The sequence below is a fragment of the Homo sapiens genome, chromosome 2, assembly GCF_000001405.40.
Source record: "Homo sapiens chromosome 2, GRCh38.p14 Primary Assembly".
NCBI lineage: Eukaryota > Metazoa > Chordata > Mammalia > Primates > Hominidae > Homo > Homo sapiens.
Genome location: NC_000002.12, coordinates 88,759,292 through 88,903,470, shown reverse-complemented (window position 1 = coordinate 88,903,470; position 144,179 = coordinate 88,759,292). Strand labels below are relative to the sequence as shown.

General features: G+C 39.6%; 2 long non-coding RNA genes, 1 other non-coding gene, 2 pseudogenes, 8 gene segments (V, D, J or C) and 2 further genes, besides 11 other annotated features; 9 read left to right on the top strand and 6 right to left on the bottom strand.

Moving 5' to 3' along the window:
• Positions 1–46,110, bottom strand: part of IGK (immunoglobulin kappa locus) — a 1,378,008-nt gene extending 1,331,898 nt beyond the window's left edge.
• Positions 5,687–6,176, bottom strand: IGKV5-2 (immunoglobulin kappa variable 5-2). The segment is given in 2 exon segments: positions 5,687–5,982; positions 6,128–6,176. Coding segments are annotated over 2 exon segments (345 nt in total), but the record flags the coding sequence as incomplete, so codon positions are not given.
• Positions 5,972–5,982: a sequence feature (IGKV5-2 leader sequence).
• Positions 6,128–6,176: a sequence feature (IGKV5-2 leader sequence).
• Positions 17,318–17,899, bottom strand: IGKV4-1 (immunoglobulin kappa variable 4-1). The segment is given in 2 exon segments: positions 17,318–17,631; positions 17,851–17,899. Coding segments are annotated over 2 exon segments (363 nt in total), but the record flags the coding sequence as incomplete, so codon positions are not given.
• Positions 17,621–17,631: a sequence feature (IGKV4-1 leader sequence).
• Positions 17,851–17,899: a sequence feature (IGKV4-1 leader sequence).
• IGKJ1 (immunoglobulin kappa joining 1) lies at positions 41,548–41,585 on the top strand. The segment is given in 1 exon segment: positions 41,548–41,585. A coding segment is annotated over 1 exon segment (38 nt), but the record flags the coding sequence as incomplete, so codon positions are not given.
• Positions 41,908–41,946, top strand: IGKJ2 (immunoglobulin kappa joining 2). The segment is given in 1 exon segment: positions 41,908–41,946. A coding segment is annotated over 1 exon segment (39 nt), but the record flags the coding sequence as incomplete, so codon positions are not given.
• IGKJ3 (immunoglobulin kappa joining 3) lies at positions 42,213–42,250 on the top strand. The segment is given in 1 exon segment: positions 42,213–42,250. A coding segment is annotated over 1 exon segment (38 nt), but the record flags the coding sequence as incomplete, so codon positions are not given.
• On the top strand, positions 42,548–42,585 carry IGKJ4 (immunoglobulin kappa joining 4). The segment is given in 1 exon segment: positions 42,548–42,585. A coding segment is annotated over 1 exon segment (38 nt), but the record flags the coding sequence as incomplete, so codon positions are not given.
• IGKJ5 (immunoglobulin kappa joining 5) lies at positions 42,866–42,903 on the top strand. The segment is given in 1 exon segment: positions 42,866–42,903. A coding segment is annotated over 1 exon segment (38 nt), but the record flags the coding sequence as incomplete, so codon positions are not given.
• Positions 45,788–46,110, top strand: IGKC (immunoglobulin kappa constant). The segment is given in 1 exon segment: positions 45,788–46,110. A coding segment is annotated over 1 exon segment (323 nt), but the record flags the coding sequence as incomplete, so codon positions are not given.
• On the top strand, positions 47,867–49,494 carry LOC124907856 (uncharacterized). Its single transcript, XR_007087134.1, has 2 exons — positions 47,867–48,293; positions 49,217–49,494. It is a non-coding gene; the product is annotated as an uncharacterized LOC124907856 (long non-coding RNA).
• Positions 56,804–57,906: an enhancer, noted in NCBI's record as "amplified fragment containing the chr2:89145079-89146178 (GRCh37) CAGE-defined region". NCBI's record gives its function as "transcribed enhancer in B cells {active_cell/tissue: B cell}" and the evidence as "EXISTENCE:reporter gene assay evidence [ECO:0000049][PMID:24670763]".
• Positions 57,241–57,460: an enhancer, noted in NCBI's record as "active region_16177". NCBI's record gives its function as "activates an Ori minimal core promoter by ATAC-STARR-seq in GM12878 lymphoblastoid cells {active_cell/tissue: GM12878}" and the evidence as "EXISTENCE:reporter gene assay evidence [ECO:0000049][PMID:35858748]".
• IGKDEL (immunoglobulin kappa deleting element or like) lies at positions 70,140–71,249 on the top strand.
• Positions 71,484–71,533: an enhancer, noted in NCBI's record as "active region_16176". NCBI's record gives its function as "activates an Ori minimal core promoter by ATAC-STARR-seq in GM12878 lymphoblastoid cells {active_cell/tissue: GM12878}" and the evidence as "EXISTENCE:reporter gene assay evidence [ECO:0000049][PMID:35858748]".
• Positions 73,625–78,100, bottom strand: LOC105374854 (uncharacterized). The gene is made up of 4 exons (XR_001739585.2): positions 78,014–78,100; positions 76,077–76,200; positions 74,035–74,181; positions 73,625–73,715 (listed from the first exon to the last, which is right to left on the bottom strand). It is a non-coding gene; the product is annotated as an uncharacterized LOC105374854 (long non-coding RNA).
• Positions 84,722–85,016: an enhancer, noted in NCBI's record as "tiled region #6437; HepG2 Activating non-DNase unmatched - State 24:Quies". NCBI's record gives its function as "activates a minimal TATA promoter and a strong SV40 promoter by Sharpr-MPRA in HepG2 cells {active_cell/tissue: HepG2}" and the evidence as "EXISTENCE:reporter gene assay evidence [ECO:0000049][PMID:27701403]".
• On the top strand, positions 85,042–93,320 carry MALLP2 (MALL pseudogene 2; annotated as a pseudogene). The gene is made up of 2 exons (NR_187233.1): positions 85,042–85,197; positions 91,776–93,320. The product of NR_187233.1 is annotated as an MALL pseudogene 2 (transcript).
• On the bottom strand, positions 91,017–91,101 carry MIR4436A (microRNA 4436a). The gene has a single exon (NR_039635.1). It is a non-coding gene; the product is annotated as a microRNA 4436a (primary transcript).
• Positions 93,321–96,874: 3,554 nt separating the features above from the next.
• On the bottom strand, positions 96,875–137,569 carry ANKRD36BP2 (ankyrin repeat domain 36B pseudogene 2; annotated as a pseudogene). The gene is made up of 17 exons (NR_015424.1): positions 137,275–137,569; positions 130,427–130,498; positions 126,898–126,970; positions 120,709–120,737; positions 120,546–120,618; positions 118,845–118,873; positions 118,545–118,750; positions 116,973–117,001; positions 116,808–116,880; positions 115,125–115,153; positions 114,957–115,029; positions 110,977–111,050; positions 102,166–102,372; positions 99,021–99,091; positions 98,591–98,684; positions 98,063–98,092; positions 96,875–97,148 (listed from the first exon to the last, which is right to left on the bottom strand). The product of NR_015424.1 is annotated as an ankyrin repeat domain 36B pseudogene 2 (transcript).
• Positions 137,919–137,998: a silencer, noted in NCBI's record as "silent region_11735". NCBI's record gives its function as "represses an Ori minimal core promoter by ATAC-STARR-seq in GM12878 lymphoblastoid cells {active_cell/tissue: GM12878}" and the evidence as "EXISTENCE:reporter gene assay evidence [ECO:0000049][PMID:35858748]".
• Positions 138,119–138,188: a silencer, noted in NCBI's record as "silent region_11734". NCBI's record gives its function as "represses an Ori minimal core promoter by ATAC-STARR-seq in GM12878 lymphoblastoid cells {active_cell/tissue: GM12878}" and the evidence as "EXISTENCE:reporter gene assay evidence [ECO:0000049][PMID:35858748]".
• Positions 138,388–138,889: an enhancer, noted in NCBI's record as "H3K4me1 hESC enhancer chr2:89064099-89064600 (GRCh37/hg19 assembly coordinates)". NCBI's record gives its function as "activates a minimal SCP1, AML or CMV promoter by ChIP-STARR-seq in naive H9 embryonic stem cells {active_cell/tissue: H9 hESC(naive)}" and the evidence as "EXISTENCE:reporter gene assay evidence [ECO:0000049][PMID:30033119]".

Genomic DNA, 144,179 nt, shown 5'->3' with positions numbered 1-144,179 from the left:
CCTCTCATTCCATATTCCTGACATATATATATTCAATATAAATCAAATTGCCTTTTACATTTTTCATTTGTCACTATAACTTCATTCATCTCTGTGAACATTGCTGTATGTTACGCATACATTTTTCCCATTGTCATAACTGCTTTTTTTCTTCATTGTAACCCCACAAGATGTAAAATGATTCCATATTTGTAAAGATAGAAAAGACAAATTACTACTTTTCATAATTCTGCTTCTATGTTTTCAAATATTGGCTCATAAATTAACATTTTTGGGAATTTATGTTTAACATTTCTAAAGAGATTATCTCCAGATCAAGAGATGAAAAATATAACCTATTCTTTATCATCACATTTTGGATTGTGTAGAAAACCTATACTTTATTCAAACATTTCTACTGAAGGGCAATTAAATTATGTTCAGGTTTTGCTAATATAATCAATGGATTTGTTAATACAATTTTACCTATATCTTTACACATGCATACTTCTATTTCTATAAATTAGCTTCTCAGATGTGTTTTAGGTAATAGATATGTGTCATTTTAATTTTACTGTAAAAATTCAAGTTGTTGCAATTTATTAATCTTTTTTGTTGTGTAGTGTTACGTTGTATAAATAATGTCACACTTTACTATCTACTGATCAAACAAAAAAATCTTAATCAGAAAAAATTCTCTCATTTTGAAGAAACAAGAATAAGATTAATAGCTAACCTCTAAACATAAATGAGGAAAAGCAGAGACCATAAAATTTCCTTAAAATGATAAGAAAAAGTAGCCATATAGCTAGAGTTCCCTTCAAAGTTAAGCATCCTTCAAGAATTAAGGTAAACTCAACACCACGTAGGAGGTCAGTATCTCTAGGCATGGGAACTTTAGTCACAAATCCCCTAAGTTATTTTTACTTCTAATCTTTGAGAATCAGTGAGCAACAATGGGAGAATTCTTTCCCAAGAGAATCAATGGGGCAATTAAACATCCTTGAGGCAGCAAAGCAGATATTTTCGTGCTTCCTCATGGTCTTTATATCTCTTCAGTAGTCCATTCAAGAGGAATAGAATCCAAATTTGCAATGAGACTAAAATTTAAGACCCTGCTTTGAACAAACTCTTACATATATTCTCTGATTCTAGTGCTCTCACTAACTCTTTGTTTATTAATATATAACTTTTAGGAAAACTATTCTTCAGCATACCCAGATAAAAATATTTCATGACAAAAACATCGAAAGCAATTGAAACAAAAGCAAAAATTGACAAATGTGACTTAATTAAACTAAAGAGCTTCTGTACAGCAAAAGAAACTATCATCAGACTGAACAGACAACTACAGAATGGGAGAAAATGTTTGCACTCTATCCATCTGACAAAGGTCTAATATCCAGAATCTACCAGGAATTTAAACAAATTTACAAGAAAAAAACAAACAACTCCATTAAAAGTGGACAAATGACAGGAACAGACACTTCTCAAAATATATGTGGCCAAAAAATATATGAAGAAAAGCCCAACATCACTGATCATTAGATAAATGCAAATCAAAACCCCAGTGAGATACCATCTCATGATAGTCAGAATGGCAATTATTAAAAAGTCAAGAAACAGCAGACACTGGTGACGCTGTGGAGAAATAGAAACACTTTTAAACTGTTGGAATATAAATTAGTTCCACCATTGTGGAAGACAGTGTGGCAATTCCTCAAAGACCTAGAACCAGAAATACCATTTGGCCCAGCAATCCAATTACTGGGTATATACCCAAAGGAATGTAAATCATCATATTACAAAGATACATGCTTATGTACATTCATTGCAGCACTATTCATAATAGCAAAGACATGGAATCCACCCAAATGCCCATCAATGATAGATTGGATAAAGAAAACGTGGTACATATACGATGGAATATTATACAGCCATAAAAAGTAATGAGATCATGTCCTTTGCATGGAAATGGATGGAGCTGGAAGCCATTGTCTTCAGCAAACTAACACAGGAACAGAAAACCAAACATCTCATGTCCTCACTTACAAGTGGGAGCTAAACAATGAGAATGCATGGACACAGGGAGGGACAACACACACTGGGGGATAGGGGAAGAGCATCATGATAAATAGCTTATGTACATAAGGCTTAATACCTAGGTGATGGGTTGATAGGTGCAGCAAACCACCGTGGCACACGTTTACCTATGTAGCAAACCTGCACATCCTGTACATCCATACATATATCCTGGAACTTAAAACAAAATAAATTTTTTTAAAAAACTTATCAAAAAATATTAGAACTAATAAATAAATTAAATATAGTTTCAGGAAAGAAAATAAAAAAGTTGCATTTCTACAATAACAATAAACAATCTGAAAAACAAATTAAGAAAATGATTCCATTTACAGACTTAAGTGAGTAAAAAGGTAAACCAGAGACAGAGACAAATGCGAAAAAATACTGGTTCTATCTATATCTATAATTGTATAAATATAGATACAGATGTTAGTTCAGGCTGCTATATCAGACTACCATAAACTGGGGGATGGACAGGGTTAAACAGCAGAAACTTTTTCAATTCTGGAAGCTGAGAAGTTCAAGATCAAGGTGCCAGCCAATCTGGTGTATAGTGAAGCCCGACTCCAGGTTTGTAGAGGACCTTCTCCTTGCATCCTCATGTGGCTAAGAGCAGAGAGCTAGCTAGCCCTCTGGTCTCTTCACTTCTTCTTATAAAGACATTAATTCCATTCATGAGGGCTTTACCCTAACAGCCTAATTACCTGCCAAGGCTCAATCTTGATCAACATATTGAGATTAAGATTTCAACATATGAATTTTGGCAGAGCACAAACATTCAGATTGATGGATAGATAGATGGATGGATGATAGGCAGATACACGCTGATATATATCACGCATATGTTATATATATATTTTCATACATATCTGTTCAACTAAATCAGAAAATGCATTAGTAAAATGGGCAGAATTTGACAGAAATTTTAACCCAGAGGATGGTCAAATGCCCTACAAGCATATATAATCCATATATAATCCCACAAACACAGATCGTAATTATGGAGTGATACTACTACACATGTAGAAGAAAGGCTTAAATTAAAAAGTTTTACAATACCAAGTATTGGTGGACATGTAGAACAATAGAAACCCTCATACATTGCTGGTGGAAAGGTGCATTTGTATACCCTGTTTGGAAATCAGAAGGATTATCTACTACAGTTTGATATACCAGCAACAAAGTATTTTACTCTATATTCCAGCAAGTGTGTTCAAAGATTGCTAACATGTTACATATCCTTTCTAAAGTTTGGGACATAAGACATATATAACTTTTATCATTTCTTCTGTATACATACACACACACACACACACACACACACACACAAATGTGAGTATGTTTGTGTGTTTATGGAGATAGACAATAGATAGATTGACAGATAGATCAATTGATAGATAGAGAGATAGATAGATGATGTTTTTATAATGCTGCTGTGGTAACAGTGTGAGAGACCCAGGGAATGTCCAACAAGCATACACAGTTACCCACATAAATAACCTTTTCTCTGCTAGCTGCTTCAATAGGTTCATCCTATCGTAAACCACTGGGGGTTGTGTACATGGTGCAAGGTAGTGACTCAGTAAGAAAATAGCACACAGGCAAGGGATAGAGCATCTATATAAAAAGAAATAATCCGGGTTTATATATTCCCAGAGGATGGAAATTTGCTTTCATGTCACTATGAGCCTAAGGTAGATGGGAACAGAGAGAAAGGGATTATAATGTAATATTTCCTGGACAGGATTTTCACTAAAACCTGGAGCTTCAATCTTAGAGAAGACTTGATAAGAATTTACAAAACTCAATAGTTTTATTTTTAGCTAAATACTTAATAGTGTTGTTCACATTCTGACCACTTTCTGTATTCACCATCTTTGAGACTAAACATACTATTTATTATTCTTACTAATGTCTGCTCCAGACATTAAGGGGAGCGATTACATTACTCAAGAAAGAAGCTTAAGTGAGGACTAAAAGCTTACAAACACGAATGTTTCTGTTCCCTCTTATAGGGTAGTCACTAATATTGACATCACCTTAATATTCTGTTGACCATATTTATCAATGTATGTCCTTGGAAGCGGAAAAGAGATTAGAGTAGAAAAAAAGAGAGCTGTAAGAGAAAAAACGAGATTCCAGAATCAGATTCTTTGATGTCTGCTCTTATAGAAAGTGGGAGAAATCTCCGAAATTGAGCCTTCCAAAGAACTTAACATATGAAATCATGTTTTTGATTATCATTCATCTACCCTGCCCTCCAGGGTTCCAGCCCAGTTCAGTGACAGTAAAACTAAGACAGAAATTGCTCTTAACTACGAGCTCATCATTGTGCATATTATTACTGGTTGCAATGGCCTTTGTTGGTCTTCACCATGCAATAACCACAAAGCCCTCATTTCTATGATCCAATTATTTCCTTCCTTGGTAATATTATTTCAGCCACTCCTTATTTGATGGCTATTAAATACTAACCTGAGAAGTCAGTTAAGTTTGCAGAGTTAGGGATAATTGCAGATAAATCTTAATATTTCATTAGGAAACAATCCTACATGAGGTTTCTTCAGGTAGTGGCTGTAGTAGAACAATAGCAAGAAGGCTAGCATAATCCAGGAATAATGAGGTCAAAACATGAAGACTGCCTTGCTGGTGCTGTTTTCCCACAAGTTTCAGAGGGGTGATTCTAAATAGCAAATGCTCAATTAAACAGCATCACCTGAACATTAGAGAGTGAAGATAAAAAGATACATGTTTCCTCAAGTATTGTGATTTGCCAAATTTAATTTCCTCAACCGCTACACAGTTTTCAGGTTTTTGGAAAAATATGTGGGGTTTCAGGTAAGATTTGAGCAGTGGCATGAAGGGGATAACCCAAAACTTGTCCAGATATAACACATGCCAAAGACATACAGGGTATCTCTTTAAATTTGGAATTATAGAATTGAATTGTGTTAAAAGAACAAGTAACTTAAAAAAAAGAAATGAGACATCTTACTGATCCATATAATTAAGAAAAAAAATGGAAAATAAAAGAAAGATAAATACTTGAAATCTGAGGCAAACCTGACTAGTAAGAGTCTGCACCCAGGTTACATGTTGCTCTCATAACTATCACTCGCTTTTCCCCATCACTGGAGGGAGGACTGAAGAGGACTGGTGAGCACTCAGTGGGTTAGGGAAGAGTCACGATGACTGTGTGGATGAGGGTGAGAATGCTTATAGGGAGGGACAATTTCCTTTAATGCTACTATTTGGAATCTAAGCTAGATGCATTTTGGTTTTTGGTTTTGTTTTTCTTGGAGGTGGAAATGATGAGTGTGGCAAAAGACAGGGAGTTGGCCATGAGAATTTACCTCTGCTTGGAAGTGAAATTGTTGGCACAGCTGGACAACGTGAGAAAGGCTGTCCTGGTTTTTGCCATATCAAGTGTGTCAGGCACAGCATGGGGGCAGCAGAAACTACAGAAACAAAAAGAAAAAGGAAGTGAGTTGCATGGGCATGGAGAAGCCTTATAAACACCACAGGGCCACCCAGTTCCACATTCTGAACATTTTCAGCAGCAGCTGAGGCAATCCCACTGAGAGAACTTGGAGGTTTTTGTAACAGGGTGTATCACTGTGAGAGGGAAATTATCATGTTGTAGACAGAAGTAATATGCAGCATCCTCAGATTCTATGTTATTAATTGTGAGGGTAAAATCTGTTCCATACCCGCTGCCACTGAATCGAGGTGGGATTCCAGGAACGAGAGTAGTAGCTTCTTGAATAATGAAAATAGCAGCTTCTCCTGGTTTCTGTTGGTACCAGTTCATATCATCATCAATGTCTTGGCTGGCTTTGCAGGAGATGTTGACTTTGTCTCCTGGAGTCGCTGACATGAATGCTGGAGACTGCGTGAGTGTCGTTTCTGCCCTGGTATCTGATTATGGAGCAAAGTAAAAAACATAAATCAAATGCATCATATTTGCAGAGAATGAGGAAAATCAATTCCTTATGAAAATATATTATTTTTGTGGATATGCAGGGGACTTGGTGGCACAGAGGAGAGGAAGTGTTTCTCTTACCAGAGATCCAAAGGAGGAGGAAGCTGAGGAGGTGAACCTGGGACCCCATAACCTTGGCCCTGACCTGCAGGTGGTAGTCAGTTCCTAATCAGTTTGACAGCACAGATTTTATGGCCACAAACATATTATAGGGTTATATAAAGGACAAATATGCAAATTATATGGTACATGATGGTGACATAGGGAGTGTTTAAATGGCAGACTGTGTGAAACCTAACCCATGAGCTGTGCATAGTTTTATCTTCACAGCTGTGCACACTCAGAAGGTTAAAATTAACGTAACCTCCTGGGTGTGCATTTATCATCTTTCTTTTTCTTTGCATTTCTGCAACAAGACTCATTATTCTGCAGGCTTCAGTGTTACCTCTTCTGTGGTTCTGATGCTCAGTAACCCACCAGTGGTAGACGCCATGGCAATATTCCTGACATTGCCAACAATTGCCTTTCTTTTTTCCCTGCATCAGGCATCCTGTTCTGTTACTTGTGATGAAACCCAGTGTTAGAGAGGCTGCACTTTTACAATGCACACTTGGTTCCCTGATTACTGAGCCCTACTTTTCTTTTGCATTAATGCACTTGTTAGTTCTACTAAACTATAATTTCATAACATTTCGGTAGTTGTTTTCATGTATTAAAATTTTTATTTTATTTTGACTACAGTATATTAATTACTTTTCAGTGGAACCTGGTAGTCGTAAAATGATTTTCTTTCTATACCATAAATGCACATTTTTAAAAACTATAAGCAGTCTTTGAAAATGGAACTCTGAAAATTACAGGTATACCTTAGTGTAAAAGAGATAAAGAATGAGAAATTAGATTAGTGTAGTCAGTTTGAGTGGAAAGTGATGTTACTCTTCTGGGTTTTTTTTTTTAATAATAAAATTCTGTTTTTCCCATTTTATTCTTCTAGAAGGCAAAGGGAATCATGGAGGTGGAGGACTCTTCCTAATGAAACAAAAAGCATTCTAGAAAGTTTCCAAACTTCAGCATTGCTGGTATCTGATATGTATTACTGGAAAACAGAACCAACAACATAATTTGTGAGCCCCAGTGCAAAATAAAAATGCAGGGCTGCTTCTTAAAACAGGAAGAGAATTTTCTCAAAAATATTTTATTACTTTGAAAATATAATAGTAACATGAATAGCAAGATCAGCTTTCATATAATTCAAAATGTCTGCTTATGCATTCTATCATATCACTGGATCCTCCATTACAAGGAAAAAATAATTTTTAAATTGTTTTTCTCAATAATAATTGATAATTTGAATCTTCATATGAGAATAATGTTCTTTTCTATCAAATATAACAATATTTAAACTTAGTTTTTACTTCTAATACTGTGGAAAATTGCTTTGCATTATTACAGCAATTTTCAAACATGGAGATTCTAAACTCTTGGGAGAATTATAATAACTCCTTGATATGTTTTGTTACAATGTTTATGAGTATGCTTTTATTTTGTAATGATTTACTCACAGTGCTTACTGCCTAAGCATCAGTAGTTCCTGTTTTAATACTCAGGCTGGAGAGTTAAAATTAATTATACTTCAATTTAATTTCGATTTATTAAGCCACACAATTATATAACAGCAGTAATACATAGAATTTTGATTAATAGCTACTATTATCATAACATATTTGCACTACCCATGAAACATTTAATGTTAATTAAAAGTGCACTTAGAAATAAGCCAGACACAGAAAGACAAATATTTCATGTTCTCACTCATATGTAAGAGCTAAAGTAGTGGATCTTATGGAGCTAGAGAGTAGAATAGTTACCAGAAGCTGGGAAGGGGGGAATAAAGAGAGGTTGGTTGATGGGTACAGACATGCAGTTAGAGAAAAGGCATAAGTTTTTGATAGCATCATAGGGTGACAATAGCTATCAATAACATTGTACATTTAAAAGTAGCTAAAAGAGAAGATTTTGAATATTCTCAACACATAGAAATTATGAATGTTTGAAGTGATGGATGTCTTAAATATCTTGATTTGTTTATTACACATTTGATTTGTTTATCACACACACATATATCAAAATATCACAGGTACCCCATAAATATGAAAAATTATTATTTAATAATAAAATATTTTGGAAAAACAATTAAAAATTATTTTATTAAATCACTGGAACAGTAGAAAGACCACTAGTGGTGTATGAAGAGTGACTTTTACTTTTTAATCTAAATACTTCATTGTAGTTTCTTAATAACAAGAATGTATGCAAACATCACTTGTATAATCTACACATAGGAATATATATTAAAAGTTTTCTCTATGTAATGTGTTTATTTATAGCTTTCATTCTAATAAAAAAATTAGCATAAAAAAGTAAATAAAACCTGACTTGGATTAATTGTACATTTATTGCAATCCCTAGTACAACTACTTAAAAAGTAAAAAACAAAAACAAAAAAAAAGATCACCATCACTGATATGCTAAGAAAAGAAAGAAAATGGAATCATACAAAATGCTCAATTGAAATCACAAAAGACAGAAAAAAAGTGTGGAGACAAATGAGCAAAAAGAACCAGAGCACCAAATATGAAATAACAAACATTATTCATCAATCCAAATGTACTAATAATCACTTTAGACATCAGTGGATTGTTACACCAATTAAAAGAGATTGTCAGCCACATTATAAAAAACACCCAACTATATGTAGTCTACAAGAAATCCATTGTAAATATAAAGACATATAGATTAAAAGTAAAGGGATGGAGAAAGATATACCATGCTAACACTTATCAAAAGAAAACCAGAATAATTTCAGACAGACCAGACTTCAGAGCAAGGAAAAGTATCAAGGAATTAAAAAGAGGACATCATTATAGATTTTATGTATGCTAAAAAAAATAGTAAAAGAATACTATAGATAACTTTGTGCCCACTTACTTGATAACCTAGATGAAATAAACCAACTTTTTGAAAAATGCAATCTACAAAAGCTCACACTGAAGAAATAGTAAAATCAGAAAAGACCTGTATCTATTGAAGAAGTAGAATCAATAATTAATAAGCTTTCAAAACAGAAAACACCAGGCCTAGATGGATTTATGGGTGAATTCTATCTAATATTTAAGGAAGAAATTATACCACTTCTCTACAATATATTCCAGAAGAGAAAAGCAAGAGAGAATACTTCCTGTTTCTATGAGACTGGCATAATCAGAATGCCAAACCAAAAAAAAGAAATTACTAAAAAAATCTACAGACCAATATTGCTCATGAAAATAGATGCAATATTCCTCAATAAAATATTAGTAAATCGAACCCAACAATATCTAAAAAGAATTATATACTATAAGCAATTGGGATTTATTCCACATCTGCAAGGCTGGTTCAATATTAGTAAACCAATTAATGTAATCCATCATATTAACAGATTAAGAAGAAATACATAATCATATCAATAAACGCAGAAAAAGAATTTAAAGAAATCCCATACTCATTAATTATAAAGAAAAAACTCTCAGTAAACTAAGAATAGAAGAGAACTTCCTCTTGTAGATGCAAGTCATGAAGTCCATCTACAAAAATCTGCATGTAACACCATATTTAATGGTGAGAAATTAGAAGCTTTCCTGCTAAGATGTGGAAAGGATGTTCCCTCTTACTTCCTTTTCCACAGAGTACTACAAGTTCTGCCAATATAATAAGACAAATAATGGAAATTAAAGATACACAGATTGAGAGGAAAGAAATTTCATATGATTATATCATTACGTGCAGAAAAAGCATTTGTCAAAATCCAATACCTATTCATGATTTGTAAAAATTAGAAAAATTTAAAACACAATAGCTGTTCATAACAGAATTTATTCACAAAATTAAAAAATGAAAATGAGGCTGCCGCAAAACTAAGTTTTTGAGTGGCACATTTGTTAGCTAAGGAAGAGAAGCCACTTACCCATGGTAAGTTAATTAAATCATGTTTGATTGCAGCAGCTAAAAACTGTGTCCAGAGAATATAAACTTGCTTAGGACTATTGGCTTTCTGTACGTTTATGGATCATAGTTCAGGCAAAAGCACTGTGTTCAGGGAAGGTAAATTCATATCCAGAGTAGGCATCTATTTTAGTAGGAATGAAATGCTGTTTCTTACATGATGGAAGTGGTCTAATGTAATCAACCTGCCACCACGTAGCTGCTTGTCACCCAGGGGAATGGTGCCATATTAGAGAATTAGTGTAGGTCTCTGCATCTGACAGATTGGACACTCAGCTGTGGCCACAGCCAGATCAGCTGTAGGGAGTGAAAGTCCATTTTACTGAGGCCATGCATAAGCTCCATTCCTGCCACTGCGATCACTTTGTTCATGAGCCCATTGGGCGATGACTGGGCATTTTGCTGCCATTCTTATTACCGTTATATGACCAAGCTATTCAGTGCAGACACACAAAGATAACACCATGTTTCTTTGAAGGGTGTGTAACTCACACATACATCATTGTTCAAGGCCATGGGTCTCTTTAATTTCCAGTGAACCAAATGGGCTATACCTTATTATTATTTTGGAAACTTCCGTATTCCACCCTTTTGCTGCCATTTGATCTTATTTCCTACAGCTCATCAGCATGAAGCCTCTGACTACTGATCCTATAGATGATTATCTTTTAAAAATCACCATTTCTTCCTCCAACTCAAGAGGATAACCCTGGAATTAGAGTCTGGGTCAGGATAAACCTAAAACTCTGGATCAGGTGAGGCCTCTGAGGATCAGTTTTCTCTAAGGCAGGATGAAGACCAAGAATATCCCAAGGAAATCCCCAGGATATCACCTGGAGAATTACTGGGATTTGCATAGGGGATAGGGAGGAAGGGGAATTGGGGATAGAGTCAAAGCCAGTTGTGCTATCAGTGTAGCCAGGCCAGGGAACCCCCAAGCCCTCAAGTGGAGGCTGCAAATACAGCAAACTTGTGTCTACTACTCAGAGTCGAAAGCCTGTCTGTGCACAGCAGTCCTGGTACCATCTGTGTCAGTGATGGCTCAGGGGTCAGCTGTTACATATGTAAGTATTACTTGATGCATTTTAAAATCTTACAAAAGACAATTCTAAGGGTCAGACTGAGAGAAAGACTTAATTCAATGTCTCATTTGTATGAGTAAGATCTAATTTGCATCACTAAGATCTAATATGAAAAGTTATGTGAATTTGGTTGGTCCCTCTCGCTCTCAAAATATCTTCTTTTACAGTACTCATGTGTTTTAGACTGTGGTTGACTATAAGTAACTGAAGCCACAGAAAGGAGATTTGTGGATGAGGGGGGACTAACATACTTAGGAATACAACTATATACATATGACTTCATTTTTAAGACCATATTGTATTTAGGTATCTACTAATATATTATATAAAGCTATGTTTTATTCCATTCCCTGGCTTTTACTTTTATCATGTATGTACTCGGACACACAATAAAGCAGAAAATTGTTTCCCCCAACCACAGTTTTACTCAAAACTTAGAATCATCGGCAGTCCTTGGTTAAAAATGTGTTTTTCTAGAACCTTCTGCAGTTTTGATTAAATAGATTCCATGGAAACCACACACACAAAAAAAGAACTAAATGAGAGCTCAGATTTACCTCACCTACAGAGGTCTATTTCTTCTCTAGAATTTTAGGTCATCTAACCTTTGTGTCTTCTGTAGCTCTCCGATGTCATCATACACATGAATTTTTAGTTAAGTTTGTGTTTATTTCTGCATTTATAGCAACAGCTATGGTGGTCTTCTAAGTGGAAATTCTTTCATTTTTTTAATTAAATTATAATATGCTCATGTCCACTTCTGTATTATATTATAAGACATTAAGGTCTATGTCAATCAATAAATACATATGACATACACAAATGCTGAAAATTTATTAAAAACTAAAGAAATGATAGTGATCATGTCAGAGTTTATGATATTAGATAATAAACATGATTTCCATATACCAGTAATAAATGTCTAGAAATATGTGTTTTAAATATACCGCATTTAAAATTTTCTCTTTTTTTTCACAAGGGGTCTCACTATGTCACTCAAACTGGCCTCAAATCTGTGAGCTCAAGCCATTCTCCTGCTTCAGCCTCTCATTCCTAATACTGTTTGTGATTTAATAACAGGAAACATCACTTATGGTATTATGTTACACTGAAGTTAATGAAGGTTTGAATTCACAACAAAATAATCCCCTTCTGCCAAAGGAAATAAATTGTATTTGAGATGCCACCTATTCCAAAGTAAGATATCCCATGGTGAGTATAATCAAAATTTCAATGACAATATACAACATACATCAATATATAGAGAACAGAAAGAAAACTTAGTTATTTGATTAAAAAATCATTATCTCAGCAGGGTGCGGTGGCTCATGCCTGTAATCCTAGCACTTTGGGAGGCCAAGGTGGGCGGATCACTTGAGGTCAGGAGTTTCAGACCAGCCTGGCCAACATGGTAAAACTCTGTCTCTACTAAAAATACAAAAATTAGCCAGGCTTGGTGGTGTACACCTGTAGACCTAGCTACTCAGGAGGATGAGGCAGGAGAATTGCTTGAACCCATGAGTCAGAAGTTGCAGTGAACTGAGATTGCACCACTGCACTCCAGCCTAGGTGACTGAGTGAGACACTGTCTCAAATAATAATAATTATTATTATTACTATTATTATTTTCTCAATAATTAATTTACAAATATTTGAAGTTGCAGAGACAGAAAAAAATAGAGCAGAAGGAAATACAGTTGGAAAAAAAAAACAGACAGATACTTATCTGTGCTACTCTATCAAAAAAATGCTTAAGAAGTCTTTGCTCATGCCTATGTCCTGAATGGTATTGCCTACATTTTCTTCTAGGGTTTTTATGGTTTTAGATCTTAAACATTTAAGTCTTCAATCTACCTTGAGTTAATTTTTGTATAAGGTGTAAGGAAGGGATCCAGTTTCAGTTTTCTGCATATGGCTAGCCAGTTTTCCCAACACCATTTATTAAATAGGGAATCCTTTCTTCATTGCTTGTTTTTGTCAAGTTTGTCAAATATCAGATGGTTGTGGATGTGTGGCATTATTTCTGAGGCCGCTGTTCTGTTCCATTGGTCTATATATCTGTTTTGGTACGTGTAAATTAGTTCAACAATTTACACGTACCAAAGAAGACAGTGTGGCAATTCCTCAAGGATCTAGAACAAGAAATACCATTTCACCCAGCAATCCCATTACTGGGTATATACCCAAAGAATTATAAGTCATTCTACTATAAAACACATGCACACGTATGTTTATTGCAGCACCATTCACAATAGCAAAGACTTAGAACCAACCCAAATGCCCAGCAATGATAGACTGGATAAAGAAAATGTGGCACATATATACCATGGAATACTATGCAGCCATAAAAAGGGATGAGTTCATGTCCTTTGCAGGGACATGGATGAAGCTGGAAACCATCATTCTCAGCAAACTAACACAGGAACAGAAAACCAAACACTGCATGTTCTCACTTATAAGTAGGAGTTGAACAATGAAAACACATGGACACAGGTAGGGGAGCATCACACATCAGGGCCTGCGGGGGGAGAGCGGGGGCTAGGGGAGGGATAGCATTAGGAGAAATACCTAATGTAGATGATCAGTTGATGGGTGCAGCAAACCACCATGGCATGTGTATACCTATGTAACAAACCTGCACGTTCTGCACATGTATCCCAGAACTTAAAGTATAATAATAATAAACCAGGAAATAAATAATAATAAACCAGGAAAGCCAAGTTAAACCCATTTGCTTGACTGATCATGATCCTACTGGATACATTCTCATGGGTCCCAATTTTGCCCACTGCTCATTTTCACTGATCTCATTTTAGGGGGTTTTAGGTATGGAGTCCTTAGGATTTTGCATTAAGTTTGGTGATTTTTAAGAGAGGCCTATCACCAGAGCTCCATCAGTGATCATTTGACTTTATGTCTGACCCTGTACACAGGTGGCTACTTGTCTCCTAACCTCAGTTTTCCTCTTTTTCCTTATTAGAAAACAATAACAACATCAACACAGACCCTCTTGGAGCTAGGAATGGCCAAAAGAAGTGATGTGTAAAAAACAAACAAACAAAAATAAATAAATAAATAAAAACCACTTAATAAACTGGATGTAGAAGAAACATATCTTAACATAATAAAAACTATATATAACAGACACACTGAATGGGGGAAAAGTGAAAGCCTTTCCTGAGAGATCTGGAACATGACAAGGATGCCCACTTTCACCACTCTTATTCAGCATGGTACTGGAAGTCCTAGCTAGAGCAATCAGACAAAAGAAAGAAATTAAGGAGATCAAAAATTCAATGGAAGAAGTCAAATTATTCTTGTTAGGCGATTATATGATCTCATATTTTGAAAAACCTAAGGACTCCACTAAAAAACTCTTAGAACTGATAAACCAGTTCAGTAAAGTTGGAGGACACAAAATCAACATACAAAAAAACAACAGTATTTCTATATGCCAACAGTGAACACTCTGACAAAAAATTAAAAATAATCCCATTTACAATAACCATACTTAAATTCATAAGAATTAACCAAACAAGTGAAAGATCTTTATAATGAAAACTATAAAATACCAATGAAAGAAATTGAAGAAGACACCAAAAAATGGAAAGATATTTCATGCTTAAGGATTGGAAAAATCAGCATTGTTAAAATTTCCATAGTACCCAAAGCAATCTACAGATTCAATGCAATCCCTATCAAAACGCCAATGACATTTCTCACAGAAATAGAAAAAACAACCCTTAAATTTATATTAAACCACAAAGGACCCACAATAGCCAAAGCTATCTTAAGCAAAAAGAACAAAACTGAAAGAATTGCATTACCTGACTTCAAATTATACTCAGAGCTATAGTAACCAAAACAGGGTGGCACTGGCATAAAAAAGAGACACATAGACCAATGGAAAGAATAGAGAACCCTGCAATACAAATCCACATACCTGCAGTCAATTCATTTTCAACAAAGATGTCATCAATTTACACTAGGGAAAAGAATCTCTTCAATAAATAATGCTGGGGAAATTCGCTATCCATATGCAAGAGAATGAAACTAGACTTCAATCTCTCACCATATAGAAAAAGCAAATCAAAATGGATTAAAGACAAATCTAAGACCTCAAACTATGAAACTACTACAAGAAAACATTTGGGAAACTCTCCATGACATCAGTCTGGGCAAAGATTTCGTGAGTAATACCCCACTAGCACAGGCAATCAAAGCAAAAATGGACAAATGGGATCACATTAAGTTTAAAAGCTTCTATACAGCAAAGGAAGCAATCAAAAAAGTGAAGAGGCAACCACAGAATAGGAGAAAAAATTTACAAACTATCCATCTGACAAGAGATTAAGAACCATAATATGTATGAGGAGCTAAAACAACTCTATAGGAAAAAGTCTAATAATCCAATCAAAAATAGGCACAGGATTTGAATAGACGTTTCTCAAAAGAAGACAAACAAATGACAAGCAGGCATATTAAAAGGTGCTCAGCATCATTGATCATTAGAGAAATGCAAATCAAAACTACAATGAGATATCATCTCGCCCCAGTTAAAATGGCTTATATCCAAGAGACAGGCGATAACAAAAGCTGGCAAGAATGTGGAGAAAAAGGAACCCTTATACACTGTTGGTGAGAATGTAAATTAGTACACCCACTATGGAGAACAGTTTGGAGGTTCCTCAAAAAGCTAAAAATAGAGCTACGATATCATTCAGCAACTCCACTGCTGGGTATATACCCAAAACAAAGGAAATCAGTATATCAAAGAGATATCTGCTCTCCCATATTTGTTGCAGCACTGTTCGCAATAGCTAAGATCTGGAAGCAACCTAAATGTCCATCAACAGATGAACAGAAAAAGAAAATGTAGTACATAAACACAATGGAGTACTATTCAGCCATAAAATAGAATGAGGTCCTGTCATTTGCAACAATTTGGATGGAACTAACGAACGTCATTACGTTTAGTGAAATAAGCCATGTACAGGAAGACAAACATCATTTATTCTCATGTATATGAAGAGTCTAAAAATGAAAACAATAGAATTTATGAACATAGAGACTAGAAGGATAGCGACCAGAGGCTGAGAAGAGTAGTGGGCAGGGGTGGGGAGTAGGGGGAAAGTGGGGATAGTTAATCCATACAAAAAATACTTAGAAAGAATGAGTAAGTCCTACTATTTGCTAGTACAACAGGGTGACTTTAGTCAATAATAACTTAACTATACATTTTTAAATAACTAAAAGAGTGTAATTGGATTGTTTGTAACACAAAGGATAAATGCTTAAGGGGCTGGAGACCCCATTCTCCATGATGTGATTATTACACATTGCATGCCTGTATCTAAACATCTCAGGTACCCCATAAATATATATACATATGTGTATATATATATGTGTGTGTGTGTGTGTGTATATATAATCTTTCTACTGTATACCATGAAAATTAAAAATGGAAAAATGATAAATAAGAAGAAAGTTGGCAAACTATTGTAAAAGGCAATGAGAAATGCTGTCACATATTTCTAGAGTAATAAAGAATTAGAAAATTGCCTATGAAAGTATTAATATGATGGAAAGAAACAGGGTCTCTGGAAGGAAAAAGCTACAGAGGGACACTACCTTCTATGTGGGAGGCTATGAATAGGAAGGATCAAGGTTTAATATTGGGAAGGATTGCAGATGAAGAAAGAAAAAAGAGAATTAGGAATCCAAGTAGAAACTTTCCAGAGTCAAGGAGGCACATAGAGGAAAGAATTGACCCATCTGTGCGTAAAACTGAGTGGACCCTGTTCTAGAGAGTAAAGATAAATCTATTTGGCTCGGTCATGTGATGTGTCCATGTGAAACATGCAGGTTCCTGCAACACAAAAACTCCTGACAATGTCTCTAAGGGATCTTTACAACATTTTGCTTTAATAATCTTCTACAAAAAGAGATCCAGCAAAAGTCAAGTCTCTTAATTTAATCCTGGGCCCTGCAAACCCTCCAACGAATAAATCAAGAGAGTGACCTCCCCAACACACAGAGGAAGCATGCATGTTGGGGGCTGTGTGCAGAGGAAGCAGCTGCTGCAGCAAAGACCTACTGGCCCAGCGTATGGGGAGGAGGTTTGTGTTCGAGGCTGAAGCACTGTGGGAGGAGTACTATAATATTGCTGACAGTAATAAACTGCCACATCTTCAGCCTGCAGGCTGCTGATGGTGAGAGTGAAATCTGTCCCAGACCCGCTGCCACTGAATCGGTCAGGGACCCCGGATTCCCGGGTAGATGCCCAGTAAATGAGCAGCTTAGGAGGCTGTCCTGGTTTCTGCTGGTACCAAGCTAAGTAGTTCTTATTGTTGGAGCTGTATAAAACACTCTGGCTGGACTTGCAGTTGATGGTGGCCCTCTCGCCCAGAGACACAGCCAGGGAGTCTGGAGACTGGGTCATCACGATGTCCCCGTAGGCACCTGTAGTCAGTAATGGACAATGATTATACATAAACTTATACACGCTGTCTCAGATATAATTGAAATATGTCATTTAAATTTGCTTTCTAGTAGTATTATAAGTCAGCAGATAATTGGATCCATATTGGAAATAGTCATTATTTCCAACTATATCTTAATTTTTTTTATTTCTACACAGATATTACTCTGAAAAGACTGTGGCACTTTTTAATTCCTCACCAGAGATCCAGAGCAACAGAGAAATGAAGACCTGGGTCTGCAACACCATCTTGCTGCCCCTGCCTGCCTGTTGTAGCTCAGTTCACAATGCAAACGGCCCGTTTATAAAATCCAAACAGCTGGTCGTGGCCTGGAGGGGCCTATGCAAAAACAACCAGTGAGTACAAAAGCAAATTTCATGAGCAGTGGGTTGTGAAAGTACCCAATGTAAATCAAGAGCCAAAAATATCATCACAGAATGTGTAATTGTATGAATAGAAAAGACAGAAGTCAACTTAGAAGCTCTAAAACTACAAACTGCTGAAAGATCTAATGACTAGGACAGCCTAGTAATTTTCATAGGGGCATAAATGTGAAACGCCTTGTGCATCGTAGAAGAAAGCAGAAGAGAAAGCATTCCCAATTTCTTAACTGCCTTTTACCTATATTAATCAGTAATATACTGGCTTTTACCTCTGTTAATCATAATAAACAAATTCTCAATAAATTTTATCGATACTCTTCAATGCCTGCTCAGCAACATTTTCCGAAGGCAGCTCAAGATATTAAATAACTCATAAGGGCCAACCTCCTATTGCAGCATTCTTTGGGATTTAACCAGTTTCCCAAGACTCTTTTCACAATGTTAAGATGTTAGAAATAGATCCAAAACTAGGTGATATATCCCCTAGTAAAACTGTGAGGTCAAACTTGTCTGGCTAATGCTTCCATTTAAAAATTTCTCTTTCTTGATCCTTCATTGTATGTACACAATAAATCAGGGGAAAACTTTAACTGAGTGAATCAAAGTATTCTCATTATTATAATAGGAGCTTCACACACACACAAAAAAATCAATTCTATTACTCTCAGCCTCAGTTCCTAAAGCCAAGTTAAAGTCCTGTTCTAAGATCATTGTTGCATGACCATATGTATTCCAGGTCTAATCTAAACTGTGGATAAATCCCAGCAGGACATTAGAGATTTTTGTGAGAGTAAGCATATAGGATTCAGGGTTTATGAGCTTTAGATTTTTCTTGTCAAAATGAATGAGAGTTGCCATATCTAAAAATTATTCCCAGATAAATAAAATTCACTACCTAGAATTAATTTATGCATATAAGTAGAAATGCTATCTCCCTTTTTACCATCCAAAGTGGAAAGCCTCATGGAACTAGAAATTAATATTAGAAAAATCAGTTAATAAAAGTATGTCATTTCATCAATTCAATAAGTTATAATAGCAAAAAACCATAATAAATTATCACTTAAATGTCAATACATTTATAAACTATGGTACATAAATAGGATATTGAATAGCCATTGATGCTCCTGATGAAAATTAGCAGGCAGTGATAAATGATAAATATGAAGCACATGTCAATAAATAAAATAAGTTTTATGTAATTTAGGAGAAAATGGTGATAATGACACAAAATGTGAATTATGGATGCATCTATAAAATTCTTTGTACATTTGTGAATTGTAAATATTTATCTTAGAGACATTATTACTTTGTATATGTTCCATTTGCTCACCTATATGTCCCAGTCTCCTTACAAATGCTATGGCCAAAGAAATAGGCATACATACATCCTTTGCAGGCTGAGGCAGGAAAAAGATCTTACGGAATTTTCCAGTCTATCCTTTATCTGTATAAGCAACTTAAGAGGCCATGTGCTCCAAATGGTGCAAATACAAGATGGTAGAGCCTCTGTCTGCCTGGATCCTTGAGTGGCTGCATGGAGCAGAGCACCTTTCTGGCCCTGGTGAAGATTGTAGCATGAGCAAGATATAAGCATTTGTTGGAGCTAGGCCATGAGATTTGGGGCAGTGGTATAACCTACCCTATTATGGAAAATATAAATACACAAAACAGAAAAGAGAGAGAGAAGTGAGAGAAGACTGTGAGAGAAGTGCATGAGAGAAGACTGTGTTTTGTTCATTTCCTATAATCCTATATCACCATGGGATCCTGTGCCTTCTGGTGATCAAACTAATGTTCTACAGCTCCAAAGAAGAATGCTCGCCTAACGTCTCCATTCCAATGACCTAGAGACTAAAAGCCAAAAAGAACCTTAGAAATTATCTATTGCATTCTTTGATGTAAGGAAATATCTTAGAGGGCACAGATAGAAATATCTTAACCCAGGTCACTTAGTTCGTGGCAGAGCTGAGGCTAAAACCAGGCCTTTTGACTCCTAATTTTGTGCTCTTTACACCTTCTCACATCACTTCTCCAACCCAAAGTCTAGCAGAAAAGGCTAAAATAAGATATATGCATAGATTTGCTATTATAAGTCCATGTACTTCCTCAGACGCTTTAAGATGGGGCTTCTCATGGTTCACAATAAGCAGCAGAGGGAAGTGAATAACTATCTTCGTCTCCCCTACTGCTATTTGTGCAGTTTGAAGCTTATCTCTTAAATCATGTTTTCTTCTCGTAGTAAATACTACAACTTGTGCCTTTTATGTGTGTATAAATTTTAATATAATTTTTTTCCATGAACCATTCAAGTAAAATGGACACTCCAAAAAGATGTTCAATAAGGTTACATGGCTTCACATTGCCCCCTCTACACCATCTTGTGGAGCTACACATTCACCTCACCCAAATTTGAGAAAAATAATCAAGAAAATGACTCTCACTAGCAGTGAGACCAAGTCCATAAGCACTAATGTCATCAGTGCACACTGCAGCCTCATGCTGCCAAGCATGTTTTGGGCGTATCCCTGGACTGGTTTGGTGACATGATCAAAGGTACATTTTCCACCTGCATAGCCCCATCCTGGATCTATAGCCTTCCTTGTGTCTTTGTGAACAACCTAGTGTGAACTCAAAGTATGAGACAGATCTCAATTAATTTAGAAAGTTTATTTTCCCAAGATTAAGGACAAGCCCATGATAAAGTCTCCAGAGGTCCTGATATATGTGCCCAAGGGGGTCGGGGCACAGCTTGGTGTTATACATTTTAGGGAGACAAGAAACATCAATCGATATGTAGAAGATGTGCATCGCTTTGGTCTGGAAAGGTGTGACAACTCAAGGCAGGGAAGGGGGCTTCCTGCTGGGGTTGCATTGTTTTGAGTCTCTGATCAGCCTTTCACATGTGAAAGGCAGGTAGAGAAATAGTCATTTATGCCTTAGTCTGGCTTATTGAAACAGTAGGGCAGAAGAAGCATTGCATATGCATTTGTCTGAAGTGAACAGAGGGATGACTTTGAGCTCTGTCCTTTCTTTGTCCACAAGGAATTACCTTGTGGGCAAATTGTGAGGGAGGTATGTAGCTTTTTTTTCTTTGTAGCTATCTTATTTAGGAATAAAATGGGAGGCAGGTTTGCCTGATGCAATTCCCAGCTTGACTTTCCCTTTTGGCTTAGTGATTTTTGGGGTCCTGAGGTTTATTTTTTCTTTCACATTAGTATAACTACTTTTCTTTTTCTAATTCCTTTTCTACTTGTATGTGTTACAGCTGACTTATGTTACTTGCAAAAAGAATTCTGACTAATGCACCATCTGACTAGAAGGCAGGGTTCTTCGATGATAACGAATCCTCCAGAATCTAGTAAACAGAATTGCCTGAAAAAGAGGTGGGTGTCTTCTTGGGGAATTTCTCATGGCAATGAATGGCAACTGGCCAAAGGATTTATGACCAGACTGAGCTCTCTTTTATCTATTCTGTTACTCACCAAGACCTATTAGGGTTTGTGCTCCACAGGGACACTGGTTTCTAAGTTCTAGGGTTAAACAGTCCACTCCCAGGCCCACCACACCATACCCTCCTGACATCTGGTGAACAGCAATAAAATTGTTTCTTATTCTGAAAATCCTCCAATACTTCCACCATCCCCAAAAATGCAGTGGAGGAGGAGAGAAAATGAATTGTTCCATTAGAGAACACAATATCCATTATATTATTCTTGGCCTTTGAGATACCTTACAAAACAAATACAAAAAAAGTCCCAATTTAACATCTTTTAATAATCTTTACAAAACAGAACACATCTCCTTTCTTGATAATAGTCAAGAGGCTCAGTGGCAACTGTGGTGAAAAGTGTCAGATTCTGGTCATGTTTCAAAGGTAGAAAAAATAGAATTTGTTAACATATTGGATGTGAGGCGTGGGAGAAACGTGAAATCAAGGTGGTTGCAAGTGTTTAACCTGAGCAACTAGAGAATTTGGAAGGACATTTTCTGAGATGGGGAAGGCAGGCGGGAATCAGGGATTAGAGTTGAACATATTAGACATTTGAGATGCCTGCTAGACCTCTAATTGGCAATATCCCTTGGACAGGTGGATGAATATGCGTGATTCTGGAGTTCGGGAAATAGTCCGGGTGGAGATGCAAATTTGGGAAACAGGGCGAGGTTACTAGCAATGAGTTAAATCAATGAAGGCAGGCTGGGACCTGGCAGGTAACCCAACAAGTAGAGGTCGAAGAGATGAGAAGAAAACAGCACAGGAGACTTAGAAGCAGTGGTCAGGAGGAAGGAGTTGAACCAAGAAAGTGATGTCCCAGAGCCAACAAAATAAGGATTTCTTTTCTGTTTACAAATGTAAAATTAAAAGGTTTAATAAAAAGAAAATTTACTTTTATGGTTGGTTGTTATTAAGTGGTCCAAACACTGTCTCCTATTTGTAGAATCAGAACTCTCTCATGGCAGTAGAAAATTTGGAAAGTTACTTTTTAAAAGGTGTGTGCACTGCTGCCCTTTGCTGGTCAAGTTTATGCACTGCAAATTCCAAGGACGATTGCTCGTCAGCTTTTCTCCTTTAAAATAGCTCAGGCTGTACAAGCTAGAAAGAACCTCGCAAGATATTCCTTCCAACATTTGCATTTGACTTATGGGAAGTGCAGGTTCAGCCAGAAAAGTTGTGTGCAAGGCCGTTTATGTAAGTTTATCAGACCTGATTCTTACGGCTCTTCCCATTGTTTCGAGCCTCCCTTCCATTCACTTCCCGCTCATACGCGACCAAGTATAGGACAGGAGTAGTTATTCTGCACTTTATAGCAGCTCCACTGTCTGGCACTCTGATGTTCTTTAATTACAAGCTTTATGACAGTGATTCTCAACCTGCTCCACTGCCTCCACCTAGTGGCAGAAAGAAGAAAATGTGTGTAACTCGGGAGTCTCTGGTCTGAAAGCTCCGGGGTATCATTTCTTCAAAGTCTTGAGCTTGTTTTTGTTTGTATTTATTTATTTATTTGTTTTAGAGACAAGGTCTCGCACTGCACTCCAGCCTGGGAGACAGAGCGAGACAATTCAGGATCTATCTAGTGAATAAAGAGATATCAGTAATGACTGTTTTATATTGTGGCTGTAGCGCATTCGAGGGATAATTCGATTCTGTTCTGCTTTCGAATGCATGGCTCACTGTAACCTCCAACTCCCGGGCTCAAGCGATCCTCCTACCTCAGCTTCTCCAGTAGTTGAGCTTGATTTATTTTAAAGTTTCATAAAATTTTGGCATTTCTTTCCACAATATGGCCATGTGTGCTTTACTATAAAATATTTTCATCACAAAATTTACATCGCTGGAAATCCCCATAAGCCAGTTTGAGAAACACAACCCAAGAAAGCAGAACAGACTCAAATTATCCCTTAAATCCCCCTTAACCACAAATATAAAACAGTCCGTGACTGGGCGTGTTGGCTTACACCTGTAATCCCAGCACTTTGGGAGGCCAAGGCGGGTGGATTACTTGAGCTCAGGAGTTCAAGACCAGCCTGGCCAACATGGTGAAACCCCGTCCCTATTAAAAATACAAAATTATTCAGGAGTTGTGGCAGGCAGTTGTAATCCCAGCTACTTGGGAGGCTGAGGCAGGAGAATCACTTGAACCCAGGAGGTGGAGGTTGTAGTGAGCCAAGATTGTGCCAGTGCACTCCAGCCTGGGCAACAGAGCGAGACTTCCATCTTAAAAAAAAAAAATTAAGTAAATAAAATATAAAAAAATAAAGCAGTCCCTATTGATATCTCTTTATTCACTAAATCAACCTGGAATTGACCTGAATTCTGATTTTTTTTTCATCATGGATTTTTTGCATTAATTTTGATTGTTTAAATATTGCATTAAAATATTATTTATCTTGACTACTGAGTTTGCGGGACCTCCTTAAAATTTATGACCAAGGCAATGCCTCACTCACTCGCCTTACCATAATCTGGGCCACATATCAGGGGCTCCAATAGCAAGCAACATGACTTTTGAACAGCTAAGACTTCTCTCTTCACTGTGAAGACCAGATGGGCCCTGCAAACAGTGTAACCTCTACATGAAAATGCACGAGATTCCAACTACAACCAGGCACAAAAGACTCTGATGGTGAAGTCCCAGCCCTCCAAGTCCCAACTTCCTGAAGGGAAAGAGCACCCCAAGTTCTGACCAGAGGCCAGAGTCATAACGAAGATGGAATGTGAGCTTGACATAGAAGGGGTGGTAGCACCTGGCTCAGTAATGAAGAGGCTTTCGGTCCTGAAGGAAGAGCTCAGCACATTCAAAGATTAGAAGGGAGGTCCCAGTCATAGGAGCAGGGAAGGAGAGAAGGCCCAATAAGAAACACAGACAGGAGGGAGGGGTCAGGGCAAGATCATACTGGAAACAACTAGAGAGCTAATAAAAGTCACAGTGCCCAGTCCCCACATGGACCAGACTCTTCGGAATCTCTAGGCATCAATTTGGGCACCAGTAGTTTTCAAAGTTCTCCAGAAGATTCTATGCACACCAGCCAAGGGTGGGAACCACAGGTGTTGGCCTAGGGATCATGACAATGAGTTTCTAAGTGCAATAAGAAACCTCCAGAGAGTTTAAGCAGGGGAATAATTTGATTTGTTTCTTGTTTGTGATTTTTAAAGATCAGTCTGGTTACTGTGTGTAAGACAATAATCCAGAAAATCTGTTGCTCATGAACCACATATCTGTAAATTTGCTTCCCCTGTAACTGGATCTAACCAACAAAAATTAGTACTTACTAAGAAATTACATGCCCAGGGACTATGCTAAGTAATTCATAAACACTATTTTATTTACTCCTCACAGCAAGTTTATAAGAGAAACGTTATTATTTCCACATTTCAGATGAGAAATTTGAGGCTTGGGGAAAGTTAAGTAATTTACCTAATGTCACACCCAGTTCATAAGATGCAGAGTTAAGATTCTAATTCTGTGTCTAAGTTGATGCTCCATCAAACACACCACGCCTCCAACTAGGAAGAAACATGCTGGCCAGAGGATGCTGTCATCAAGTTTACAGAATGGTTAGATTTCTAGGCACAGATGAATAAATCAACATGTTGGTTTGCAATAGAATGAATCTATCCAGCTCTGAATTTGCATCCAAGGGTTTGTGAGCACACAAGTCTAAAAGTGTGGCCTCAGCTCTGCTAACTTCATCAAGGTGAATACCTAGGAGGCCACCCTCTGAGACCACCAGATGGACAGTCCACCATCTGTTTACAGATGGTAAAGCCACATACCAGCTTTGCCATCTGATGTTCTCTATTCACATTCAACATTTATACAAGAAATAGTCATATGGATCCTTTTCAATAGACAGTACTGGGGAAATTGAATTGCCATATGCAGAAGAATGGAACTAGACCTCTATCTCTCACCAAATACAAAAGTTAACTCAAGACAGATTAAAGACTTACATATAAGACCTGTAACTACAAAAACACTAGAAGAAAACCTAGGGAAAATGCTTCTGGAATTAATCTAGGTGAAGAACTCAGGACTAAGATATCAAAAGCACAAGCACCAAAACAAAAATAGACAAACAGGACTTAATTAAACTAGAACGCTTCTGAACAGCAAGAGAAATAATCAATAGAGTGAACAGATAATCTGCAGAATGGGTGAAAATATTTGCAAACTATGCATCCTACAGGGAAATAATGTCCAGAATTTAGAAGGAACTCAAACAATTCAACAACAACAGCAAAATAACCCCACCAAAAAAGTGGGCAAAGGACATGAATAGACATTTTTCAAAAGAAGGTATATGATATGGTTTGGCTCTGTGTCTCCACCCAGATCTCACCCTAAATTGTAATAATCCCCACATATCATGGGAGAGACCCGGTGGGAGGTAATTGAATCATGGGGGCAGGTTTGTCCCATGCTGTTCTCATGATACTGAATAAGTCCTATGAGATCTGATGATTTTATAAAGGGGAGTTCCCCTGCACACACTCTCTTGCCTGCCTCCATGTAATATGTGCCTTTGCTTCTCCTTTGCCTTCTGCCATGATTGTGAGGCCTCTCCAGCCATATGGAACTGAGTCAATTAAACCACTTTTTCTTTGTAAATTACCCAATCTTGGGTATGTCTTTATTAGCAGCATAAGAACAGACTAATACAGTATACAAATGGCCAAGAAGCGTACAAAAAACAAAATGCTCAAATCACTAATCACTAGAGAATCGCAAGTTAAAACCACAATGAGATATTATCTTACAGCAGTCAGAATGCCTATTATTAAAACACCAAAAAATAACATGTTGGCAAGGATGCAGAGAAAAGGGAATACTTACACATTATTAGTGGGAATGTAAACTAGTACAGCTTCTGTGGAAAACACTATGGAGATTTCTCAAAGAACTAGAAATAGAACTACCATGTGGTTCAGCAATACCACAACTGGGTATCTACCCAAAGGGAAATAAATTATTATATAAAAAAGATATCTGCACTCACTTGTTTATTGCAGCACTATTCACAATAGCAAAGATATGGAATCAACCCAAGTGTCCATCAACAGATGATTGGATAAAGAAAACGTGGTGTGTGTGTGTGTGTGTGTGTGTATACACATACCACAATGAAATACTATTCAGCTATAAAGAAAAGAATGAAATCATGTCTTTTGCAGCAATGTGGTTGGAACTGGAGGCCATTATCTTAAGTGGATAATTCAAAAACAGAAGGTCAAATGTCACATGTTCTCACTTATAAGTGGGAGCTAAATGATGTGTACACATGGACATAGAGTGTGGTATGATAAACACTGGAGATTGAGATGGGTGGAAGGGTGGAAGGAGGTTGAGTGATGAGAAAATACTAAATGGATACAATATACATGATTCAGGCGATAGATACACTAAAAGCCCAGACTTCACCACTACACAGTATAGCTATGTAGCAAAATTGCACCTGTATTGCTTAAATTTATACAAGTAAAAAAAAGATCATACGAATTCTGTTTTTTATTCTCTATGAAATTACTACTGAGAGTATTATCCAATGCCGTTTCTATGCAGTGCCCCCAATATTATCCATTTAGCAGCTCCTATGCAATGCCCCAAGATAGAAATTGTCTTCAACTTTTATCCCAGGAAAACCTTCAGTCACACGTAGAAACTAGAAATTTTTCCCCTAGATGAAAGTTATGTAACATAACACATTATCTTCATTTAGTCGGTTTCCAAGAAGCTCAGAACCAGATTTTATGTTCAATCAAAAACTGCTTATTTTAAGTGAGGTTTACTGAGGTATAAATTACAATAAAAGCCACCTTTTCGTGTATATTTCTATAAGTTTTGGCAAATGCATAGCTGTGTAACCACAACCACATTCAAGATATAGGACAAGTCCCTCATCCTTTAAAGTTCCTTTATGCCCCTTCCTTCACCCCAGCCCTTGGCAACCACTGGTTTTTGTCTGATCCAATCGTTTGCCTCTTCCTGAATGTCATGTAAATAGAGCCATGCAATGTGAAGCCTTTTGAGTCTGGCTTTGTTCACTTGTTCACTTAGGAGAATGCATTTGAGATTCATCCTTGCTGTTTCGTGTAGCACTAGTTCACTGTCTATTGTTGAGTAGTATTCCATTGTGTGGATATGCCACAGATTGTTTATCTAGTTAACAATTTAAAGCCATTTGGTCATTTCTAATTTTTAGCTGCTAAGAATAAAGTTGCTGTAAGCTTTCCAATGCAGGTTTTTGTGTGAACTCAGGATTTCATTTCACTTGGGTAAATTCCTAGCTTTGGGACTGCTGAGTCATCTGGTAGGTGTATGTTGAACTTTATAAGAAACTGCCAAACTGTTTTCCAAAGTTGCTGTGCTCTTTTGCACTCCCATCAGCAGTGAATGAGGGTTCCACTTGCTCGAGCCTAGTATTTTAACTTCACTATATACCTTCTTTGATGACATATCCTTTCAAATTTTTGGTCAAGTTTTTATTGGGGTGTTGTTACTATGGACTGTGAGAGTTCTTTGTATATTCTGCATATGATTTTTTTCTCACATTTGTGTTTTATGAATATGTTCTCCCAATGTGTGGCGCCTTTTATTTTCTTAACGTGCCATGTGAAGAGCAGAAGTTTAATTTTATGATGTCCAAATTATCTTTTTTTCTTTTCTTTTTTAGATCAAAATAGGGGTCTATTTTGATTACCACTGTTATTTTATCTCCATTTGATTTTCGATTTTTATTTTTATTTTTCTAATTTCATTGTAAATTTTTAATTAAACCCAAATATTCTAGGGGAAAGAGGCAAGATAAAAATAGTCTAACTTGGGCATAAATTTTAGAGTCATATTCTCTTGCCGAGAAAGGAAACTAGCTCTCTTACATTGATTGTTTAATTTCAGACGTCACTACTTTATGAGGATGCCCAAATTATGGGCTTTAAAAAATATATATCCAAACAGGGGTTCAGAAAGAATAACTAATTTGTCCACAACAACACAAAAAATGATTCCACCATAAGTTTGCCCAGTGACAGGGTCTATATTATTTTCTATATATCAAATTCTACAACTGGTTCTTAAAGCTACTGTACATAACCTAAGTTAAAATATTAGGTATTAGTTGATAAGACATTTTATCATCTATGAAATGTTGCCTGTTGTCATAGTTAGAGAATCTTTTAAAATATGGAGCTGTTTTCATAGATTAAACTATGCCAGTTAAAAGTTGGGTAAAAAGAACTACAGAATAATATTTATGTTTATCGTGTAAGGTTTTAAAGCAAACTCCAAGTCATTTTCATCAATGAAATCAATAAGGTTTTGCAAATATATATGTATGAAAATACTGATTTAAAATGCAAATAAGGGGAGAGTTTGAGAGAGAGAGAGAGACCAAATGATTTTATAATTCTAGTAAGTTTATAGGTTTATGGGGTTTTTACGTACTTTTCTACCCAACTTGTCTATAAGACTTTAATGAATCACTTAGAATTTTTAAAATAATTTATTATTACTCTGTACCTGTTCTTTACTCTGCAAATCTTACCTTGCCCTTTTGTCTAAAAGCAATAAAATCTGACCTGGTTTATATCGTATCATTGATTTTGTTACTTAGCAAGCACAATGATCCATTAGGCCTATGTAGGCTCATGGTTTATACAACACTGCCATCTGCTGACAGAGTGTGACAGTCACAGTCAGCAACACGAGACCACTTTATTTTCATTTTTAGTGTTTATAGAAATATGAATATACACAAATAGTATAATGAACCCTAAGCTTCACAAATTAACATTTTGCTAATCTTGTTTCAACTACCGCCTCCCCCCTCATCCAATTACTCTGTTCTCTCACCTCCTCACACACAGACACTGGCAGTATTTTTCAGCCAATCATTAATACGTTGCCAACTGATAAGGACTTTTAAAAAACAACCACCATTCCATTATGATTCCCAGCATAATTGAGAGTAATTCCCTAATATCCAATACCCATTTTCTATTCCAATTTCCTTGATTGTCTTTAAACTGTCTTTACCCTAAGTTTGCTTAAATCAAAGTCCAGGTCCTGTTAAACATATGGTTAAGTTTTACCCAAACCCAAATAAATAAATAAATAAATAAATAAATAAATAAATAAATAACCTATTTTTTCCAATTCCAGGGAATAGTGAAAGAGGGTAAATGCCATTATTTAGAAACATAAATCACATCATAGGACTAGAATTATCTTGAAGTCAAAATTGAAGACTGAAAATGGAAAAGAAAGGTATAGACTAAACTTATTTAAAAACTTCAATGCAGAACTCTAAGAGAAGATATTAGAAAGTTGTACCAGCATTCATTATTCAGTATTCATCAGTATTCACTCAGCTATATGTAGTTGAAATCTAACTAGAGGAGCTTGATCAGATAAAGAGATACATTTTTCTCACCAAGGCGGACTCTGGAGGCAGGTGGTTCAGAGCTAGACAGCTGCTGCAGGACCCAGGTCCTTTCCCTGCCTGCTCCTCCACTCTAGCTTGTGACTTTCATCCTGCAAGATGGGTGCTTCTGCCAAGTTCCAGATAGAAGAAGATAGAACACAAAGGAGAAATAAGCAGTGGTGCCTCTGTCCATCAAGCAAAATTTTTCCAGAAATGCACAATAGATTTCAGATGATGTCTCAACAGTCCTAACTGCAAAGAAGCTGAGGAATTAGATTTTTGGCTGGGACACTGTTGCCCTGTAAAAAAATTGGGATTCTGTTATTAAAGAATAAGAGGAGGGAAGAAAGATTGAAAACTCCTATGCAATAGTGAAAAAAATAAGAAACTCAATAAAAAAGTGGGCATACCTTAAAAACAGGCAATTCACAACAGATGAGACCCCAATAGCCAATAAACATTTTTAAATGGTCAACCTCATGAGTGATCAGAAAACACAAATATGTATTTTAAACCAAAAATAAAATACAACGTATTGACCATTTGAGTGGAAAAAAATTAAAAAGCCTGATAATATCAAGTATTGGAGAGGATGTAGAGTGAGGAAACTCCATGGAGGACTTATCATTGCAAATGTGGGAATGAAACTTAATACACGAATTTGAGGCCAATTTGTAAATTGAAAAATGCGCACACCCTGCAACCAAGTACCCCTTGCAATATTTTTGAAAAGACAAAAACGTTATGTAAATGGAATCATGCAATATGTGACCTTTATACTCAGCATAATGCCCCTCAGATCCATTCAAGTCATGTGTATCAACAGCTCACTATTTTTTTTTTAATTTTTTTTAGAGACAGAGTCTCACTCTGTCACACAGGGTGGAGTGCAGTGGCGAGATCATAACTCTCTCTAGCAGCCTCGAACTCCTGGGCTCAAGCTTCCTCCTGCCTCAGCCTCCCAAGTAGCTAGGACTACAGGCATGGGACACAACACACAGCTAATTTTTTTAAATTTTTTTTAGAGACATGGTCTCACTATGTTGCCTACGCTGGTCTCAAACTCCTAGGTCAAGCGATTCTCCCACCTCTACTTCACAAAGTGCTGTAGGTATGTAGGTATGGATTGTAGGTATGAACCACCGTGCCCAACTCACTACTTTTTATTACTAATTATTCCATGGGATGGATGTACCGCAGTTTGTTTTACCATTAATCTATTGTAGGACATTTTGACTGATTCCAGTTTTTTTTTAATACAAATAAAACCACTATGAATAGTTGTGTATTGTATACGTTTTTGTGCTAAGTTTTCATTTTTCTGGGATAAGTTTTCATTTCTTTGGGCTTTTACTGTATCCTTGATATTATAATATGTTACATCTTCAGTTTTATTCTATTCAATATATAATCTTTTATTTTCCTTGAAATCTCCCATGGATTGTTTAGAAGTGTGTTGTTTTGTTTCCAAGGGTTTGGCATTTTTCCCATTATTTTTCTATTATCGATTTCCAGTTTGATTCCAGGTGGTCAGAGAACACACTTCATGTGATTTCAGTTCTATTAAATTTGTTGAGGTTTGTTACATGGCCCAGTATATGGCAATTTTGGTATATGTTCCATGAGCACTTGAAAAGAATGCGAATTCTGCTGGTGCTGGTTGGAGTTTTCCAGAAATGTTGATTTATGATCTTACTCATTGATGGTGGTGTTGAGTTTGATGTGTTCTTACGATGGCAGCTTTAACATTCTTGTCAGGTAATTCTAACGTCTCTGTCATGTCAGTATTAGCGCCTCTTAACTGTCTCATCAAAGCTGAGATTTTCCTGGTTCCCCTGGTTCCTGTTGGGATGTGTGGTTTTCATTTGAAATCTGGACTTTGGAGTATTGTGTTATGAGGCTTTGGATCTCATTTAAACTCATCTCAGCGAATTTCCTCTCTTGCCACTCAGGAAGGAGAAGTTGGGTGTTTGAATGGAGCAGAGCCGTTACTGCCTAAGAATTGTTTTACTGGGCTTCCCCTTTCTTTCTCCTTTGACTAGAGAGAGCCAGCTTTTTATTAGGGCTTTATGTTTTTCTGGGCCTGTTGGTGTTTCTGGGTTGACAAACTTCTCCAGAACCAAGTCTGGAATGGATGAGGCAAAAAGAAACCCCGTGGAATGCACTGCTGGGTCGCTCCTTGGGTCCCAATGTTCCTAACTGGTCTGCCTTCTTCTCTCCAGCTTCCAGAGTCTTCATAAGTTTGCTTTACGTACAATGTCCGGGGTTTTTACTTTACTTGAGAGAAATAGGTAAAAGTAATTCTACTCCATCTTTCAGGAAGCAAAAGCCCCCTTGTGTATTTTTTTAAACTTTCAAAAACAAAACAAAAGGCAGCTGCAACAGTAAAGAAGCTAGTAACACCCTTGGTGGGAAATTCAAGTCCAAATACACATTTTAAGTTTGGCTAGCCAGTGAGAACATCAGAATAGTTCAGGTTTTAAACAAATTTATATTTATGATTATGCATATACTAAAAGCTGAAGGCATCTTATATTTACTAAGCACCTATTTTGTTCTTGTTAAAAAGACAGAATTCCATTCCCTAGGAAATTTGGCCTGGCAGCTGGAGCTGATCCACCTGGCCACTAGAGCACAGAGCAGGGAGAGTAGTAGCCCTGCCCCAGCCACCCCTCAAGACAGGATTCTTTCTCTGGGAACTGTAGGTAACACTAAATCGTTCTGGAACACAACAACGAAAGAAGAAAGGAAAGAGAAAGAAAGAAAGGAAGAAAGAAAGAAAGAGAGAGAGAAGGAAGGAAGGGAGGGAGGGAGGGAAGGAAGGAAGGGGAAGGGAAGGGAATGGAAGGGAAGGAAGGAAGGAAAAGGAAGGAAGGGAGGGAGAGAGGGAGGAAGGAAGGAAAGGAAAGGAAGGAAAGAAGAAGGAAAGAAAAAAAGAAAGAAAGAAGAAAGAAAGAAAGACAAGAAAGAAAGAAAGAAAGAAAGGGGAAAGAAAAGAAAGAGGAAAGAAAGAGAAAGAAAGAAAAGAAAGAAAGGAAAGAAAGAGAAAGAAAGAAAAAGAAAGAGAAAGAAAGAGAAAGACAAGAAAGAAAAAGGAAAGAAAAGAAAGAGAAAGAAAAGAAAGAAAGGAAAGAAAGAGAAAGAAAGAAAAAGAAAGAAAAGAAGAAAGAGAAAGAAAGAAAAAGAAAGAAAGAAAGAAAAAGAAAAAGAAAGGAGAAAATGACAGCAATTACTTTTGCAACAACCTAATATAAGTTTTTTAAAAGTTAAATATTCTGTTCCATGCATTGCTGGATACCTTATAAATAACAGGGCATCCTATGACCTGAATTTCCCAAATTATGAGTTGAGGGTTTGAACTAGTTTTAAAAAACAAGGAGGCCAGGCGCACTGGCTCATGCCTGTAATCCCAGCACTTTGGGAGGCTGAGGCAGGTGGATCACGAGGTCAGGAGCTCGAGACCAGCCTTACCAACATAGTGAAACACCGCCTCTACTAAAAATACAAAAATTAGCCGGGCGTGATGGTGCGCACCTGTAATCTCAGCTACTCAGCAGGCTGAGGCAGGAGAATCGCTTGAACCCAGAAGGCGGAGGTTGCAGTGAGCCAAGATCACAGCATTGCACTCCAGCCTGGGCGACAGAGGGAGACTCCGTCTTCAAAAAAAAAAAAAAAGACAAGGAATCTGTAAAACAGGCACTGGAAGTATATGCACTTTTATTTTCATTCTATGCTATCCGATGCCTACTGCTATTTCCCTTCATATTTAACCTCCAACAGCTGCATTTTGCTCCCTCCAGACCACCTGATTGGAGCTCACGTGCTCCCACACAGTACCTCCAACCAGAGAGAGTCGAGTCCCACAGAAAGGCGTAACAATCACCAGTAATTTTGCACTTATTTTACATTGTGCCTTGATACAGAGTACTCAATGAATGCTCTTTGAATCATATTTAATAAATATGTGTATTTGGGATTGTAGCATATTGCAGCTACCTGGATATATAATTTAATTAGAAAAAAAATTTTGTGTGGCTCAATCAACAAACGACTTTTCTCTCTCTCTCTTTCTCTTTCTCCCTCTCTCTCTCTTTCTTCTCAGTTGATGTTGCTGGAGTTCAGTGTTGTGCAGATGGCAGTGACAAATGCCATGGGCACATGAGATATGATAAAAGGTCCCTGAAGAAGGTGGAGAACCAGTTATCTTATGAAATTTTCCAGAGTGGGTACTGGATCTCTCCTGTCTGGCACCATGCTGGCCTCAGCCCAAGGGGAATTTCCTTCCAGAGACAGAGGGCAGTGATTGAGGTGGGGAGACAGATCGTAACACTGAGACTTACATGAGGACACCAAACAGAAAAAAGGTGGCAAGTATAGAAAATTCTTTCTTCTGGACAGTCTTCTCTGTTCTAACTTCAGCAAAATTCTCCCCCCAGTGGATGCTATTGCACAACCCTACATATGCTATGTTTTTTCCTATACACACTTACCTATGATAAAATGCATTAATTAGTCACAGTAAGAGGTTAACAACAATAACTAGTAATAAAATAGAACAATTCAGTAAAATAAGAGTTACTTGAGCACAAACACTAGGATATCATGACAGTCAATCTGATGACCAAGAGGGCTACTAAGCATCTAAACAGGAGGGTAAGTGTAGACAGCATGGAGACGCTGGACAAAGGGATGATTCAGTCCCAGGCTGGTATGGAGCGGAAGGGCATGATATGTCATCACGCTACTAAGGCACACAATTTAAAATGAGTAAATTCTTATTTCTAGAAATTTCTTTTTAATATTTTCAGACTACAGTTGCCTACAGGTAACTGAAACCCCAGAAAGCAAAATTGTGGATAAGGAGGTACTACTGTACATCGTCCTTTGAACCAACTTTATCATTTGCTAGTATATACATATATACCTACATACATACATATACACATACCTGCACACACCTATATGTATACGTACACACACACACACGCACACACACACACTCACATCTACTAATGTTAGAATAAGTTTGCTAAATAAGATGCACAACTTGTTAATGTCCTACAGAGCAATAAAACCATAAGCATTGGGGTTATCTTTTCTACTAGATAAAAATCCATTATCATTTTCATAAAGTTTTCTTTACATTAACATCTAACTTTTGCAATCTAGTTTTTAATCATCATAAATAGGAAGCAAATGAACTGTTTCTCTAGTGAATCAAATATCCTTGAAAACATACATAGTCATCTTTTTGGTTTATTTTTATTTTTAGATAAATTATTTAAAGTTTTAAATAATTTAACATTCACAATAGTTTGTGACTGTATATTTTGACTTGGTCCTTCAAACTTAATTTGTACTTTTATGTATCGTGCTTACCTCAATTTTTTATTCACTTTTCCTAAACTTTGCTGGATTGGTTTATTATTTTTGTCTATTTCTTTTCCTTCTAGTGGTTTGGGAGGGTTTTTTAAATCCCATTACTATTGAATGCCTATTAACTTGCCCCCTTTTTCTTTCAATCTCTATTCCCACGGCCTGAAGCATGAGGGCCAAGCTGTCTGTAACCAGCAGAGAGATGACCCAGGTGTTATTCCACTCTCCACTGTCCACCTATCACCATTCCCAGCCCGATAGCTCTGAAGTACGGCTTTTCTGGGGCTCTGTGGGGAAAACTAGAACTGGCTGCTTCAAGGACACCTCCTGTTTTTGCAATGGAAAAAATGTTTCTAAATTCCAGTTTCTCTATGAATTCAATGACATGGTTTAAATCTCTGTGGTGTTCTTCAAAGTTTTTTCTTCTAATAGGACCTCTCATGATTCTCCAACCACGAAATAAATTCATTATCATTTTTATATTTCTTCTGTCATTGCAAAGGAGGTTTTGAAAGAGTGGAGGACGCGCTAATGAACTCAAAAATCCACACTATTCCTTGTTTCCATCTGTTGTTCATTCATTGTTTCCATTGGCCTGTCCGCCTCCTATCCTCCTTCTTAGACTTGGAGCTCTAGCCTCAGCCAGGATAGGGAAAAGAGAGATCAGACTGTTACTTTGTCTATGTAGAAAAGGAAGACATAAGAAACTCCATTTTGATCTGTATCCTGAACAATTGTTTTGCCTTGAGATGCTGTTAATCTGTAACTTTAGCCCCAACCTTGTGCTCACAGAAACATGTGTTGTATGGAATCAAGATTTAAGGGATCTAGGGCTGTGCAGAATGTGCCTTGTTAACAACATGTTTACAGGCAGTATGCTTGGTAAAAGTCATCGCCATTCTCCATTCTCGATTAACTAGGGGCACAGTGCACTGCGGAAAGCCGCAGGGACCTCTGCCCAGGAAAACTGGGTATTGTCCAAGGTTTCTCCCCACTGAGACAGCCTGAGATATGGCCTTGCGGGATGGGAAAGATCTGACCGTCCCCCAGCCTGACACCCGTGAAGGGTCTGCGCTGAGGAGGATTAGTAAAAGAGGAAGGCCTCTTGCGGTTGAGATAAGAGGAAGCCCTCTGTCTCCTGCATGCCCCTGGGAACGGCATGTCTCAGTGTAAAACCTGATTGTACATTCGTTCTATTCTGAGATAGGAGAAAACCGCTCTGTGGCTGGAGGCGAGATATGCTGGCGGCAATGCTGCTCTGTTGTTCTTTACTACACTGAGATGTTTGGGTGAGAGAAGCATAAATCTGGCCTACGTGCACATCCAGGCATAGTACCTTCCCTTGAATTTACTTGTGACACAGATTCCTTTGCTCACATGTTTTCTTGCTGACCTTCTCCCTACTATCACCCTGTTCTCCTGCCGCATTCCCCTTGCTGAGGTAGTGAAAATAGTAATCAATAAATACTGAGGGAACTCAGAGACCGGTGCCAGCGCGGGTCCTCCGTATGCTGAGTGACGGTCCCTTGGGCCCACTGTTCCTTCTCTATACTTTGTCTCTGTGTCTTATTTCTTTTCTCAGTCTCTCGTCCCACCTGACGAGAAATACCCACAGGTGTGGAGGGGCTGGACACCCCTTCGAGCCAGGATTATCAGGGCATTTGGGGGTCTGCAAAACTAAGCCCCAACTCATCGATTTCACAACTTCATCCAGAGCCAGCCTGAACAGTAGTTGCCCATGATTTCTATGCCTTAATACGAGAAGAGAACATAGGGGCTGGGTGCCAAGTAGGTAGACAGGGAGGGCAGGGAACTCTAAGACAGAGCTTGAGGGGCTCGTTCCTCTTGCAAAATGAAACAAAAACCACAGCACTGAATATGTAAATCTCGGTGGCTGAACCCCTCCTAGGATAGTAAGCCCTGATACAATTGCTGCTATCTTCTCTTTCTCTCAAGGAAGTCAAAAAACACCTGCAGCCTTACTGTCCCCTTGGAAACAAGATGAACATCTACATTTTCTAGAGTGGGACAAGAATCTCTGTTCATATTTATGTCCCATGCATTTGCACGTGGCCGGACAAAGGACTTTGCTTCTGCCAGCACATCTGTCTTCAGATATGAGAGGAAACAGACACAACCTGGAGGCGGCAAAGAAGCAGCTCTTTCTCAAGTGACCTCCTCTATCTCCCTACTTCCTGGCTAATGGGGCAGCCTTGATCCTTGGGAATCCAGGACAGATATCCACTCGTGACAAACTAGCTGGAAGAATGACAACCAATCAGGTTCCAAGCACCACTGGATGTGAACCACAGAATTTCCTCCTCTCCTTGTGGAATGTCAGCTTACGTCTGACAAAAAATGTAAAACTGAGAGAGTTACAATCTTAAGGAGGAGTCAAGCTAAAGCAGAAAGAATCACCTACTCTGGACTCCAGCATGACTGCTGAGCTCAAATATATATATAGAGAGAAAGAACCACAAACTTGAAGATGGATATCAGCTACAGACTTTCCTGAGTCAGGTAGGGAAATGGCCATCCCTCAAACCTTGCAAAAGGCAAACTTATGCCATTGTGTCCTCTGACATACTGGGTGATGTACTGTATGTTACTGATGTGAGGGGAACTTCCTAAATTGGCTAGTAAATTATGCCAAATAAAAAGCAAAAATGATATTTCTTGAAATGTTACATCTGAGGAACATTGCTAAAATAATTTATCAGTAGTTTTCAGGATGATTTATAGATGTGCATTGAAGTGTGTACTTGTGCTCTCTCTCTCCTCTCTCTCTCTCTTTCTCTCCTCTCTCTCGCTCTTTCTCTCCTTGCCCCCCTCCCTCCCTGACTTTCCTTCCTGTCCCCTCCACAGCAGTTTATATTTTTTTTCTGATAATCTAACTTTGCTGAGGGTTCAATGTAAAGCACCTTCAGTGATGAGTTAGTTGGAATGTTCCCCAAGAAATTCTATTTCCAGCACTCTTTTACATGAAATCCAAGAAGCTCTCAGACTATCTTACTGACACCTTGCCTTTCCTCAACAGATCAATCTTATCAATGTCCATCACAGATATTTTGTAGAACGGTGGATCCTGGCAGAGTCTCACAGATGCTTCTGAGACAACATTTGCTTTCAAAAAATGAACCACACACATCCTAAAGATCTCAGCCACTTCCCATGTTTCATTTTATGTTACAGCAAACATCACAACAATCATTCCTACAGATCACCACTGCATGTGATCAATAAAATAGTTTTTGCAACAATGGTACTTATGATAATCATCTTTTATTGTTTACAAATACTGCTTTACAATAGTTATTCGGTTGCACTGTTCATATTAGATTTCCAATTAGCTCACTTAGGAACATAAGTCCCTCGAACAGCTCAGTCATCTTTTTCATTCCTGTTTCTATCCCCTACATCTCTTTCCTTTGCAGACGACTATCTCCTACACTGAAACAGGAAAGCTTTTACCTTTTTGGCATGCTTGATTTAAAGATTATAGAAAAGTATTTGACAAAGAAAACTCACACATGTGTGTACATATCTTTTAAAAAGTTATGTTTATGCATTGCACAGGAATATCGAGAATGCTAATAGGCAATGTCAGAGTTTACTGTTTTTCAAAATTAGTACAGTTTTATTATTTCTAAAAACTATAAAATGAATATATTCACATCACCATACAGAAGAGTAGGAGGAGATGGCATAAAGTGTCATTGTTCCTCCTCTGCAATCCCAGGAGATAACTACCAAGCACAATTTATGTCTTTTAAAATTCAGCCCGTATTTATATACATATATATTCAATGTAGATGGGATCATGATATCTCACCACACATACTCTTCAGTGACCTGCATTTTCACAAACACCTTCCACGTAACTATATAGAAGTCTACGTCTTCCCCTTAATGTCTGCTTTGTGCTACATTGTAAAGCTCTAGCACAGTTTAACCAAACTCCTATTAATGAGGATTTTAGTTATTTTTCACTCTTTAAACAATATTTCCATGTGTAGTCTTATACATACGTCTGTACACACTTATCCCAGTCTAAGGAGTTCCTTTTACCTTCCCCCATCCCAGCATTCCCTGTCACGCTTGTTGCTTCCGTTGAGTGACTTTACTCCTGGAGTATAATCTGCATATAGTTCAGTTAAAAACATGGGATCTGAGTTTAGGTCACAGCTCTGCCACTTACTGCCATAAGCCAGTTCCTTGACCTCTCTGCCCTCAAGTTTTTGCACCTACAAAGTAGGGGATAATATTAGTTCCTAGTTCATAGAGTCTTGGGAATAATTAAATGTGATGATCCATGTACAATGTCTGGCACTTAGTAAGTGCTCAATAAATGTCACCCTTTATGATTGGTATTGCGTGTATGTCTGCAGAGAAAATCACTTTGTGTCCCCTTTAAAAAAGGACTATGCCCTTGGTCAGCTATTTTGCACATTAAATTTCACTTGCCAATGTTAACTCTCCACCTCTAACTTGATCCCTCTCCTTCCTCATCTTCTGGTGAGACCAAATGCTAATTCTGCTATTCAAGGCAACTAGCAAAGCTGCCAGTGACAGAATCAAATAAACCTACCCCTAATCTTTAGAATTGTAGTTATGATTTCTGTTGTAAAAGTTACTGTTGTGGCAGTCAGTATTAGTCTTTGGTCTATGATAGCATCTCTGATCTATTATTGACTTTCAATTAGGTATTTTTTTTTATTTATTCTGAAAATGTTTGTTAAGCATTTGCTAAGTAAAGATACTGGACGGAGCCTCCCAAATACAGGGCAAATAAAACATCAAACAGCTTATAATTTAGAAGGGTAGAAGAGAATCTGAAAGCAGGTAAAAATAAACAGGCACTCGGCTGGGCGCGGTGGCTCACGCCTGTAATCCCAGCACTTTGGGAGGCCGAGGTGGGCGGATCACGAGGTCAGGAGATCGAGACCATCCTGGCTAACACGGTGAAACCCCGTCTCTACTAAAAATACAAAAAATTAGCGAGGCGTGGTGGCGGGCGCCTTTAGTCCCAGCTAGTCGGGAGGCTGAGGCAGGAGAATGGTGTGAACCCGGGAGGCGGAGCTTGCAGTGAGCCAAGATCGCACCACTGCACTCCAGCCTGGGCGACAGAGCGAGACTCCGTCTCAAAAAAAATAAATAAATAAAATAAAAAATAATTAGGTACTCTAGGCCCAGTGACCTGTCTCTGTACTCTGTAAATTCAGGTCACCTGCTCAGGGCTAATCTGAGAGAAGGTCTCTCTTCAGTTGAATTTTGAAAGACAATTAGCAGTTCACAAGCTAACCCAGGTGGACAAAGATGTTCCCAAGCAGAGGGAGTGCTTGTGAAAGCTGGAGGCCATAGAAAAACTCTAAGGAGTGTAGGGAGGTGGGAGTAATGTATGGAAGGGGTGGAGATGGAAGGTTAAGAGAGATACAAGGCTGCAAAAATGGAGCTGGACTCAAAAGAAAATACTGAAAAGGTCTTCAGTGTTGTTGATGAGATTACTATGGAAACACTATGGAACACTGGGACTCCATGGCAGCTCCAAAGATGGCATGCGCCTGGTCCAGCTCAGTAAGAGCTGAGCTCTTCCTGTGCTGTGAAAACAGACAAACCAACCAAGTAAAGTCTACTTTTCTACTCTATTAGTCTTCACTTTGGTTTCGTATACCATCTGGAGCTACATTTCAAAATGCATTTCAAAGTTATGAGCCTTAAGTTGATATATATTTAGTCTACCTTTTTTTAAATAACATTGCAGCAAAGGAGAAGATAAAATAGTAAGACAACCTGTAATTATTACTCATTGAGAAGCTGATGATTTCCATAATTACACTAAATGAAGTTTATCCTTTGCAAAAGCCCCCCCAGCCCACCCCAAAAGAAAGTACAAAAAAACTGGCCATTTTTTTTAATTGCTTGTTTTTCTTTGTAATTAACATTCAGTCTACTTTCTAAAAAATAAATAAATAATAAGCAGTCCAGATGTGGCAAGTTGCTAAAGAAAGGAACCATCAGGCCATAGACGTAAATATATTCTCTTCTTGGATTTTAGGTCTCACCTAAGAAAATAAACACATGCTATGTCAGAGAAGCCTCAGGGCTTCCACACCTGCTCGAAAAGGGAGTTGAGCTTCAGCAGCTGACCCAGGACTCTGTTCCCCTTTGGTGAGAAGGGTTTTTGTTCAGCAAGACAATGGAGAGCTCTCACTGTGGTGGACGTTCGGCCAAGGGACCAAGGTGGAAATCAAACGTGAGTAGAATTTAAACTTTGCTTCCTCAGTTGTCTGTGTCTTCTGTTCCCTGTGTCTATGAAGTGATCTATAAGGTGACTCTGCAATCAGCCTCTGATATCCTTCAGGGAAAAGATAAAGATAAGTCTGTAGTCAAACTCGAGAATTGATTGCACATTTTCTTTGAAGAGCAAGCAAGATTCAGTCATTGGGTGAGAATAACTTGTCTAAGTAATAGCTTCAGAAATGTCCTGGGGAACATAACATGTTCTGGACAGAGCCTTGGTCAATTGTCAGAAAGGGAGTTTTTGTATAGGAGGGAAGTTAAGAGGAACCATTGTGTGTGCAGTTTTGGCCAGGGGACCAAGCTGGAGATCAAACGTAAGTACTTTTTTCCACTGATTCTTCACTGTTGCTAATTAGTTTACTTTGTGTTCCTTTGTGTGGATTTTCATTAGTCGGATGCCAGGGATCTAACAAACTTCATTCCCAGGTTAGGTACAGAGGAGGGGAAATTGTTCCACAGGACGCTAGCTTGTGGCTAATTTTTAAGATTTCTAAATCAAAATAACTTCATTGGGGGAAAGAGGCTTGCTGAGCTTTCAGGGAGGTTTTTGTAAAGGGAAAAGTTAAGACGAATCACTGTGATTCACTTTCGGCCCTGGGACCAAAGTGGATATCAAACGTAAGTACATCTGTCTCAATTATTCGTGAGATTTTAGTGCCATTGTATCATTTGTGCAAGTTTTGTGATATTTTGGTTGAATAAACCTGGTGACCCAGAAGTAAATAGCAGGACACCAGAAAATGAACTTAAAAAGCTGAGCAAATAGACGAATCATTGGGTTTGAGAGGAGAATAGGATTCATGGGGGAAATGGGGAAGAAATAGCTAGATTTTTCTCTGAACAAGCAGCCTATCTCATATGATTGGCTTCAAGAGAGGTTTTTGTTGAGGGGAAAGGGTGAGATCCCTCACTGTGGCTCACTTTCGGCGGAGGGACCAAGGTGGAGATCAAACGTAAGTGCACTTTCCTAATGCTTTTTCTTATAAGGTTTTAAATTTGGAGCGTTTTTGTGTTTGAGATATTAGCTCAGGTCAATTCCAAAGAGTACCAGATTCTTTCAAAAAGTCAGATGAGTAAGGGATAGAAAATTAGTTCATCTTAAGGAACAGCCAAGCGCTAGCCAGTTAAGTGAGGCATCTCAATTGCAAGATTTTCTCTGCATCGGTCAGGTTAGTGATATTAACAGCGAAAAGAGATTTTTGTTAAGGGGAAAGTAATTAAGTTAACACTGTGGATCACCTTCGGCCAAGGGACACGACTGGAGATTAAACGTAAGTAATTTTTCACTATTGTCTTCTGAAATTTGGGTCTGATGGCCAGTATTGACTTTTAGAGGCTTAAATAGGAGTTTGGTAAAGATTGGTAAATGAGGGCATTTAAGATTTGCCATGGGTTGCAAAAGTTAAACTCAGCTTCAAAAATGGATTTGGAGAAAAAAAGATTAAATTGCTCTAAACTGAATGACACAAAGTAAAAAAAAAAAGTGTAACTAAAAAGGAACCCTTGTATTTCTAAGGAGCAAAAGTAAATTTATTTTTGTTCACTCTTGCCAAATATTGTATTGGTTGTTGCTGATTATGCATGATACAGAAAAGTGGAAAAATACATTTTTTAGTCTTTCTCCCTTTTGTTTGATAAATTATTTTGTCAGACAACAATAAAAATCAATAGCACGCCCTAAGAAAAATCAGGGAAAAGTGAAGTGTACCTATTTGCTATGTAGAAGAGGCAGCTTACTTGAAAATCAGCAGCAATGTTGTTTTTAGAGTCTGTAATAAGTAATAAACTCAAAAAGACACATTCTATAGGAATAAGGGCTTCACAGATAGAGCTCATTTTTTAAAAATCCAATTTGTACATTAGACTAAACGTGAAATTATCTCTTATTGTAATGGTGGAAAGGTGGTTATTCCCAAAAGCTCAATCTCAAAGAAATGTGTTTAAATGAAAAAAAGTAAATAATTGCATTTTTTAATGACCGTGGGTCTGTGAAAAAAATAGGAAATATTTTAAAGAGTATGTTCTTTCATTATCCTCTGTTATTACTTGTCTACATTTTTATTCTGCCAAGAAGGCCGTGGCACCGCGAGCTGTAGACAGAGCCGCGGTCTTTCTCGATTGAGTGGCTTTGGTGGCCATGCCACCGCGCTCTTGGGGCAGCCGCCTTGCCGCTAGTGGCCGTGGCCACCCTGTGTCTGCCCGATTGATGCTGCCGTAGCCAGCTTTCCTGATGCACAGTGATACAAATAATGCCACTAAGGGAAAGAGAACAGAAACGTAATGGGCGCTGAGCTGGGAAAACCAGGGAGAAGACTGATTTATTAGAGATTTCAGAAATAAAATTCACATTCATTATGATATCTCATTAGTGAAAATTTCCATTAGGGGATTGTAAATAATTTAAAGCTTTTTTTTTTTTCAGTGCTATTTAATTATTTCAATATCCTCTCATCAAATGTATTTAAATAACAAAAGCTCAACCAAAAAGAAAGAAATATGTAATTCTTTCAGAGTAAAAATCACACCCATGACCTGGCCACTGAGGGCTTGATCAATTCACTTTGAATTTGGCATTAAATACCATTAAGGTATATTAACTGATTTTAAAATAAGATATATTCGTGACCATGTTTTTAACTTTCAAAAATGTAGCTGCCAGTGTGTGATTTTATTTCAGTTGTACAAAATATCTAAACCTATAGCAATGTGATTAATAAAAACTTAAACATATTTTCCAGTACCTTAATTCTGTGATAGGAAAATTTTAATCTGAGTATTTTAATTTCATAATCTCTAAAATAGTTTAATGATTTGTCATTGTGTTGCTGTCGTTTACCCCAGCTGATCTCAAAAGTGATATTTAAGGAGATTATTTTGGTCTGCAACAACTTGATAGGACTATTTTAGGGCCTTTTTAAAGCTCTATTAAAACTAACTTACAACGATTCAAAACTGTTTTAAACTATTTCAAAATGATTTTAGAGCCTTTTGAAAACTCTTTTAAACACTTTTTAAACTCTATTAAAACTAATAAGATAACTTGAAATAATTTTCATGTCAAATACATTAACTGTTTAATGTTTAAATGCCAGATGAAAAATGTAAAGCTATCAAGAATTCACCCAGATAGGAGTATCTTCATAGCATGTTTTTCCCTGCTTATTTTCCAGTGATCACATTATTTTGCTACCATGGTTATTTTATACAATTATCTGAAAAAAATTAGTTATGAAGATTAAAAGAGAAGAAAATATTAAACATAAGAGATTCAGTCTTTCATGTTGAACTGCTTGGTTAACAGTGAAGTTAGTTTTAAAAAAAAAAAAAACTATTTCTGTTATCAGCTGACTTCTCCCTATCTGTTGACTTCTCCCAGCAAAAGATTCTTATTTTACATTTTAACTACTGCTCTCCCACCCAACGGGTGGAATCCCCCAGAGGGGGATTTCCAAGAGGCCACCTGGCAGTTGCTGAGGGTCAGAAGTGAAGCTAGCCACTTCCTCTTAGGCAGGTGGCCAAGATTACAGTTGACCTCTCCTGGTATGGCTGAAAATTGCTGCATATGGTTACAGGCCTTGAGGCCTTTGGGAGGGCTTAGAGAGTTGCTGGAACAGTCAGAAGGTGGAGGGGCTGACACCACCCAGGCGCAGAGGCAGGGCTCAGGGCCTGCTCTGCAGGGAGGTTTTAGCCCAGCCCAGCCAAAGTAACCCCCGGGAGCCTGTTATCCCAGCACAGTCCTGGAAGAGGCACAGGGGAAATAAAAGCGGACGGAGGCTTTCCTTGACTCAGCCGCTGCCTGGTCTTCTTCAGACCTGTTCTGAATTCTAAACTCTGAGGGGGTCGGATGACGTGGCCATTCTTTGCCTAAAGCATTGAGTTTACTGCAAGGTCAGAAAAGCATGCAAAGCCCTCAGAATGGCTGCAAAGAGCTCCAACAAAACAATTTAGAACTTTATTAAGGAATAGGGGGAAGCTAGGAAGAAACTCAAAACATCAAGATTTTAAATACGCTTCTTGGTCTCCTTGCTATAATTATCTGGGATAAGCATGCTGTTTTCTGTCTGTCCCTAACATGCCCTGTGATTATCCGCAAACAACACACCCAAGGGCAGAACTTTGTTACTTAAACACCATCCTGTTTGCTTCTTTCCTCAGGAACTGTGGCTGCACCATCTGTCTTCATCTTCCCGCCATCTGATGAGCAGTTGAAATCTGGAACTGCCTCTGTTGTGTGCCTGCTGAATAACTTCTATCCCAGAGAGGCCAAAGTACAGTGGAAGGTGGATAACGCCCTCCAATCGGGTAACTCCCAGGAGAGTGTCACAGAGCAGGACAGCAAGGACAGCACCTACAGCCTCAGCAGCACCCTGACGCTGAGCAAAGCAGACTACGAGAAACACAAAGTCTACGCCTGCGAAGTCACCCATCAGGGCCTGAGCTCGCCCGTCACAAAGAGCTTCAACAGGGGAGAGTGTTAGAGGGAGAAGTGCCCCCACCTGCTCCTCAGTTCCAGCCTGACCCCCTCCCATCCTTTGGCCTCTGACCCTTTTTCCACAGGGGACCTACCCCTATTGCGGTCCTCCAGCTCATCTTTCACCTCACCCCCCTCCTCCTCCTTGGCTTTAATTATGCTAATGTTGGAGGAGAATGAATAAATAAAGTGAATCTTTGCACCTGTGGTTTCTCTCTTTCCTCATTTAATAATTATTATCTGTTGTTTTACCAACTACTCAATTTCTCTTATAAGGGACTAAATATGTAGTCATCCTAAGGCGCATAACCATTTATAAAAATCATCCTTCATTCTATTTTACCCTATCATCCTCTGCAAGACAGTCCTCCCTCAAACCCACAAGCCTTCTGTCCTCACAGTCCCCTGGGCCATGGTAGGAGAGACTTGCTTCCTTGTTTTCCCCTCCTCAGCAAGCCCTCATAGTCCTTTTTAAGGGTGACAGGTCTTACAGTCATATATCCTTTGATTCAATTCCCTGAGAATCAACCAAAGCAAATTTTTCAAAAGAAGAAACCTGCTATAAAGAGAATCATTCATTGCAACATGATATAAAATAACAACACAATAAAAGCAATTAAATAAACAAACAATAGGGAAATGTTTAAGTTCATCATGGTACTTAGACTTAATGGAATGTCATGCCTTATTTACATTTTTAAACAGGTACTGAGGGACTCCTGTCTGCCAAGGGCCGTATTGAGTACTTTCCACAACCTAATTTAATCCACACTATACTGTGAGATTAAAAACATTCATTAAAATGTTGCAAAGGTTCTATAAAGCTGAGAGACAAATATATTCTATAACTCAGCAATCCCACTTCTAGATGACTGAGTGTCCCCACCCACCAAAAAACTATGCAAGAATGTTCAAAGCAGCTTTATTTACAAAAGCCAAAAATTGGAAATAGCCCGATTGTCCAACAATAGAATGAGTTATTAAACTGTGGTATGTTTATACATTAGAATACCCAATGAGGAGAATTAACAAGCTACAACTATACCTACTCACACAGATGAATCTCATAAAAATAATGTTACATAAGAGAAACTCAATGCAAAAGATATGTTCTGTATGTTTTCATCCATATAAAGTTCAAAACCAGGTAAAAATAAAGTTAGAAATTTGGATGGAAATTACTCTTAGCTGGGGGTGGGCGAGTTAGTGCCTGGGAGAAGACAAGAAGGGGCTTCTGGGGTCTTGGTAATGTTCTGTTCCTCGTGTGGGGTTGTGCAGTTATGATCTGTGCACTGTTCTGTATACACATTATGCTTCAAAATAACTTCACATAAAGAACATCTTATACCCAGTTAATAGATAGAAGAGGAATAAGTAATAGGTCAAGACCACGCAGCTGGTAAGTGGGGGGGCCTGGGATCAAATAGCTACCTGCCTAATCCTGCCCTCTTGAGCCCTGAATGAGTCTGCCTTCCAGGGCTCAAGGTGCTCAACAAAACAACAGGCCTGCTATTTTCCTGGCATCTGTGCCCTGTTTGGCTAGCTAGGAGCACACATACATAGAAATTAAATGAAACAGACCTTCAGCAAGGGGACAGAGGACAGAATTAACCTTGCCCAGACACTGGAAACCCATGTATGAACACTCACATGTTTGGGAAGGGGGAAGGGCACATGTAAATGAGGACTCTTCCTCATTCTATGGGGCACTCTGGCCCTGCCCCTCTCAGCTACTCATCCATCCAACACACCTTTCTAAGTACCTCTCTCTGCCTACACTCTGAAGGGGTTCAGGAGTAACTAACACAGCATCCCTTCCCTCAAATGACTGACAATCCCTTTGTCCTGCTTTGTTTTTCTTTCCAGTCAGTACTGGGAAAGTGGGGAAGGACAGTCATGGAGAAACTACATAAGGAAGCACCTTGCCCTTCTGCCTCTTGAGAATGTTGATGAGTATCAAATCTTTCAAACTTTGGAGGTTTGAGTAGGGGTGAGACTCAGTAATGTCCCTTCCAATGACATGAACTTGCTCACTCATCCCTGGGGGCCAAATTGAACAATCAAAGGCAGGCATAATCCAGCTATGAATTCAAACCTTCTTCTCAGAAGATAACACTCTGAAGGGAAACCCACCCATAACCTAAGCAAGTGAAGACAGGTGCTGCAGGTGGAATTGTGTCCTTCAAAAAGGTATGCTCAACTCCTTGCTCTTGGTACTCATAAATGGGTCACATAAATGTGACTTTATTTGGAAATAGGGTCTTTGCAGAGGTAATCAAGTCAAAATTAGGTCATACTGAAATGTTTGTGAGGATGCGGTGAAAATGGATCATTCATATATTGCTGGTGGGAATATAAAAGGGTATAGCTACTCTAGAAAATAGTTGTCAGTTTCTTGAAAAACTAAACAAAAGACACCTACCATATGACCCAGGAATTGTACTCCTTGGGAATTTACCCCCAGGAAATAAAAACTTATGTCCACACAGAACCCATACATGATTGTTCACAGCAGCTTTATTTGTTGTAGCCAAAGCTAGAAAGAGCCAACCCATCCCTCAATAGGCAACTAGCCTAACAAATTGTAATATATCCATGCCATAGAATGCTATGAGGCAATAAAAAGGAACGAAGTGTTGATACAGAGAACTGGAGTGATTCTGAAGGACTTTCTACTGAGTGAAAAAAGCCAATCTGAAAGGGTCACATACCATGTGATTCCTTTTATGTAACATTGTTGAAGTGACAAAATTATAGGGATAGAGAACAGATTCTGGTTGCCAGGGGTTAGGGTGGTGGGGAAAGAAGAGTAGGCGAAACTATAAAGGGAGATCTTTGTGATCATGGGATAAATCTGTATCTTGATTGCAGTGGTAGTTGCAGGCATCTAGACATGTGATAAAATGACATAGAACTGTACACACTTATTTTATCAATGTCAAATTCTTGGTTTTAATATCGTACTGTAATTACGTAAGAAGTAACCAACAGGAGAAACTGGGTGCAGGACACATCAGACCTCTGTGCTTTATATCCTGTCTTTGCTACTTTCTGTGAATCTATAATTATTTCCAAATAATTTTTTTAAACTTTTTTTTTATGCTGGATCCGAGTGGGCCCTAAATCCAATGACTGGTGTCCTTATAAGAAGAAGGAGATTGGAGATGCAGTGACACATAGGAAGAAAGCCACATGACCAAGGAGGCAGAGACCAGAGGGATGCAGCTGAGAGCCAAAGAGCACCAAGGATTGCTGGGAGCCACCAGAAGCTGGAGAGGTGTGGGATGGTTTCTCCCCGAGAACCTGCAGAAGACACTAACTCTGCCTGTGCCTTGAATTCAGATTTCTGTCTCCAGACCTATGACAGAATAAACTTCTGTTGTTTTACGGCTCTTAGTTTGTGGTACTTTGTTAGGGCAGACCCAAGAAACTACTACAATGGGGATGGCCGAGAAGACAGCGTACCTCTGAAGGAACTCCCTTCTACACTAATGAGCCATACCCCAGCAAGGGTTCACCTCCCCAGGTGGCTGGCAAAATCCACTCACAGAAATCGGGCTCCACAGGTCTGAGAGTTACTCAAATCCAGAAAGTTCAGGTCAGCATGAGTTAAAAGCCAAGCAGACAAGAGATCTAGCCTGCTTCTCCTGAGACGTGGTATGCTTTTGGCTCTGAAAATGAACCTTGGCATGAGAATGCCCTTACTCTGACATGTACAGGCTGTGTGGCCCTGAGCACATTTCTTAATCGGTGTGGGCCTCCCTTTCTCACCTGTAAGGTGCAGATCTGATGGTAATGCCTGATAGGTAAAGAATTGTGAAGATTAAAAGAAATAGCATGAGTAAAAAGCTTAGCACACTGTGGGTTGCATGGCTCCAAAGCTCCCTGGGTCCCATGGTAGATCTAGGGCAGAAGTGAGGCAAGAGAAAGAAAAGGAAAAGAGAAGAAATCAAAGAGGGAGGGAAAAAGAGAAGGGAGGAGAGAAAAAAAAAAGTGAGAAAAATGTGTCTGCCAAGGAAAACCAGGAAGGCCATCCCATGATATGCCCCACCTGTGGTAGGATGGGTATCCTTTCTCCAGGTCAGAGACAGCAGCTTGGCATACTGCGTGGCTCACCAAGCATGAAACAGCAGTCATTCTGAGAGAGAAGAGGCAGGCCCACACCCATGGCACAGAGCCAGACATCAACTGTGGGAGAGGAATGATGCCTGGACATTGGGGGAAAACAGTTTATAGATGCCATGGAGACTAAGACACAGTAAGAAAAATGAAAACTTCCTGGTAGTTGGCAGTGGGGTTAGTATAACAATAAATGTTTAGTGTCACAAGATTGGGGCACTCCAAATGCTAACCACCACCTCCACTGACACTCTTATCAGCCACCTACACCATCCCAAGTACGCTTGGGCACACAATTCCCCTTGTCCCTCCCTCACACTGTCTGTGGGACAAGGAGCTTCACTGGTCTTTTCAAAGTCTTTTTCTGACTCTAATGTCTATACATCAGAGTGAGGTCTTCTGTGGCTTCAAAACTGGACTGTAGCTTTCTATTTTTAACTCTTTTTTCTATGAGAACAAGTTTTTAGAATTCGCCATGTTTCCTAGGTTTGGTGCTAATACATTCGCCCCCACAAGTCCCTGAGCAAGTCAGTAAGTTGAACATATTATTTTGGAGAAAAGAGAAAGGGAGAAGAGAGGATGAGTATACGAATTTTGGAAGAACAATAAATGGAAGATAGAAAGAAATTGGGAAGGGCAGGGAGGAGGAGGTGAAGGAGGAGAAAGAGGAAGCAAAGTCTGACTGATGGAGGATAAGAAATGAAACAGAAAGAGAAAAGAGGAGGACAGATTGATGTTTGTGTGTTTCTTTGTCTTTTCACACCGTGCCTTGTTCCAGGTATTAACAATTCCAAGACTTAACTCTTCAACTGCGTCTCTTCAACCTAACAGCTCTCTTTGTTCTTTCTTGAAACCTGCACCCCCAGTGAGCTCAAGTCCATGTCAGTTCTTTTCATCTTTCCATAGAAAGTGCCCCTTGGGCTGGGTACCTGTGCTGGGGAAGGGGAAGGAGGATTTTTTATAACAGTTATCAGGGTAGGATCTAACATTTTACTAAACTAAATTGTCAACCATAGCAGCTGCTGGAGATCCCAAGCCTGAGTCACTAGGACACGGGCCAGGGGCTCTGCAGCCCTTCCCTCACTGAGGGAGCACAAGTGGGTGACCACCAGGGATCAAGTCAGTCCTTACCATGAGCATGGAGAAATATAGTGAATAAATTATTGGGCTGCTTTACCTACATCATACTGTGCATATAATTGCCTGGGAAAATATGCTCACAAGTCATAATAGCAAGTTACTGCACTTTTGTGCTTCAGTTTTCTCATCTGAAAGGGGGTGGAGGTCTTACTTGTAAGATTGCTGTGAGGATTAAATGAAACAGTTCATATAAAGTTCTAAGCATCAGGCCTAGTATATACTAAGGGATCTATAAATATTTGTTATCATTAGTAATGGAAGGAGTAGCTCAGTGAAATTTGGCTATTGTTTGATTTCCTCCTTGAACTTGTTCTTCAGTCATAACTCTTTCAGCCTTAATGTGCTTGAACCTTGAATTAATTCACGTATGTTCTAGACTTGATATCCAATATCCTGCCACTAGCCACACAGAGTTATTGAGCTCTGGAGATAAGGCCAGTCCATACTAAGATGGGCTATACGTGTAAAAACACATCCAATTTTTAACATTTTGTACAAAAAATACGTGTAAAATATTAATATTTTATATGATTACATGTTGAGATTACCCTGTATATCTTGTGTGCAAACAAAAATATTATTAAAATTGATTGCACAGATTTCTTTTTACTTTTATAACATGGCTAGTGAAAACTTCTAAATTATATATGTGGATCACATTATAATTTTCTGTATTTCCTGCATATTTCTATCAGTCAGTGTTATCTAGATTATTGTAAACTACTAAATGTATCCTTGAAAATGGTCCCAAGCTTTACACAAGAGTTTTGGATCTTGACATTAAGCTGGCCCATGAAGAAATAAGATAGAGTTCCCTGGACTAACACTGAGCACCTAGTCAAGGATTAGAATAAATATTAATCAAAGGATTTTTCTACTTCAACACCCCCACTCTCACCATTATACAGATGAGAAAACTGACAGAGAAATTCTTGCTTCGGGTTATCCAGATCCTAGAAGGCTGGGCTTGTATATACTGATAGTTAGCTCACTATTAATTCCTTTTTACCACTCTCTCTTCTTCCAGTCAATTATTTTCCTGGAAATGCTCTCAATATTTTTTTCTTATAAATACGGGCATAGAAGTTATGACAACATAAGCCATAATTACATAATTGCCCAAGAATATGAACATACTAGAACTCAGACATTGATATGACATATTTTGCACAGAGAAGGAGGTAGACCTAATATATTTATAAATACTAATATATTTGTATGATATGACATATGATGTAGGGAACTGGATGGAGGGAAGCCACTCCCTTGTTCCCCCTCACAATGGCAGCAATAGTGGAGGATATAGAACAGTACAAGATAAGATACACAGTCCTTGCCATTAACGCTCTGCCAATCTAATTGGACAGTCAAGCAATGGATAAGGAAATTGAACTTGCCCCATGAAATAATAGCATCAAGCAGGAAAACAGTTTGGGGATATGGGAAACACTGACCAGTCATCTGTAAACCTCAATCACAATTTAGTCTTTTTTTTTTTTTTTTTTGAGATGGAGTTTTGCTCTTGTTGTCCACGCTGGAGTGCAATGGTGCAATCTCAGCTCACTGCAACCTCTGCCTCCCAGGTTCAAGTGATTCTCCTGCCTCAGCCTCCTGAGTAGCTGGGATTACAAGCATGTGCCACTATGCCCGGTTAATTTTGTATTTTTAGTGGAGACAGGGTTTCACCATGTTCGTCAGGCTGGCCTCAAACTCCTGACCACAGATGATCCACCCACCTCAGTCTCCCAAAGTGCTGGGATTACAGGTGTGAGCCACCGCGCCTGGCCACACTTTATTCTTTCATTCAGTAAGTATGTATTGAATGCCTGAAATGTGCCAGGTACTGTCTTTGATCCTGAGGCTATCACACAGGTAAAACTCCCTGCCTTTGTGAAGCTTATAGTCTAGCTGGGGAGATAAATGATAAAGATTGATAAATTTTAAAATATAGTATTTTAGATAACGACGGGGTAAACAGAGCATTAAAGCAAGGGCAGGAATTGTTGGAGGAGGGTTATAAGTTTTGACAGGGTCATCAGGAAAGGTGTCACTAAGAAGGTAGCATTCAGGTAAAGATTTAAATGAAGTGGGAAGTAAACCATGTGGATAAATAGGTAAGAGCACAGCAGGAACTGCAAATAAAAAGCCCTGAGGTGGGCATGTGCCCGGAGTGCTCATGACACAGGGTTATAGGGAGGGCAGGTCATGTCGGGTTTTGTGGGTCACAGGAAGCATTTCTTTTAAGTGAGATGAGGCTGGTAGGCTTTGAGCAAAATAATAATATTGAGGCCGGAGACGGTGGCTCACGCCAGTAATCCCAGCACTTAGGGAGGCTGAGGTGGGTGGAGTTTGAGACCAGACTAGGCAACATGGGGAAACCCTGTCTCTACAAAAAATATTATACAAACAATTAGCCAGGCGTGGTGGTGTGTGCCTGTAGTCCTAGCTACTTGGGAGGCTGAGGTAGGGAGCCCAGGGAGGTGGAGGCTGCAGTAAGCTGTGATCGTGCTACTGTACTGCAGCCTGAGAGACAGAGTGAGACCCTGTCTCAAAAATAATAAAAATAATAATAATATCATCTGACATACATAAACAGGATTTCTCTGGGTGATCTGATGAGAATAACCCATCCAGGGTGGGATAGGAAGATGTGTGGAAACCCCAGTTGGGAGCCTGTTACATAATCCAAGCAGGAGATGAAGCTACTTTGAAAGTAGCCCTGCCAGGAAGCACTGCTAGTGTTGATGTGGGGAAGAGAGAAAACTGAAGGGGGAATCCAGGGTTTTCAGCCTGATGAATTGGAAGGATAGAGTTGCCTTAACTGAAATGAAGAAGTCTATAGAACATAGGCATAGGTTTGGGAGCTCAACTTTAATTCACCTGGAATTAATTTTTGTGTATAGCATGAGGTAAGGGTCAAGGTTCATTTTTTCCATGTGGATGTGCAGCTGTTCCAGCACCATTTTTTACTTTTATTTTTACTTTTTTTCATAAAATATATATACATTTCATGAGCTGCTGAAAATTCCAGCACTATTCGTGTAAAGACTTTTCTTTCCCATTAGATTGCTTTGGTGCTTTTGTTGGAAATCAAATGACAATGTAAGTTTGGTCTATTTCTATTTTATTTAATTCCCCTAATCAATTTTATTATCCTTATGTCAATAGACACAGTCTCGATTCCTGAAGCTTTAGGAGCTCTGTTTTGGGTACGTTGAGTCTGAGATGTCTATTAGACAACAAAGTGGAGATGTCAGATGGACAACTGGCTATAAGAGTCTAGAATTCAGAAGCAAGAGGTCAGTGCTGGAGACACAAACGTGATGTCATCACCACACACATGGTGTAAAAAGCCATCAGACTGGGAGAGAGTACCTAGCAACGACATACCAAAAAAGAAATCCAAGCACTGAGCCAGGAGGCACTCCAACGTAAAGAAGTCAGCAAGATGAGGAGGAACCAGAAAAGAAGATTGAAATAGACTGGCTAGAGAAGGAGATGAAAAAAACAGGACAGTGTTGTTATCCTAGGATCCAAGAGGAAAAATGTTACAAAGAGGAAAAAATGGATCAACTGTGTCAATTGCTGATGACAAGTCAACCAAGATTAGGAATGGAAATGGGCCATTGGATTTAGCCATATTGGGAATCACTGGTGAACTAGACAAGTGCAGTTTCTATAGAATGCCAGGGGCAAAAGTCTGATCCAAATGGGTTCAAAAGAGAATGAGAGCGAAGAAATTGGAGAGAGCATGCATGGACAATGCTTTCAAGGAGAGAATTAGAAGAGGGAAGGAGAGAAATGAGGTGGTCACTGGAAGGACAAAGGGGCTCTACAGAGGATATATTTTATCTTTTTTCTTTATTTTCTTATTTTTTAATATTTTTCTTATTGATAGTTCTACATGATACACAGGTGAGGGTTTATTTTAAATGGAGAGAAACGACAGCATTTTTAAGTGCTGATAAGAATGATTTGGTAGAAAGGGAAAAGCTGGTGCTGAAGAGGAGAGAAGAGAAATTGCTGGAGCAATGTTCCTGAGTAGGTGAGAAGGGTGGGTGAAGACAGGTAGAGGTATCATCCTCAGCTAGGAACACAGATGTTTCATCCACAGAAACAAAGGAGAAAGAGGTATCCAGGGCACAGATGCAGAGAGGTCCACAGGAGGGCTGGGATCTGTTTGTGATTTCTCCAGTAAATGTGTGTCGCTTAGATTTTGTAGGTTTAGAAGCTTGGGAAAATCTTGAAAATTGAAATGAGCAAGGAAAAGTTCTAGCGAGGGTGAAGCTAAGAGGAGAGAGGATGGGGAGAAGAGTGACTCTCACAGGAGGACATCCTGACCACCTGCCAGTTCCTTTCTTGTTGGCTCCATTTGCAGACCCTTTCCCTGAAAAAACCCTCCATAAACACCCCAACAGACATGCCCTCACCTGCTGCCTTCCCTCTCCTTCTTCCATTCCACTTGCTCCTTTCCTGTTCTCAGATACACAATGTCCTCCTTTCTCCCTTCCTTTTCCTTCCCTCTTCTCTGTCTCTCTCCCCAGTTCCTCTCATCCTTTCCACCCTCCATTGACCTGCCAAACTCTTCTCAGGATCTGAATGGCCCTTACTACCCATATCATGTGGTTATTGATCTCTGTATGAGAACAGTCTGTCTCCCAACTCTGGAACCTTTTGTATCCCTAAAGCTAGCAAGATTCTCTGCACGCAGCCAGAAAAGGGATGACAGAGGAGAGGGTCAAGGGAGTTGGGAGGTAGAGAAGAGGAGGGGACTGACATTTGCTAGCACTGTCACCTGTATGACCCCCTTTGCTGTCATACCATACACTGAGATGTTTCTCATTAGCCCTGTCTCATAGATGAAGAAACAGACTAAGAAAGATTGCATTACGTGTTTGGGATTACGGAGCTAGTAAGACAAAGAATCACTATTTAAACTCAGGTTGTCAAACCCAGACTTCCAAGCCTTTCCCACAGTTTTGCACATGGTAGGTTCTGTGTTGGTTTCCAATAATATCAGTTTGTAATAATAACAGTTAGGTCTCAGTCAGCTCCTTTAAAACTAATAAGGTCAGACTGAATGTTCAGTAAGGGCCTTTCATCTCTATGAATCCTTCTAAAAAAATATACAAGCTTTTATTTCACCATGGGTCCAAGAACAAATAAGAAAGAGCCCCCAATTTATGACACACCATTAAAATATTGATGATCAAAATGAAAAACAAAATAGGCATAAAAGAGATGTATGAAATTGCTGGCAGCTCGGCCCATGCCAACTTGTAACAGGTTTTTATTCTATGATAGTTGTAATGGATACAATGTCTCAACACTGACAAGCAACATGTCACTGAATCTTCCAGCAGCCTCTGGGGTAGCTTGTTTTACCCTCTTTTGCAGATAAAAAAAAAAAAAAAAACTAAGACTTAGAGAAAGTCAATACCATGTCCAAGATCACATCATCAGAAATTCCCAAATCAGGATTCAAAATGAGGCAGCCTGATCAAGAGCCCTAACTCTAAAACACAGTGCTGGTTTCTCAGTAACTACTCTTCATGGTTGCCATTTTCAGAGGCAAAACATCAGTGACTCTCAGAGTGAAAAGGAGCTTGGAAATCAAAGCTCTCATTTAACACATGAGAAGACCCAAGCAGAGACTGAATGACATGACCTGGTAGAGACAGATTTGAGATTCAAGGTCAGTGTTCTTTCTACCTGTTATGTTTTTATAATTTGCAACAATGAACTAATTGCAGACATCTCAAGGGAAGAATTCTGAACTTCTGCAGAAATGGAGAGTCATCAAGCCTAAGACAACTAGGAGGAGTGTTGGTCTAATTTGGAAAAATAACTCATTAATCAAAGGTACCTCTTGGTACCCCAGCATATTCCACCATCACATCCCAGTACTCAGGCCCAAACATGCCCCCAACCAGCCCCACCTCAGACTGGTTATTACAGAGTTTCATGGTTACTTGCCTGAGAAGATTAAAAAAAGTAATGCTACCTTATGAGGGAGAGTCCCAGGGACCAAGATAGCAACTGTCATAGCAACCGTCACACTGCTTTGGTCAAGGAGAAGACCCTTTGGGGAACTGAAAACAGAACCTTGAGCACATCTGTTGCTTTCGCTCCCATCCTCCTCCAACAGGGCTGGGTGGAGCACTCCACACCCTTTCAGAAGTTCCCAAGGCCCCGTGCACCTGGGGTCACAACAGGACCTGGCCAAGGCTGTGTCCAGCACTGGGATGGGAAGTAACACCAACCCCAACCTTGTTTGATATCACTTCACCTAAATGCACTGCTCCATCTCCAGTCCTGGAGTTCTCACCTTGGAAAACCTCAGCCCAGAATAAGTGTCCTCTAAGAGTTCTGATATGGTAACAGGACCTATGCAGACTTCACGTGAGAATGAAGCTGTGAGCAAGCAGGTGCTTCAGGAGACCCAGAAGTGTCCTGGAAATATTTAAGAGCAGCAGGAAACCATTTATGTTGAATAGTTTGGTCATCTCAGAAAAGAGAGGCTGGGAAGAATAAGGATGAACTATACATATCAACCTTTCAGAATATATTTCAGTAAACTTCCTAGAGCCCATGACAGAAGCATTCTCTTCTACCATATTCCCTTTCCATCCATGCATATAACCATCTGTACTTCTATCCACCCATCTGTTGATCCTTCCTCAAGTCATAAGGCTCATTGACAGCCCTTCTACACCAAACAACACCAACTCCAGAGAAAAACCTGTTCATATGCCTGGACGTATGAATGTCCACCTTCACTAATTCCATAGAAATGTATTAGCATTTCCATGTACCTGGCTCTCTATGAAGATTTGCAGATAACATAGTCAACAAGACAGAACTCTCTACCTCAAGGAGCTCCTAGAGTAGTGTATAAACAAATAACCAGAAATTGCAACATGGAGAAATGGAGCTGAGAGGAGTGCCTACAGAGCTCTACGTAAGCACACAGAAGGGGTGCCTAACACATATTGGAGGCCAGAGAAGTTATACCCCTCCTGCCCAAACATTAACCAACCTGGGAATTACCTAACATCAACAGTGTCTTCACACGTCATTCCAATGCTCTAGCCCTCTGATTGGGATACCATGGGTTAGTGAGCTCTCACATGGGAATCTATCACTTTTTTATCCCCTCTTTGTTTGGGGTTACTTGTTTATAATAAAGCAATAACAATAAACCTCTATGTCAACATCACTGTGAACAGCAAATGAAATATTGTGTATAATCCACTTTGTACGGGGCATGGTGCAGAGAAGGTGCTCAATTCACAATCTTTTCATATTCTTAATTACTAACAGGTTCTTGAGTTCAATGGCTGAGCTCAGTGGATATTCTCCCTGCAGTAATTCCACAAATAAACCCTTCTTAATTTTGACCTGATACCTTTGTTTCTTCCAATATGCAATACATCACAATCCTTCCGTTCATCCTTACCTACTTAACATGTAAAAGTGAAAAAAGTCTCTCAATTTTGAAACCTGAAGAAACTGAGCCACAAGGTGAAGGCACTATCTGCCAATACTGTGTCTCACCCACAGGCCTAAGGATCCAGTTCAGTTCAGTGTATTTCCCTTCAGCCCATCCTGCCTCCTGCTCAGTGCCATGATGGAAATTACAAAATGCTGCAAGATTAGGGTGAACATTGGATTTCCCAAAAAACTAATATTTCATACTGAAAAGAAATGTGCATCATCAGCAGCAGTCATCACTATATGATTTAAAGTGGTGCTATCATTCAGCTATCTTCCCAGCCAAAATACCAGTGAGTTAACTGTGTGTTTTGTATCTCTGTGGGAAAGGAGGTTCTAGACTCTAAGATGTGACAAACTCTTCTCGGGCTACATGCCAACTGAGACCTGCCTTCCCAACCTCTTGGTTCATAAGCAGGTAAGTGATAGCATGTTTACTGAAGTCCTCTAGTGACTAGAACTATTTTTTTTTTGTCTTTCATTGTGCAAAGATACAAATAACAAGAAAAAAAGAACCATCACAGAGAAGAAAAAGAAAATAAGTAGACAAAAACAACTTGGGGAATCAGAATATATTCAACCCAATCTCTTACAACTTCTGACCCCACATGTATTCCTAGATTTTTCCATCCTACAGACATTTATGAGCCCCTGGTCCATGTGCTAGAGATAGGGAGGCAGATGAGGGAAGGTACATAAGGAAGAGGAGGACATGGCAACCCCTGTCCTCGTGTTGCTGAGCAGGATTTACAGACACTCACTTTGAGTCCGTTCAGAGCTGCAGCCACCAAATTCAAGCCCAATTCTGTTCCTGGACATGAATAAGAAGGTTTTCTCACCTTTTCCCTTTCAATTTTCACTGTTCTTTCTACTGTATTCTCAAGGATCCACAACTGGGTTTCCAATATATATTTTCCTTTGTCATCCACCAGACAATAATCTAGATGTGAGGAAATTCTGGGTTAAGGATCACTAATCTAAACAAATAATCTGCCCTGGCCTTCAATATTCCTCCAGATTTTTTAATTCTTACTATGCATTTTGTTGTTTTTCTTGTTGTTGTTAAGAAATAGAAAATACTCTGTGGGTGTGAGTGTGGGTGTACACAGCATTTTATTTAGAAAATTGATGTTTATCATTTAATTCTATTGTGTGTGCAACTGAAGTAAATTTTTCAAAGAACTAGGGGAAAGGATAATATACAGACCTTAGAGAAAGAGAAACAATAATAGTGATGGGAATAATGAGAAAGGAAAGAAAAGACAGAGAAACAGAGACAGACTGGGCAGGCTCTGAAGAGCATTGTAACCAGAGGCCCTCCCTAGGAGTGCCCTGGCTGAGGGCTGCTGAGAATTGCTGTGCATTGAGATGTTCATCAGTTAGTCTGCCACTCACTGCACCAGAGCTCTATTGCTGGATGACATAATTTTTGTTAGAGTCTCCACTATATTAACCAGAGCAGCCCACCCAGAATTTGAAAGATTTCCTCAGGTTGCAGCAATAGCAGACAGAACCACTCCAGCCAAAGGGCTAGAAGATTCTGAGGCTTAATGCCTACCACTCCCACCCATCCTTTTAAGATTGACAATGCTTGAGGATGGAGGCACAATATCCTAAATTGACTATTAATAAAACCCAAAGTCCCTGAAACAGGAGAAGCTAAATAAACATATGTGGAAAATGACACAATCTACCCCTCCTTGCCCCCACCCTGGCACACACGCAGGCCTGCAGATACATGCTGCTGTCCAGATACCTTCTGCAGCTGGCTCTCTCCACCCTCAACCTCAATTTGGTTTTCTAATTGAAATTACATTTCCATTGGAAACTCTTGAGCCTTGTTGCTCAGAAATGTAGTAACCCCTAATGATTATGTAAGAAAAAGGAATGTGCTTCTTTCAAGTCTACATTCTGCAGTAAGAGTTGGTAGATACAATTAAACAAGTTCTTAAAAGTTGCATTTTCACTAGGACTACCTGATATTACAGTGGCAAATAGCATTATCACCCATGTTATCAGATTCTTGACACATCCCAAAATAATGAGGCACAAATAAATTGTCAAATGTAAACTAACGAAGCTGTTAGTCTTATAATTCTTATGAGTTGTTTATCTGCAAGTATATCTGAACATGAAAGCCTGGTTCCATTTCCAGCTGACCTAAAAATTCCCACCTCCTGTAAGAGATCATCTGTGAATAATGAGAAACCCTCCTGATTTCACCCAGAATTCACCCTCTCTTTGATTCCCCACAGTACTGTATTCCCTACATACTATCCATCATTTATGTATTTAATTTGTCTAAGTTCCAAGTATTTCTATCTTTATTTCCTATCAAAATATATACTCCTGAAAAGCAAAGTCTTTTGTCCATTATAGAAACTGGCAGTTTCCCGGGGAAACTCTGCACCCAAAAGAACATTTGAAGATCACAATAGTCGTGGAAGACCTCCTTACTTTACTTCCACGTTTCAGTCTATGATTCACCTATCATTTATTGAGGACCTGAACTAGGATTTTTACTCCTTGATCTTTATACAATTCTATATTTATTGTAGAGCTTAGCACAAAGCACAGTGCTTTGGTCATACGAGTATTTGTTGAATAAATAAGTGAGTGAACAAATAAATGAATTGTTGATGATTAATATAAGTTTATAGGGCATTTATGGGGATTGTTTTTCTGTGTGTGGGTTTGTTTGTTTGTTATCTGGATGCACCAACTCACAGAGTGTGACATTACTAACCCAGTTTACAGATGAAGAAACAGGACCAGAAATATCAAGAGACTAGCCCAAGTGGAAAAGTCATCTCTCAGGTACGTGCTCGCTGATTTCAAATATTTTTGCTCCACATGACCACCCACCTGGAACAACACCATTAGACCTGATGGTCCAGGCCTCCGTGAAGAGTTCTACTGCACTGGTAATCCACTTTCCAACTGCGATTTCAGGGACCAGTCAGCTCACTCTTCTGCTGTCCTTGTGCAGCACACCCACCCTTCGTTGCCCTGAGTTCCAAAGCACGCTTCATATAAAAATAGGAGATGGCACCTTCTGAAGCCAGCCAGCTAGAAATGAATTTCCATTTCGCATGATCCCAGATAATCTAGTCCAACTCCACCAACACCACCCCCACCTAGCACCATGGCCGTTCTCACCAGCTCTGTGCACACACAATGGGCACTTACACATAGAGTCAAGAGGATCAGTCCACTTTATTTGTGGAGTGGTTTGACCAGAGGCAAGAGGTAATTGAGTTGCCCAGGAAAGGAGTGCCTATTTGCCCTGAGTGTGTGTGTCTCTCCAGACAAATTTGCCAAACAACCTCATTTGGTTATAAGCATAAATCTTTTTTCCAAAAAAAAAAGTAAAGAAAATGTTCCTTGTGAAGTTACTTCCAATATGTACTCTAAAAAGAAATAATAGATCTATAAAAATTCTAGGGTTTATGTAAAATATTGGTATGATTTTACTCTTGAGTTATGACTTCTATAGATAAGAGAAAGAGTCTCAGAATCACTGAGAAATGTGTTGTTTTGACAAGGGCCCTAACAGTGCAGGGCACAGTTGAGGACATACAAGCACACAGATATCACAACATCTATCCTCAAGGAGCCAGTTAAAAAGAAAAAAATACAATCCTTGCCCAAAAAAAGAAAAATTTTGAAGGGTACAAACAAGGGAAAATTCTAACAGTGCAAATTGGGCACTAATGCTCTAAGAAGAGCCAACTAAAAGTGGCAGAGTGAAGAAGCTAGATTCTAATGAATCAAAAATTTGCATTAAAAAGCTAAAAATGAATTCATAGTCTAGGAGGACAGGAGAGAAGGGGCCAGAAAAACCAGACTACCCTCTTTATTTTAACAAATATGGAGACTGAGACTTCGAGAAGCTGACTGACGTCCTCAACACTATTAGTAGTTAGAGCTGAACCCAGACTGTAAGTCACTTCTCTAGGCTGTCTGTCCATTTCTCCTTCCTCTACTCTACATTCTCAAGCAAAATTAGACAAGGAGGCCCTGAGAAGTTGGCACATGGGGTAAGAAAGAGCCCCAGGCTTCTTAATGGTGGCAGGAATGACTAGAGGGCAGTATGAGCTATCCTGTCTTGTTAACTTCTAATTCAAGGGGGAATGATTTGATCGTTAGATTTATTGGCACAAACACCCAAGTATTTTTTGGACTGGTTAGATTGGACTCATTTGCGTCAAATTGGCTTGCATAGGGTTGAAATGAGTGGCCTGAATCAGATTAAAAGCTGGAAGACCACCAAGGGTCACAGTTGTGTTGCATCTCTTCAGATTGTTTCATTTAAAGGGAACCCACCTACTCAAGCTGTGGAAGGCCAGCCCTAAGTATGCATTACTGCCTACCGGGCACGTCACTGCATGGAGTCCATGTGTTCCAGAAAAGTCAAAACACTTTTAAAGGAAGTTCACAGGGAGTTCTATTGAAAATGAAGGCTCCATCTGCCAAAGTAAAACGTAAATCACCTCTGGAATTACCTGTTTGCTAAGTTGACTGCTTTTCCTTGAAGGAATAGGTACCTCCATTAGAGCTGACCCATTCTTGGGAAAATCAGGCATTTTCTAAAGAAATGGCAGCACAAATCCCTGAGCCCTTATATCAGGGCTCCTAGAAACTCTCCCTTTCTTCAGATTCAATATGAAGTTATAGGCAATTTGAGAAGGAAGATCCACAGAAATATAAATGGAAGAGAGAGGATTCCATCACCTACTGGATTTGTCATACTTTTTTCTCTTAAAAGAAAAAGCAAGCCATTCAAAGGCAGAGATCACGATGAAAACCAGAGAGGAAATCCTGCCCCAGAGAAAGATGGAACCTTAGCCCAGGAACTGGTATATTATGCAATCCAAGTCATACAATGTGAAATTTTTCAAAATGTTTGACTTAAGAAGTGAAAGCCTAATAAAAGGAATGTTTTTGAAATTCATCCAAAAACCCATAACCCTAACACATCTATTATTTTCATTTCCCACATTATATTCTTTTCTAACATTTATCTGAGTATCTTCATACATAGCCATTGACACTATTACTAGAATTTTGTGTTCAAATTCTTTCACTTGCTGTTGTTTCACAGCACTTCTTTTTTTCTACTTATGCATCATATTGACCATTTTGAATGGTGCACATCATTCTATCTTACTAACAGTGCATAATTTCCTTAGCCTTTTCTCCACTGTTGGAACCCATAACTTGCGGTCTTGACTTTTTCTTAGGATGATCAGCTATGCTGGCACTTCACTCTCCAAAATTTGACTCAGAGACCATCCTTTTAAGAATTTACCTGCTCTGCATGGGGTACCTTGTCCTAGGTGTAGCACTGGAAGGATTTTCCAGACTTAATCCATTCTCTGTTTCATATGTATTTATTTTGTCTTATCCAAAATATTGCTAGCTTTCCTTCCTATAGGAGATAGCGTTAAAAAGAAGATAAAATATTGCTAGCCTCTTGAGGTCAGAGGGCCCATCTTAAACTTATTTTTCAGCCTCAAAGCTAATCAATAGCTAGAAGTCATGAAGAGAAAATGGACCTTATTATTTGACCCCAAGTGAACAAGCATTGTCTGAATGCCTAATGTGTATCACTTGCTAAGCAATGTTAAATCCTCTCTCTCATATGATTCACACCATGAATAAGGTATTATTATTCCTAAATTACAAAGAAGGAGACTGGGGTTCAGGGTCAGAGATGGTTGATGGTATAGAGCAAATGGGATGTCAAGATGGTGAGATGATGTGCTTTAACCAAGAATAAGTTTTAGTCCCAGCTATTCCTGCTGGAATAATATTGCTGGGAGAAATAAACAAGATAGAAATGGTAAATTCCAAAATCTGACCCCTAATCGGAAGCATGGAGACAGATTATCAAAGATAGGAGGGACCCTTGAGGTTATGAAGAACAAGTCCTGTATTTTACAAATGAAGAAACTAGAAAGGTCAACTGACAATGACAGGAAGTCAAGAAAACACCACGATGAGGGGAGAGACCTTCATCATTTCATTAATCTGATCAACAGGCAAGGAAGCAAGGGAGTTTCCACCGTGCCACGTCACATGAAACAAGGGCTTCTATTTTAAGAGCCTAGCCCTGCACCTGCTCTATCCAGATGGGCTTGGTGAAAGAAGAAATGAAAACAGGCTTTTCTCACTATGGGCCTGGGGTGAGGGTCTGGTCACAGGTTTCTTAAGCAAAATGGAGGAGCCAAATGTCACTGACGTGCCCCCATGGGGGTGGGGAGCCTTTGCTCCTAAGATTCTCAATGTAGTTACTACAGAGCTTGTCCTCATAACACAAGGGGGAAAGTAAGACAAGGTCCAGGGAGGGCCTGTCTAACACCCTGGCTAATGTATAGTCCCACTGTGTGCTGATGAAGCAGGAGGAACAGGCAGCAGGAGAAGGTGCAGCCCAGCCAGAGGGTAGAGGCAGGGAAGTTGAGAGCTAGTGCTCCCTGCTCAGAATGTCCAGGAAAAAGAAATGGTTAGATCTTGAAATAAATCGTCAAGGAAAGCAGAAAATATTTTAATCATAAGTTCTTTGGTTTAATAATAAAAGTGCAATGAAAAGAATCTAAGCTTTAGAGCCAGACAGCACTGACTTGGAATCCAGCTCTGCCACACATTGAGTGACTGGCCCTGAGCAAGTTACTAACACTGTCTAAACCTTAGTTTCCTCGTCTGTAATTTTTAAAGATAATAACAGAGCACCTCTTTGAAGCTTATTATGAAGGTAGTGACAACATGACAGCACCTAGGGTCGGACCTAGGTTAACATAACTTCTTCTGTTATTTTTATCAACCTACATGTGAACATTGCTTTACAATTCTCAAAGTTTTGACAACATACTTCACTAGTCTGTTTCTTCATGTCGGAACATAGGCAGTAAGTCCTGTCTTCAGAGTCCTACCAGTGACACAGAGGCCATTCTGTTGTATCCTCCTTCTTCCAAGAACCTGCCTCTCAAATTTGAAAGATTTTATAAATGTTAGTTTCAATCATTCATTAGACCCCCTTGCTCTATCAAAACCAGATGATATAAAATCTGTTGTGGGCAGTTATCAAGACCCACAAACACTATTTCTTTAGAAAAAAAAGAAGAAGAAGAGATAAAAATACTTCATGCAGAGCTAAGGAAATTTCCAAAATTTTTTAAGTAACCTCAGAAAATTCCATGTTAGCTGACTTACTTTAAGAATGAATTAGTCTAGTTAAAATAAATTGAATAGATTTTAAAAGACCATGACCGAAGTAAGATAGAGCCAGTAGCTCTGGTTTCCTTTTTTAAATGATTTTCTTCCTCTGATAATTCAGAAACGATTTCAGAGTCTCACAACAAATTATTGCAGTACTATAAAGGGGTAAAAATGTTGGTGAATTAGGGTTCCATTTCATAAAATATCAAATAAACCTTATTTTCCATATTTATATTTCTCTATTTCTCTGTGTCTAAGAGTCTAAAAACTATAAAGGACTCCACAACTGTAAGGTGCTGTTGTGATTATGATTAATTTTTTTGCCTCTGATGTCTGAACTAGGGTATTTTCACTTTAGTCAACTCTGTTCCCTTTCTGTAGAAGACCAAACATCAGATGCTCACTATACAGTCATTAAAAACAGCGAACTGAAGTCCCTTCTCAGTCACTACCTTGTTAATAACTGGGAAAGTCACCAGGCCTCAGTTTCCCTGTCTGTAACATGAATGGGTTAAACTGAGTGATTGTGAAGCTCCCCAACACATCTAAAATACTGTGATTTCTGCAAGGCAATATGAAGAATTTTTAAGGTCTTTTCTTTGAACATGATTTACTATCTACAATGTGGAGATGACCACTTTAATATGAAAAGAGGCCTGGCAGCATGCCTTTTAGAGACAAATTTTTAGATTTCACCAAATGAAAAAGCATTTAAAGAGGCACTACTCTAAGGGAGATAACTGGCCAAAGAGAATAACAGCTAAAATAACAGCTCTGCCAGAAATAGACTGGGCCCATCATGCCACTTGATCCACAACTCCCTCAGTGTGCATGGCCTTGGGCCTCCACAGGCCTTTAGGAATTTACTGCTTAAAACACATGCCCTCCCTCACAGACACTGAGAATACACCTAGAGAGTCCAAGAGCAAGATTAGGAGATGATCCAGATCATTTCAACAATGTAGTCAGAAGGAAACACAAATTCAATCTAGAAATCCCTGAATGTCCTGGTCTGAGTGGACAAAATTGCCAAGGCAACTGATCTAGTTTTCTCTTCATCTTTGCTGTGGATTCCTATTGAGAGATCCCTATTCCAAAAGATACGTTTTAAAATAGTTAAGTGGCTGACAATGGAAATAAAACTTCGGAAAGAAGCACTGGAGTTGAAAACAAACTTGGTTCTGGTTCTGCTTTGATGCGATTCTGACTGAGTCATATAATCCACCTAAAATAAGTCTCGGTATAAAATTGGGGATAATATCACCTGACTACATTCTACACAACGTTGAGTAATGGTGACACAAACAACAATCAAGAAAACACTTTGCGAGTTTGTTGAACATGACCTTCTAACAATAGCTCCCAGGGATGGTAGCAGAATTTTTTTTTTTTTTTTTTTTTTTTGTGAAAGGCAACATGGCCTGCCTCCCTGTCCCTGCCAACAATGGGAACCAAAAGTGTTTTCTCCATATGTGATGGGCTCACAAGTCTACTTTCCCTTCTGACTCCATATCCAGTGTTCACTTAGTACTGTGTAATTAGGACAACAGGAAGCATTTCCCTCAACTCCCTCTTTGGATAGAAATCTGCAATCAGAAGCAAAAAGTCAAAGTTTCCACTTTACTCTTCAGAGTTTGTGACAAAAAACTTACAGCATCAGACTATCAAATAGAACAAGCACCAGACTTGCAGCCTGGATAAGTCAGTTATTCTTGTCTCTCAGTGAGAGAATATCTGTAGAATTCAATATTTGAAGCTTAGACATTCGTAGTAAATGTAAACACATAAGCATATATGTATGTCTATATCCTAACTCACCCTTGAGTACTTTTATTTTTATTTTTATTTTTATTTTTTGGCTGGTTGGAGAGGAGAGATAGAGATATATGGAAATAAACAAAAATAATCCTCACATAGTTGGAAAATAATACTTGTAAAACATTTAATTGGCATTGTAAATCAGTACAATCTTTTGAAAAGGGATTTAGTGACACATAACAAAAGTTGTTAAAATTCTGCTCCCTTTAACTCAATAATTTCAAGAAATTTAAAAGTCAATCATTAGAAAAGTTGTAAATGCTCAACGATAGGGGAAATGACCGAGGACATAATGGGGCACCAACTCAGTGAGTAATTTGCAGTCAGTTGAGAGGAGACCCCTGAAGTCTATGTGACAACATGGAAAACAATAAATTAACAAGGCATTTATAAAGTGTGGAATTCTATACCTCTTACAATCAGCTCTATGTAGAAACATATATGTTTATAAACAAAGATTGAAAAGAGAACACAGACAAAAATGCTAAGACTATGGTTGCATTAAACTGCAAGATTGCAAATTTTTTTCTTTAAAATTTTTAGTTAGAATATCATTTTTATTATACAACAAGTAATATTCAGGAACTGGAAAAGAGTCAGAACAACCTGCCAACATTGCATAACAGAAGTAAGAAATAAACCTTTGTCTGATTTTCAGATTGAGATGGAACCAGTCCCTCCCATGCCAGGGCCTGTGTGGATCATTCCATGGCCCCAGAGACCCTACTCCTGCACCCAAAGTAAAATACTTTCACGAACCAGAAGAACATAAGAGCTAATTGCTTCCTAACAGTTGGAACTAAATGATCTGAAAGGTAAAAATTCCCCAATACTGGTGAAATTTTAATGGTCACACAAACAACAATCAGGAAAACATTGTAAGCTTATTGAACATGACCTTCTAACAACAGCTTCCAGGGATGGTAGCAGAATTATTTTTGTGAAAGGCAACATGGCATGCCTTCTAATGTTTGACTTTTAAATTTACTGAAATCATTCACTTACAGGGAGTGGAATTTTCATGGCCTTTGAAATGTGTTACTAAATTCCTTTTCAAAAGATTGTACTGATTTACAATGCCACTTGAGAGACAAATGCTTCTTAGAATCATAAATGATCTTTTATTGTCAAGTGGCATGTAGAACCATAAAAATAAGCTTAGCCATTCTAGATTGAGAACTGGAAATACTTTAGATTCTGACAATTGTCTAAAATATTAATAAATTAACAAGGGTATGTCTGGGCACAGATGCATGTTTAAGTTAAAGTCACTTCTCTCTAATTTATCACTTACATTTGTCTAGTTCCATTCTTGAGAATATTCAAAAAGGCAAAAGTAGGTATAAAAAACTGAAAAGCATCAGAAATTTTACTGATTTGATTATTGAAAATATTTCCATTTCTTTTGGAAAGGCAATGCATGCATTTGGTAAAATATTCAAACAGTGCAAGGGAGCAGCCATGGGAAGTAATTCTCTCTACCACTCCATATCCCCCAGGCTGATAAATTTTTAATAAAATATTTATCTCTAAAGTAGGTTTTTTAAATTTTTAATAAAATATTTTAGCTCTAAAGTAGGTTTTTAACCCCAAAACTGGTATGTTAATAAAGGCATAGCAAGAAGCTAGGGCTTAGAGATACAACTTGTGTAAGCTCTCCGTGCAGAGCCAAATAGTTCTTGAACTTCTTCTAAAACCAAAACTTTCAAAATTTGTTTAGAATTATCCTTACTATGAAATTCAGATTGCAAAAGTGTTTGTCATTTTAATTATAGAAAATTATTCAAAAAATAAGTTCTAGAATGCAATCTCTTACTTATATAAATATATTTGGGATCATTTACTTATTGTCATTATTACTCAGATACAGACTCAGAATTAGAAATAATCCAGCAAGTTTCCTATAGAAAGGGGCACACAGAAAATATATTTTGCCCACGAACTGAATTTATAATTAATGAGAACTTGTTGTATGCGTGCAATTAAAAACAAAATCTATAAAGTTACTTAGAGAAAGGATTCTTCTTTTCTCCTCAAAACTTTTCAACATAAATATAAAATTTCATATGCACACATGTCCTATGATACAGCAATCTCTTTTAGGAGTAAGAGTGTATTATGATGAATTTTCATTGTATATTTCAATAAAAAATAAGAATGTACTAAAAACCCAAGAAGATTATGCTTAAAAAAGGACCCAATTTCCTTTGAGTGTCACCCCAGAGAGCACAACTCTCAGCTCTGAAAGGTACCTGAAGAATTTTCAGGATCAACATTTGTAAGCATTATCAGCCCAGGATAATGCTTATTTACAGCAGTTCAACTTTTCTCACCTGCAGTAGTTTACTTTGATGAAATCCTGCTTATTTTTCACAATTAAAATTGCGTCCATGGCCCTTGTTACCCTTAAGAATTATATTTTGCTGACACAATCTCTTTATCTACATTTCACCTAAGTAAGCTTTTTCTTTACATGATTTTAAGTCATTTTCCAAAACAGAAAAGCATAATTATACAACCTTCTATGTGTATTGGAGGAAAAAAAGGGTCACACAAATAATAGTACACTCTCTCAGTTAAGGAGTAGGCAGGAGGAGGGGGTTGAGAAAGACAAACCAGAAAGAATTACATGAAATTTTCCTTCCTCCTCACTGAGCCTCCCTTGAATTGTCCAATAATATCCCCCCAACACACACACATAGACACAGAGCAGACTGTGAGGGACACGCAGCCTGGGTGGGACTCCAGGAGCCAGCTCTTACCCTAGAGTTTCTGCACGGGCAGCAGGTTGGCAGCGCACACTGTGGGAGCCCTAGTGGCAGCCCAGGGCGACTCCTCATGAGTCTGCAGCTGCATTTTTGCCATATCCACTATTTGGAGTCTGACCTCCCTAGGAAGCCTCCCTGCTCCCTAGGACAACCTGCTCTGACCTCTGAGGACCTGTCTGTAAACGTCCAGAGAAAAGCATGTGCCTGAAGGGTCTATGAAGGGGCTTGAGGCAAGTAGGGAGCCCAGCCCAGCTAACATTTGCAGCCATGGGATGGCTTTGTGTACCTAGAAAAGCAAAGATGAGGACTAGGCGAGCACAGGCCCCAAACGTTCACGATACACATCTCACTGCAAAGAAATGTCCTCTGGCCACTTTATAATGCAGCTCTAACTATAACTGGTGCTTTGCTGGTTTGTGGCCTGGGCTGGTCTCCCAGAGTCAGTGGCTTTGGGTGAGATGGCTCCAGGAGACAGCAGAAACTCTCATATATGAAGCCTTGCTTGCAGCGATTTGAGGCTTACTAGGGAAAAGCCATGATGGGTTTTATAGAGCATTAACTGTGATACGCCATCTAGGGCTGAGAGCTCTAAGCAGTGACCACTGGCACCTCCATGCAAGTGCCCTTAGGCTACACCTAATGAGCACAGTGAGGCTCTGGGCTCAGTGGACAACCGTGCCAATCACCCAAAGGGACAAGGAAGGACCCTCGAGTGCCAGTGGTGCTTGGCTTGGCTTTCTCATGAGTCCTGGTAAGAGCCTGCCTGAAATGGGAGGAAGGGTCAGCTCTGAGTTAGAGGCTGACAGAGACAAACCTCTTGGGGGCAGGAGCTAGCTGACAGGATGACACCTGCCCTAGGGTCCTGCTCTGAAATGCAAGGAAATCCCAGCCACAGTCCGCCGGTCAAGGAAGGCCTTGTGCTAGACTGGATCGCCCCCTGCTGGCCCCATGCAGCCAGGACACTAGCCCTTTTAGGGCCACTGACTAAAGCTGGAGGGAGCACGGGGAGACACAGCATATAAAAGTCTGTTGTTTAACAACATCCCATCTTTCCCTACGTACACATTATCTTTTTAAAAACGTTATTGTATCTGCCACAAACACACTTTCCACTTATTTAATTTTAATAATATTGTTCAGTTTCTTTAGAAAATACAGAAAAACATAGGAAACTAAAAGCCATATATCGCCCTGTCAGCAGAAGTAATACCATTTAACATGCATCATGTTTATCTAGTCGAGATCATGCTGTGTGGTGGTCATTGTCCATCTACTCAGATCCATTTCCTGTCCATGGTTCCATTGGCAATTGGCTTCCAGCTGGATATGGCCGGTGGGAGACACCAGCAAGAGACAGGGTAGTGAAAAGAAGGGATAAGGCAGGGTACTTGACCATCTCTCTCCTTCAGGAAGCAGTTTTGCATCAGTAGCTGCATCTCCTCCATGATTCTAGCTGCCACCAAGTGCCCATCCTCTGCCCTCTCCCAATGCCACTTTCTGCAGCCCTGATGGTGGAGTGGCTTCCTGCTGTGACTCATCTCTGGGCTGCTTCCATGATGATTGGGTCTCTGCTGTTCATCACCTGTGAAGCATTTCCCACAATAAATTCCCTTTGTTTAAAATGTCCAGGGTAGTTTATTTTCCCCACTGGATCATGAACGACAAATGTCACATGTATAATTTTTGGTTAATTTATTATTTAACAATGTACCACTCAATATTATTCCATTAAGGTTTTCCTATAATTGTCAGCTCTTTCTTTTTTTTTTTTCTTCTGAGATGGAGTCTTGCTCTGTCACCCAGGCTGGAGTGCAGTGGCATGATCTCGGCTCACTGCAACCTCCACCTCCCGGGTTCAAGTAATTCTCCTGCCTCAGCCTCCCGGTAGCTGGGATTACAGGCACCTGCCACCGCACCTGGCTACTTTTTGTATTTTTAGTAGAGACAGGGTTTCACCATGTTGGTCAAGCTGGTCTTGAACTCCTGACCTTGTGATCTGCCTGCCTTGGCCTCCCAAAGTGCTGGGATTACAGGTGCGAGCCACCATGCCTGGCCAATCCTCAGTTCTTTACAAACCTTTCTAAGAAAGGGTTGCTTCTGCTTATTATCTTATTATATCACATCTTAATTGCCTCATTTCATTCAAGTTTCCAATTTTTACTAAAATATGAACACCTTCGTGCATAAATTTCTTTCCATACTTCTAAGTATTTGCTTAGACTAAATTCCTGGAAGTGACAAAGGATAACTCATTTTAAGATCTTAGTACATATAGCCAAGAAATCTACAGGAAAAAAGGTTAGGTCAGTTTACTCTCCCACTAGCAGTAGAAGAAAGCTTGTCTCACCATACCCTCTGCAGCTGTGATTAGATGAATTTGCAAATTGTAAAGGCAAAAACAAAAAAGCATCTGGTTGTTACTGTTTTAATTCAGATGTGTTTTGTTTTTATCGTAAGTGAGGTGAGACATTTCTCAGGAGTTATTACCCACCTGCATTTCCTCTTTAGTAAATTATCTTGTTTATTTTACTGTACAGTCCTTGGTGATTATCTTATTGACCAAAGAATCAGTCAGCACCCTTAGAGGCAAACAACAGAAGCAGCCTCTGGCTAAATTAAGCAGAAAGGGCATTTATTAAAAGGATATCATGCAACTCCAAAGTGAATGGGAAGTCTGAAAAATCAGGCTCAGAAAATAGGTGAAAACAAGGGAAACTGGTAAGCTGGAAATATGGCCAAGGTTCTACCCTAAAACATTCTGAAAAACAAAAAATGTCACTATTAATGCTGCTGCCTGAATGCTATTCCTGGCACTGCTGCCACCCACCACTGGATTGGATACTGCCAGCTGAATGAACTTTAGTTTAACTCTTCTTGCATCTTTGTCATTCCCTTTAACAGACGAGTTGCAAACTCTGCATTCATTCTTCTCTCATCAGGAAGTGGAATCTATTTCTCCACCTCCTTGAATCTAGACTGACATTTTGCCTTGCCGTGAGCAATAGAAGTGGTAGCAGAAGCATCTCTCACAACCGACAGTTGCTGTGCCTTGAAACTGGGAAGAAAACATTCCATCAACTTTAAAGAAAGCCTTACAATAAGCTGAGACCCCTCCCTGAACCATTTCTATAGACTCATAACGGATGCCCCAGCCCAAACTCTGCCTCATTCATCCCAGCCTCCTCCCTGCATCCAGCAATGGCTTTGATCATGCCACTCCACTGCCTAAAACCCCCACTGTCAGGTTAAGTCCAGAGTCCTTAGTGATGGTGAGCACAGCTTTTCATTACACGGCTCCTCCCTTCCCTTCTCTTCTCCCAACACCTCCCCAGAGCCAGCATTACCTGTCAGCCCTCAAAGCTCCTCGAATTTACCTGTACAAACCACGTCCTCACTGACCCTCATCTTTGCACATGCTGTTCCCTCTGCATGGATGCTCCTTCTCCCCTCACTCCTTCCATCACACGGCCTGCCTGGTGGCCTCTTAGTTTTCCTTCCAGATTCGGTAACTACAGAAATTACTAAGAAAGTTATACATACATATATATTTTTTTAAAAAGAGGAATTATAATGGTGTGAAAAATTATATATACATATATATATATATATACCAAAAGAAAATAAAAGAGGAATGGGCAGACGTGGTCCTCGGGGAGGAGGAAGCAGGAATGGGGATGCCTGGCCCTAACTCAGGGTCCCTCCCGGACTGCGCTTCCTACCATTCTGGACCCATCCCAGGGAGGCCGGGCGCACTGCCAGCCCCATTCTGTGAGTGCTTATGAGTGCCAAGGACCCCCTTAAATGACTTGCTCAGTCAGGAGCAGCTGCGACGGGAGTGTCCGCCAGTGCTGGATGGAAGTTCCCGACAACACTGTTATCCAGTGGGAGATGAGACCCGGCCCTCACTGGAGGCCTTAGGGGCCTGGGCTGGCAATTTCCTGCTAGCCTTAAAGCCACAGAAAAAGGAAATTCTCCCTCCATGAGCCAGGATGCAGTGACTCAGGGTTTGTAAGTGTGCTAGGTTGAACTGCAGAGTGTGGAACTTTCATGCAATGCTACTTGTTTTCAGGGTCCTCTTGGGGTACTGGAGACAGGCCTGCCATGCCCCTGCTGGGTAACTGAGGATGCCCCTCTGCCTTTTAGAGCCAGCATCCTCCTGTATTCAAAGCACAAAGGAGATAAGGATGGCTGCTCACAAGGCTTCATGAGGCTGCAGGGCCAGTGACACGCGGGTGGGAGCTGCCTTATGGGCTGTAAGCAGCACCCAGGTGGGCTCTGGGTCTCTGAGCCACCCACAGGGAGACTTGCAGTCAGGTGAGCCCTGCCCAGGAGCACCCAGCACAGCCTGGCTGGGTCCCTGACCTCCAGCTGTGGCACTTGGGGTAGTAGCATGCGTGTGGAAGACCCTAGCTCGGATACAGGGAGTTCCAGCCCCACAGAGGTAGGGCACTCCAGGGCTCCTCCCACTCTCCCTGACAGCGGGCCTGTCATCTCACCATATTTCCCTTCACCTTCCTCAGCGGTTCCCACTCCCACCCAGACCCCCGCATGGCCCCTCAGGCCCTGGGATGGGGCTCCTGCTGCAGCCGCCAGGCTGGGGCCTGTGCTGGGCTGTGGCCTACCCATGGGACAGTGCTGTGAAGGGAAGGAATGGTCCAGGGGTGGGCAGGAAGGAGGGCATGCTGGAGCAAGGGCTTCCACAAACTCATCCACAGAAAGAGAGAGATTTCCATCGCAACCTGGTACACTACTGGCGGGTGTGGGTGTGTGCGTAAGTGAAACAAAAGATCCAGGAAACAGTATTTCCCGTTCCTGTACACAATACGCTCCTATACTTTATATCCTAGTCTGCTTAAGTTCTTTTTGTTTTGTTTTGTTTTTAGAGACAAAGAGTCTTGCCCTGTCACCCAGGCTGACAAGTATAGTTCACTGCTGCCTCGAACTCCTGGGCTCAAAGGATCCTCCCACTCAGCCTCCCAAGTAGCTAGGGCTACAAGTGTGCGTCACCATGCTGTTAATTTTTTGAAATGTTTTCTAGGGACAGGATCTCATTTTGTTGCCTAGGCTGGCCTCAAATGCCTAGCCTCAAGCAATCCTCCTACCTCAGCTTCCCAAAGTGCTGGGATTACAAGTGTGAGCCATTATGCCCAGTTGGCTTCAGTTCTTAATGCTGGTTGATAATCCACTAAATGAAGTCACAATCTGTGAATGAGTCTCACTCATAGTTTGCCAGTCCCAGGACTGGGGGAAGTGGTGGAGGCTTGGGGAGCCCGGCATAATGGCAGAGGGTGGGTGTCCTGAGTTTGGCCTGGGAGTCGTGGGGGGCAGTGGAGTGTCTGAAGAGAGGGTGAGGGGTATGGGTGACCAGGGGCTCCTCAGCAGTGCTGTGGAGGGGCTGTCGCTGGCTGGGACTGACCTTAACAGAAGGGAAATGCACTATCTCGTGTCCTGCGATCTGGGTCAGCAGCTCGGTCGTGTCATCTGGGATGCAGGCTCCTTTCCTCTTTCTCCTCCTCCATTTCACAGCTCCAGGTTCACCACTGCACAGTAATGGCCAGAGCAAGAAAGGGACCATTGTGCCCTGTACCCCCTTCTTAGGCACCAGGTAGACTTTCCCTCTGTCTCGTTGACCAGGACAAAGCCAAATATGTGTCCCTAGTAGGGAATGTGGTGAGCCTAATGGCATGGGCAGCGACATCCCCTTACTGGTGAGAGCCCAGTTGGGGAACTCACGCCACAGAAACAGTTTATAATGAGAGAACTCTCTTTGCAGCAAGGTATTCACTGCAGCATCATTTGTAATAGGAAAAAGCTAGAACACTTCACATACCCTGACTAGGGCCTAATTGAGTAAATGAGGTTTTATCAACTTGATGGAAGATAATTTCGACACTGAAAATACAGTGGACCCTCATAACTCCTGGATTCTGTATTTGCAAGTTCACCTACTTGCTAAGATGTATTTGTAACCCCCAAATTAATACACTTGGCACTTTCACAGCCATTGACATGCTCAGAGCAGCGAAAAACTTGAGTTGCCAGACATGAACACACATTCCCAGCTGAGGTCAAGCAAGGTGACACTCTGCCTTCCTTTTTGAGTTCTCGTACTATAAGGTGTCCTTTTTGAGGTCCCCTTAGTGCTGCGTGTTCAGAACCAAACTCCCACTCATTTTGGGTGAACAGAACCAAACCCCCAAGGGATGCTACAGTGGTAGGAACATGTGCACATCTGTTTGACAGAGCTGTGACTCATGAGGCATTTTGCAGAGCAACTGCCTAATGGGGTCTGAAGCACAGCCCCAGGAGAAACCTTGTCTTGTTTTTTCCCTTTTTTTTGAGACAGGGTCTCTCTCTGTCACCCATGCTGAAGTGCAGTGGCAAAATCAAGGCTGTCTGCCTCCCGGGCTCAAGTGGTCCTCCCATCTCAGCCTCCCGAGTAGTGGGGACTACAGGCATGTGCCACCATGTCTGGGTAATGTTTGTATTTTTTTAGAGACAGGGTTTTGCCATGTTGCCCAGGCTGCTTTTGAACCCTTGGGCTCAAGTGATCCCCACCTTGGCCTCCCAGAGTTCTGGGATTACAGGTGTGAGCCACTGCACCCAGCTGTTTTTTCTTTTTCGGGAGTGTGCATCCAAGAGCTAATTGGACACCCGTGTTCATAGCAGCATTATTCACAATAGCCAAAAGGTGGAAGCAACGCTAGTGTGTATAAGCAGATGAGTGGATAAACCAACTGTGACACACATATGCAATGGAATATTATTCAGCACTTGAAAAAGAAGGAAATTCTGACACATGCTACAACACAGATGAACTTTGAGGACATTATGCTAAGCGAGAAAAGGCAGTCACAAAAGGACAAATACGGCATGATTCCATTCATATCAGGTACCCAGTGTAGACAGAAAGTAGAATGGTGGTTGCCAGGGACTGCGGGGAGGGAAGAGTGGGGAGTTGTTGTTTAATGGGTGCAGAGTTTCAGATCTGCAAGATGGAAAGCACTCTGGAGATGGATGGTGGTGACGGGTGCACAACAGTGTGAATGAACACGAATGCCACTCAACTGTATACTGAAAAATGGTTAAGATGGTTGATTTTGTTATATATGTTTAACCACAATTTTTAAAAAGAGAGAGAGGTATATAGTAGACAAGAGAGCCTGGACTTAAACAACGTGCACTCTGCACATCTGAATGAGAAGGACAATCGTTTCCTTCATCCTGAAACATCACAATGGCAGAGGGAGCCTTTGGGACATCCAGGTTCCCGCCGTGGGCAACGCCCTTGTGTGTCCTTTACAGAGCCCATTACTGCCTGGCCCGTGGTGGGACCAGGAGACCCCGGCTCACCTGTGTGCTGATGACAACAGCCGCACCCATCTTGACTGGGGTCTTTTCCTCTCAGTCTGAAGTTTTTTAGGCTTTATGAAGCCTGTGGTCACCTAAGCGCCAGGGAAGAGAAGGAGAGGCAAAGCTGTCATGAAAATTAAGACGAGCAGTAAGAAAAGGAATTTGGGGTTGGCAGTACATGAAACCTGCCATGCTGAAGCAATGCCCAGCTATGCAGAAAAACCTGCCACCGGGTACCCACCCCTGGCACACCTCTTTGCTTCTCAGCAACTTGTCTGCCCCACCCCAAACCCACACCTCCCAGCCATGGCCTGGAGCCCTGGCCACACAGACCTGAGACCATGCATCTTTTTGACATATCCTTCACGGTTCCCAGGGCGTCATTACTCAGGCAGCAACTGTCTCAGAACCTCAGCGTGTGATCCCGGCCCCTGCAGCAGCCCCTCTCCCACCCATGAGGGGCTTCCAGATGCTCTGTTCAGGTGAGCAGATCCACTCTCCCCAAAGGCCATCCTCCTTATCTCTTCCCATTCAGAATTCTCTGTGAGCCTCCAATGCCCACGTGGCTTTCTTTTCTTTTTAAATGTACCTGTTATTTGTTTTGGATTAATGTAAACATGAATATGGTCCTACATTCAAAACTGTCTCCAAGACAAGAGGTTCTGCTTCCCCGAGACCAAGGCACTGACTGGCTGATAGGGTCTCATTCTGGAAATATTCTGTTCACCTTCAACAAATGCACATATACACAGACACTCACACATGCATTTTCTTATTTTTCTGCACAAATCATAGCACACTGAGTACACTGGTCTGTGCCTTTACAAATTATTGGAGATTGTTCTTGTTCCATTTTGGGATATAGAATTTTCTCTTTTTTTTTTTTTTTTTTTTTTGAAGATTGCAGAGTGTTTCACTCTGTAGATACAATTGATTTAACTGGTCCCCTGTGGATGAAGAGATCATTTCCTAGCTTTTCTGTAATCAACAGGCTGCAATAAACAACTTTTATAGTTGTTATTTTCCTCACATGCATCATTTGTAGGACAAATTCCATCAAGTGAAATTATTTAGTTGAAGAGTATGGGCATTTAATGTTTTGATCAATATTGTCAAAATAATAGAGTCGTTGATGACAGTTATTTAACCTGGAGGTGGCAATGGACTTCAACTGTTGGGGTTGCAGACGGACATTGGGGGGTCTGTGAGTCCTTAGATTTGTAGGCAAAAGTTGTGTGTGTGTATAGGTACATTTTTCTTGGTAACCAAAGCCATCATCAACTCATAAGAAGGGTCTGTGCCCTCTAAATGTTATCTCGCCCACCCAGCTGATTGATCTCCCATCTCTCCTTTCCAAAAGTGAATTTCCCATCCTTTAGAGAGGCCTCTCTTAGACATTCCCTCCCCTGTATCTTTCTCATGGAACGTCTCTTCCTGCCCTCTGTGCCATTCCAAATGGTTATGGCTACTACAGCCAACATTCACCATGTGCCAGACAGACTCATCAAACCCTCACAAGGGCCAGATGATAGAGGGGCCAGTGAGACCCCCACCTCTTCTATTTGATAGACAGGCACACAGAGGCACAGACAAGCTAAATGACCTACCCACCAGGCAGAGCTGGGATTCAAACCCAGGAGGAATGGCGCTGCATGGTGCATGGACTGGAGGTGAGAGTAGAAGCAGAGAGCTGGCCTCAGGCTTTCTCAGCCCTGGCCACCCTGCCTGGGGAACTCTCAACAATGCAGCCTCCCTTACCTGTTCAAGCAGACTCTCTGGGGCAGGACCCAGACCCTGGGGCTTTCTTGAAGTCCCCAAAGGGTTCTAGGAGTAGCAGGACTTGGAGTGCTGCCCAGAGGGTAGTGCTCAGGTATGTGCGTATTTCAGAAGCTCTTTGCCCCCACAACACATTTTTTGCCGGCTTCTTTTTCTTTTAAAGCAGTTTCAAAATAATAAGCATCCTCCAAAAGTGACCAAAGAAGTTTTTGTTTTAAGTATCATTTTGAACTCGTGGATTTCACCTTAGTTGGTGCATTCCAATCCATTGTAGCTATAAGAAGCCCAAGCGGTCCCATCTTTGGCCAACAGGAGCCTGCCGAGTCCTTTTGACTGGACCTGAGGAGCCTTTGGAAGTTTTCTCTCTATCTGGTGTGGTAACATCCAGGTTCAACCTCCCTCTCCAAACCTGGCACCAGCCCTTTCTTCCTGGACTTCCAGATTCCAGATTGGAAGCTGAATCTGGGTGTTGTTACCCCAGTTCTTATATTCTAGTTCTTAACCAACTTTCTAAACATGAAGGAGCTCTTCTCCATGTTCTAGAGAAGAATAGGTTTTAAAAACCTATTGTTAATATCCATCTTTCCTTAAGACATCCTTTCCAGTTTCAGTTCAGCCTTTTGGAAAATCTATATAAGACAGTGTTTCTTATAGAAAAGGATTTTGCCAGTGTTGTGCTTGAAATCTACTTGCTGTAAATGGCTCACTGTAATCAAATATTTCTCCACTTTGAGGGCCAGCCTCAACCATTGAAAAATATCTCCAGCTCTGATGAGATACAAAAATAAGCATTAAAATGGGAAAGCAGTTTAGGCCACCATACGAGCTTTAAGAAAAAGTAAAAACAAATACTCAAAGTTTTCACAACTATAAGAAATCCAACCTAGACTACTGGAGACAGAAATGAGATCACTAAGTCTACTGGGTGTAAAGCCACCTGCAGCCCTTGGCTCTGGTCCCTCCTACTGTTTAGGAGGTAGAGGGGTGTAGAAATAAGAAGTGAGTGACTTTCTTTGGCAGAACATTGATTCTGCAACACTGAAGCCATTGCAGGAAGGTTCCCACAATGTTTGAGCAGATTCCCAAATACTCAGAGGCCCCTGGCCTGTTGTGAAAGGTAGGACAGGGATCCCTAAGCCATAGCTGGAATCCAGAGAGAGGAGGCCGCTGATGGGCTCCCTGAGACTGCAGGCGTGATATCCCCATCAAGGCCCCTAATGCCCCAGGCAGACCTTGGCTGAGGCTGTAGCAGGCCACCCTCTGGCACATTCTAGGAGCCTCTATCTGGCCTTGCCCTTGGCCTTGAAATCTGGTTTCGGGGCAAGAACCACAAGTGTCCTACACCATGCCTGAGTCCCACCACGCACTGCCTGTGTGACCTCAGGCCCCAGTTCCCTCTGGTACAGACTATCTCATGGACTGTGGCAAAGATTAAATGTGCAAATGTAAGTAACATGCATATGGCTGTGTCTGGCCAGGGAAGCTTCTGATGGCAAGAGGGGCACCGGGACCCCTCTGCAGGCACTGACTGGCAAGATGGGGCTGAGGTTCCCTTGCTGTCCCCATGCCTGGCGCAGGTGAGCTTGCAGTAAGCAGTGGAAGGTATCAAATGGCAGTTCTCTGGTCTTTCCAAGGGAGTTAGAATTGTTGTGTGGACTAAACCAGGCAGTCTGAGTGAATGTATTTTATAAACTGTAAAGCACCTGGTGAACCACTAATAACCAGCATTGTTTGGGTGCTGTTCATGTGCCAGCATCTTAATGCACTTCTCATGGCTTCTTGGCAAGCGCCTTAAAGCTGAGGCCTGGTACCTTTCTGAAGCATCAGCAGCCCTTGTCACTGGGATTGACATGCACAGTTGACGGGGAGCCAGAGGACAGCGGCTTCCATCCCTCACCACCCCCTCCCTAGGACAAGCCGGCCTTGACTCATTCTCCGGCAGTCTCAGACCAGCCTAGGACTTCCAAAATTCACTTAGATATTGATTGTTAAGGGGGAATTTGCTTCCAGAACTGGCGCTTTAAGAGGCAGCCACGCTGCTGGAGTTGTTTTCTGGCCCTGTAAAGCTGTGATTGTGCTCCTTGCTGAGGAGTCTCTGCCTTGTGGTCAACTTCCTGTTCTCTTCTGGCTTCTCATCTCCCTTTTCTTTTTTCTCCTTAAGAGACCATGAATACTCCATAAATTCAAAGACAACAGCCAGACAACAGCAAGTGGAAGCCTCAGAAGGGAAAGGGTGACATATCTATGTCTATGTATTGGCCAGTTGTAAGATAAGAACTGCTGGTTCCAGAAAGCTAGGGATATATTTTGGAAAGCAGAACTGAAGTTGTATATCTTTTGGCTGAGCTATACAGAAGGGCGTGAAGGCAGGGCGCAGTGGCTAATGCCTGTAATCTCAGCACTTTGGGAGGCCAAGGCAGGAACATTTCTTGAGGCTGGGAATTTAACACTAGCCTGGGCAACACAGCAAGACCTGGTCTCTACAAAAAATAAAACAAAAATTGGCCAGGTGTGGTAGTGTGTGCCTGTAGTCCTAACTACTTAGGAGGCTGAGGTGGGAGGATCATTTGATCTCAGGAGTTGGAGTCTGCAGTGAGCCATGATTGAACCTCTCTCTGCACTCCAGCCTGAGTGACAGAGAGAGACTCTCTCAAGAAAAAAAAAAAAGTGAGTGAAGTTGTTTGGTATAGAAAGTTTCTAATACATCATTCAGAACTGAGTTACCCCCACAGACATGAGCTTCCAATCAAAATTCACTAAACATAAGAGGAAACAAGTGAACAAGAATGGAAGTTAATGGAAGTGACAAATTGCAGAATCAAGCTATTGAGGTCAAGTGAATGGAATTTTCAGATATTGAATATAGAATGAATACCAAGCAGGAGTAATAAAAAAAAATCCACATCTCAACACATGGTATCACTGTTTCACAAACTGCAGAATGCCAAAGACAGAGTGAAGACTAAATATAGCCAAGTAAGGAAGACAGATTCCTACAAAATAAGAGTTCAACTGACAGCTGACCTTTCAACGGCAACAATGGAAGCAAGAATACAACAGAATCATATGAAAAAATATACAACACAGTGGAAATATATCTTGGAAGTGTGGAGAGAAAATAATTGTCAGGGGAAATTTAAGGACATTTTCTAGTAAATCAAACTGACTACTAGCCACTGACCTTCACTAAAGAGACTACTAAAGGGTGCACTTCAGGAAGAAAGTAAATTATGTCAGGAGGAAAATCTGGAATGCAAGAATATCTTCATGACTCCCAAAATAGAGAAGAATTTCTTAAACTTTATAAAAAACATAGTCAATAAACGATTGACATATTCAACTGCATTAAAATTACAGGCTTAATTAATCAAAGGAAGCCATAAAGTATGTGAGTGCTAGCAGAATATATTTGCAATGTTTATGACAGCCCATGAAATTTGCACTATTAGCAAGAATTCCTATGAATCAATAAGAAAAAGAAAAATCTATTTTAAAATATTTAACTGATTAAAAAAAGACTTTACAGAGGAGGAAATATTAATGGCTAACAAATATATAAAAATAAGCTCTATCTCATTAGTAAACAATTCCACAGTGTCAGTGAGCAACAGGGAATGTGCCACAGCACGCTGTGAGGTTAATGGGGTGAGGGGAGATGGCCCACTGAGGACTCCAGGTACTTTTTAAAGAGACAGTCACAACTCATTCCAGCCTACTCTGACCTGAGAAATGGGTACACTGTGGCCAGGACCCATGGATTTCTAAAGAAATGACCCAAATATGGATTTTCCATGTGAAATATCCTGTTTTAAATGTTGGCAACTTATTCAGAATTGTTTAAAAGTGTATATGCCAATACTGCTTGAGCCAACAAGACATATTCACAGGCCAGAGTTGGTCGAGAGTCCCTCTGTTCACGATTTCTGCATTAAACCCTTGAATTTCTTTTTTTATTTTTTATTTATTTTATTTTATTTTTTTATTATACTTTAAGTTCTAGGATACATGTGCACAAAGTGCAGGTTTGTTTCATGTGTATACATGTGCCATGTTGGTGTGCTGCACCCATTAACTCCTCATTTACATTAGGTATATCTCCTAATGCTATCCCTCCCCCCTCCCCCTACCCCACAACAGGCCCTGGTGTGTGGTGTTCCCCACACTGTGTCCAAGTGTTCTCATTGTTCAATTCCCATCTATGAGTCAGAACATGCAGTGTTTGGTTTTCTGTCCTTGCAATAGTTTGCTCAGAATGATGGTTTCCAGTTTCATCCATGTCCCTACAAAGGACGTGAACTCATCATTTTTTATGGCTGCATAGTATTCCACGGTGTATATGTGCCACATTTTCTTAATCCAGTCTATCATTGTTGGACATTTGGGTTGGTTCCAAGTCTTTGCTATTGTGAATAGTGCAACAATAAACATACGTGTGCATGTGTCTTTATAGCAGCATGATTTATAATCCTTTGGGTATATCCCCAGTAACGGGATGGCTGGGTCAAATGGTATTTCTAGTTCTCAATCCTTGAGGAATCGCCACACTGTCTTTCACAATGGTTGAACTAGTTTACAGTCCCACCAACAGTGTAAAAGTGTTCCTATTTCTCCACATCCTCTCCAGCACCTGTTGTTTCCTGACTTTTTAATGATCACCATTCTAACTGGTGTGAGATGGTATCTCATTATGGTTTTGATTTGCATTTCTCTGATGGCCAGTGATGATGAGCATTTTTTCATGTGTCTGTTGGCTGCATAAATGTCATCTTTTGAGAAGTGTCTGTTCATATCCTTCACCCACTTTTTGATGGGGTTGTTTGATTTTTTTCTTGTAAATTTGTTTAAGTTCTTTGTAGATTCTGGATATTAGCCCTTTGTCAGATGGGTAGATTGCAAAAATTTTCTCCCATTCTGTAGGTTGCCTGTTCACTCTGATGGTTGTTTCTTTTGCTGTGCAGAAGCTCTTTAGTTTAATTAGATCCCATTTCTCAATTTTGGCTTTTGTTGCTGATGCTTTTGGTGTTTTAGACATGAAGTCCTTGCCCATGCTTTTCAACCCCTTGAATTTCCTAACAATCGGATGTGACTTTACCATGACTCAGAGGGGCCAGGCTTCCTGCTCCATTTCCCCCTTGGTTCCCTCCTAACTTCACCTGAGCTTTTAACTAGAGACAGAAAAGAGATGCCCTGCAAAGGGAAACATGCTCTATACTGGCTAATGAAGCTCCTTCTTTTATGCTTTTATCTTCCAGATATTTGGGTTCTGGGTCTGGATCCTGGTAGCCACCACCCAGGTAGCAAACCCATTGCTGCAAGGATGGGTGATGTATGTCTCACTCACCTTGTTTCTCATCTCCCTGGTGTTCCTGTTGTCTTCCTTGTTTGGATTTGAATCCTGGAGAGTTCTGGTAAGAACCAGCAGCATAACTCCTCCTGGGTGGATGTCCTGGGTTGGGTGAGGACAATTGGTCTTTCTGGGCAGGGAGGGATCCTGGGCTAGGCTCCTATGGAACCAAGACTTACTACCAGGCCAAAATGAAGACATTTCTCTGCAAGAGTAAATCATTCCTTGTATTCCCCTTCACTGCCTTCTGTGTTAGGAGAATACACAATGCCCTGTGATCAAGCATATTCTGATGTGTTTCCCCTAAATTTTCTTCCTGGTAAAATCCTTGGAGCAACACTGAAGAAAAAGCTAGTAGGAAAAAAATCACTCCATTCTCAAGGCCCTATCACAATCCCTGTGACAGGTTATTTCTTCCATATCCCACATAAATTTTATGCAAAAAATATATATATATAATATGCTACAAATAATTTTGGATGTGGATGCTTTCATTTAATATTATATCATTAATTTTTATGTTGTTGCATCATCTCAAAAAATCATTTAGAAGTGTTCCATATTGAACAATTAAAGACATATTTAAAAGTACAAAATATTGTATTATAAGCCCTCATGTAGCCATAACCAAGATTCCAGCATTATCAAGATCTTACCACATTTGTTTCATCTAGCCTTTGTCCCCACTAAGGAATTTTAAGGCAAACTCCAGAAATCATGTCATTCTATTCCACACACTTCAGTATGTTTCCAGAAAACCCCGCAAACTTTCTCACATTATCACATGTATACAAAGTTAACAATTCCTCAGCATACCTAAGATAGTATACAGTGGTTCACCCTATTTCAGGACGATAAGTCCCAAGACCCCCCAGGGGATGCCTGAATCCTCAGATAGTACTGAACCCTGATTATGCTGTGCATGCACTTCTTTTTTCTTCCTCACAATTTCACAGATAGACAATTCATTCTTACTGTATATCTTAACAACCTCAGCATATTTTTTTCTTTCCTTATTATATTGAAAACTTTCACCTTTTCACTTAAAGAAAGCACTCTATGACTTCTCTTTGGCATATCCAAATTGCCAGCATCACTACTCTTGCAATTTGGGGCCATTACGAAGTAAAATGAGGATTCTTTGAATGTAAGCACTGCAGTACCACAACAGTCAATCTGATAGCCCAGACGGGTACAAAGTGACTAACATGGGTGGCACAGACAGTGTAGATGTGCTGAACAAAAGGATGATTCACTGGGATGATGTCCCAGGTGGCACAGGGTGGAACAGTGCAAGATTTCATCATGATACTCAGAAAGGCAAACATTTAATTGTTAATTTCTGGAATTTTTCATTTAATATGTCAGACCAAGATTGACTTTGGATAACTGAAACATACTGATCTTTATTAATCTGCCATTTTTTATGACATAGACATTACGTTTAAAACACGGTGTATTAGTCTAATCTCACACTGCTATAAAGAACGAGCTGAGACTGGGTAAATTATAAAGAAAAGAGGTTTAATTGACTCATAGTTCCTCATGGTTAGGGAGGCCTCAGGAAACTTACAATCATGGTGGAAGGTGAAGGGAAAGCAAGGCACGCCTTACATGGCAACAGGAGAGAGGTGGGAGGTGAAAGTGCTATATTTTTAAACAATCAGATCCCATAAGAACTCATTCACTATCATGAGAACAGTATAGGGGAAACTGCCTCATGATTCAATCACCTCCCACCAGGTCCCTCCCTTGATACATGTGGATTACAATTAGAGAAGAGATTTGGGTGGGGAAAAAGAGCCAAACCATATCATTACACCCCCAGCCCCTCCCAAATCTCATGGCCTTCTCACATTTAAAAACTCAATCATGCCTTCCCAACAGTCTCCCAAAGTTTAACTTATTCTAGCATTAACCCAAAAGTCCAAGTCTGAAGTCTCATCTAAGACAAGGGAAGTCTCTTCTGCCGTGAGCCTGTAAAATCAAAAGCAAGTTAGTTACTTCCAAGACACAATGAGGGTACAGGCATTGGGTAAATGCTCCCATTCCAAATGGAAGAAATTGGTCAAAACAAAGGGGCTACAGTCCCCAGAAAAGTCCAAAACCCAGGGCAGCCATTAAATATCAACACTCCAAAATCTCCTTTGACTTCATGTCTCACATTCAAGTCATATTGTTGCAAAGGGTAGGCACCCAAGGCTTTGGGCAGCTCCACCCCTGTGGCTCTGCAGAGTACAGCCCCTGCAGCTGCTTTTATAAACCAGCATGTAGTGCCTGTGGCTTTTCCAGGTGCCTGGTGCAAGCTGCCAGTAGACCTACCATTCTGGGGTCTGAAGGATGGTGGCCCTCTCCTCACAGCTCTACTAGGTAGTGCTGCAGTGGGGACTCTGTGTAGGGGCTCTGACCCCACATTTTCCTTCCACACTTCCCGAGTAGAGGTTCTTCGTAAGGGCTCCACCCCTGCAGCAGACTTCTGCCTGGACATCCAGGCATTTCCATACATCCTCTGAAATCTTGTCAGAGGTTCCTAAACCTCAATTCTTTCCTTTTGCCTGCCTTTAGGCCCAACACCATGTGTAAGCTGCCAAGGCTTGGGGCTTACACCCTCTGAAGCAATGGCCCAAGCTGTACCTTGGCCTCCACTGCTGGAGCTGGAGCAGCTGGGATAAGGGTGCTGTGTTCCAGGACTGCACAGAGCAACAGGGCCCTGAGCCTGGTCCACAAAACCATTTTTCTCTCCTAGGTCTCTGAGCCTGTGATGGGAGGGGCTGCTGTGAAGATCTCTGAAATGCCCTAGAGACATCTTCCCCATTTGTCTTGGGGCCTCTCATTACTTATGCAAATTTCTGCAGCTGACAGCTTGAATGTCTCCTCAGAACATGTGTTTTTCTTTTCTACCACATGGTCAGGCTGCATATTTTCCAAATTTTTATGTTCTGTTTCCCTTCTGAACATAAGTTCCAGTTTTGGACCATCTCTTTGTGAATGCATATGATTATACACTTTCAGGAAAAGTCAGGTCACATCTTGAATGTTTCACTGCTTAGAAATTTCTTCTGCCAGATACCCCAAATCATCTCTCTTAAGTTCAAAGTGCCACAGATCTCTAGAGCAGGGGTAAAATGCCACCAGTCTCTTTGCTAAAGCATAGCAAGAGTGACCTTTATTCCAGTTCCCAATAATTTCCTCATCTCCATCTGAGACCACCTCAGCCTGGATTTCACTGTCCATATCACTATCAGCATTTTGGTCAAAATCATTCAACAAGTCTCTAGGTAGTTCCAAACTTCCCCACAGAATCCTGTCTTCTTCTGAGTACTCCGAACTGTTCCAAACTGTCCATTACCCAGTTCCAAAGTCACTTCCACAATTTCAGGTATCTTTATAGCAGTGCCTGACTTTAAGCACCAATTTTCTGTATTAGTCTGTTCTCACACTGCTATAAAGAAGTATTTGGGACTGGGTAATTTATAAAGAAAAGAGGTTTAATTGGCTCACAGTTCTGCATGGCTGGGGAGGTCTCATGAGACTTACAATCATGGTGGAAGGTGAAGGAGAAACAAGGCATCCTTATATGGCAGCAGAAGAGAATGGGGAAGTATCACACTTTTAAACCATCAGATCCTATGAGAACTCCCTCACTATCACGAGAACAGCATGGGGAAACCGCCCCCATGATCCAATCATCTCCCACCAGGTCCCTCCCTCAACACGTGGGGATTACAATTCGAGGTGAGATTTGGGTGGGGACACAGAGCCAAACCAAATCACACAGCAAACAAAAAAAGCAGGAGTTTGTGGGGCTGGCCTGCCTCATTTGCTCATTCTTTACAGCTATGTAGCCAAAAAGGAAAGTGCTCACCTGAGTGACATGGCCATATGTGGCTCTGCTCTGCATTTCCATGACAGCCTGTACCACGGGACCACTGGCATTCTGTACATGAGTGCTGCTGTCCTACAAGTACATGTCATGATCATGTCTGAGGCCCAGGACCTGAGAAACTACTGCATTAATACGGCAGCCTTAGTGAGTGAGCTGGCTGTGGACAGCAAGTCTTGGCTGGAGGATGTTTAGTGCAGGAGGCCTAACTCTGCTTGTGCTGTATGGACCCTGAGCCTTCAAGTGGAAGGAGCCATGGGGGCAGGGAGAGGGATGCTTGTCCCTGTAAACATGTGTACCCACATTCAGGGGTCTTCTTTTACCTTCTATCATTCCCACCCCAGTTTTCCTCTCTCTTAGACACCCCCACATTGTCTGCAGAATTTTTTCCAAAACACAAATTGGAACAGGTGTCTCTCTTCTACTGAAAATCCTTCAATGGCTCCTACTGCCTTTGGAATGGGGCCCACATCCTTCAGCATGACTGAACTATTCCAGTGTCCTTTGTGTCAATCACAGAACCCTACAGGGGTAATGTACTGGTTGTGGGACCACGGCGAGGTGGTCCAGCCACAGGGTGGAGAGAGCAGGGCCCCCAGGCTTCAGGTCCCCTGGGGCCTCCTGAGTCTGCCACTTACCAGCCAGCTCTCCTCTCCTTCCCTTGTGGGATGGCGCCCTCACATGGCAGAGAGCTCATAGTGACACATTCCTCCTTTGAAGTCCATTTTCACGCTGCCAATACTGTGCATGCAGACATACCCAAGACTGTGCAATTTACAAAAGAAAGAGGTTTATTGGACTCACAGTTCCACATGGCTGGGGAGGCCTCACAATCATGGCAGAAGGCAAGGAGGAGCAAGTCACATCTTACATGCATGGCAGCAGGCAAAAAGAGAGCTTATGCAGAGACACTCTCGTTTTTAAAACTATCAGATCTCATGAGACCCATTCACTATCACAAGAACAGCACGGGAAAGACCCACTCCCATGATTCAATCATCTGCCACTGGGTCCCTCCCACAACACATGGGAATTATGGGAGCTACAGGATGAGATTTGGGTGGGGACACAGAGCCAAACCATAGCAGAGTGGCCTAACCTTCCTGAATCCTACCTTGAAAACTTCCAACGCCAAGGCTACATCTCTTCCCATCCCTGGATCAGTCACTGTGGCCAGAAAGCCCCATGTCAGCCTGGCAGCTCTTGCAGGCTCATGTGGCCATGGCAGAAGGAAGGGGTACATGGTGGGGTGCTGTCTTCAGAGTAAGTATGGGGTTCCAGGGAGCACTGTGACCCTGTGGGGTGGCCACAAAATATCTCAGCTGCCTTCCAGCCTGTCTGCCTCCCTTCCCCCCTCATCAGGTGAGTTTAACTACCTAAACTTGCAAGTCCAGAAGTGACCCCTGGGGCCCTCCATGAGCCAGCCTGTCCCCAGCAAGGCCCCCTGCTGTTCACCCATGGTCAGCTGCCCCAGCTACACCACCCTCCTCACTGCCCATGGGCACACAGACATGCACTCGCATGGGACCTTGGCAGGGGTAACTGCCTGGTGACTCCTGCCTCCTTCTGTCATCTTGACAGGGCCTTCCCTGATGGCCCCTCCCCTGAGACCTTGGCATTCCGCTTTTCGCTTCCCTGCTTCATTTTCTCCCAGGCATTTAACTCCATTTAACCCACGAATGTGCTACTTATTATCTTGCTGCCATCTGCTTCTTATCTCTCAAATGTAAGCTCCATGAGGGCAGGAATTTTTGAATATTTTCTTCACTGTTATACCCACAGTTGTTCTTGAAGGAAAGCAGGTGCTTAAAAGATATTTGTTGACTGACTGAATGAATGAGGAGCATGTGAGTGGACAGTGGGGCAGAGTGGGGCTGGGATGGTTGGCAGGACCCGAAAGGTGTTGAAGGTGACGGCCCCTACCCTGAGAAAAGAGCAGAGCCATCACACAGCTTCAACATGGGGCAACACAGTCGTGTTCTCCCCATGAGTGAGAAGTGTCCTCACTTATCCACTTCTGCCTGTCCTGCCCAAATCGTGGAGCAGATTCGAGGGGCAGGGCAGGCATAAGTGGAAAAGTGAGGCCATGAGGAGTCCTGGCCTGGGATGCCGGTGGCTGAAACAAGGGAGAAATTCATGTCCCATGAGCTAGGCAGGGAAATCAGTAGCCTTTGGGGTGGCTTTGCACATGGCTGGCAAGGGAGGCAGGAGGAGTCAGGGGCCACAGGCATCAGGCTCAGAGAGCAGGGCAAGAAGAGGAACCTGGGGCCCACTGGGCTTGTGAGGCTTGTGAAGAAACATCAGAGGCTCAGTGTGAGCCAGGAAGAGCTGGAGGAGTTCTGAACATTCACAAAGAGCTGAGGAGCTGCTCAGAGCAGAGTTCTGGGCCAGTGAGTGGAGCTGTAGGGGCAGTCAGAGCATGGGTTTTCTGGAGGTGGGCAGAGGAGAGTGGGCCTTGGGCAGGAGGTCAGCGTGGGACATGGACCCAGGGCCGGGGTGGAGGCAAGCCTGCTTCACAGCCAGGTGCAGATGAGACGGAGACTGCAGTCAGGGCAGGACACCAGGATAGCCCCAGGGACACCCTGATGGAGAGTTTCCAGGAGAGGGAGTCGTCGGCCAGGGGTTGCTCCCCTCAGGCCAGGCAGGAGGCTAGGAGGCAGGGTCATGCATGGGCTCCTGGGCAGCGGGGCTGAGGGTCCCTGGGGGTGGGCAGGAGCTGGCACTGCTGTCTCTAACAGTCACTCTCCACCTCCTTCTAGTTCTTCGCCTTCGTCACCATGCTGCTCTACATTCTCCATGCCTTCAGCATCTATTACCACTGATGCACAGGCACCAGGCCAAGGGGGAAATACTCTTTGAAAGCCCTGATTATTTCTCCCCGAAAGCAGCTTCCAATGCTTGCCATCTGGATGATAAACAGAAGATCCACTAAAACATCCACAGGATTAACAGAGCTTCCTTGCAGACTAAGCGATGACACCACACTTTGGACATTTAAATTCACTCTACTGAATAGGAGGAAGCCTTTATTTTCCTTTTCCTGGGAAAGTAACTGTCTCTTGGAATTATCTGACCGTGAACTTCCTCTTCTAGCAAACTCACATGAAAGCCCTCACTGTTGAGAATCCCAGCTCCACTGTCAAGCCTGTTTGGGGATTTTGCCTCAGCTGTGGGCTTCCCTAGAGTAGGTTCAGGGGAATACTCAGCCTGATTATCTTAAAATTGAAGAAGTGCCACCAAGGCCTTCAGATCTAATGCAGATCCACAGACCTTGCTCCTGGTACTTGTTCAGCCTGTGCTGGGGAGCCATGGTCCTGAGTTCCCGGGGAGGCTGGCAGGGTCAAGCCACCCTGCCCACCACCCTCCCACTTCCCCTCCCCTTTCCTCTCCAGCATTGGGATCCAAGGAAAATCTGCATGAAGCCAATTTTGAGGGTAGATTTGTGTGGAAAATAAATCATTATACAGTAAGACCTGGGGCTTGAGGGGTGGGGAATGGGGAGGGAAGGGCATAGCCTGCTCCTCCATGAGTCTGACATCTCAGAAACTGTGCAGCTGCCGGACGCCTGGGTCAGGACTCCAAGACCCCACCTCTTAAGGACAAGAAAATGCCTGGTTCCTCAGAAAAGACCCTCAGGGAAGAAGGTGAAAACATTACATCCAAGGATTCTCCTGCCACAACTGGATTGGAAGAAAAGGCTGCCGCATCATCTCAGCGAGGAGTGAAGGAACCATGTCCCGGGGACCGCGCTCCTCCACCTGCACTCACCCCCTCACATTCTCTTAAGCACCCTGTGGCCCTTCGAGGCCTGGCAGAATGGTGGTGCCCACCGGGTTGGGCCAGGGCTCAACGGGCAAAGTTGTGCACACTAAAATATCAAATCAAGGTGCTTGGTTTTAAAGTAAATGTTTTTCTAAAGAAAGCTGTGCTCTTCTGCTGACCCAGATGAGTAGGGCACAGCCCTGTAACTGCACTTGCCTTCTGTCATTTGGAATGAAATAAATTATGAGAAAGGGGCTTCTTAACTGATTCGAGTGCTTACAGTTTAGTATCAACCTTTTTCTCCTCCTGGGGTTTGCAGGGGCAGGGACAGAACTACAGGAGTCCTGGGAAAGAAAATTCTGGCTTCATTACTGCTCACTGCTCACTTTCTATCACTCTAATACTTTTTTTTTGCAACCTGATACCTTGAAAAGCCACCATGTGTCTCCCTTTTGTTGCCGGGCAGCTGTCTAGGATGATCACTGTTTAATATTTACTAAGTAGCCACATGCAAATAAAAGTTGTTTGTGTGGTAAAAAGGAGCAGTTGGTCGACTTCATCTTGTTAGCATCTGGAACTGGCCATCAGGTCCTAGGTGCTGTCAGTAATTTCACAAAAAGCACCCCTTGGAGCATTTCACAACACAAGTTTTGAGCATGGGAGCTCAGCCCACCCAGCCTTGCTTCTAGAGCAAGAGTGAAGGGAGGTCACATTTGTCTCCAAGGCTTTGGGTTTATAATGTCATTTCCACTTCAGTAAGGACAGTTTGGGTGCAAGTTCCAGAAACCAAACTCACACAGCTTAGGCAAAAATGGGAGTGCACCAGTAGGGGCTGGGAGAGGTGAAGAGGGCTCAGTAGGAGGAGAGCTGACCCCTGCATGGCTCTCTGCTGCACATTGGCCATCATCTCCTGCCACATTGCAAGACTTGTCCAAGTCTCAACAAACACTGGCCTACCATCCCCTGTACAGACACTAGAGGCTCAGCCTGGGCCCCCAGAGTGCACCTGCAGCTGTTGCAGTGCTACTACCTTTCTGCCTTGAGGGGCAGCCCTCCTCTCAGTGTAGGGGTCTCCCCAGGCTCTCGTCTTCTGAAGGGAACACCCCGAGGCTCTCCACAGGCTCATCAGAGGCCCCAGCTGGAGTGGGCTCTGGCGTAAACTTCACAGGCTTTCTCTTTTCCAGGCGCTGCACCTGTGGTTTCCCCTGGGCTTCCCAGGATCCTGCACCCAAGTCTTATCTCAGGGTTGGCTTTGGGGGAAACTTAGACCCAGATATCCTACAACCATCTCCTGAGGCCCCAGCATGTGCTGGGCGCTGGGGCGCAGTACCTTGAAACACAGGGTCCCACCAGTCACACCAGATGCCCCACACTGAGCAAGCAGCTCTGACTGGCAGCTTTGTCCAGGACAGCCAGAGGCTCTGCTTTGGCCAATAACTGGGCTCTGATCTTTAAAAGATAGAGGAAAAAGCACAATAAAATGTTAAAATTTGAAAAACAAACAACATCCTAATCTCTGGGGTTTGCCGCAGAGAAACTGGCAGCCCTACTTCCCACCCCAGAAGGAATCTTCAGGGAAGCACATCTCAGTAATAACTAGATGCTGGACTTGAGAGTCAAAGGCCAGCTCCTGTTCAAAGGGAGGGACTATGAGGGAGCATTACCAGTTCCTCCCCCACATCTGCAGAGCTCAGATCCCAATTTGTGCTGCTAGATTCACTCAGTTGGATCTGGTCCTCCTTGGGACACCAGCAGGTGATAAGCTCCCTTGCTCCAGAGCCTCTCTCTCCCTCCATCAGTCATCTCCAGTGCTGCACGTGCCTCTGTCTAAGCCTGATTCCTGACACTGTGCCTACCCATCACCCTCCATCACTTCCTGGGCTGGGAGAAGGGTGTGATGTTTCCATGGTGATACTGGACCACCCCTGTGCAGAGGCTTAATCACCATAAATTTTACTGATTCAGTGGCCCAGGGCTTTGTGTATAGGTAGGAAATAGGATTGTAAACACCTCTATCTCCCATGTATGTTTGTGTTCTCAGAGAAGGAATGTTGAAACTAGTGGCAAAATACCTGGGGTGAGTCAAGGCCCCACATAGATGCCTCTTCTGTTCTAACTTACTTGTCAGGAGGGTCCAGGAAACACACTGATTTCTGAGTCCACATCTAGGATCTCCATCCCCTGAAGGGCCACACATCCAGCTCACTGGTTCCAACCCACCTTACTGAGTCCCACTGACCAGAGTCCACCCTCATTCCACCCCAGTTTCTGTGCCTTGGGCCACGCCTGTGGGAGATTCTAGCCAGGTGGAGTATCTCTGGCTTGTCTCCTCCCTGCCCTGCCTTGTCTCCTCCCTGCCCTGCCTTGCCTGCCACAGGCCCCGAGGAACTCCACCCTGCTCCCCAGTCCTCTCTTCCCAGCCTCATTCCTGCCTGGCCATCCTGAGCCCTGCTTAGCACAATGACAATGCTGCCTCCCTTGTTGGGTCACAGCCACTCCTCAGAGGCATCACGTCCTCATCTGACAGATGAGGAAAAGCCTAGATTTCACATCCAGAACACATTGCAATCAACACTTAGATCAAGGCTTCTTAAATGCCAACCTCTGTATTTCTCCACCTTTTCTTCCTCATCTCAGCCTTTAGCCATAAGACATTTTCAAAGGAGAGACCCAGTTTATCAGAACATGCAAAACATCATCCCAGGAACATTAACTGTCCCGGGGCATTCTGTCTTCTCAGGTGATTTGATAAATTAAATGTGTGGTTTTAAGTGTCTGAAACTTCTGTGACAGTCAGTGCCCTGGACACCCATTCCTGCCTTCTCCGTTGCTAGCACACACCTGAGATTGTACTATGCTTGGGCTCCCTGGCAGCCAGGGCTCAATTCTGGCCACTGAGAGAAAGCCAAGGTCTGCTCCAGGGCTAGGGTTGCTTTCCTGATATGGTTGTCAGATACAGCTGGCTGTCTTAGACTGACTTTCCGGGGACAGACTCTGAGACAGAGAGCCCTGTGCATACAGGAGGTTTACTCTGGAGGCTTTCAGGAGATGCACCTGGGACAGATGAGGGAGGCAGGATGGGGCAGTGGGAAAAGCTGGCTGACAATGAGGTTGCAACTGAGGCTGTGGCTGACACTGCAGGGAGCTCTGGAGCTGGTTGGCCCTGCAGCTGCCCTGCCTTGAGTCAAGTGGGCAGAGCCTTCGTCTCTCATGTCAGCCGGTAGTTCCCAGGCAGGGGTGAAGGCATCTGTAGCAGCTGCTCTCCCCAGCAGCTGTAGGGAATGCCTTGGCTTGAACAGGTAACCTGGGCAGGGTGCCACCACATCCACTACACTGCCACCTCCTCTTCCTGCCTTGGACAAGGACTTCATGGCCAAAGAGATGGCAAAAATAGAAGCCCAGATGCCAACAGCTGTTCGACCAACACCAGCCACCTCTTTGCTTGAACTTCATAAGAAGTCCAAGATGACAAAATCCATTCCCCACTATGCTCAGCTCACGATACATGCAGCCAAATGCACTGCAGCCTGGTAGAAGTGCGCTTTCCCACCTTCCACTTCCTCCAAAGGCCCACCAGGGCCTTCCCTCCAAAGCCTGGTCCTCCCTCAGGCCTGCAGAGAAGACGGAACTTCCCAAGCTCTTGTCTCAGGAGAGAATGTGGATTGTAGAAAGATTGTGGGTGTGAGTGGAGTGGGAAGTTATTTAGGTAATAAGATTTTCAGGCTCGGCGCAGTGGCTCACGCCTGTAATCTCAGCACTTTGGGTGGCCGAGGTGGGCAGATCACAAGGTCAGGAGATGGAGACCATCCTGGCTAACATGGAGAAACCCCATCTCTACTAAAAATACAAAAAAACTAGCTAGGCACCTGTAGTCACAGCTGCTCGGGGGGCTGAGGCAGAAGAACCGTGTGAACCCAGAAGGCAGAGCTTGCAGTGAGCCCAGATCGTGCCACTGCACACCAGCCTGGGCGACAGAGCCAGACTCTGTCTCAAAAAAAATAATAATAAAAAAATAAAAAGTTAAAGAGGCCAAGAAACATCATTTAAAACACAATATAAATTTTCATCAGACATAAAAGATACAAAAATATTTTCATTTAATAAACGTCTTTGCATGTCACATTTAATGGGAAACAAAATATCATGTTAATAGCCTAGTAATACAATTTTATTAAAGTCAGTATAAGTTGAAAAGTTTATCAGTGTTAATAAGAATGAAAAATATGTACAATATGCAATTACTATTAAATACAATTTGCCCATAGTTGCACATTGAATTCATTATCACGGCAGTTAAATATCAGAGCTTCTGGTTTCTCACTCTTCATTCATGTATTCAGCAACCATGTGCTAAGGTACTAGGACAAGCACTGGAATTACAAGATAAAGATGATATGGTCCACCCCTCAACAACTGTTTGCTATAATCTGAAAAAACAAACAGGCAATTCCCATACAGAGTCATACATACAGTGACAGGCATAAGACAGCACTTATTAGAAGACATAGAAGGGATACTAGCCCAGGTTTGTGTCAATATTGTAGGCTTTTTGGTAGAGGCAATTCATAGGTTGATATCTGAAAGGGAAGGAAAACACATGTAGGATAGAGGGAAGAAGTAAATGCAAAGAGCTGGAGGTGAAGACGATCACTGTGGAGCTCCATGTAGTCTAGTTTGGCTGGATGATAGAACAAAGGTGCAGAGTATGGTAAGTGGCGAAAGAGAAGGCTGAATAACCTGACAAGAACCACACTGATGTGAGAGTTTTGATTCCATGCTAAGGAATTTTCAACTTTTCCCAGGGGCAAAAGTAAACCAATGACAAAGTCATGACTAGAGATTTAAAATGTCACTGGACAAGTGACTGCTTGTGACCTGTAATTGCTTAACTAATTATTATCACATGAGTGTGGGGTCTGTTAGCCTTAAATCACTACCTTAACCTTGAGAAGTTGATGATGCCTTTGTTTTCTGAGAACAGTTTCAGTGTGCAGGCTGACAGTTCTATAGGGGTGGCAGAAGAAAAGTGTAGGGCCAGAAAAAAAGGGATACACAGACTTCTTGCAATTTTTTTAAAGCTATGGAACATGAAGAATTAACAAAGCATAAGTATACTCTTCACTATGAATGTTTATGTTTTCACATCTTTCACTAGATGTGTGTAAGAAAAAATATTTAATGTAGCATTTATTAACCAAACAATTGAGAGGAATACCGTTCACTACTTAGAGTTTATTTCAGAAATCAATGATTTGAATTTAATTCATAAATTTTGGCAACATACCTTCATCTAGCTCTTGAACACCTGTGGCATCTGAAATAAAGCAAATATTACTTATAATGTTTCAGTCAAACAAGAGACATTATCATGTAAACCCACTGTAAGTCAAGGAGCATCTGTATTGTAGATTGATCATCCCTAATCTAAAAATCTGAAATCCAAAATGCTCTACAATCTGAAACTTTTTGAGCACGGACATGACACCACAGCTGCAACGTTCCACACCTGACCTCATGTGACAGGCTCTGGTGAAAATAGTAAAAACTTTGTTACCTGCAAAAAATTACTGTAAAACATTGTAGAGAATTACCTTCAGGCTATGTGCATAAGGTATATATGAAACATAAATGAATTTCATGTTTAGACTCAGGTACCTTCCCCAAGATATTTCATTAGGTATATACAAATATTCCAAAATCTGAAAAAAATCTACTTTTGGTCCCAAGCATTTTGGACAAGGGATATTTAACCCATCCTACTGGAAAAATAAAATTCCTTTTCAGTATGACAGAAATTAAGAGATCAGCTTACCAAACTTGAACGCTGCAGGATTTTCTCAAGTCGCTCAATTTGGTCATCCTGTTTTTTAATAGTTTTTCTCATCATGGCATTTTCTACTTCAAGCCTAAAATGTGCATTTTAAAATAATTACTCTCACACATAATTTTTTTTATCATGTAAATTCTAAACAAACTTCTGAAGGTATAATTACACAAATTCTTAGCGATCACAAAAGTAGATGATTGGGCTACTGTGTCATTTTTCTAACTGTGTTTTGTCGATAATATGCAAAATTTAGGAATAATGTAGAAAAATGATGTATTTCAATACAGCTTACAAATGAAACTTTTTTGGCTTCACAAAGACATACTTATTATCATAACTGATACAATTTTCATACTACAGTGCTCTTTTGCTTTATAAATACTCAAGTTATTTTGTGCGCTGCTTCAAATTTTACTTTTGTGCGTCGCCTTCCATCCCCTTAGTACATCTTATAGTAGCTGTAAGTTGATCCTGTGTTTCTTGAAGCTAAAACAAAGAATTAAAAAAAATTACATTTAGAAATGACCTAAATGTCCATCAGTAGATGAATGAATCAACAAAATATATATAAAATATTTTAGACTATCACAATCTTTTTTATTTAAAAAAGGTCATAATGTAGGAGAAATCATCCCATTACCTGTTTTTTGTAATTAATTTTAGTGGGACACTGCTACACCCCTTCAATCTGCATATCGTTAATGGCTACTTTTGTGCTATAACTACAGGGCTGAGTTATTGCAACAAGGATCTTATGGTTCACAAAGCCTTAAATAATACTATCTGGCCCTTTACAGAAAGTTCACTGACCCCTGCTCTAGGACTGAAACACAACATTCTTCTTGCTTTTGAATTACATTTTATCAGTTACATACTCAAACTTACAAACTGGTAAAATGTGGAAAGATAAAGGATTACCTCATGCTAAGCATTTATATTTTGAATTCCAAACACTACCACATCAACTATAATGTTATTTTTTGTATGTATGCATTTAGTTTTATTATAGCAAAGCAACTTGCACATTTTTAAATATTTAAAACCAAGCGTCATCTTTCCTTTCTAGGGAAACAACAAGAAAATTTAAAAACAAGCAGGAACAAAATTAAAATCGACAAAGTCAGTTCCAAATAAGATCCTACAGGATCTTATTGACTCTCCCATTGAATAGCAGGACTCAAGTCATCATTAGGAGAGAAGTAATTTAAAAGCATCATCTTAAACTGCAAAGATGTCCATTAAACACGCCAAAGGAGAAGGCTTGTTGTCTAAATGCCCACTCAACCAACCCAAACATCTCAAACCCATCCTTTGCTGACCTTCTATAACCCCCATTTTAGTTTAGCTTTTTCTATAAATAAGAGAAAATAGATACATGTTGGCAAATGCTAACTGTCCATATTCATATAGAGACAGAGTGTGCTCTCTGAGCCCAATACAAAGAGAGTAAGGATTTTCATCGAAATAAAAATTTATTCAGTAAAATGGCCTTTCTGAACAAGTTAACCTGAAATCTATGAAATAAGTATACACACGTTCTTTATACATTCAGAAAAGTAGAGACTAAAAATAAGATAATTTTCTGAAACATTCCATTAGACATTATCCTCTGAATTAATCTGGCTTGCCTCACCATGCCAATAGAGAAATCATTAAAAATAGACTGTTTAACAGGAAAAAAAACTCTCTCAACTTATGTGAGAAATGATGCATAATTCTCAACTTTCCTAAGGTTAAATATTTAAGAAAAAAACATATGTATAAAAAACGGCAGAATGAAAGCCAGAGATTAAGGTATAGGTGGCATTATAATAAAATTGTAATAAAATTAATAATAAGGAAAATACAAAAGAAAGCCATCCACTATAAAATTTTAATAAAATTAATTATAATAAAAATACAAAAGAAAGCCATCCACTAAAATTAGTACCCCAAAACACTTTATATTAGTTAACCAGCTACAGATTAACAGTTGTTGGCGTGCAAAGTTGCATACATACTTGACTTCTCATCTGGTCTAATTTCTTCCTTGAATCCTGCATCTCATTTTCTAAATAGATGCAGTGACGCGATGAAGCATCCAGCAAAGCTTTTGTTGCTGATTGTTTGTTTAAGACATCATCTCATTTTTGTTAAAGCTGTCTCACAGCTACCTGATGTTATTTTTGTTACTGATTTTACAAATCACCTTATTATTAAACCATTAATAATATTTAACTCTAAAGCATACACTTTGAAAAATACCACCACACAGACCGATTCACCTTCTTTTCCTCATGTGTACACGTCCCTGTTCATTACTGAATCCAGTTAAGGATACAGAAGGTGTTATCTTCCTGCCAAACTGGTATTGTTATTCACATAGCATATTCAGCCCACTAGTCATTCCTCCCCTGATGAATCTGCAATGCTTAAAAACCTTCTGAAGTCTCAAAAAGAAATGAGTATGTGGGTGAGACTGATGGTGGTAAATTCTACATTGTGGAATGATTTCCCTCTTTTTTTTATTACAAACTCAAATCAACCTCAGAGTTCCTCACATTAAATCATCTGCTTAAATCCTTCCAATAGATGTCTATCTCAGAAGAAAAGTAAAACTCCAGTGGCCTTAGATGCTCTAAGTAACCTGCCCTCCACCTCCTGCCCTGACTCAGCTGCTGTATCTCTCCTCCCTGACTCACTCCATTCCTACTCTGCGTGAATCCTGCCACTCCTCATTAGTCTGAAATCCTCCTTAGTCTGAAAACGGGGATCCAGTGTCAAACTAATAAATCACAGATAGCTATGCCTCTCTTTGTCCTGGACAAAGTTATATCCAAATGATAGTAATTGAGCCTTGAAATAAAAATTATGAGCAAATTCTTTGTTTAAAAACTGAAAGTAAATTATAAATGCCAGTGGGAAGATAAAATCAAACATGATTTGGCTAAAATTTACTGCATTTTCCCCATATTATAATATAAGTAAAATTAGACGCCTTTAAAGAATAGAATGATCATATCTCTACATAATTTGAGATTGAAATAGTTTCAGATTTAAGTCAAATTGACATGAAGAAAAACAAAATTTTACCAACAAAGACATATTTCAAGCTACTGAAGAAAAGTAATTATGAAATAGGGAATACACTTCAGTTCATCTAGGAAATCTGAAATTAACTGTCAAAGTACCCCATTTAATTGAATCAATTTCAAAATACCATTTTAGGTATGAGCATTTCCATATATCTGATTTATCATGGTCTTAAAATGTTGCAACATAAATACATTAAAATTATTATTTCAGCAGTATAAGACTACATTATTAATATTAGTCTATATTAACATTTTATAACTTAAAATTTTATAAGTGACACATTGACTTTAATCAGAGGAAAGCATCTCTCAGTTCTAACTTTGACTTGCTGGAAAAAAGGAATGTTTCTAAGCTGATATAGCAGATATATTTATCATATGTATCTTTTTTATATTCAACTAGATCCAACATTCAGCTGTAACCAAATATTACTTTAAATTTTACTTCAGGAAGTTTGAAAAATACTTATTTTTCTTGATACTTACTTCTCTTTCTGCTTGCTTTTTTTCATATTGGCGTTCTTTTTCTTTCAAATGATTCAATTCATTTACCAACCTTTTACTGTCTTCTAGTAAAAGACGGCGCTTTCTGCACTCAGCTTGAAGGTTTTGTACTCTAGCATCACATCTGGCTTGAATATTAAGTATTGCCTTTTCTTGATTGTCAGCTTTGTTGCGAGCATCATCCAGTTGCTGTTGAAGCAACATATTTTGTTTTTTTAGTTGACAAAATCTTTCCTTTTAAGAGACAGCAGGAAAAGATACATAGGCAGAGCACAGAGGATTTTTAGGGAAGTCAAAATAATTTATATAACATGGATACACATCATTGTACATTTGTCCAAATCCATACATGTACAGTACCAAGAGTGAACCCCAATGCAAATTATGGGCTTTGGGTGATTGTGATGTGTCAATTTAGGCTCATCTATCATAGCAACTACCACTATGGTGAAGGACACTGGTAATGAAGGAGGCTAAACATGTATTGGGTTGGGGGTATACAAAAAAATATCTGAACCTCCCTCTCAATTTTGACAGGAACATAAAACTGGTCTAAAAAATAAAAGTCTTTATAATAAATTCTAAATGAAACTTTAGTAAATTGTATCCAATGGTATAATAAAAAGGTAATACATCATAAACAAATGGGGTTTATTCCAGAAATGGAAGGTTGGCTTAACATTGAAACATCATCATTATTTACCATAAAACGAACTAAAAGAGAAGACCCATAGGATCATCCCAACAGATACAGGCACCTGATAAAATTTACTCCTGATGTTTCAAAGAAGAAATACTCTCAGCAACATAAGAATCCAAGGGAAGTTCTTCAGCATGATAAACAATGTCTATGATGAATCTACAGCTAACGTGCATCATAGTGAAAAACTGAATGCATTTCCCATAAGATGAGGAAGAACATGGGAATGTCTGCTTTCACTACTTGTTTGTAGCATTGTTCTGAAGATTCTAGTTAATGCAGTCAGGCAAGAAAAAGAAATAAGAGGCATCCAAGTTTAAAAAAAGAAATAAAATTGTCTTTATACACAACCATGACCATACAATAGGTATGGGTAAACCCCAACCTGTGGGCCAGCTTCTTGTCTGATAAGCTTTTATTGGAACACAGCTGTGTTCATTAATTTATGGATGATCTATGGCTGCTCTCATCCTAAAATGGCAGAGTTTATCAGCTGCAAAAGAGACCCTTTTGCCACAAGTCTAAAATATTCACTATCCTTAGTAAGAGGGTAGTTTGAGAAAGAAAGGTTTAACAACCTTTGGTCTATGAAGAAAATCTGATCAAATCTACCAACAATGTGCCAGAACTAACAAGTGAGTTTAACAAGATTGAAGGATCCAAATTCAATATAGAAAAATTAACTGTATTTCTATAGGCTAGCAATAAACAATCAAATGAAAATTTTAAAACTATCATTTTCTATAGTTTTATAAACATGTGTATTTGGATTAGCAATGCTCAACCTGTATAAAGAAAGTCAAATTCATCTACAGTAACTAAACTATCATTTACAACTTCATCAAAAATGAAATACAGATAAATCTGATAAAATATGAAAAGACCTATAAACGAAAAACTACAAAATACTACTGAGAAAAATTAAATATTACCTCTACAAAAGCAGACATATATTTTATTGAGGAGTAGATTTACTATTGTTAAGATGTCAATTCTCCCCAAATTAATCTATAAATATGACACAATCCCAACTTAATTTCTAACAAGCAAGCAGTCTTTATTTTATTGATAAGCTGATTCTAAAGTTCATGTGAAAATGCAAAGGATCTAGCATAGTCAAAACAGAACAAAGAACAAAGTTGGAGGATTCATTTCAAGAATTACTATAATTCAATAGTTACCAAAACAGTGTGCCATAGGTACAGGCTGAGTATCCCTTATTCAAAATGCTTCAGACTAGAAGTTTTTCAGATTTTGGATTTTGGAATATTTGCATATACATGATGAGATATCTTGGGGATAGGACCCAAGTCTAAACACAAAATACATTTATTTTTCATATTTACCTTATACACAAAGACTGAAGGTAATTTTAAACAATACTTTTAATAATTTGGGGCATGAAACAATGTTTGTATACACGAGGTCGGATATAGAATTTTTACACTGTGGTGTCTATGTTGGCAATCAAAAAGTTTGGGGTTTTAGAGCATTTCAGATTTGGGATATTTAAATTAGCAATGCTCAACCTGTATAAAGAAAGTCAAATACAGACAATCCCCAACTTAAGGTGGTTTGACTTATTGACTTTACAGTGGGTTTACTGAAGTATTAAATTGCTTTTGACTCAAACACTGGCTTTCCCACAATTTGGGGAGCATCTGCAAATTAATAAAATTCAATAGACAGTCCAGAAATAGATAACACATATGCAACCAGCCTATGACTGACAAAGGCAGGATGGCAATGCAGTGGAGAAAGGACAGCCTTTTCAACATGTGGTGCTGGAACAATTGGCTGTCCATATCCAAAAAGTGAACATGAATCCATACCTCACCTCACTCCATATACAAAAGGAAACTCAAAATGGAGCACAGATTTAAATGTAAGATCCAAATCTGTAAAATTTCTAGAACAAACATAGGAAAAATCTTTGTGACCTTGTGCTAAGCAAACATTTTTTACATATGACACAAAATGCATAATCTGTAATTCAACAATTAAATTGGACTTCATTACGATTAAAATCTTCTGCTCTTCAAAAGATACTACAAAGCAAGTGAAAAGTCAACCCAAAAACTGGAGAAAATGCCCTTGTAAAAAAGTAGCTAAAAAGTAATAGTATCCAAATACATACAGAATTATTAAAACTCAACAAGTAAGAAAACATCAACCTACTTTTTTAAATGGCAAAAGATTTGAAAAGACAGTTCAACAAAGAAGATGTACAGATGGCAAATAAACACATGGAAAGATGCTCAACATTTTAGTCATTAGGATCGTGTACATTAAACCCATAATAATATACATAATACACCCATCAGAGTGACTAAAATTTAAAAAAATAAATACAGCAGTAGTGTGACAACATAGCAACTGGAATGGTCATTTACTACTGATGAGAATAGAAAATAGTACAAATATTTTGGAAAACCATTTAGCAGCTTTTAAAAACAGGAACATAAAGGGCCATGAGGAGACGTTAGTGGGTGATGGATACATGTTGACTATCTCGATGGTGGTAATAGTTTCACATGTGTATACATCTGTTAAAACTTATCAAATGGTACCTTTTACATGTGTGCACTTTATCGCATATCAATTATACACACTAAAGCTACTGATTGTAGGAGCAAACACCTAAGGCACTGGCTGTGGCACAGAGAAGGGTATGCAATGATGCAATATAAAGCTCGAGGACTGAGATCCATACCTTATAGCAATAAATGGCAGCTGGGTTTTCAGCAAGCAGGTAACATGATCAGGTGTGATTGTTTACAACTATATAATTACGATTGCAGAACAGGCCGTGGTTTTGGAAGGTGGAATAGTAGGAAAGACAGTTAGAAGGTTATCACAGTATTTCAGGTGGGAGGAAATGGTAACCTGACCATGGATAAATGGGTAATGGCATAGAAGAGAAGCAGAGTAAACAAACACATTGGGCGTGCCATTCACACTGAGAAAAGTACAGTGAAATGATCATAGCTCTTTGGCTGAGAAGGTACAAGATACAGCTGTTTTCATTCTATTTTAACATAAGGCATATTTCTGAGATGAACATTCTTGTAACATATCAGTACTCTATGGTACAGTGCTAAGCAATGTGTGCATACATTGCTATAGGATTTTTAAAAAGCCTTATATTTATGCATTGGTCCTACCTTTGCACTTCATTTCATGTTGATCAATGAGTAATATGACTTTCTTACAATTAGAGCAAAGCGAGTCATCATCCTCTGAGGCTATTTGAGATGACTGAATTATGTCATCAAGGTCATCCCTAGAATGTATTTGGTTTTTCACCTACAAAATATATAACACTGTTTCAAAATGTCCCCAAAATATTTATAACATACACTAAATGTACAGAAGTGGGAATTACCCATCTGTTTATACAAGCACAAACACAGGTACTTGTTCTGTACTTCTTTTTTAAGCAATTTCCTTTATGTTGACTCTAGTTCAGAAGACCACATGGTCTATGGATAAATTAGTTTCCCAGTTCCTATGCCATTTAGAAAACTGACAGAGAGACTTGGGTTAATTGAGGAACAAAGATTAAGAGAATGTCTTCCTGAGCTTGAATTATTTTAATTGCAAAAACAATCTATTTACACGTACAATTATGTATTTAGATAACCCCATTTTACACAAGAGATTTTCATAAGTAAAAAATTCAAATGGATCAAATAATGGGTGAAGAGAAAAAACAGAGTAGCAGCAAGTGACCGTCTAAGTCTTTTTGAAGTTGAACTTTCTCCAAAGCCAGGAACTCTACTTTACTTGTAATATGCTTACCTCATTCTTAAATCTTTGCATATATCACTTAATTCCACTTCTAGACATACTGCTGATGTTCTGTCACCAAGTGGTGGAGAATAATGCACATTTTCTAATTCATGTTTTATGCTTTCATACTTATTTGCACTACAGTTGTCATATAACAGCTTCTGGAACACATTCTGTATTGGTTTTGTACTGTTGTGTTTGTAACAACAGAAACACCATAATCTTTTTTTTTTTTAATTACATGCTTCATTTCTTTGGAGCAGTTAAGCCACATATCTAAAAGGTTTTTTGAATCACTAAATTGAGGCATATGTCCTATGTTTAATTTCCAATTCGTGGTGTTTTGGTTTTTTGTCATTTGCCTAACAACCTATTGGTCTTCTTTTATTTCAACCATAACTACTTCTGGGTTTCTTGCTTTCATACTTTCTGTATCATTACAAAAATTTTCCTTGTCTGGGTTAAAAACATGTTCAGTATCTGGTTTGTTGTCATTTTCACGGTCTACTTTATTTCTACTTAAATAAAGCTCAGAAGGTGACTGGCAAGCATATTCTGGGGACCCAGAGTATGAATGAGATAGAAAGGCATTTCTGAGACTGGGTTATTTTGTTCAGGAAATATCTGGACTACTACAGAGACAGACATGCCAGATGCATCACTTTCCTGACAATCAGGTGAATCATTTGTCAAATTAGAGGGTATTTACTTAAGTTTGTTCTTCCTGTAGAGCTATTATGTAGTTGCTCTTCCTCAATACAAGCAGTTTTGTAATTTTCACAAATTTCACCGAAACTCTGCTTTAACTTATTTGTGATGAATTTTAAAGTTTCTTTTTACCCTAATTTGTCTTGTTTGATCCACATTCTCTCATACTTTTGTGCACAAGTAAGTCCTGCATATATAAAGAGGTCCTTTCTATCACAACACTTTTTCACTACTAGTTGTTGAGACAATTTTTGCACATGCAAAAGTGGAAGATAAATTTGCTAGTTTTGTTTCTCAGATGTCTTTTCTGTCAGAGTACATGTTTTAAAAATAACTATCTTTAAATAATCAAGTGTCAAAAGAGAAAAATTAAAAAATAATTAAAGTTTAATATTAAACTTCTTAATCTATGTTTACCTACTCCCAAATCACTGGATTGTAACTAAGAAGTGAAAAATAATTTGCATTAGCCTAAAATAAGTGAAAAACATAAACCATGAAACTTTGATTTGTCACTGTTTGTTTGGACTAAACTTGACTAATTCATTATGTGTTAAATTTCCCAAAAATGAATTAGGAGATGACTTGTAGTACTATAAAGGCACTGTCACTTTAAAAGATTTTATCACTATATGTACAGTGTACACTTGAGTGCTTTTTCCAAAGATTACTAACTAATGATTAGGCAAACTTTAAATTATTAGGAGCCAAAATCAACACCAGTCAGTAAGAAAAGCAAATTCTTACATTTTAATGCAAATTACATAATGTAATATGATTGACAGTGTTATATATTTATATAGATTATAGGCTTAAGTTCTAAGGTCTACTAATGACAGTGGATTTAATCAATTTAACAATATTTATGGATTTTCTATATTGAAATACATTAGGCAGTTATTTTTATTATTATTATACTTTAAGTTTTAGGGTACATGTGCACAATGTGCAGGTTTGTTACATATGTATACATGTGCCATGTTGGTGTGCTGCACCCATTAACTCGTCATTTAGCATTAGGTATATCTCCTAATGCTATCCCTCCCCCCTCCCCCAACCCCACAACAGGCCCCGGAGTGTGATGTTTCCCTTCCTGTGTCCATGTGTTCTCATTGTTCAATTCCCACCTATGAGTGAGAACATGCGGTGTTTGGTTTTTTGTCCTTGCGATAGTTTGCTGAGAATGATGGTTTCCAGTTTCATCCATGTCCCTACAAAGGACATGAACTCATCATTTTTTATGGTTGCATAGTATTCCATGGTGTATATGTGCCACATTTTCTTAATCCAGTCTATCATTGTTGGACATTTGGGTTGGTTCCAAGTCTTTGTTATTGTGAATTGTGCTGCAATAAACATACGTGTGCATGTGTCTTTATAGCAGCATGATTTATAATACTTTGGGTATATACCCAGTAATGGGATGGCTGGGTCAAATGGTATTTCTAGTTCTAGATCCCTGAGGAATCACCACACTGACTTCCACAATGGTTGAACTAGTTTACAGTCCCACCAACAGTGTAAAAGTGTTCCTATTTCTCCACATCCTCTCCAGCACCTGTTGTTTCCTGACTTTTTAATGATTGCCATTCTAACTGGTGTGAGATGGTATCTCATTGTGGTTTTGATTTGCATTTCTCTGATGGCCAGTGATGATGAGCATTTTTTCATGTGTTTTTTGGCTGCATAAATGTCTTCTTTTGAGAAGTGTCTGTTCATATCCTTCACCCACTTTTTGATGGGGTTGTTTGTTTTTTCTTGTAAATTTGTTTGAGTTCATTGTAGATGCTGGATATTAGCCCTTTGTCAGATGAGTAGGTTGCAAAAATTTTCTCCCATTTTGTAGGTTGCCTGTTTACTCTGATGGTAGTTTCTTTTGTTGTGCAGAAGCTCTTTAGTTTAATTAGATCCCATTTGTCAATTTTGGCTTTTGTTGCCATTGCTTTTGGTGTTTTAGACATGAAGTCCTTGCCCATGCCTATGTCCTGAATGGTAATGCCTAGGTTTTCTTCTAGGGTTTTTATAGTTTCAGGTCTAACATTTAAGTCTTTAATCCATCTTGAATTAATTTTTGTATAAGGTGTAAGGAAGGGATCCAGTTTCAGCTTTCTACATATGGCTAGCCAGTTTTCCCAGCACCATTTATTAAATAAGGAATCCTTTCCCCATTGCTTGTTTTTGTCAGGTTTGCCAAAGATCAGATGGTTGTAGATATGCGGCATTATTTCTGAGGGCTCTGTTCTGTTCCATTGATCTATATCTCTGTTTTGGTACCAGTACCATGCTGTTTTGGTTATTGTAGCCTTGTAGTATAGTTTGAAGTCAGGTAGCATGATGCCTCCGGCTTTGTTCTTTTGGCTTAGGATTGACTTGGTGATGCAGGCTCTTTTTTGGTTCCATATGAACTTTAAAGTAGTTTTTTCCAATTCTGTGAAGAAAGTCATTGGTATCTTGATGGGGATGGCATTGAATCTATAAATTACCTTGGGCAGTATGGCCATTTTCACGATATTGATTCTTCCTACCCATGAGCATGGACTGTTCTTCCATTTGTTTGTATCCTCTTTTATTTCACTGAGCAGTGGTTTGTAGTTCTCCTTGAAGAGGTCCTTCACATCCCTTGTAAGTTGGATTCCTAGGTATTTTATTTTCCTTGAAGTGATTGTGAATGGGAGTTCGCTAATGATTTGGCTCTCTGTTTGTCTGTTATTGGTGTATAAGAATGCTTGTGATTTTTTTACATTGATTTTGTATCCTGAGACTTTGCTGAAGTTGCTTATCAGCTTAAGGAGATTTTGGGCTGAGACAATGGGGTTTTCTAGATATACAATCATGTCATCTGCAAACAGGGACAATTTGACTTCCTCTTTTCCTAATTGAATACCCTTTATTTCCTTCTCCTGCCTAACTGCCCTGGCCAGAACTTCCAACACCATGTTGAATAGGAGTGGTGAGAGAGGGCATCCCTGTCTTGTGCCCATTTTCAAAGGGAATGCTTCCAGTTTTTGTATATTAGGCAGTTATTGTTTGTACGCTAATACCAAAGGTGCCATTCTGCAAGGTATAATTCTCTTGATAGCCAGTTGGGTTGATTTTATGACCCATTCTCTCCCTGAACATAGAAACTGAAGTCAGAGATCAAAAGGGAAAATAAATTCTTAACCTTGGTATTAGTGACTGGCAATAAAAAAACTGCAAAGTTTGAACCACTAGCAATAATTACTCCTTTAATCTGAATCCAATACGGTGGTCATCACTGTTAAATTGTTCATAATTTCTATTGCTTAAAGTTGTAATTCAATATTTGATGTTACCTTCTTTATTATAATAGGAAGTTATAAAAATAGAAGTGCAAACAATATCAGGAAATTTTTAACTCAATTCCAAGGGTAAAGATTAGATATAAGTTGCTATAGATTCCAACATTATTTTAAGTTTTATAACTAGTTAAGTGTTTTTAAAGTGAAATATTAAATTATAATCAACTGATACTAAAAGGCTAATCCAAAGGTAAATTCATTTCAAATATGCTGTATTACCAAAGCAAGGAAAACAAGATTAAACCAGAAATTTGATTTTAAATTTTTACATACCTGTGGCTGGTTATTTTCATATTCTTCAAGCCTCTTTTGCTCTCCCTCTGATGCCATTTCTAAGTCTTGTTCTTCTAAAAAAAATTATATATTTAGTTAAAATGAGCTACACAGAACAGTTAGATAAAAGCCATGGTCAGCCAGGCGCGGTGGCTCACGCCTGTGATCCCAGCACTTTGAGAGGCCGAGGCGGGCGGATCACGAGGTCAGGAGATCGAGACCATCCTGGCTAACAAGGTGAAACCCCGTCTCTACTAAAAAATACAAAAAATTAGCTGGGCCTGGTGGCGGGCGCCTATAGTCCCAGCTACTCGGGAGGCTGAGGCAGGAGAATGGTGTGAACCCGGGAGGTGGAGCTTGCAGTGAGCCGAGATCTCACCACTGCACCTCCAGCCTGGGCGGCAGAGCGAGACTCCGTCTCAAAAAAAAAAAAAGCCATAGTCTTTCTAAAACCAGAAAATAAAAGTGTTTAAACGAAGCTTAATCTTTAGTATAATATTTACTTCTTTAAGAAATGCTTTTAATCCTCCAAAACTTCAGCAAACCATTTGGGGAGGCACTAGATGTCACCAGGTTCAAGCCATGCAAATATGGTCAAAGATTCACTCATAAATTCATCCACCCAACATCAATGAACAAAACCATCGGAAATAAAACAAAATGTAAAAATCCAATAGAAACAGAAAAAGTAACAGCACACTGTTCTTTACTTCACAATAGTACCTTTATAACAGCACATTGAGCCTGCTGTTCATTATTAATCATTTCCAAAATGACTGCTACTGTTTACATTTTCATCAATGTGCAGTCTCTTCTTTATATCTAAAATATTTTCAACTATTCTGACAAATTTCTTTCATAATTTAAGACTCAGACAGCTATGTGAAGTCTTCCTTGATTCTGGCTATCTTTCCTCAGATAAACGGGTTTATTTAATACAGGTTTTATAAAATATGTATTTAAGGTTTCAGAAGTGAGGTTATGTCTCAACTAACTATAACTAAAATAGAAGAGTGTGTCTATTCCAATGTAAACATGTTGACTGATAATAAGAAAAATGATCCTTATAAAGAATAGCAAATCATGATCCTGAGAGAGTAAGTGTCAAAGCTGATGGGAGGATGCTATGGCCTATCTTTAATGCAATACTTCAGATCCAATTACACCATTATACTACAAGCATTTATCATGTCCAACTATTTTTCCTATTATTTAGGAAGTACAAAGTTGTGAGGACACTTCCAATAAATATATAATTTATTTCTCATCAGAGAAACTGTTTAAAATTAATCAGCTTAGATAGACAGTTGTAGAATAAAATTTAATAAAACTATTCATTTTTTTCATTCCTAGGTAGGCTACTGCTATGTCTACATTGCTTGTATCCTGCAGTTTGGCCCTGTCAAGAAGTTTCTGAATCCACTCATGCAAGAAGATATACAAACCACATCAAAAATAGTGTATAGGCTGGGTGTGGTGGCTCATGCCTGTAATCACAGCACTTTGGGAAGCTGAAGCAGGTGGATCACAAGGTCAGGAGTTCGAGACCAGCCTGACTAGCATGGTGAAACCCCATCTCTACTGAAAATACAAAAATTAGCCGGGCATGATGTCATGTGCCTATAATCCCAGCTACTCAGGAGGCTGAGGCAGGAGAATCGCTTTAACCCGGGAGGTGGAGGTTGCAGTGAGCCGAGATTGTGCCATTGCACTCCAGGCTGGGAGACAGAGTGAGACTCCATCTCAGAAAAAAAAAAAAGTGTATAATAAGCTTTCAGTGTGTAAATAATTGTCAAAAATGAAAAAATTAAATTTCCACAGACTTATTAATAACATTTTATACTTCAAAATCAGTGCAATGTTCACTGATTATTTTGGTTTTGTTATTCAAAGAATGAATGCTACAACTTTTTGTTTCTAAAATTAGTTTGATTTGATATACCATGCTAATCTCTAAGGCACTTTCATGGAAGTGTGATCTTATTTAAAAAATAGGTTTCTTAGTAAAATCAGTCAAAGTTTCTTAGTTCAAATAAATTTCATTTGATTAACTAATATCAGCACTTCTATATAGCTCTCATAAATTATTCCCACCACAAATAAAGAGGAAAACCTCTTAATTTAGCAGTAGTATCTTACATGTATAATTTCTATTTCCTAAATTTGTGTTCCTTTCCCTCTGGCTAGAAACATGCTCAGAAATAGTAGCAAAATGACACTGTTATGTTTCAAACTGCTATCAGATGGCAAACAGGTATATGGAAAGGTGCTCAACATCACTCATCATCACAGAAATGCAAATCAAAGCTACAATGAGGTATCTTCTCACCTCAATTAAAATGGCTTTTATCCAAATGGCAGGCATTAAGAAATGCTGGTGAGGATGTGGAGAAAGCGGAACCCTCGTACACCATTGGTGGCATTGTGAATTAGTACAGTCACTATGGAGAACAGTATAGAGTCCTCAAAAAATTAAAAATACAACTACCCACATGATCCAGCAATCCCATTGCTAGGTAACTACTCAACAGCAAGAAAATCAGTATTATAAAAGAGAAATCTGCCCGGACATGTTTATTGCAGCACTTTTCACAATAGCCATAATTTGGAATCAACCTAAATGTACATCAACAGAGAAATGGGTTCTAAAAATGTGATACATATACTGCTCAGCCATATGAAAGAATAAGATCCTCTCATTTGCAATGACATGGATGGAACAAGAGGACATTATGTCAAGTAAAATAATCCAGGCAAAGAAAGGAAGGCTTCACATGTTGTCAGTCCTTTGTGGGTGTGAGAAATTTAAAAAATAGAGCTCATGGAGATGAAGAGAAAAATCACCATTACCACAGTCTAGGAAGGGTGTGGGGGTGGTAGGAAATGAGGATGCTTAGTAAGTACAAACTACAGTTAGAAACAATGAATAAAATGTAGCATTTTATAGCACAAAAACATGACTACAGTCAGCAATAACTTGTTGTACATTTTAGCATTACTGAGGAAGTACAAATTAAAAGACAGCACAAAGAAATGGTTAATGCTTGAGGTGATGGATAACCCATTAACCATGATGTCATTATTACACATTGTATGCCTGTATCAAAATATCTTATTTACTCCATAAACATAAACACCTACAATTTACTCATTAAAATTAAAAACAAAAAAATAAAGTAACACACACACAGGCACAGAGTGTGCTAATCCGAACATCTGATTGGCTTAATATAATAAGCGTAACAAAATTGACCAAAACCAATAAAAGTTAAAACAAAACAAATATGTTACCAAATAAAACATTTCATTAGCTAAAAGCCATAATTTGAACTGACTTTTAAAGCAAAACAAATATTTTACAGTATCAAAATTGATCTCTTTAAATCGCTAAAAACTATTGAAATTCCAAATTGGAAACTTCAGAGTATCAAAATGTGAAAGTAGAAACATCTGAATAAAACCTTATATTTTTAGGCCAGGCACGGTGGTTCACGCCTGTAATCCCAGCACTTTGGGAGGGCGAGGCGGGAGGATCACCTGAGGTCGGGAGTTCAAGACCAGCCTGACCAACATGGAGAAACCCTGTCTCTACTAAAAATACAAAATTAGCGAGACATGGTGGTGCATGCCTGTAATCCCAGCTACTCGGGAGGCTGAGGCAGGAGAATTGCTTGAACTAGGAAGGCGGAGGTTGCGGTGAGCTACAATTGAGCCATTGCACTCCAGCCTGGGCAACAAGAGCAAAGCTCTGTCTCCAAATAAAAAAAAAGAAAAAACTTTATGTTTTAAAAATATATTTTCCTTATGCATGTAAATCTCATTTTTGAAAACATAAATAAAAATTATAACAGCTGCATTATTTAGATGAAATCCTGAAATAAAATATAAAAAGTGAAATAATTGAGAATAGAAAGACTATGAGCATTACAAATAGATTAATGTACTTCTTTCCAGAGTTAAATCTACAATGCAAAGTTTACCTGGTGTGGATGTTTGTACATCCTTCATTTTGGTGGCTGTATTCAGAACAGAATCTTTATTTTCAACTGTAGCCTGAATGGGTTTTAAAACAAAATGATTAGCACATGATGCATATTGGTATAGGATATGCAGTTAATAATTAAAAATATTAATGTAAGAGTAATTACCTTCATGGTGGGCAGATTCTCAGGATACTCTAACAAGCAAGAGAAATATATAATCAATCATATGTAAATATGGTAAGGCCAACCATACATTCATGGAGTGTTAGCATCAAACTGAATACTCTTGCCTGTATTAGTGTGGGGTTTCATGTTTTTCTAGTTTGTTTCTTTGGGACAGTAACGTGATAGAAATGCAATGAAGAAAACAGGAATACAGGCTTCAAAAAACATACAGTTACAAGTTAAAAAGTGAGATTATGCACCACATCTATTGCTAAAAAAAAGTGTTAATATCAATGTGGATATGCTGATTAACAAGGAGAAATGAGATCTAAAATCAGAGGAGCAAATCATAACCCTAGAAATAAGTGTAAAAGCTGGTGCTAACTGCCACCGCATGACTTTCATGCAAGACATCAGAAGGATTTATACCATTATAACACAAATATTCATCATGCTCTTTAACTTGTTCGATAACTGAGAAGGTACACAATTACAATGACACTTCAGTTGAATGTACACTTCACGTCTCTTCAGTGTAAGTGTCCTGAATTGATCTGCTTGGATATATGTTTGGTGAATCCTAGTAGTCAATATTCATTATTTATCATGCTCATGTGGTGTAATAATCTGCCTACGTTTCTTATATCCTCTAGTTTAGCCTTCAGAAACTTTCTTCATCCACTAATGGCAAGAAGGTATAATATATAAACCCCATCACAAAGTATAATAAATTATACATACTTATACAAAATGGAATTGCTCCAGGCATTAGATATTAATAAACTTATACATTTGGAAATCAGTCCAATATTCATTGAAAATAACCATTTTAGGATTCAATTAATGCATTCAACATTATTTTTGTCTGTCTGGAATATCACTTTACTATAAAGAATTTTCATTAAATAGCTATTTTAACAAAACAGCCAGCATTTTGGAAAAAAGCTAATATATTCATATTAAATTTCAACTCATTTGAATAACTAATAAAAATATATGTCTGATGTCTGATAGTAATAAACATGAATAATGAGGCACTGTGGTTTGTCCCAACTCTAGCACTCCCTGATTCCAGTAGTCATTGGAGCAGCCAGAAATCAGATCTTCTGGTATGCAAATACTCTAAATGCATCTGAAGTGAGTTCACTCAGGTTTCCTCAGCAGAAACCCCAAAATTACCTAAATAACTTCTTCCTTCCTCTCTTTCTTGCCTTGCAATCCCTCTTTCTTGATGAAAATAATTACTACATCAGTGGTCACCTTGCTCCTCATTCTCCAGTGTTTATGGATTATTATGACAACTTCCTCCCTCTGGTTTTAGCAGTACCATCTGACATCTATAAGTTCTATTACTTTTTTCTCTTTCTCCTTCCCCTTTCCATAGAAACATGCTCTGAAATAAGAGCAAAATTATGCTGTCCCCCGAACCTCTTATGTCTTGAACTGTTTTCCAGTGGTTCTTCTATCCAAATTCAATGTAGGGAAGTCTATAAGCTTGTTACTAAGATCATGGCCGAGGACCAACAGCATCAGCATCACCTGAGAACTTACTAGAAATGCACAATCTCAGGCCTGCTGAATCAGAAAGTGCATTTTCAATGACACCCCACTGATCTATTCAGGGGTGGGACGTTCTCTTCTGTCTTGAGTGCACATGACATTAAATGTGTATTGCCAAATTACCTGTTCCAGATTTCTGACCACCCATTATTCTTGTGGCAATATTCAAAAGAGAAACTTTCTTTTTAAATATAACCTGAATGGAAAGAGAAGCAAAATAGTCAACATAATATATATTTCATATGCTATGCAATAAATAATTCAAAATATAAATGAAAGAGTAACTACCTTCCAGGCCGATTGTTTCTGAGAAGACACTGAAAAGCAAAAGAAATATATAATCCATCATATGTAAATATGATAAAGTCGTCCACACATTCATGCAGTGTTAGCATCAAGCTGTAACCTCCTGCCTGTACTAGTGTAGGATTTGATGTTTTATAGTTTGTGTCTTTGGGACAGGAACATGAGGAAATACACTGAAGAAAATAGGAATACAGGCTTCCAGAAAATATACAGTCAGAAATTACAAAGAGGTATTATGCGTCATGTGTGTATTACTGAAATAAAAAGCGTCAATATCAATGTGGATATGCCAAATGATGAAAAGAAATGTGATCTAAAATCAGAGGAGCAACTCATACACCCAGGAATCAATGTCAAAGAAGGTAGTAAATGCTACTGCATGTTTTTCATGCAAGACATCAGAAGGATTTATACCATTATACTGCAAGTATTCATCATGCTCTTTAACTTGCCTGGTAATTGAGCAGGTACACAATGACAATGACACTTTAGTAGAATGTACACTTCACAAGTCCTCAGTGGAAGTGTCCCAGCTTCATCAGCTTGGATATAGGTTGGGATAATCCTGTATATAATATTCTTTATTTCTCAAACCCATGTGGTGTAATAATGTGCCTACATTTGTTGTGCCCTCTAGTTTAGGCTACAGAAAGGTTCTTCATCCACTCATGGCAACAAAGTATAATACATAAACCTTATCAAAAAGTATAATAAATGATTAAATTTGACATACTTATACAAAATAAAGTTGCTACAAGCATTAGATATGAATAACCTTTTACATTTGGAAATCACTCCAATATTCATTGAAAATAAGAATTTTAAAAGTCAATTAATGAATTCACCATTATTTTCTTTCTAAAATAGTCTGGTTTAAAATATCATGTTATTCTCTAAAGCATTTTCATTAAATTGCTATTTTTATCCAAAAGTTAGCTAATTGAAAAGCAAAGCCAATATATGCATATTCATGTTTATCTCATTTGAATAACTAATATAAACAAAATGTATATCTCTGATGCCCAACAGTAACAAAGAGGAGTAATGAGTCACTGTGGCTTGTCCCAGTTCTAGTACTCCTTCCTGCTTCCACTGGTTCCTAAAGCAGCCAAAATCAAACCTTCTTTTAGGAAAATGTTCGAATATGCAACTGAACTCAGGTTTCCTTAGAAGAAATCCCAAAATTACATAAATAACTTCTTATTTTCCCTCCTTCCTGCCTGACAATCCTCTTCCTTGAGGAAAGTCATTGCTACATCAATGGTCTCCTTAGTTCTCGTTCTACAGCGTTTATGGGTTTTTACAATCATTTCTCCATCTGTTTTTAGCAATACGATGTGACGTCTGTAAAATCTATACTTCATCTCTTTCTCCTTCCACCCTTGGTGAAAACATGCTGTAGAATTAAAGCAAAATTATGCTGTCCCCTGACTCCTTATGTCTTTAATGGCTCTCCAACCTTTCTTCTTCCCAATTTCAATGTATGGAAGTCTATAATCTTACTGCAAAGTTCATGTCGAAGACCAGCAGCATCAGTGTCACCTGAGAACTTACTACAAATGTAGAATCTCAGGCCTGCTGAATCAGAATGTGCAGCTTCAAAGAGTCCCCCGCTGATTTATTCGGGGAAGAGAAGTTCTTGTCTATCTTGGCTGAACATGACATTAAATCTGCTTTGCAAAATTATGTCTCCCAGATTGTTGTCCATCCTTTATTTCTGTGGCTATATTTGAAACAGAATCTTTCTCGTCACTTGCAGCCTGAATGGGATTTGAAACAAAATAATCAATAAATAAAGTAGGTTTCATAGACTATACAGTTACTAGTTCAACGTATAAATGAGACTTTAATTACCTTCTCAGCTGGTTGTTTCTGAGAAGACACTGAAAAGCAAAAGGGATACATAATCACTCATATGTACATATGATAAATTTATTCAAACATTCATGCAGTGTTAGCATCAAGTTGTATTTTCCTGCCTGTACTAGTGTAGGCTTTGATGTTTTCTACCTTTTGTCTGGAGACTGGAACACGACAGAAATACACTGAAAAAAAAGGAATACAGGCTTCACAAAATATACCACTACAATTTCAAACGTGGTATGATTTGTGATACATCTAAAACTAAAATAAAACCATGTCAATATCAATGTGGATATGCTGAGTGATGAGGACAAATCAGAGGAGTAACTCACACACCTGAGAATCAATGTCAAAGCAGGTGGTACATGATCCCGCATGTCTTTCTTGCAAGAAATCAGAAGGATTTACACCATTATACTACAAACATTCATCATGCCCTTTAACTTGCCCAATAACTAGAAGGTACACAATTACAATGACAATTCAGTTAAATGTACGCTTCATGTCTCTTCAGTGGAAGTGTCCTAAATTGATCGCCTTGGATATATGTTTCCTGAAATCTAGTAGATAATATTCATTATTTCTCACACCCATGTGGTGTAATAATTTGCCCAAGTTTCTTGTATCCACTAGTTTAGCCTTCTGAAAGTTTCTTCATCCACTCATGGCAACAAACGATAATATATTAGCCTCAATAAAAATATCATCAATTACCAATGTTAACAAACTTCTACAAAGTAAAACTGCTACAAGCATTAGATATTAATAAGTTTTACGTTCAGAAATCACTCCAATATTCATTGAAAATGACCACTTTAGGAGTTAATTAGATTTCAACATCATTTTTGTTTCTAAAATAGTCTTGTTGGGAGTATCATGTTATTCTCTAAAGAAGTTTCATTAAATAGCTATTTTATCTGAGAGTTAGCTCCTTGAACAAGGAAGCCAATGTATTCATATTCAAGTTTATCTCATTTTTATAACTAAAGTCAACAAAACATGTATCTCTGATGCCTAATGGTAACAAAGAGGAGTAATGAGTCACTGTGGTTTATCCCAATTCTAGCATTGTTTCCTGCTTCCAGTAGTTCTTGGAGCAGCCAGAATCAAATCTTCTTTTATGCAAATATTCCAAATGCATCTGAAATGAGTTCACTCAGGTTTCCTCAGCAGAAACCCCAAAATTACATAAATACCTTCTTCTTTTTCCTCCTTCCTGCCTCACAATCCCTCTTCCTTGAGGAGAATAAGTGCTACATCAGTGGTCCTCTTAGCTCTCATTCTACAGTGTTTATGGAGTTGTTAGGATCACTTTTCCCTCTGTTTAAAACAATACGATATGATGCCTATAATATCTATTACTTCATCTCGTTCTCTTTCCCCTCTTGATGGAAACATGCTGTAAAATTAAAGCAAAATTATGCTGCTCCCTGAGCCTGGTATGTGTTGACCTGCTCTCCAATGGTTCTTCTTCCCAATTTCAATGTAGGGAAGTCTATAATCTTACTACTCAGATAACGGCCAAGGACCAGCAGCATCAGGGTCACCTGAGAACTCACTACAAATGAAGAATCTCAGGCGTGCTCAATCAGAACGTGAAGCTTAGATGAACTCCCCACTGATTTATTTGGGGAAGGGAAGTTCTCTTCTATCTTGATTGAACATGACATTAGATGTGTTTTGCAAAATTACCTGTCCCAGATATTGGTCCCTCCTTTATTTCTGTGGCTATATTCGAAACAGAATCTTTCTCGTCACTTGCAGCCTGAATGGGATTTGAAACAAAATAATCAATACATGAAGTAGGTTTCATAGACTATACAGTTAATAGTTCAACATATGAGACTTTAATTACCTTCTCAGCTGGTTGTTTCTGAGAAGACACTGAAAAGCAAAAGGGATACATAATCAATCATATGTACACATGATAATGTTATCCATACATTAATGCATAGATAGCATGCTAGCATCAAGTTATATCCTCCTGCCTGTATTTCTGTAGGCTTTGATATTTTACACTTTGTTTCTTGGGACTAAACATGAAGGAAATACACTGAAGAAAATAGGAATACAGGCTTCAAGAAATACACACTGACAATATCAAATGTGATATGACTTGCTCCATATGTCTAAAATCAGAGTCCAACTCATACACCTGGGAATCATCAAAGCAGGTGATACATGCACCTGCATGTCTTTCACACAAGATATCAGAATGATTTGGAACATTTTACTGCAAACATTCATCATGCTCTTTAACTTGATCGATCAGTGAGAAGGTACACAAATATAATGACACTTTAGTTGAATGTACACTTCACATCTCTTCAGTGGAAGTGTCCTAACTTAATCAGCTTGGATATATGTTTGGTGAATTCTAGTATGTAATATTCATTATTTCTCACACCCATATGGTGTAATAATGTGCCTACATCTCTTGTATCTTCTAGTTTAGCCTTCCGAAAGTTTCTTCATCCACTCATGGCAACAAGGTAGAATATATAAACTTCATCAAAAAGTATAATAAATTACCAAATTTGACATACTTATACAAAATAAAGTTGCTACAAGCATTAGATACGAATAAGCTTTTACATCTGGAAATCACTCCAATATTCATTGAAAATAACCATTTGGGAGTCAAGTAAAGAATTCAACATTATTTTCACTTCTAAAATAGTCTGGTTGAAGTATCATGTTATTCTCTAGAGAATTTTTATTAAACTGCTATTTTATCCAATAGTTAGCTCCTTGAAAAACAGAGCCAATGTATGCATATTCAGGTTTATCTCATTTGAATAACTAATATCAACAAAACATATACCTCTGGTGCCCAATAGTAACAAAGAGGAGTAATGAGTCACTGTGCTTTATCCCAATTCTATCACTCTTTCCTGCTTCCAGTAATTCCTGGAGCAGCCAAAAATCAAATCATCCTTTACGCAAATATTCTAAATGCATCTGAAGTGAGTTCACTTAATCTTAGAGTCATAATTTAAAAAATCATTTTCTTTATACTCATGAAGACTCCTGATGTTTTTACACTTCCTGGATTCAGCAGTTTGGCCTTCTCACTGTCTCTTCATCCACTTTTGCAAAAACATACACATCAATGAAATAATGTGTAATCAGATTCCTATGAAAATAAACTAAACAAAGTTTCTAAATCACTAGAGACTTCTTTCCTTATAAATAACCAACCAATATGACATACACACATATATATATATATATATATATATATATATATATATATATATATATATGTCATGATTGTCATGATTATTGGCAGTTATCTGTTTAGTACTCTAAAAATGCATTCTTTGATTCCTTTTTTCTAAATCTAGTTTCATATGATATACCATAGGGGTCTCTCAGGTTCTTTTACGAAATAACTACCTCAGCAAACACAGCTTTCAAAAAAAAAAAAACACTTTTTCTAGATTAAGCTGTATCCCAATATGATAACCGATGTGAACGAAGCATGTATCACTGATGTGCAAAACTTCTAGGGAGGAGAAATGAGACCCTGTGGGTCACCCTCATCCTTCTAACTTCTGCTTTCCATTAAGTGACTTCCCACAAGTCTCCTCATCAGAAACCTCCAAATTACCTAGCTAGCTGCTTTCTCTGTTTACATCCGCCCAATTTGCAATACACTCTTTTTCGTTCATAAATCTAATATCCATATTGGTGGACTTGATTCTTTGACCTCCACATTCATTTCTTCATTATTTTCTGCACCACCGTATTGTGACATCTGTACAATCCCATTCTGAAACATGTGAAGATAAGGTTTTGCTTTATTAAAATGTTAAATGTGTCAGACACTTGACTAACGTGTACAAATTCCTTCTTCACAAAAGCAGCCCCATGGTCTCCTCTCTCCCATAGACACTGTTTCACAGCTGTTCTTCACTCACATCAGTTTGAGTATCTATCATCTCTCATTTTGTCTCTATGCTTTCACCTTATATTATGAGTTATTATCATAGGCTTAGCAGCCTATCTTACCTATTTTCCTCTCCAGGAGACAGTACTGAGCAGTAAATTAGAATTTTCCAGGATATGAACACTTTTATATACACAACACTTTGTGGAGCTATTTTATGTTTAACTACCCATAACACCACTATGTCTATGCTTTCCAGAGAAACAAGCTCTGAAATTTTATTGAATATAACCTATTTAAAAACTTCTTTAACTACAATGAAAGTCTCTCCTTGATGCACCAAAATCTTCAGAAATAACTTGTGAAGACTTGAAAATATGTCAGTAATTGACATGAAAAATGACGCATTGACATAATTTTTTGCAGGTATAAATAAGACAAGCTGAGATCCTTACTATATCCAAGAAGAGCAAAGTACATTAGACAGGAAATAAATATGGAACAGAAACATTTTCATTTGTAATGAAAATTCCTCCATTTACAGTTTTCAGAAGAGAAAAAAATACACACACACACACACACACACACACATTCACACACAAAAACCAGAGCAATATGGCTTTACAGGGTGTTTCTTCATCAAAGGCCTATTTGTCATTTCACATCCGGGAACACTCTATAGGGATCAACAAAGGGGTTCTAAATTGTGATCTGAGTAGTTTAGAGTTTAACATTCATGAAGGGGAGCCGAGACCATTGGCCATTTCCTCTCCTTACCGTTATTCTCTGAAAAGCACATAATGGATTTTCTCAGAGTCAGAACATGTCAAAAAGACATGCTTTAAGGGGGAAACAGTTGCAATCAACACAGCCATGGGAGAGATACAGCTATGTTTGCTAGGATTTCCAATACTTCTGTTTCATTTCTAATATAGTACAAATCAATAAAAGCAACCACGTAAGCATATCCATGTTGGTATGTCATCATATTTAAGTCCATATGGTATCAGCATGAAGACAGCATAATATGCTGTAATCATCATATGGCATATCATGAGATTATACAATAAATCAAGAAATACCTCACTGGGTCAATGTGGATAGATCTGAAATATATATCACTGATTTTACAAAGACCAAGTTTTATTCATTAAGTGCACTGCCTGAACTTTTCTACAAGCTTTTTAACACAAAATAAAGTTCTACATGTTATCTATGAATGTGCACATATGTTGTAAGAGGTTTTTAACGTGCATTTGGGTAATTTTTTTTTCATTAATTCAAGCTTTTGGTTACATGTCGGCAGTAAGCTTTAGTATTATAGAAAACCCAAAACCATAACAGCTCAGAATCACCGTCTTAAAAGGCTGTGTCTACCAAAGAGTCAGGAAAGCATGACCACTTACTTTCTTCATTTTTAAAACTCAGAGGTACCTCATGCACACTCCCAAATAAAACTGCACAAGTTCCTTAGTTTAATTAGATCCCATTTGTCAATTCTGGCTTTTGTTGCCATTGCTTTTGGTGTTTTAGTCTTGAAGTCTTTGCCCATGCCAATGTCCTGAATGGTATTGCCTAGGTTTTCTTCTAGGGTTATTATGGTTTTAGGTCTTACTTAAACGTTTAAGTCTTTAATTTATCTTGAGTTAATTTTTGTATAAGGTGTAAGGAAAGGGTCCAGTTTCAGTTTCCCGCATAAGGCTAGCCAGTTTTCCCAACACCATTTAGTAAATAGGTAATCTTATCCCCATTGATTGTTTTTTGTCAGGTTTGTCAAAGATCATATGGTTGTAGATGTATGGTGTTACTTCTGAGGCCTCTGTTCTGTTCCATTGGTCTATATCCCTGTTTTGGTACCCGTACCATGCTGTTTTCATTACTATAGCCTTGTAGTATAGTTTGAAGTCAGGTAGCGTGATGCCTCCAGCTCTGTTCTTTTTGCTTAGGATTGTCTTGGCTATATGGGCTCTTTTTTGGTTGCATATGAAATTTCCAGTAGTTCTTTCTAATTCTGTGAAGAAAGTCAATGGTAGTCTATAGCACTGAACCTATAAATTACTTTGGGCAGTATGGCCATTTTCGTGATATTGATTCTTCCTGTCCATGAGCATGGAATGTTTTTCCATTTGTTTGTGTCCTCTCTTATATCCTTGAGCAGTGGTTTGTCGTTCTCCTTGAAGAGGTCTTTCCCATCCTTTGTGAGTCGTATTCCTAGGTATTTTATTCTCTTTGCAGCAATTGTGAATGGGCATTCACTCATGATTTGGCTGTTTGTCTTTTATTGGTGTATAGGAATGCTTGTGATTTTTGCACACTGATTTTGTATCCTGAGACTTTGCTGATGTTGCTTATCAGCTGAAGGAGATTTGGGGCTGAGACGATTTGGTTTCCTAAATATACAATCATGTCATCTGCAGAGACAATTTGACTTCCTTTCTTCCTATTTGAATACCCTTTATTTTTTCCTCTTGTCTGATTGCCTTGGCCAGAACTTCCAATACTACGATCAGAGTGAACAGGCAACCTACAGAACAGGAGAAAATGTTTGCAATCTCTCCATCTGACAAAAGGCTAATATCCAGAATCTAAAAGGGACTTAAACAAACTTACAAGAAAAGAACAAACAACCTCATCAAAAAGTGGGTGAAGGATATGCTCAAAAGAAGACATTTATTCAGCCAGTAAACATATGAAAAAAAGGCTCATCATCACTGATCATTAGAGAAATGCAAATCAAAACCACAATGAGATACCATCTCACGCCAGTTAGAATGGTGATCGTTAAAAAGTCAGGAAACAACAGATGCTGGAGAGGATGTGGAGAAATAGGAACACTTTTATATTGTTGGTGGGAGTGTCAATTATTTCAACCATTGTAGAAGACAGTGTGGTGATTCTTCAAGGATCTAGAACCAGAAATACCATTTGACCCAGCAATCCCACTACTGAGTACATACCCCAAAGACTAAAAATCATTCTACTATAAAGACACATGCACATGCATGTCTACTGCAGCACTATTCACAATAGCAAAGACTTGGAACCAACTCAAATGCCCATCAGAGATAGACTGGATAAAGAAAATGTGGCATATACACATCATGGAATACTATGCAGCCATAAAAAAGAATGAGTTCACGTCCTTTGCAAAGACATGGATGAAGCCTGAAACCATCATTCTCAGCAAACTAACACAGGAAAAGAAAACCAACCACCACATTTTCTCACTCATAAGTGGAAGTTGAACAATGAGAACATAGGGACACAGGGAGGGGAACAACACACACCGGGGCCTGTCAGGGGGGTGGGGTCCTAGGGGAGGGATAGCATTAGTAGAAATACCTAATGTAGCTGATGGGTTGATGGGTACAGTAAACCACCATGGCATATGTGTGCCTATGTAAAAAACCTGCATGTTCTTCACATATATCCCAGAACTTAAGGTATAATACAAAACAAACAAACCAACATTAATTCAGGTTGTTGGTTACCTGTAGGCAATGAATTGTAGTAGTATAAAAGATTCTAAAGTTAAAACAGCTCAGAATCATTGCTTTAAAACAATGTATCTACCAAAGAGTCACCAAAAAATGATTAATGACTTTATTCATTTTCCAGAATCAGAGGTATCACACACACCCAAACTCACAAACGAAAGCACACACGCACATACACATGCAGAAATTCAAGCTGGTAATCAGAGCATGTGATTGGGTGAAGATTCAAAGGTTCTCAGTGTGACAACACTGACATAAAGAAGTTAAAGTTCTAACACAATTGTAATGTCAGCAGGTATAGCTTTCCTCTAGGTAAAGGACAGTATTGCAACGAGAAATTGAAGCACTGAAAAATATTTATAGTTTCAAAATTCACCTCCTTGAACCCCTAACATGCATACAAATTCCACATTGGGATCTTTATCACAACCTAAAAGGAAAAGCATCTGAGCTAGAGCTCACATTTTTAAAATTTCTTTTCCTTATTCTTCTAAATATCATTTTATAAGCACAGACACTAACAACAGCATCAGCATCATTTAGATCAAATCCTTCTACCTTATGGGGGGAAAAGAAGTAAGAATCAGAAGATTATGAACATTTCCAATATATTCATGTCCTTCTTTCCAGATGAAATTTGTATTGGCAAATTTACCTTTTCCTGGAGGTGGTGAATCCTTCCTTCTTATGGCTACTTTTGAACTGGGATCTGCTTCTTTCAGGGTAAGCTGAATGGGTTTTACAACATAATGATTAATATATCATGTATATATCACAAAGATGAAAATATATTTGTTTACTGTGGATAAAGGAGGTTGCTCAGAAGATTCTACAAAGCAAAAGGGACACATAATTAAGTACACGTAAATATGACACAGCCCACCATCCACTATGTAGTGTTTGTATCCAGCTGAAATCTTCATGCTTGGTCTTGAAACCGTTACCTATTAGGCTCTGGGTTGCTTTTGCTCTTGTTTTGGTTAGCATACAGACATGGCAGGAACATACACATGGAAATCACAATATAGGTTTCATAAAACATGTAGTCCAGATTTCAAGAGAGAGATTAGGTTTCACATGACTACAACTAACACAGAAAAGTACTTCTACCAATGTGATCCTCTTAACTGAAGCCAAAAAATGTGATGTCAGACGAAAGGACCAAATAGGACCCCAGAAGGATATATGTCAAAGCCCATGGTAGAACGCTATGGTGTACCCTGAAGAAATCACCCAAGAACCATTTATACTATAATACTACAATAGTTCTCCTGTTCTTCATTTTGTCCTCTAACTTAAAAACTATCAATTTCATTAAAATGTATCATTCACTTCTGCTTGAAGGATGTATTCTCAGTTCATTAGTTCAGATATCTACATACAGAAGCATAGTTAACAAAAATACTCATGTTGTCCAGTCATGCAGGCTTCTGGTGTTTTTCCATTTCCTGGATTCTCAACTTTAGCCCTCCTGCCATCTCTTCATTCACTTATGCAAAAAATGTATACATTACACTCCAAATACCTAATGTGTAATTAGATTCCCATAAAACAAATCTAACCAAAATATTTGAAACATCAGAGGCTTCATGTTAATCACCTTTTATATATAAAAATATTTGCCATGATTATTGAGTTACATTTTAACAAACCTGCACGTTGTGCACATGTACCCTAAAACTTAAAGTACAATAATAATAAAATTTAAAAATAAATAAATAAATAATACTTAAGAAATATATTTCTTGATTGTTTTGCTTCCACAGTCAGTTTGACATGCAGTGCATCGCATTTTGCTAACATGAAGCACCTGTCCTATTGTCGATGTGTGACCCCTACAGAGAGAAGAATTGAGTCCCTGTGGTTGACTCTCATTCTTCCACCTTCTGCTTCCAGTAAGCTCTGAAGCAACAATAATCCAATATTCTGTTCGAGTGCGAATATACCAGGTCCACATAAAGTGAGTTTTCTCAGGTTTCCTCATCAGAAACCCCCAAACACCTAGCCAGCTGCTATCTTTATTTACACCATCCCACCCCACTTGCACTCTTTTTTGTTGATAAATCTAATCTCACTATCCGGTCTTCATTCTTTGCCTTCCACATTTTGTTCTTCATTATTCTCACCACCCCTGTGATTAAACCAGTAAAATCTTGTTTTTATAAATATGAAGATATGGTTTTCCTTTATTAGAATATAAAAGTTACAGAAAATGGACTAACTTGTACAAATTCCTTCTTCACAATAGCAGCCCCATGTCCTCCTCTCTCCCATAGACACACTGTTTCATAGTTTCTATTCACTCACATCAGTTTCATTGAATATCAACTCTCATTTTATCTTTATGGCTTTATTTTACACTAGGGGTTATTATCAAAGACTCAGCAAACTATGTTACGTATTTTCTTCTACATGAGAGGTTACTGAGCAGTAAATAAGAATTTCTTTGGATATAAACACTTTTATGTACACAAACTTTTTATGAAGCTAATTTATGGTTAAATACACATTACACAATTATGTGTTATGTGTTCCAGAGAAACAGGCTCTAAAATTTTATTAAACATATTTAATTTAAAAACTTCTGCAATTACAATGACATAGTCTCTGCTCAATGCAGCAACATCTTCAGAAATCACTTGTGAAGACTTGGGAAAATGTCAGTCATTTACGTGAAAAATGAGAGCATTAAGTGACAACACTGCTTGCTGGTATAAATAAGACAAGGCTAGATCCTTACCAGATTCAAAGAGATCAGAGTGCCATGAGACAGAAACAAATATATAAAACAGAAAGATTTTCATTTCTACCCAAAAATCGTGTATTTAAAGTTTTCAGAAAAGGACAAAATGCAAGAAAACACAGCAGTGAGGCGTTACAGAGGATTTCTTCATCTGGAGACTATTTATCATTTGACATTCGGAAACCCTTTATAGGGCCCAACAAAGGGGTTCTAAAACTGTGATTTGATCATTCCTGGAGTTCAACATCTATGTAAGGAAGCCAAGGTACCAAATGATACTTTGGCCATTTCTTCTTTCCAATGTCATTCTCTGAAAAGCATACTCTGGGGTTTTTCAGAGTCATAACATGATGGAAAAACATGGCTCTAAGGAGTAATGAATATAGTCAATACAGCTATGGCAGTGTACATAGCTATATTCAGGGTATCTGAAATACTTCTATTTAATTTCTTATATAGTACAAATCAATAAACGCAACCACATAAGCAAATCTATGTTGGTATGTCATCGTATTTATGTTCATTTTGTATCAGCATGAAGAGACTTTAATTAATTGTGGTGCAGTCATAAAATGGCATACCACAAGACCACACAACAAATCAAAGATGACCAAATTGTGTCAACCTGAATAGATCTGAAATATATACCACTGATTAGAAAAGCCGAGTTGCAGCTATTATGTACGCTGTGTGAAATCGTATAGAAGACTTGATACTTGGAAACAGATTCTACACATTACCTATGAAAGTGCAAGTATCTTGTAAAGTATTTTTAATGTGCATTGCAGTGATTTAAAAGAAAAAACGTTAATTCAGGCTGTTGGTTACCTGTAGGCAATAAATTGTAGTAGAAGAAAATATTCTAAGGCCAAAACAGCTCAGAATCATTGTTTTAAAACACTGTATCTACCAAAGAGTTACAAAAGAATGATTAATCATTTTATTCATTTTTAATCAGAGATACACACACACATGCAGAAACTCAATCTGGTAATCAGAAGATGTGATTAAGTAAAGATTCTCAATGTAACAACACTGACATAAAGGAGTTGAAGTTCTAAAACAATTGTAACGTCAGCAGGTATAGCTTTTCTCTAGATGAAGAAGAGAGAAGAATATTGCAATCAATTTTGAAGCACTGAAAATATTTAGTGTCAAAATACACCTCCTCAAATCCCTAACATGCACAGGAATTCAAAACTGGGATCTTTAGATGATGACAACTTTAAAGGAAAAGCATTTGGGCTAGAGCTTAAGGTGTAAAATGTCTGTCTTATGCCTTAAATATCATTTTATAAACAAAGATATTAACAAGAACATCAGCATATTTACATCAAATCCTTCCATCTCATTTGGAAAAAAAGTGGGAATCAAAAAACATGAGCATTTTCAATATTTTCATCTACATTTTCTAGAATGAAATTTGTAGTGGCAAATTTACCTTCGCTGAAGTTAGTGAATCCATACTTCCTAAGAATCTAGTTGAAATGTGATCTCTGTCTTTCACCGGATGCTGAATGGGTTTGACAACATAATGATTAACATATCATGTATATATCACAGAACATTTTGTTAATAATTAAAGAAAATATGTTTACTGTGAATAAAGGCGGTTGCTCAGGAGACACTACAAAGCAAAAGGAACACATAATTGACTACAGGTAAATATGACACAGCCTACCATCAATCATGCAGTGTTTGTATCCAGCTGAAATCTTCGTGCTTGCCCTTGAAATTGTTACCCATTAGGCTTTGGGTTGCTTTGCTCTTGTTTTGGTTAGCACACAAACATGACAGGAATATACACATGAAAAATCACAATATAGATTCTATAAAACATGCAGTTCAGATTGCAAGGGTGAGATTAGGTTTCACATGACTACAAGTAGCATAGAAAAGTATTTCTACCAATGTGAATCTGCTGGATGAAGCCAAAAAAAGTGATGTCAAATGAGAGAACCAAATCGGACCCCAGAAGAATAAATGTTAGAAACTATGAAGTTGCAATGAGAGTGCATGAAAATGTATCATTCACGGCCGGGCGTGGTGGCTCACGCCTGTAATCCCAGCACTTCGGGAGGCCGAGGCGGGCAGATCACGAAGTCAGGAGATCGAGACCATCCTGGCTAACACGGTGAAACCCCGTCTCTACTAAAAATGCAAAAAATTATCCAGGCGTGGTGGCAGGCGCCTGTAGTCCCAGCTACTCGGGAGGCTGAGGCAGGAGAATGGCGTGAACCCGGTAGGCGGAGTTCGCAGTGAGCCGAGATGGCGCCACTGCACTCAAGCCTGGGTGACAGAGCGAGACTCCGTCTCAAAAAAAAAAAGAAAAGAAAAGAAAAGAAAATGTATCATTCGCTTCTGCTGGCAGAAAGTGCTCTCAATCATTACTTTAGATATCTACTTGGAGAAAAATCGTTTCTAAAAATACTCATGTTATCCACAGTCATGAAGACTTCTGATATTTTCAACTTCTGGATTCTCAACTTTAGTTCTCTTGCCATCTTTTCATTCACTTATGCAAAAAAGTATGCATTACACATCGAATAACTAATGAGTATTCAGATTTTCATTTACAAAATGTAAACAAAAATCTCTGAATCACCATTGACTTTTTTTCATAATAATCAACTTTTTTTTTTGACATGGAGTCTTGCTGTGTTGCCTAGGCTGGAGTGCAGTGGCACAATCTCGGCTCACAGCAACCTCCACCGCCCGGGTTCAAGTGATTCTCCTACCTCAGGCTCCCTAGTAGCTGGGACTACAGACACATGCCACCACGCCTGGCTAATTTTTTGTATTTTTAGTAGAGATGGGGTTTCACCATGTTAGCCAGGATGGTCTCCATCTCCTGACCTCATGATCCTCCCGCCTCAGCCTCCCAAAGTGCTGGGATTACAGCTGTGAGCCACTGAGCCCAGCTTAATCAACTTTTACATATCAAAATCTTTGCCATGATTATTGACAGTTACACTTTTAGTATTCAAGAAATAAATTTCTCGTTTGTTTTTTCTAAAGTCAGTTTGATATGGTATAGCATAGCAGCCTCTGAGGTACCTTTATACAATGGCTATTTCATCAAAAACAGCATTTTTTTAAAGAAAACCGCCAATGTTTTGATATCCAAGTGCATCCCAGTTAACTAACAAACATGAATGAAGCACATATGATTGATGTGTAACCCCTATAGAGAGAAGAAATGAGTTCCTGTGGTTTCCTGCTGTTCTTCTACCCTCTGCTTCCAGTAAGCTCCAAAGCAGCAATAATTTAATCTTCTTTTTGAGTGGGAATATACTGAGTCTACATAAAGTGAGTTCCCTCAAGTTTCCTCATCAGAAACCTCCAAATTACCTAGCCAGCTACTTTCTTAATTTACACCATCCCGCCTCACATTTTTTTGTAAATCTAATGTCCATTTCTCAACAATGAATATTATATTTTGATCTACAAGTTTAAATGTTCATCAAAGTTTTAAGAAAAAATGTTTAAATTAAATTATATTTACTATTAAAAATTAATAAATTATATGTATAATTTAATTAAAATTAGGTGTATAATTTAATTAAAATTAGGCTTATAATTTAATGTAATTTAACAATTAATTTAATTTCAAATTTATTTTAAATTATATTTAAATTAGTTATATTTATTTTCAAAAATTTTATTAAAGCATAGAAAATTATTCAGCTATATTCACTACCTCACCACCTTTTTTTTGTACACAAAAAATAGCATTATCATTATTTGATTGCTCTCATGGAGCACTTTTTATAATACCAATACCATTTGCTTTTTGTCCAGTTGCTGGTAGTGCTTTTCCTATTTAAAAAAAAAAAAAACAACAAAAAGAAATCTTCAGAAAATGTTATATTTACTACTCAATCAGTCAGTAATTCAAGAAACATTTTCTGTGTCTATAAATTCATAAGGTCTATCCTGGAAAATCTGATAATATGATAAAATATGAATTTTATTTATCAAGTGAAAAAAGCAATTTATAAAAACAAAAGCAGAAAGACACAATTCATTATTTCTGCAATTCAAGTCAATAAAATACAGTGACAGCACAAAGGCAATAACAATTATTCCTACTTGGGAAGCTTCTGAGACACCGCAAATTTAGGGTTCTATTTTTAAAACAGACAAGTGAAGAGTAAGAGTGTGAGGTGTTTCTGGTGAGGGCAGCATGTGCAAAAAAATAAAGCATGAAACAGCATAGCCAATAAGACATACCACAATAACGTGGTAAAACTTGGACACAGACAGAGAAAGTGGGGTGAAGAGATAAAATGGGAGAAACAGGCCAAACCGCAAAATAAGGGTTATGCTAGAATGTAAATGTTTCCTTCACGTAATGAGGATCCAGCCATAAGCAGATGAGTTAGATCAAAGTAAACATGTTTAAGGCTGTTATTTAGCCTTTCTTTGCTTCAATTTCTTTATCAATAAAATATATAAGAGAATAGTAGCTATCCCACAGAACACTGTTGTGATGCTTACATGAGAATCTATGTACAGCATTTAGAACACTTTCTAACATAACAGCTCAATAATTTTTAGATATTACTACTTACAAAGACATTTTAATTAAGTAAAATGATACAATCATATCTACATTGAGGTATCTATTAAAGATTAGATGTATCATTGTATTTCAGTCATTCTCAGATGCTCATTTTCTCACTATTCTCTTATATAAGCTACTGTTCTCTTATATATTAACATCTCCTGACATTGGAATACTGTTTACAATTCATTATTTATTACAATTATAACTGGCAACATTTTAAACGTTATCTTATTGATATATAAAGTAATGTGGCATCACACAATCCGTGATGCCTTACATTAAGTGGGATACAATACATAGAACAGGCAGTTCTACTCATATAATTGGCACATAAATAAAGTACTGTGGAAAAAGAAGGCAAAAATAAAACAACAAATTTTTAAAACAAAGTAATTCTTACTTCAATTTTCAAAAAAAAAAATAATCCAAAGAAAACTCAGGATTCAAATGAATAGGTATGGCTCATTTTTTTCAATACTTACAGAATGTTATGTAAATTAGGTATTTGCAATGATTAATAGTAATATTTGAGACTGTCATAAGTTTTTGAAATGGCAGTTGAAGGTTATCTTTTACTATTTTCTAACTTCAGAATTGCTTTTGTTTAAAAAAAAGGAATAAAAGATCCAATTGGGATTCAGTCCTAATGCTTCCATTTTAAATCTCTCAGCTTGCTCACGCTGGGCAGGTAAACATGAAGTTGTTAAGGGTGGAAGAGTCCTGAGAGATGGTGGAATGTGTCTGCTACATAATAGGTATTCAGGTTATGCTTGATGAATAACTGGATTGAAAGAATGCATACATACAGTTGGGGAGTTTATTATGAAAAAAACTATAAATTAAAGCAGTGCTTTTAGAATAGTGATAATCACTTATATTTGCTCGTTTTCATTTTCATGAGGACACTGATAAACTAAAATAATTTAAAATTGTTTGCATATATGTAATAAAACTATAATAAAAACCTATTTATATACTAAAATCTATGCATAATAAAATAATCAAGCACAAATAAAAATATTCCCTCTGCCTCTGAAGAGGCTAAAAGTTCACAGAAGATACCAATAAACAAAAAAATAAAAATAAGGCCAGGCACAGTGGCTCACACCTGTAATCCCAGAACTTCGGGAGGCCGAGGCGGGGGGATCACCTGAGGTCAGGAGTTTGAGACCAGCCTGGCCAACATGGTGAAACCCCATCTTTACTAAAATATACAAAAATTAGCTGGGCATGGTGGCGCACACCTGTAATCCCAGCTACTCAGGAGGCTGAGGTGGGAGAATCACTTGAACCTGAGAGGCAGATTGCAGTGAGCCGAGATCATGCCACTGCACTTCAGGCTGGGTGACAGGGTGAGACTCCATCTCAAAAATAAACAAACAAACAAATAAATAAATAATAAAATAAAATAGGAAGTAAGAATTATTTTTTCTTTGCAAGATTTACATTTCTTCTTTTCCCAAGCATAATTTCATTAATAAAAAAACATTTACTAGAAGTTTTAAACATACTGATCATTTATACATCACAGATAAGAAAAAATAACACAATACACCTGCCAGAAAAGAAGAAATGTTATATTTTGTACACATATTTGGCTTACAAACACCATAGACTGTTTGTGTGTATGTATAATCAAACCAACTTTTTTTCAAAGTACATCTTCACACCTCAACATACATCTGTATCTACTGACATCTGCAAAGGTCCCATATTGTTCCATCCTATGGATGCACTGAAATTTATTGATAGATTTATAAAATTTATAAAATCCATTATAAGGGGTTTTCCAAATACATTGCTATTTTAAGCAGTGCTGAGAAAAAAAATTGCATGTATCTCTATTTCCTAGAGATATTTTAGTATAATGGAATTGATGGGTGAAGGGCACATACATTTTTAAAGTGTGATACTTACCAACAAAGTGACTATTTGAAAAGTCATCAGAAACGTAAACTTTAAACAGCAGTATATGTACTGCTACTCTTTACCCTCACAAACTTGTGGATAGAAAACAGTATTTCATTCCTTTTTTAACTTAAATACCTTCTCCTCCCAGGAACACTAAATATTTTTTCCTATGTGCATAGGTTGCTTGAATATCTGAAAAAAAAATGCTTTGCTCTATTTTAAATGAGAGTTCTTGTTTATTTGAAGAATTCTCTGTAAAATGAAAATCACTTTTTTATCTAATATGTATATACACATATTGTCTTTTGTTAATTTTTTCTTATAAACTGAATTTTTTTTATTTTGCTAAATCAACCTTCAGAATGTGTGCTTGTGATATTTGTAGGAATATAAACATGTATAAGTAGGCATTTGTGTTTTTTTCTGTTATCTTTCTTATTTTGTGCATTTAAAATTTTTAATCTACATTCCATAACGAACTTATTTCTGTGACATAAAAATCTAGCCAGATTTATCCAAGTAGTTAGCAGGCACTTCATTTATGAGTAATTCATCTTTTCCTACTAATATGAAATGTCACCATTATCCAATTCTATTAGATTGGTGCAAAAGCAATTGCGGTTTTTGCCATTCCTTGTAATTGTGGCAAAAACCACAATTGCTTTTGCACCAACCTAATAAATTCTTACACATATTGGTGTGTTCCTGGATTTTCTAACCTGTTCCGTTCACTGATTTGTTGTTTCAGCTGTTAGTAAATACCTTGTGGAAATTAACAGCACATTTTCATATCTAGAAAGGCAAGTCTTTTTTGACTCCATTTCAAAAGTTTTCTTAATGTCATCACAATAGTAAAAGACAGCATGAGTAATTCAAAAATGTTAACACTTTAATAACTTTATTGGGATTATGTAAAATTTATAAACACAGAAAGAGCTCAGAATTTTAGAAAAATGTGTCTTTCTATTCAAGAACACAGACCATCTTCCCACTTCAAAGTTTCCCTCTAAGGTCCCTCAGTGAAAACCACATTGACATAGGTGTCCATTGATATCAAATAAATATTGCATTTTTATCCAAAGAATTTTTAGTCAGGGAGTTGATATATTATGGAAATGATTTCTCTCATTATGCAACTTTCCATAATGTATGTAACATTATGCTTTAAAATGTGTACATTAAAAATAAAACGCTGTACATGCTGAATTTTATTGGCGAAATCACTTTAAAATGATTTATAAAGAAGAAGCATGGTGAGTGATTGGAAACCAGCTGAAGTTTTGTTTTTGTTTTGCTGCTAGTGAAAATGGCCTGGGTGCTCACCCCCGCCAAGGTTTCCACATCCCAGGTGCGGCTGAGCCTGCCAGGAAAGAAAGTCCAGCCCCTTTGGTGACAGGACTCGCCCCCCTCACCTCTGCACCCCTTTCCCCCACCCCATTCACCCCTACACCTCACCCCCACCTCCAGTCCTCTATCCCACTGAACCCTCACCCCATCTCCCCACCCCACACTGTCCACACCCCTACCCCCCAAGCCTTCATTCCATCCACCTCAGCCCATTCACACCCCCACCCCATGCACCCCCTACTCCCCACTCCCATCCCCCAACTCACTCCACACCCCGCCACCCCATATACCCCCACTCCCCAGGCCCCGTTCCACTCACTCCCACCCCAGCCAGGCACCCCCTAGCCCCCGTCCATACCCCGAGCTCCGGACCATCCGCCCCACAGCCCTCAGCCTGGAAGGGGGTACTTCTCCACATCCACAGGCCTCCTCCCGCAGCCCCGGCTCCCGGCCCCCATTACCTTTCCTCCTTGTCTCTCTCATTGGTGTCATGATACGTGAGCAGAAGGTACTCCAGTTTCTCCAGATTACCATAGAAGACAGCTCTGTGGATCCTCCTCAGATGAGACGATTTAATGTGGTATTGGGGAAATGAGAAGCCCTCCGAGCACAAGCGCTCCCTGAGGGTGGGCCACCTCTCCGGCTCCTAGTCTTCCACAATCGTCGGCTACAAACTGTAGCCTGGGAACGCTCCAGCCGTATTTCAGCTCGCCTTCGGGGATCGCCGCCTCCGAAGCGCAACAACAAGCAATGCAGTCTGTCCACCTACCTTCGCACAGACTCTCAGCCCCTCCCGCCTCTCAGCAGAAACGCCCAACAGAACCGTTAGGACCAGCGAGCACGCGCACCTTAGCCGGCCCCGCCCAACAGGCCCGAGGCGGAGAAACCGCCCTAGCAGCTCTCTCGCCCCGCCACGTGCAGGCGGCGGTTGCTGCGGAGGCGCAGCGGGCTGGCGTGGCTCCCTGGAGCGCGAGGCGCGCCCTGCCCCAAGGCCTGTATGACTGTCGCCCGCGCGCTCTTCTCCTCTTCCACCGGCTCCCGACGCGCGGAGCCCTCCGCGCTGGGCCCTCTGCAGCCCAGGGATGGGGTTGAGTGGCGCTTCTCCGCCTGGTGCCGCCGCCGGGCCCACAGCCCGACTTCGCCACTGCGTCGCCCCCGGGTCCGCGCTGATGGGCGCGAGGCGGAAGGACTGGATCCGGGGTTGCCACCGCTGCAGCCAGAGCACCACTTGCAGGTGGCAGCTGCAGCTCGGGCTCCGGCTGGGGCTGGCGGGGCTCACCTGGGATGGCCTCCTGGTCCCTGAGTGCGCCGCCTATCCGGCCGGAGGGTGCACGCCTCCTGCAACCCGGGCCGAAGCCCATGCCCAGCGCTCCTGCTGCAGACTGCCTGACTTGCCGCTGCCCCGCTGGCCCCGGGGTCCGCACGGCTGGAGGCGCAGTCCTGGTCGGGGATTCCCAATCCTCGGCGACCCCTGGTCCGTGTGCTGGTGGCGGCTGCAGCTGCAGCGCCGGTGGGCTGACGTGGCTTCCCGGAGCTGCGGCCCGCCGCGCCCAAGGGCCCCACAGGCTGCGCCGCCCTTGCCAGCTGCTCTTGACCCCTGCCCTGAGCGCAGGACCTGGGGCTTGGCACTCTGCAGCCACAGGGATGAGGCTAAGCGCCGGTTCTCGGCCTCGTGGCGCCGCTGGGGCCACAACCTGACTTCACCACCCAGTCGCCCAGGTCGTGTGATGGGCACGTGTGAGGAGGGGCAATCGGGGTTCCTATGGCTGCTGCCTGCATGCCACTCCGTGGCCACTAGGATAGGGCTGAGGAGCCGCCAGGGGATGAGCATGTCGTCGTGGCCATCGGGATGGGGCTGAGAGTCTATCTTTATCCTTATGCACCTACTCAGCCGACTTCCCGACAGCCACTACCGCAGTGTCCTGTCAGGGAGTCCTTGCTGCTGGGGCAGTGGTGGGGAGGGCGTGGAGAATCAGGGATGGTCTGGCCATTGCTGCTGGTGCCTGACGTGCAGGTGGCAGCTGCACCTAGGGCGCTGGCACGGGCTGGTAGGTCTTCTCTTTTGGATGCTGTCCAGGTGGCCCATTGTGCCGTGGCCAAGCCCGAGGGTCCACTACACCTTAGCCCGCACTAGGAGTCCAGGGGCCACAGGCGTGGGTACTGCTGGCCAACCAGAAGGGGATCAGCAGCCAGTTCAGCTTTCCTGCCTCTGCAGGGCCTGGTTGACAGCGGTGGCAGTGTCTGGTGCCAGAGTCCGCAGTTAGGGTCCTGGTTGGGGGAAGGGGTGGGCAGATGGTGGTTGCCTGGCCACTGCAGCCCAAGGGAGACATGCAGGTGGCAGCTGCACTATAGGTGCAAGAGCAGGCTAGCAGGGCTCCCCTGGGATGGCCTCTGGGTGGCTGAGTGTACTGCCAACCTGGCTTAAGAGTCCACTCCTACTCCACCCTTGCCTGGAGCATGGACGGTGGCACTGGGCACTCTGCAGCCATGCGCATGGGGCTGAGGGGTGGTTTCCTGGGGTGAAGCCACTGACACACCAACTGCCTGACTTCATACCATGTGAATAATTGCAACCATGTGAATAATTTCATTAAATGTAAATTAAGCACATATATTAAAAGAACAAAGCTGGAGGCATCACGCTACCTGACTTCAAACTATACTACAAGGTTACAGTAACCAAAACAGCATGGTACTGGTACCAAAACAGATATATAGACCAATGGAACAGAACAGAGGCCTCAGAGGTAACACCACACATCTACAATCATCTGATCTTTGACAAACCTGACAAAAAACAATCAATGGGGAAAAGATTACCTATTTAATAATGGTGTTGGGAAAACTGGCTAGCCATATGCAGAAAAATGAAACTGAACCCCTTCCTTACACCTTATACAAAAATTAACCCAAGATGGATTAAAGACTTAAACGTAAGACCTACAACCATAAAAATCCTAGAAGAAAACCTAGGCAATACCATTCAGGACATAGGCACGGGCAAAGACTTCATGTCTAAAACACCGAAAGCAATGACAACAAAAGCCAAAATTGACAAATGGGACCTAATTAAACTAAAGAGCTTCTGCACAGCAAAAGAAACTCATCAAAGTGAACAGGCAACCTACAGAATGGGAGACAATTTTTACACTCTATCCATCTGACAAAGGGCTAATACCCAGAATCTACAAAGAACTTAAACAACTTTTCAAGAAAAAAACAACCCCATCAAAAAGTGGGTGAAGGATATGAACAGACACTTCTCAAAAGAAGACATTTATGCAGCTAACAAATATATGAAAAAAAGCTCATCATCACTGATCATTAGAGAAATGCGAATCAAAACCACAATGAGATACCATCTCACGCCAGTTAGAATGGCAATCGTTAAAAAGTCAGGAAACAACAGATGCTGGTGAGGATGTGGAGAAATAGGAATGCTTTTACACTGTTGGTGGGAGTGTAAATTAGTTCAACCATTGTGGAAGACAGTGTGGCTATTCCTCAAGGATCTAGAACCAGAAATACCATTTGAGCCAGCAATCCCATTACCGGGTATATGCCCAAAGGATTATAAATCATTCTACTATAAACACATGCACACATATGTTTATTGTGGCACTATTCACAATAGCAAAGACTTGGAACCAACCCAAATATTCATCAATGATAGACTGGATATGGATAAAGAAAATGTGGCACATATACACCATGGAATACTATGCAGCCATAAAAAAGGATGAGTTCATGTCCTTTGCAGGGACATGGATGAAGCTGGAAACCATCATTCTCAGCAAACTAACACAAAAACAGAAAACCAAACACCGCATGTTCTCACTCGTAAGTGGGAGTTGAACAATGAGAACACATGGACACAGGGAGGGGAACATCACAAACTGGGCCTGTCGGGGGATGGGGGGGTGGGGGGTTAGCAGAGGCATAGGATCAGTAGAAATACCTAATGTAGATGATGGGTGGATAGGTGCAGCAAACCACCTGGCACGTGTATACCTGTGTAACAAACCTGCACATTCTGCACATGTATCCCAGAATTTAAAGTACAATTTAAAAAAAATTTTAAAAAGAAGACATAAGAATTCTAAGTGGGCACATACCTAACATCTGAAATTTAACATATATGAAATAAAAATGGTTAGAACTGAAAAGAGAAACCCACAAACCCACAATTGTAGTTGGTGCCTCCATTATAGTTGGAGAGTTTAACACTTCTCTCTCAGTAATATAAGACAAGCAGACAGAAAATTAGTAAGGATGTAAGAGAACTGTATAACATGTTAACAAACTAAATTAGATTGATATTCACATAGCACTTCACCTCAAAATAGTAAAATATACATTCTCTTAAGTACATATGGAATAGTCACCAAGATAGCCCGTCCTGGGTCAGAAAACAAACCTAGATACATTTAAAAGAATTGGAATCATACAATATATGGTCCTTGATTACATGGAATTAAATTAGAAATCAGTAATAGAAAAATAAATGGAAAAACACTTAAATACTTGGAAATTTAAAAACTTCTAAATAACTGAAGGGTTAAAAGGAAATTTGAAGGGAAATTAGAAAATATTTTGAACTGAACAAAAAATGAAAATGCAACATATCATAATTTGTGGGATGTTAGCTAAAGCATTGCTTACAGGGACATTTATAGCACTAGATGCTTACATTAGAAAAGAATTCTCAAATCAGCAGTCAAAGCTCCTTCCTGAGAAGGCAGTGCTGCTTGAGCTGATAATGGTCAATGTGAGATTAAATGAGTTAATGTAAGGGAAGTTATCAAAATGATGTTATACATAGAAAGAACACAGTAAGTACTTTCGAAGAGTGGATGAGAGGTGGTGATAACTTAGAGAAGTGGAGGTGAAGATGAGAGATGTGGATAAAGATATTTGGGAGTAAAAATCAACAAAATTTGGTGATGGATTGGATATGGAGTGGGGAGGGGGAGGGGGGTATAAGCATGACACCAAGTCTCTGACTTCCACATCTGGATGGATGGTGGCAACATTCAGTAGGATGGGGAATATTGGAAGAAGATTAGGTTTGGAGGAGTTGACGTGGGCTTGGTTTTGCTCATGCTGAGTATACTGCTAACACCCAGCATGAAGAAAGTGCCTTTATTTCATCTGAACTTGGGATAAATGAACTTATGTTATGATAGTGATCCTCCCTCACTTCTGTAATACATTTTGCACAAAATCACTGCCACAAATGAGTCAGTAGGTGTCCTCCATGACCAAGAAGAGCTGAATTGCTTTCTTTTTCGTACATAGAGCCTGCATAGCAAGATTATCCTAAGCAAAAAGAACAAAGCTGGAGGCATCACACTACCTGGTTTGATATTTTTTCCTGTACCTCTCCTTGTTCTCATATATAAGAACATAAAAAAATGGAATTTTATTTTGAATAATATATCAGAATAATGAAATGTACTTCATGAAACAAATTTATGTCAAATTTCCAAATTGAAAGTTATGGAACATATTTAGTAGCTGCACAGATATGCATGCTGTTTATGGAAGAGTGCTTCTTTAATAAATCTAAACCTAGTTATGAATAAAAAGCATTGTTGCTAAAACTAACTAATAAGACACCACTTCCAGTAATGGCTGAGTCAGCATCTCTTGGACCAACCTGCCCAGAGATAGCAACTGTAAACTCTGGGCAAAATAAAAAGCAACTACCTGAAGGCACTGCAGAGCATTCAGAAGTGGGCAGACACTGTAGAGGAGCCTCAAGCCTTTAGTCCACTGCTTTATTTTTTTTTCTCTTTGTTTTCTCTCTTTTTTGTTCCTCTGTTTTCTTTTTCCCATCTTCCTGTATTAGTTTGTTTTCATGCTGCTGATAAAGACATACTCGAGACAGGGCAATTTACAAAAGAAAGGTTTATTGGACTTACAGTTCCACATGGCTGGGGAGGCCTCACAATCATGGCAGAAGGGGAAAGGCACATCTCACATGGCAGCAGACAAGAGAACAGAGCTTGTACAGGGAAAACTCCCACTTTTAAAACCATCAGATCTCGTGAAATGCATTCACTATCACAAGAACAGTGCAGGAAAGATCTGCCCCCATAATTCAATCACCTTCCACTGGGTTCCTCCCATGACATGTGAGAATTGTGGTAGTTACAATTCAAGATGAGATTTGGGTGGGGACAGAGCCAAACCATATCATTCTACCCCTGGTACCTCCCAAATCTCATGTCCTCACATTTCAAAACCAATCATGCCTTCCCAACAGTCCCCCAAAGTCTTAACTCATTTCAGCATTAACTCAAAGTCCACAGTCCCAACATCTCATCTAAGACAAGGCAAGTCCCTTCCACCTATGAGCCTGTAAAATCAAAAGCAAGTTAGTTACTTCCTAGATACAATGAGGGTACAGGCATTGGGTAAATGCAGCCGTTCCAAATGGGAGAAACTGGCCAAAACAAAGGGGCTACAGGCTCCATGCAAGTCCAGAATCCAGCCAGATAGTCAAATCTTAAAGCTCCAAAATGATGTCCTTTGACTCCATGTCTCACATCCAGGTCACACTGATGTAAGAGGTGGGTTCCCATGGTCTTGGACAACTCAGCCCCTGTGGCTTTGCAGGGTATAGCCCCCATCCTGGCTGCTTTCGCAGGCTGATGTTAAGTGTCTGCAGCTTTTCCAGGAGCATGGTGCAAGCTGTCTGTGGAGCTACTGTTCTGGGGTCTGGAGGACGGTGGCCCTCTTCTCATAGCTCCACTAGGCAGTGCCCCAGTAGGGACTCTGTGTGAGGGCTCCAACCCCACATTTCCCTTTCGCACTGCCTTAGCAGAGGTTCTCCATGAGAGCCCCACCCATGCAGCAAATTTATGCCTGGACATCCAGACATTTCATACATCCTCTGAAATCAAGGCAGAGGTTCCTAAACCTCAACTCTTGATTTTTGTGCACCCACAGGCTCAACACCATGTGGAAGCTGCCAAGGCTTGGGGTTTGCACCCTCTGAAGCCACGGCCCAAGCGGTATCTTGGCCCCTTTTAGTCACAGCTGGAGTGGTTGGTATGCAGGGCACCAAGTCCCTAGACTGCACACAGCATGGGGAACCTGGGCCTGGCCCATGAAACCATTTTTTTCATCCCAGGCCTCCCGGCCTGTGATGGGAGGGGCTGCCGTGAAGACCTCTGACATTTTTCCCATTGTCTTGGGGATTAACATTTGGTTCCTCATTACGTATGCAAATTTCTGCAGCCAGCTTGAATTTCTTCTCAGAAAATGTGATTTTCTTTCCTATCGCATTGTTAGGCTGCAAACTTTCCAAAGCTTTATATTCTGCTTCCCTTATAAAACTAAATGCCTTTAACAGCACCCA